Here is a 144,179-nt window from a genome sequence, read left to right as displayed (position 1 = left end):
TTCCCTAAATACGTGTTATCCTTTCTGGTTTTTGGGAATCTATTCTTACCACGTTTTCCTTATGTGTTCTACTCACAAGTACCTAGATGTCCATTAACTATGTTTTGAGCTTGCTGTTTATAGGATTCAAGTTTTTCCTTAACTGATTCCAATGCTTTGCCATTCTCAAGGTCCGTGGAATCTTCGCTCCATTGGAATCTGGATGCTGGGGATATCTATGAATTATATTTTGTTTTGTTAGCTGCATGTAGATGTATTCAACCCTCTTGTGGATAGCCCTTATGGCCAGGTGTAGTTTGTCTCTTATATATCCAAAATTTCCCCAATTTATGTTTTGTTTTCTTTTTCATTTAAATGGCGGATTGTGGCCCACCTTCCATAGTAACTTGGCATTGTAATTTTATACTCTAATATTTACTCTGTAATTTATTGCACTCTCGTAAAACAATTATTCTTACAGTTTTAGCTTCATTTTATTCTATGAGCATTATATACATGATTTCATTTTTTGTATATGTGATTGTCAATAAAATGATAATAGCACTGATATGTCTTCCTTTTTCTCATGCTCTGTCTCTGGTTTTATATTGCTTTGTTAATAATTTTCCGAAGGCTTTACTGAACTTATTATTCCAGATTTTTACTTCTTTCAGTATTCATGTTACCACATGTGCATAATTATCTATATCCTACCATTAGTAATGGAAAAAAGACCCTTTATAGCACTCTGAAACTGAATAAATCACATTTCTTATCTTTCTCTCCGGTTAACAAATTGCTTGAAATGCTTGTATTTAGTCGTACTCTCCCAAGTGTGATGGTTGGATCAACTACCGGGAGTGAGGAGTTTCCTCAACTTCTCCCTTCTAACAACTCATATCCATGTATTAATTTCTTTACCTTGATTCATTTCTCTTACCAAGAATGCTAAAAAGGTTGTCCTAATCTGCGACCATTAATAAGGCTTCTTACACATATTATTAGTCCTAGGTTACAACTATTTTTCTACAATAGGTAAACTCAAACAATTATGACTTTATTATTCCACTGATATATTTATTACAAATGCGTATGCTTGATGTACAATGTTTCTTTTTTGATATATTTATTATGGATGTGTGTACTTGATGTACAATGTTTCTCTTTTCCTTCTAAAATGTGCTCAAAATTAATTCTTAGTCATAAAAGAAAGTGGAAATTCTATTGTTTATAGACCTGGAGCTAGCCTCATTTTTATATGGGATTATTTTCTTCATAGATCCACTGTAGATCACTCTTTTATTTCTTATAGTTATAGTTCCTCTTTTATCGACAATTCTGTAACATGAATTTATATCAGTGCTCTTTACTATAAATGTATTGTAATGAGTGTTTTGTTTCTTGTACTTATAGTTCCTAATTTACCAACAATTATGTATTAAATATTTATATCAATACTCTTTACTGTAAAGCTACTGTAATCAGTCTTTTGTTTCTTGTACTTCTAGTTCCTAATTTACCAACAATTTTGTATTGTATATTTATATTAGCACTCTTTACTGTAAAGCTACTGTAATCAATCTTATAATACAAAATACAAGAGTTTTACAAGAGTTCTTATAATACAAGAGTTTTACTATTATGGTTAAAAGAATTCGAACTACCTCAGCTCTGGAAGTTCGATCTATTCACATTCAATACAGATTATGGGTGTGCTTTGCTCCATTTGTTGTTGTAAGACTTTGTTACTGATGTTGTGCTTGATAGAAGTTTATTCGCTGCTGGTGTGTAGGAAGCCTCCCCTTTCTGGATCATTTCCATAAGAGGATTAGTTATAGGAGACCGTGCACAAACTACATTCCACTGGTGAACAAAGTTTTTTTTTATGTCTGGTTCTTGGTTGGGCCTTGGAATTGAAAGAAGAAATTCATGGTCCTCAGATCAATGATGATGATCAGATCAATGATGATGAGCATCGAGGCGAAGCTTTGCAAGAACATTTTGAAGGATCACACGGCCAGCTGTTTGAGGATATTTTACCTTACAACCTTTCAATAGCCTTTCTTCTAAGTTTTATATATTCTTCTAAGTTCTTTGCAAATGGTGGTGTCCTCCGAGACCTTTTCAGATAGTGAGGCTTACTTGAATCGTTCTTCTAGTGTACTGTGGAACATGGTTGTTTCAATTAAATCTTTCAAAAGACCAGACATTTAGTGTGCAGAGGGGATACATGGGCTGCATTACATTGGCTGCATGCAAGAAGCACGTGCCCACCCGCAAGCTTTAATTTTTCTATATTTAACTTTATGTTAGATACGTGCCCACCCGCAAGCTTTAATTTTTCTGTATTTAACTTGATGTTAGTTACGAGCCTTCTATATTTAACTTTATGTTTATAGTCTTACCAATACAGTATTCACATATATAATCAAGCTTAGGTTTACTCAGCTGAGTTATAGCTATATACTTAGTTTGACCTGTAAAGTGTTGATTATCTTATGTAAGTCTAAAACTATTGAACATGCTTACATTGTGAACATTGTAACTTTGGCACCTGTTGTGTTGGAACACTCCATTCAATAATGATGTGCATTGACAAGATTCCTGTTGTGTTGCAACACTCCATTCAACAATGATGTGCATTAACAAGACGACAGGGTTCAATCAAACGTGAGAGAGCCATTGCTTATGCTTTCTCCCATCACTTACCCCCTTATGCTTTCTCCCATCAAGTTCAATGTAGAAAATTCGCTTGAAATTCATTTTTCCAAGTCCTTGATTGGATGCTCTATTTCTAAAAAATTTCAATCAAACGTGAGAGAGCCATTGCTTATGCTTTCTCCCATCACTCACCCCCTTATGCTTTCTCCCATCAATTTCAATGTAGAAAAGTCACTTGAAATTCATTTTTCCAAGTCCTTGATCGGATGCTCTATTTCTGACAAATTTTAAATGTTGTGATCAAATCATTTCCACAAGAGCTTAGATGTAGTTTCATTACATCTATTATGGGCTATGTGGATAGTTTATTTGAGGCCCTGGTGGGGTGGGAAGACAGTTACCTGCAAAACATATAAAACTATTAGAATTTTATTCTCAGTCAGAGTTGAAATTGTTAACCAAGCTATTATAAGTTTGCAAATTGGTTATTGGTTCATGTTGCAAAATTGCTTCACAACCCCCACTGAAATTACATGTGGGTAGGGACTACCACAACACCAGTTGATCTTGTTTAACTTTAGTAGATATGTTTTCTAAGAACTTTGGTCAGAAATCCAGTAAGAGACCAAAACAATGTATTCAATAAAAATGTCCCATGAGATTGACTATTCCTATACAATTTAAAAACGATAAGTTATACAACCACATTCAAACCACGCAACCAAAATGTCAAGTGGCCAGACTGGACTGACTGGAATACAACACCGAAAAAAATAATAATAATTTCACTTTATATCCAATATTCATAACGCATTGTATCCCATTTTATAAGGTTACACAAAACTTTCTAGTGTCAGCATTATCGTGACAATCATAAGATAACATTATCAGGGAGTCCCAAGTGTTGACATTTACGGCTGCCCATATCGGAGAATGAAGTTTTAACTTAGAAGACAGATTAATAATTCTCATATATTTAAAATTAAATATACTCTTAAAATTAAACATATTCAAAGTGTAATAACATGGTATTAAGAGATAACTTTTAATTTAGAAGACAGATTAATAATTCTCATATATTTAAAATTAAATATGTTCAATGTGTTACACATGGTATTGAGAAAATTAATTTTTAGGTTTATAAAGTGTTGGTATTAGATAGGGCTATGAAATATTACTTTTTTAATAAATATATATAATTATATAAATTTTAAAATTTAGTTAATTAAAATATTATTAAATAAATTTAATTTTAGTTTATGGGTATTGGAGAGATAATGATTGGGTGTTTTGTTAAGCCATTTCTTCATAAATCACACGTTACATTTTCCATCCTGACTGAGGTGCCATATTGGACATGATAAAGATATAATTTTGCCAAAAAATAATAATTTTAATTAATATAAATTTTATTAAAAATTTATATTTTTTATTTAATGAGTGAAAACCCTAATTATGAAATTATGTTTTTTTCTTTTTTTAAGAATTTATTTTAACTTTAAGAAATACAAATAACATGAATTATTAAACGATTGGAGTCTCTCCCGTCGTTGATTTAATAATCAAGATTCGAGGTGTGGGCATTGGTGTACGTGTTGGGCATGCATCTTATCATGTGATTACAGTGGTTAAAGAACTCATCCAAAGCTAACTTCATCACCAGATTCCAGATCAATGGACAATAGAACCGAAGGATGGTATATGCTTTTCCTGCTGAGATCAAGGTGATTTAGACCATCTTGATTTTACTTGATAATTGTGCTCCTTTGTATTCAGGTTAAGTATCCTCTAGTTTCCCAAAGTGGCATGCATCAACTCCACATCATCCTTATGCTGGCAATCTTCCATGTTTTATATAGCATTTTAAATGTCGTACTAGCATGATAAAAGGTAAGTGGAAGAGGAGATCGATTTCTCAAAAGTCTTGAAGAAATGCCTTCAGCCAAAAAGTGTTTTTGTGCCCCTTCGACTGTCTGACTGTAGTCCAACTTGGCTGTCAAGACAAATGGAATGGTTCATACTATAGGCTCAACCTTGTCCGACTATAAGGGGATGGCCTGAACCTTCCTTCTATATTTACTAGACCAACCCCCCATAGCTTCTTCATCAAATGGTATATTATATTTGTATGTGACCCTCATCTTTAGTTTAGGATTCTGGCTTCGCTCCTCACCTTATATTTACTTGTATCTTCAAAAACACCTAAACTTTCTTGTTTCTCTCTTCGTTGTGCCCCTCCACTGAAATCTTTTTGGAATATCTAACGAGACTCTTCTTGACTACATTTACAGCTTGTTGAACGTGGAATGGTCAAGATAGGGTTTTACATACAAACCCTTGAAGTTAGAACCCTTATACAGAGACCTTTCCTTTTACCTAGACCTGACAGCAAATTAATCTTTGCCTTTAGCTTGGTGAGGGGGAGGTGGAAAAGGCAAGGCTTACACATACGTACTTTTTGAAGGAGGAATTAGGTCTAGAAACAAACTTAAGGTACCACCATACAACCGCTTTTCTTCTTGGGAGGGAATGCTTGAGCCTCACCTACTAGATAAAGTTATTTTTGATAGCTTCCATGTTTTATATAGCATTTTAACTGTCGTCGTAGGAAGAACAAAGGTAAGTGGAAGAGGAGATCGATTCTTTTCTCCAATAATCACCTAGTTGAATTTTTTCCTTGGGTTTTACTATTTTGATCTCTGCATGTAATTATTTCCTCTGTTATTAATCCAACATGTTTGCTAAGTTTTTCATTTCTTCTTGGGAGGGAATGGTTCAACCTCACCTACTAGATGAATTTCTTGTTGATAGAATCCATGTTTTACATAGCATTTTAACTATCACACTAGCAATAACAAAGGTAAGTGGAAGAGGAAATCAATTATTTTCTCCAATAATTGCCTAGTTTAAATTTTGTGTTGGGTTTTACTATTTTAATCTCTGCATGTAATTATTTCCTTTGTTATTAATCCAACATGCTTGCTAAGTTTTTAGTAACAACTGTGCAAAATATATTATTGATTACCATAGAATTTTCCCAAATTGTTGTTATATTATCTGTCTCATTTGTTGTCGTGAGCTTCAAGAAGATCATCAACCCAGTGGTGATGAAGCAGAGTCTCCTCAACAACAATCTTAGGAGAGAGCTAATTCTCTTGTTCGAGAAATCTTGGTGCTTTAGTAAGGGGATCTGGCTAGGAAAGCTCATCACATGCCTTAGATGTTGGTATCGAGGATCCATTGCATCCGTTACCTGATTCGAGAGAAAACAATGATGCTATTATACCATGCCCTCCTAAGTAATGCGGTAGATGTGGCAGTCCTATATATGGTTCTTCTTGTGCTGATGCAAATTCAGGTTGAGCAGTTGTTGGAATAGAAAGTGGAGGCCAAAATTTGAGGTAAATAAACTAATATGTTTGAAAGACAAGTGGGAGTCATAATATTACTTTATACTTCTGGAATTTAACAATCAACCGTGTTGTAATTACATTTTTGGTCAGGAGTGGCATCAATAATAGAATAGAGGAAATCAAGGGCTTTCTATGAGAAGTCAAGTGTAATCCAGCTTAATGTGAATTAGGTGTGTAAAATAATGTGAATGGTAAATAATGTGATTTTTCTATAATCTTTATGCTTCTTAATGTGAATGGTAAATATTCGGTACTCTACCCTGTTGTCTACCCTCCAAAGTCTTCATTCTACATATCCACAATTGTTTAAACTAGCATTCTCCTTCTGATTTGATGTATTCCTCTAAGAATAAAATCCACTTAAGCATGGAATCTTCGTTGAAGTAATTTATGGGTCCCAATGACACTTATTTGAGATTTGTGTTTTTAACTAGTCATTTAGATTCCCTTTCCTGAGCACATATGCTGGTTTATCTCAGTGAATGAAGGCATAAATCTATGCACATTGAACTCCAATGCTCAAAAAAAAATTTGGTAAAAGATAATTAACTGGTCTGTGGATGAAGCAAGCATTTGGAGCCTAATTCTTGAAGCTAATCCAAGAATTTAGGGTTGAACAATGATGCCTTAACTAGACACCTACTAGGGCACAAACAATGGGTTTATTTTGAATCCTCTTAAGGAAATTTGGAAGGTAGATTTGTGAGAATTCTTGTCACATTTTTTTGGGTCATACACTGGCAGTATGCAAGGGTCGCATTTTTTTAGTGGGATTGCTATAAAAAATGCGACCGCTTGTGTTTGTGGGTGGAAGCTTGAAAATATTACACTCTTATGGAAGGAGATAGATAGAACGCCACGTATGATGTGCTAGGAATTAGGTGCAGATGATCTGCCTTGGAAATAAGGGTTTGGTTTTGCTATCCTTAAGTTCTATGCAACTGAACCACTTAGTACTTTATAATTTTTCTAAGAAGTTGTGGTTGAAGGTACCAAGTTTTATTTTTCCGTGTAGCCAAAATCACCGAGGGACTGCTTGTGGGACCTCTTTTGAGCCTTGTATAAATGCTTCAGTTGCATAGATTTTATGCAGCTCAAACTCGAGGGAATATAATTGAACTACAAATGAGTTTTTGTTGTTTTCATGTATGTATGTGTCTGCAAGCTTCAACTTCAAGATGAATTTGGGATGAAGCACATCTATTATAAGAAATTGTTTTGTTTGGTTTTAATTCCATTCTTCTTTATTTGAGTTATAAATTTGATTATGATAATTGCTAGTTTTTATATGGTAGCAATTGTTTACAAGTTTCCATTTGTTACTACATTATGCAAATTGTGTTTCTTCTCTATTTAAATTTATTAGTCAATTATTTGAGTATGGATTATTTTGTTAATTTATCAATATAATTGGCTAAAATGTGATAGGAAAATTAAAAATAGTTATATTTGATTAAAAATGAAGATGTTCAAGCTCGGATGAAGGCACTGATCTCTTCTAGTATATTTTCAGAGATGGAGGATATGTTTTATGGTAATTTAGTTAAGAATGATTTCTCATATTTAACATAGAGTAGCTAGGGGGAGTTTCAATTTATTATGTTCATGTGAAATATGTCACTTGTAGAGATTGGACTATGTTGCATAATGCTTGCATGTCACACTATCATCTTAGTAAGGGAATTATTATTTCTTTGTATGTTGATGATTGGTTTTCACTATTGATATTGGAGATTTTAATAAAATTTTAACAGACTACCACTAAGCTAGGCATTTTATGGCAAGGCAAGGTCAACACATGGTTATTACTTTTAATATGTGTGCATGTTCTCTCGAATTGTCATTGATTGTGACCTGTGTATATGAGCTTAACCATTCTTACAAAGATTGCCTCCAACTATATTCTCTTAGGTCTCTTAAGTTGTCTTCATTGTATGATTTTAACCCATAGGAAACAATAATTTGTTAGCTTCCTAAATGCTTCCTAAATTTTGTAGTTTAGTTGGTTATGGGTGAAACAATCTAAAATTTTCCTATGGATTATTATTTCATTTGAAGTTTTTGCATCAATTTTTTAGGCAGTTTCAATTTCACTTTTAAATTTGTTCGTTATTTCATAGCCTTTCAATATTTTATACTTCTAATGGTACCCTTTCATGGAAAATGAATACTGTTTTAGAAGATCAAAGTCATGGATCTTATTTATCTCTCATTATAAATGTAATTTAATCCTTTAACATCGACAAAAAGTGGATGGGAGTTAATATCATTCCATTTTTCACTATGATAGTAACAATGATTCAATTGAAGAATTTTTATAACTAGTAATCTTTCTCAGGGAAAAAAATTTCATAGATTCTGACACAAAGCCACTGATTTTTGGCAATGGAAGATGAGCCATTTCTAAACTACTCGATGTGGTTTTAGATTTTAGGAATACAAATATTTGAACTTACAAATCTGAGGCAGCTTCTGTGAGTTAGCAATGTCTAAGATTTAACTATCCCTTGATATGAGTGAATTTTGTATACTATCCCTTGGTATGAGTGAATTATGTATGCACAGTTTAAGCTTATCCAAGGCAAACAATCCAACACCAATCTACATCCATTCTTGAGGCTACTGTGGAAGATTTGTTCTACAAAACTACATCATACTTACAGATTGTGATCCAGGCATTAATAGTGAGCACTAAAGTTATTTTAGTCAGAATGAGTAATGATAGGATAGATAACCTTGCATCGAAATTGTAATGAGATTCTGCTTAAAGGTGACTTAATTGTATCACATTGATTTTTTACATGATAGCACCAGTAAAATGATATAAGTTGTTGCAGCTAGTACACCTATGTTTGGTCCATTAATCACTGTATGAGATTGAAGTAATCTGGTGGCATTCTCAATCAAAACTATTTGTTGATTGATAGCAGCATGAACCTTGTGTTGTACAACATTTGTATTGACTGTGAAGGATTTAATGAGCAGTGATGTCGTTTTTGTTGAGCCTAGTAAGGATTATCAAATAGATTGTTTATTGGCCCCTATGGTACATTCTTTGGATATTGTTTGCTCCCTTAATTAAAAATATTAGATTCATAGGACAGGGTACCATTAATCATGTAAGCCATTAATGATTAACTGTAAAGTGTGGATATGCACGCATGTATTCTAGCTGAAAAAATTAATACAAGCAGGAAGTCCAATTGGCCAATTTGCTTTGCCAACTGTAGAGCTTTCAAAATAACATGTATTACTTTGTTTAGGTTCCAAATTCCTTTTAGGGAAAATTAATAAGCATTGAGTCACTCATTAAATTTAGGTGATTTGTAGAAGCACAAATGAAGCTTCTATCAAATGGCTTAAAGGAAGCAATATTAATTCAATAATTAATAAAAAATATAGTCTTAGACACCCTAAACCAACTTCAGTTTATACAACTTTAGAATTTCATTTATGCTACATCTTTGCATCTTATTTAGATTTGCCCATTACCATGTTCCAATTGTTCTTCAATTTATGCTTTACCATATTTCTTTGCAACATCCCGTGGAAATACTAGTATATATATATATATATATATATATATATATATATATATATATATATATATATATATATATATAATGAAATTAAGTTAACTAATTGTTTATTCTTGAGTTGGATTTAATCTTGAAAGTTGAAAAGTTTTTCATCATTAGACAAATTTGAATCTTTCAAATTTTTTACTTTAAAACTAAGTGAAGTTTTTATCATTGGACAAATTTGAATCATCTAAATTGTTTACCTTGAAACTAAAAAAACCTAAACTTGAGATAAAAAGAAAGAGATATCACTTCAAATATTGGTGTGAACTAAATCCAATACAATTTCCAAATAAATTTATAAATAAAAAATATCAACATATATAATTTTTTAAAAATTAAATAAAAATTAAAAATAATATTATTAAAAATATAATGAAAAATATAAAATTCATAAAATAAACTATAAAATAAAACTTTATAATTTTTTTACAAAATTATTATGCATTTTCAACAAAATATCAAAACTTAAAATTTCTAATAAATATTTTTATTTTCACACACAAAAATAAATAAAGTTATTTTAAAAGAATAAAAAATATTGATATTAATGATATGTATATTATATATATAAATTATCAAGGATCATCTATGATCAAATAGGTCGTTTTATTTTAGGAGTATAGATAACTTCGTTTCTATATTTTTAAAATTTTAAATCAAGGTCATCATTAATATTTTTTTTTTTTTTTTAATTTCCTATATCATATTCATTTAGTTGATTTCTTATTAAATTAAACGAAACATATATGTTACTTCGCTTTATAATTTTTTTGATCTTGGTCATAAAACCATAAATATGTGTAATCTTTAATATTATCAATATCCACTTTTTAATCTCAAGATTTTTTAATAATTTCATAAATCTGCTTTTCAATATATCCAATATTTATAAGCCTATTGTGATATTCCAATTGTCGAAATCTTATTCGAAACTTTTATTTCTTACTATACACAAGTTATGTTAAAATATCATCTTTTTCCTTCTCAGGACTATGTATATTTCGGAAAAGGCAATTTTCCTCCTCTTTTTCCACTGTGAAGTTCATATTTGTCTCTGGCGGTCATAGAGATTTTAATGTCCAGCGGTCTATTTGTAAGATGTGACTAATTGCAACATATATTATGTAAATAACCTTTTTGACTTAGATATTAAGTTGTAATTTTTTAAATTATTATAAACCACAATTTATTTTATTTTTAAAAGCTTCTGACGCTCTGATCGCTGCACATGCAATTGCCTACTGACAAGATCCGAATATCGAATGAATTACACTAAGAAAAAAGGAATCCTGGTAATGCGTCCCATATGGAAATGCCAAAAAATAAAGGGTAACACTCTGCAAGGGACTGTGACTGAAAATAAACTCCCGTGAAGCAGGTAACCACTTGCACACGACTTTCAGAACTCCAGGAAAGGTTGTGGACATTTACCAGCTTTACTTTGAAATTCATTTAAATACTGAAACAATGTCCAGGAATGTGATATGACAGTCTTTACAAGATTATTAAATACCACGTTCCGTCCGGAAACTTCTAATCGAACATCCTCATCCCTTGAACCTCTCTCAACTGCTACAAATATCAATAATCTGTGACAATCTTATATGACCCAGTTTGGAAAAAAGGTTAAGTATTCTTACAGGGATGTCTTTCATCTCCAATTTATTGCTTCTTTTGGTTGCTGGCAGCATTTGTGCTGCAAATCCATCAGCTGCTTCATACTCTAAATCCCCACCGCTGAAGCCATACCTTTACAAATCTCCTCCTCCTCCATCTCACATTCCATCTCCGGTCTATTATAAGCCACCCCCTGCACCCACACCCAAGCCCCCAGTAGTGGAGAAACCACCACCCGTACGTAGTAAACCTCGTCCTAAGGCGGTGCAAGTTTCTCTTCCATACAAGTACAAATATCCACCTCCTCCCAAACCAACTCCTGCTCCATATGCCAAGCCTCCACCTGTGGAGAAGTCCCTTCCTTCTCCTTCACCACCAAAATCGTGGCCAACTCATCTTCTTCCCCACCTGTTGGGAATTTCTGATAATTCCAAACAAAACTCAACAAAACAGAACAATACTCTATTTTAACACAGCGGAAATAAAAATCATTTGCAGAATACGGTGTTTCAGCAACGCGGTTTCGTCAATTGCTGAATGCAGTGTTTCAGCAACGGTGTTTCAGCAACGCTGAAACTAGTGTTTCAGCAACACTCTTTTTTGACGTCTCGTAACAAAAAAAATATTTTCTGATAAAGACTGCTTTAAAGATAGTTCAAAAACTTCAAAAAAAACTTCACGCTGTAAAGAAAAATTACATTACTATGTTTGCACTGTTGTACATTACAGAAAGCAAAATACTCTGTCTCCTCTGAAAATCAACACACTGTTTTTGCACTGTTGTGTCTGCACTTTGCACTGGTGTGTCTGCACTCCTGTGCATCTACAAAACACTTTGTTTTTGCTCAAAATTAATGCTGCTGTAACACTCTGTTTCTTTCTTGAAAAATTTTACACTGCTATGTGTAAATTTTTCATTCTTTCATACGTGCTGCTGCGTACTACAAAAACTTTTGCACTGTTGTGCATTACAAGGAAAGCTCTCTATCTTTTCTACACTGTTATGTCTGTGTTTTATAGTGCATTACATTTTTTTCTTTTTACAATGCGGGAAGGGGTCATAACTTATCCACTAACCACTTTAACTCGCTGATGAAGTTTCTACTACAATCTGCTGCTCATGATAAACAAATCTGATCTTTTATTGTATTTCTTGAGTCGGTGGTGTTGAAACCCATGGCTGATAAATGCTACGACGACTCGAGGCTGGTTCTTTTCACTTTTGGCCATTCTGCTCTTTAATGCGGTTGTTTAGAAGTAATGGTGCAGCGCTGGATCTGATCTTCTTCCTTCGGGAACACTAAAACAATTAAAGGGTGAAAAGACAGTAATGGTGGTGGCTTTTTTTTTAAGTAAAATAGCTGCTGTTGTTCAATTGTTCATTGCAGTTGAAATTATAACTTCAACACTCCCCTTTAATTTCAACTGCTGGGTTATCAGTCATACCCAGATGTTTCCTTAAAAACTCAAAACTTTTTTGGTCCAATGGCTTGGTCAGAATATCCGCAACATGTTCCTGAGTTCTGCAATGTTGTAAAACGATTTCTCCATTGTTCACCAATTCTCTGATGTAGTGAAACTTTGTGTCTGTGTGTTTTGTTTTCTTGTGGAACACAGAATTCTTGGACAACGCAATAGCTGAGCTATTGTCACAAAAAATAACCGTTGCTGTTGCCTGCTCTTGGCATAGACTTCTTAACATTCTCCTCATCCAAACCGCTTGACACGCTGCTGCTATAGCTGCCACATACTCTGCTTCTGTTGTAGACAATGCCACAATTGGCTGTTTGTTGGAAGCCCATGAAATGGCTCCTGAACCTATGTGAAAAATGTAACCGAATGTGCTTTTCCGGTCATCTACACTTCCAGCCCAATCACTATCTGTGTATCAAACTAAATCTGAACATTCTGAAACAGTATAAAAAATGTCATACCTTTTTGTACCTTTAACATACCTCAGAATTCTCTTTGCTGCCTGCCAATGTGTTTCTTTTGGCCTCTCCATAAATATGGAAATTAAACTAACAGCATGCATTATGTGCAGCCTAGTTGCAGTTAAATACATAAGGCTGCCAACTATACTCTTGTACATGCTAGGGTCAAAATCCTTACTGCTGTCCTCTTTGCTGAGTTTTAATCCCATCACTGTGGGAGTGATTGCTGCCTTGTTGTCCTGCATGTTAAATCTGCCCAACACTTCATTTACATATTTTGCCTGCGAAATAAAAATTCCATTTTTATTTTGATTTACTTCTATTCCTAAGAAGTATCTCAGCAAACCCATGTCAGTCATTTCAAATTCTTGTTTCATGACTGATTTGAAATTTTCAATGAGGTAGTCATCATTACCTGTAAAAATCACATCATCAACATATAACACAACAATTAAAATTTTACCGTCCTTTTCATTGATGTAAACGGTGGGTTCTCCCTCACACTTCTCAAATCCGTTCTCCAGTAGATAAGAATCTATCCTACTGTACCACGCTCTTGGCGCTTGCTTCAGCCCATAAATAGTTTTCTTCAATATGCAAACTTTGTGCTCTTGGCCTTTCTTCTCATAGCCTAGAGGTTGCTCAACATAAACCTCTTCCATTAACACTCCATTCAAGAATGCTGACTTCACGTCCATTTGGTAAACTTTCCATTTGTTTTGTGCTGCTATGGACAGCACTGCTCTTACGGTTTCCATTCTTGCAACCGGTGCGAAAGTCTCCTCATAATCTCTCCCATACTGCTACTTGTATCCCTTGACAACAAGTCTTGATTTGTGTCTTTCTATCTTTCTTTCAACATTACTCTTGGTCTTGTAGACCCATTTAACTCCAATGACTTCTTTACCTTTTGGTAGTTCAACTAAATCCCATGTCTTGTTTCTTTCTATGGCATTCATCTCCTCATCCATAGCTTCTATTCATTTCTCATCTTTAATCGCATCTTCGAAATGAACAGGGTCATCAACATAACAATACAAAGCAAACAAAGAATTCATTCATTCATCATAAATGTCACTTAAATTTCTGAATTTCTTACCTCTTTCATTTGGTGTGCAAGTGCTTGAGGACGCACTTGAATTTCCTCCTTGTGGTGTGCTTGGAGAAGCACTTTCATTTCTCCTCAAGGGTGTCTCTTGCTGTCCTTGTGTTGGCGCTGCTGTTTGGGGTGTTTTAGCCATCTCCTCATCATCTTCATCATGAGACAAACAGTTATTAACATTCACTGTTTTCTCTATGCTTCCATCCCAAGCTTCCTCCCCAATGAACAAAACATCTCTGCTCACAAAAAACTTCTTGGTGGATGGGATATACAACATGTAAGCTTTGGATTCCTCACTGTATCCAATGAAAATAGATTTCTCCCCTTTGCTGTCCAATTTCTTCCTTAGCTGATCTGGAATGTGTGCATAAGCCACACAACCAAAAACTTTCATGTGGGTGACTCCTTGCTTTCTCCCACTCCATGCTTCTTCCGACACTTTGTTCATCACTGCTTTTGTAGGACACCTATTCAAAATATATACTGCACAATGTACAGCTTCAGCCCAATAATCATTTTGCAAATGCTTTGCCTTCAACATGCTCCTTGCCATATCCATGATGGTCCTATTCTTCCGTTCAGCAACTCCATTTTGCTGCGGGGTGTACCTTGCTGTAAATTTTTTATGAATTCCATTTTCCCTACAAAAACGTAAAAATTCTTTGGAGATATACTCACCTCCTCTGCCAGTTCTCAAAACCTTGATATGAAGCCCACTTTGATTTTCTACAAGTGCTTTGAAATTTTGAAAATTTTCAAACACTTCACTTTTGTTCTTCAGAAACTAAACCCAAGTCTTTCTGGTGAAGTCATCAATAAATGTTAGAAAATATTGGCTGCCTGCTAATGATGGGGTTTGCATTGGTCCACATAAATCTGAGTGGACAATCTCTAAGGGTGCTTTTGCCCTTATTCTTTTCCCTCATGGAAAACTTTCTCTGTGTTGTTTCCCCAAGATACAACCTTCACAAAGGCTGTCCGGTTTCTCTATCAATGGTAATCCTCTTACCATTCCTTTTCTACTCAACAAATTAAGACCTCCAAAGTTGAGATGTCCAAATCTCAAATGCCAAAACCAATTTTCATCCTTTGGTATGCTTTGGAGAGCCTCTGTCACTGCTGCAATTACTTCTTTATTTTTCAAATCTGCCCTTATTCTGAGAGGGAACATCATGTTCCTCGTCATCTTCACTTCAGCAATGCATCTTTTGCTGGGTTTTCTATCCATGATGGTGCATACATCATTCTCAAAGAAAACATTATAACCATTTTGAACAAGCTGTCCAATACTCAAGAGGTTACACTTCATTCCGGGAATATAATAAACATCTGCTATGGTTTTCTTTTCACCTTTCTTTGTAAATATTTTAACTTCTCCTTTTCCCAAAACAGAAATTTTACTATCAGTCCCAAGTGTGACTTGTGACTGCACACTCTGATCTAAAGCAGAAAACAGGGCTATGTTTCTTGTCATATGGTTGCTGCAACCAGAATCTAGAAACCATATATCTTCATTGTTTGTTTCATCCATATTACAAACTAACAACACATTATCTTGGCTGATATTTTCTCTAGTGATATTTGCACTAGATCTATTACTCATATCATGCTGCTTTTTCCTACATTCATTTGCATAGTGCCCATATTTTTTACAGTAATAACATTGGACATTGGATTTTTCATACCTTTGTCCTTGAGCATGATGTTGTCCACTTTGTTGGCTACTGCCATGGCTTTGGTTCTGATTTGGATTGCTACCTCTTCCTTGAATGTTTGCTGAACTGTTTCTTCCACCTCTGTATTGGCTTCTGCCTCTTCCTCTCTTGTTTCCTCTACCTTGACCTCTTCCTCTTCCAAATGACATCTGGGTCTTTAAGGCTTGCTCTAGAGATGAGTTTTCATTTCTACTCAACCTCTGCTCATGTGTTATCAGTGATGCATGAAGTTCATCAACTAAAAAATTTGAGAGATCCTTTGTCTCTTCTATGGTGGTGACAATCACATCAAACTTTGAGGGTAGGCACCTCAATAGTTTCTCCACAATCCTCCTTTCTTCAAGAGTTTTTCCATGAGACCTTATCTGTGTGACCAGACCAATTGCTTGTGTGAATAATGAGTCAATATTTTCTGACTCCTTCATGCGCAGGTTCTCAAAATCTTTCCTCAGCAACTGTAGTTTTGTTGTCTTCACTCTCTCCATGCATTGATAGGCTGTCTTGAGAGTTTGCCATGCTTCTCTGGATGTCTTGGCTGCTGCTATCCTTGGAAATACACTCTCATGCACTGCTTGATATAAAAGTACAAGGGCTTTTGAATCCTTCTTCTTATTGCTCTTCAACAGCTCTTTCTCTGTCTGAGTTAATCCATTAAACTCATTTTCATCTGCTGGTTCTTCAAATCCATATTCAACAAGTTCCCATAAAACTTGTGAGGCAAACAGGGCTCTCATGGTTATTGCCCAGTATTCATAGTTTTTCCCATTGAACTGTGGGAGCTGGGTATTAAACATACCCACGCTGGTGCTGGTGCTGGCCATTCTTGCAATACTTGACTGTGTATTAAAAACCACTTAATTGTCTTCAACAGCTACACAAAAACTAATCTGAAAAATACCTTGACAGCATTTTCACTCTGCTGGATAATTTGCTGTAGCAAGAAACCTTCCTTCAGCTTCTTTGATGTCTTCAAAGAGCCTGGACAAGCTCTGATACCATGTTGGGAATTTCTAATAATTCCAAACAAAACTGAACAAAACAGAACAATACTCTGTTTTAACACAGCGGAAATAAAAATCCTTTGCGGAATACGGTGTTTCAGCAACGCAGTTTCGTCAATTGCTGAATGCAGTGTTTCAGCAACTGTATTTCAGCAACACTGAAACTGGTGTTTCAGCAACACTCTTTTTTGACGTCTTGTAACAAAAAAAAAAATTCTGATAATAAAGTTTCAACAATGCACAACAAAATGGACTTTGTATTCATTAATGATACTTCCTCTAACAGAGGGATAACTACAAGACTGCTTTAAAGACAGTTCAAAAACTTAAAAAAAAAACTTCACACTGTAAAGAAAAATTACATTACTGTGTCTGCACTGTTGTACATTACAGAAAGCAAAATACTCTGTCTCCTCTGAAAATCAACACACTGTTTTTGCACTGTTGTGTCTGCACTTTGCAATGGTGTGTCTGCACTCATGTGCATATACAAAACACTCTGTTTCTGCTCAAAATTAACGTTGTTGTAACACTCTGTTTCTTTCTTGAAAATTTTTACACTGCTGTGTGTAAATTTTTCATTCTTTCATACGTGCTGCTGCGTATTACAAAAACTTCTGCACTGTTGTGCATTACAAAGAAAACTCTCTATCTTTTCTACACTGCTGTGTCTGCATTTTATAGTGCATTACATTTTCTACTTTTTACAGTGTGGGAAGGGGTCATAACTTATCCACTAACCACTTTAACTCGCTGATGAAGTTTCTACTACAATCTTCTGCTCATGATGAACAAATCTGATCTTTTGTTGTATTTCTTGAGTCGGTGGTGTTGAAACCCATGGCTGATAAATGCTGCAACGGCTCGAGGCTGGTTCTTTTCACTTTCGGCCATTCTGCTCTTTAATGCGGTTGTTTAGAAGTAATGGTGCAGCGTTGGATCTGATCTTCCTCCTTCGGGAACACAAAAACAATTAAAGGGTGAAAAGGCAGTAATGGCGGTGGCTTTTTTTTTAAAGTAAAATAGATGTTGTTGTTCAATTGTTCAATGTAGTTGAAATTATAATTTCAACACCACCTTGAACACCACGAGCACCATAAACCTTCTCCAGTGACCAAACCACCGAATGCTACACCATCCCCACCAAAAAAACCATACGGATACAAATCTCCACCTCCCCTAGCCTACATAGTAAGCCCTACTCCTCCCAAAGCAGTACCTTCATTTCCTCCCCTGCATCCAAAACCACCAATCTACCCCTCACCACCTGCACATCACTACTCATACAAGTCACCTCCTCTACCCCCATATTAGATTTTGCAAAGCAATGCTGGAGCACTATTGTGTACTGATAAGGTAAGTTATAGTTCTTTATAAGTATTATTTGACAGATCTTAGATATTTCTCCATTATATATTGTTTCATTCCATTCTGTACAATGTTTTTGTCCGTGATGGTTGATTATTCCAAACAAGCTTGTATGCTTTACTCCTGATACTGTAGATTATTATTTGCGTTATAATTATACATTTATTGATGTGTAATGTAGATTAACTTCATTTCAGTCATTTGTTTCATCTCTAGCTTGTCATATGTGTGTATTTTACTTGCAGATGAATAGGTATTAGAGAGAAACGCCATGACGAAGATCAATATATTACTCTAGCTGTAGACGTTGTTGAGCAGCTGAGTGCTGAGCTGGATCTCTACCTGAAATTTGTCTTTGATCTCATTTTGCTATTCTGTAATAACTTCGTTTGATCGTTGTCAAAATCTAATAAAACCATCTGATGATGTGAGAAAATATATATGATTCATTTCAGCAGTGGAATTGTTTATTATTTTACTGATTTAAGTAAAAAGGTTTAGGATTTTAATGATTTAAGGTTTACGATATGGTAATTTCAAGAAAAAAGATCACTAAAATAAAACAAAGTGACATATACCTGATTCAAAGCAAAGGTTCACATATATTCTCCAACAGACCTTGATTTCTATTTTCAATTGCACCTTAATATTTACTAATAGTGGTTGTTGATTGAAAATGTAAATTATAAAAGCCATTACCTGTAATTTTTCAGTCAAAGCCATATCACATAATTACTTGAGTAGCGTAGATGGAGGATCTAATGCTTAGTGACTGATACCGTGCATCACATTAATCTCAATATAGTGGAACGAACACAAAACATGAAATAACAGTCAAACAGTTATGCAATATAGTTGTATCAATGTTGAAAACAACTTGATACGAGTGAGAGCAAAATGTAAAGTGTGTATTGTCCTGGTTCGCCGTATGGATTTTTAATTTTGTCCACAAAGTTATACAAATAATATGTACAATATGATATATGTTTGACGAACTATCATACTCGACATGTATGCCCATTTAGGCAAATCAAAAAAAAAAAAAAAAACCACGTTTTAATTTGTCACATACCTGCTTGATACCATATAAAAAAAAGAATAATATTGGCAAATACCTTTTTGACATACTATTAAAACTCATATATTATGTTACTTTACCAAATTTAACTTGGATTAAATTTATATGCAATAGTTGTCACATACGTCCATATATAATCCTCTCATAAAGAAAGTTAACATCAATTATGATCATTCAAGATCCTCCATTTGGGTTTCATTCCTTTGAGGATTCATCACAATCATTAATGGGGACATTGTCATAAATGCACTGTAGTTAGCTTTATCATGTAATATATTCATAGTCTTACTATCATAGTTGAAAGTATTACTGGCATATATCTTATGCAATACGAATCATAGTGAATAAATACTTAAGATGACCTTTAGTAGATGCAATTCATGATGCAAAAGGCCTAGCATGAATAACCTGAACCACCTGCTATACTATGGAAAACTTAAAAACATAATTATTCATCATACCTAGTTGTTTCATGTATCATTATTCAACCATCCTCCTACACAAAGATCACACATGCAACTATACACATATGCTAAGAGAATTCGACAACTTAGAAGGTAAGAAACAACATACAATACGTCCCATGCAATGGAATCTGACAAGAGAATTTGAAATAATGTCACCTGGAAGATTGAGAACCACCAGCCAACCTAGAACTGACTTCCTCCAGTTCACCCCCGAACCGAGAGTTATTTTCATGGATCAACTGCCTCTTGTTGATCTCTTCAATGGGTATTTAATATCCTCTTTCATGATATGGTTTCCATTAGCAGCGTCCCTCTTTTATGGATCCTTTTTATCCATTTTCCCAGGCTTTTCTTTGAAAAGCTTGCCTTTCTCTCCCGTGAGGCTTTTCCTCATAAAATCTTTCCTTTCTCTCCCACAAGGCTTTTATGTTTTTATTAACTTTGCATCTTTCTCAAGCTAAGTAACTTAATCGATATTTATCTCCAAATCCATTAATCTTATCTAGAATTAGATTTCGAAGTCTTATCATGAAAGAATTATCCATTCTCATTCACTAATGGGATTTTTATTTGGCAAGAACCTGATCTCTTGGTGTCTTGTTTTCCAAGAATTTTACATTATCTTTATTTATTCAACAATAAAGTATTTTCTTTCACTGTTACACCTTGGACCTAACTTTTCTTAGCTTAGGTTAGTAGAGTGTTACATACAATGGAGGGGTGTTACATACTCCCCCCCTTAAATCTACACTATCCTCACTGTATTACTGCATCTTACAATATTATTCCTCATTCAGAGGTAGCTATTTCTAAATTTATAGGCTCCCATGGCCTTGCCATCTAAATAAGATCTTCTGATATGTATCGGTTATAAAGGAGTTCTACTTGGAATTCTCCTTTCCTTGCTACCTGTAACATTTATTTCAATCAATTTTGTGAGAGATTTTCAGATGCATAAACTCAATTTTGTTTACCATAGTTAATGTAATAGTACTACCACATGAGTAATTATGGGTTAATGTTGTTTGTCCTTTAACTATTATTCCTCATTTCCATTTTGTTTAAATAATAGGAAGAAATGCATGTTCTCCCAGAGCATTTGTGTTTTTTCTGAATACTTGCTTCCTGTAGTCTCCTTGTATTAGCCACAACAAGTAAAACTAGCACATTTGACCAATCAACATGTATAAAATATCATATCAGGTTAGCTCAAACATAACCATCAAAATCATAAATCAACATCAGATGTCATATGTATACTAAGACTAAAACTAAATACGGATACTTATCCCTACTTTCCAATACCAATCCTTAGTTTCCACCTTGGTCTTGCCTCTATACGCACTCCGGATCAGGTGCCACACCAGGAAATCAGCTAGTGCCTTTTCCTCAACCATGTGCATCTACACATAGGGTGCATTACACACATACAGCTATAGATGTCATATATCCTCATGCAATTCATGCATCCATACTAGTACCATATGTATCGTTTGTACATAGTACCACTTGTACATGTGTACCCAATACCAAATTTCCATAGCATCACCTACATGACATATACTTCATCCACATGTTTTTAACCATGTTAGTATTATTCCAAAAATTCCTTTAATCTTTCATTCACACTACTTTTAGGTATGTCCAATCAGACAATGTTTGGTTTGTCTATTGGAAAATAAGGAATTCATGGACATATTCAGCTTCTGCAACCAGAGCATCACTGAAAATTTTGATGTTAGAATATTCATGTGCTTTTATTTAGCTAATCTTTTTCATGTATCTTGTGGTTGCAGGAAATTTTCGGCAAAATGATAACATAGATGCATAATACAAATTTACAAAACCAATAATTTTGAGTTTCAGGATTGAATTTGTCCCATAGACAAGGTTTTAATAACAACAGAATATGACCTCCACCCCATCACAAAACATACTTATTAACTATGATAGTTAGTCTAGTATGGTCTTCAATATTATACTTGAAGTTTAATAACAATGTTAACATTGTCTTTAACCAAGAAAATAATCGTTTGGTACTAAAAAGTACTCCACATTTAAACTAATCATGTCATCTGATTTCTTGTTTTCTCTTTTATATCCACAACTAATCAAACAATTAGCATGCTTGCATCTGTATCTATGCATGGATCATAAGTGAAGCTTACAATGTTCTCCATTCCAAAACCTCTAAGGTTTTAGGCATTATGTCTACCAGGTTGTGAACCTGGGTCATTTACCTGTTAACACCTCATTCTAACATTAAATTAACCCTAGGAATCAAGAGAATATAACTCATTTATTAATTATCAAATTCATTAACATGAATTCCCAAGTTTTTTATGCAACAATTGTTATGTTAGCTTATTCAGAACTAGACAATACTATTAATGCAATCTGACAAGAAGACTTCTTCAAGAGTGGTTGATAGGAATTAGTGGTACAAAATATGCATTTCATATTATATGGTTGTTCATTTATCTAAATAGATTGCTAGATACCCACCAATCCTAATTACCAGTGCCACTTAGTCGTCATATTCTTAATTTAGCAACAAGATGTTGCATGACTTGTTATCCTATTTCTTCCTTGTTTAGAATATTTTATATAGTCCATTTTACTTGATGCATGCATTATTTTACTACCAACCTAAGATCCTTTGATTTTCATAAGTTGTATTAATGTGAAACCTTTTCGTTTACTAAAGATTGGTTTATTAATTCAGATCAGTCATGTTCCAAATCTAGTGTGTAATTCTTATCAATCATTAAGCTGCTATAAACTTCTCTAATGCATCAAGCATCACCATATGTAATTTGAAAGTATAATTTATTCATATAAAGTACGAACACACTGATCATTTTTACCTTATCACTTTTCACAAGAAGTATATTTGTAAGATCTTCAATCATTTTATTAGAAGCTTCTTTTTGAAAGGTTCTTATTTGAGGGATATTAACAACACCCCACCTATATATGGATGGATATATACATTAAGGTTGTGGAGTTTTGAGGTTGTACACTTTAAGTTGCAAGTTTTTGAGTGAGCCTTGGACAATGTGCTCTTAATAATGTCTTTCTACCATTAACCTAGAAGCACCAGGAGTGGCTTTTACACTCCCATTATGTATGTACCCTATATGTAATTTTAGTGTTAGTCCCATTGACCTTCTTATTAGAGTCATAATTTATTAATGTATGATGTCTCCTTCAACATGCATATAGTGATTTGTATAGTATTTGTGCATTCCGTTCACAACCCTTGACCCTAGTTCCATCTAGATTGGAATATAATTTGTGTCTCTTATCCACTTTAGTTATAATTATTGAGATATTTCTTTACTCAAAGAAACCCGTAGTTCCAAACTATGAATGTCCAATTAATTACGCATATTGCTATTGAATATCTGAATAATAACCTCGTAAGGTTTAGTTCCCTCCAATAGTGTATATTTGGAGTATTTTCCTACTAAGGGTGAATTAAATGATTCATCTACTATATCAACATGAATTACATCATTAGTTGTAGATTAATTCAAAAGACAATAATAAAATTACATAGCCTCATACTTCGTACAATGATCTTCATAATTGTTCTAGGATGGAACTCACTAAATTAACAATCAATTTCTAAAGATTTATATATGTTTCCATTTATAAACTTTTATTTTCAATCTTTTTTTCGAGTTTACCATGATCTATGGAAATGGAAATTGCCTTTTTTATCTTTTCTGTTTTCCATTTACCTCATAAGAGTTCAATATTTCTTCCCTTAAGATCTCTTATAAGTATCATCTTCATTCTATTAAACTATGCCCTTACATAGCGATCGTGCAACTCATAATTTTAATTCTAATATGAGTAAAGTAAAATGGTGGTGGTATGGCAAAAGAGACCTATTGGTACATAATTAAGCATAGAATTCAACTTTCTTTATTTCCCATTACTCTTTTCAACACTTATATGTATATTTACAACCAATGATGACGACACCACTAGAATTCCTTATCCAATATTTTAATACTGTATTCATACCTATCAAGCTCGACTATGAAAATTTAAAACAGGGTCTATCATAAATATTTTAAACCACTTGTACATCATGGTATAGAGTCCTTGCGTCCTCCCAAGGGAATTCAACAATAAATTAAGTTTCTAGAAACATATAATGAAATAAAAATTTGCCTTCCACATAATTCCCAACACTTAATAATTAAGTAAAATAAAATAGTGACCAATTTGTCCATTTCTACTTATGGGAATTAATCAACATGTTAATTGTTGTTATTTAATTGTATTACTCTCCATTCCACCAGATCACTGCAAGGTTCTTTGTTATATAACCACATTGCATAACTATTGGTTTCCATAAACCTTTCACAGTTTATTTCTTCCCCTAATGCTATTTAGATTTGAGAATTTCGATATTGTAGGCTTTAACCCCATATAGAAAGTACCTGCATACGAATTCTAAAAACAAAAAATAAACAATGGTGAGAGCATAACACATAAAACAAATATACACAAATATTTTCCCCTAGATCCCAAAACCAAGACTACCAGATTTGTTTTTCATTATGTTTCTTTCAATGTTACAATACATATATATATATAGCTGAAGCATCCATAAACCCTAATCCATTAGCTTTGGATTAGAACATAACTATAGTTCCCTTCACTGAATCTACAAAATACCATGGATCGAAAACCATCGCGCCCAAAACCATGTGCAAAATCCATACACAAAACAATAGGTAGGTCCGCCCCACCTAATATAGGGTCCAAAAAAAATTCCCTGGGGCACTGCCCCAGACCTTGTAGAAGGGGGCTACTGCCCCCCTCAAACCCCCCGATAGGGGGGGCTGCCACCCCCCCCTGTACCCAAATCAACGAAGGATAGACTATAACGCAACCCAACATATATAATTGTAAGGATTAAATACCTTAAAGTTTACTTATCAAGCTCGACTATATCCATTGTAAGATATGTTTAATCTATTTTTAAATCATGGGAGATATTTATCCATGAAAGCACATAATATTTTCATGCATACACTTGCTACTCATAGTAAGCACGTAATGAGCCTTACATACATGTACACACATAATTCATTTTGAATCTTAATCTCATTCATCTAGAACACTCATCGTATGCAAAACGAGGAAGATAACATACAACCTTCAAAGATTAATGTAAATCAAGCAACTCAGGAGGTATTCATATTTTTATGGGAGAATATTTTTGTACACATAAAAAAATAGCTCAAATAACCATACCCACAAGTCTATGTAGTTTGTTTATACACATTTTGTCCCAATTCGCTAGATGTCTGGTAGGTTTCAAATTTTTTGAAAATGCATCCCTCAAATATTTGATGTTGACCATTTATAATAGAGTTAACCACAACTATGCCAATTTCACTTTACCAAAAATTGAACAAACCCTCCAAGAATTTGGCGTTGATAGTTCATTGCCAAGATATATCTCTTACTAATTCTTAGAGAAATATATGAAGGCCAAGTCAGCTATTGTGTTGGTCGGATTATTATGCAATGGTTTTTTAAAGGCAAGGTCAATATCCATTTCAAGGGGAGAGAAACACGTGCGAGGAAGAGTGAAGTGCTCTCTACCTTCCTGCAGTGATGCGACACTTTAAGCACCAGATAATATTAGTTTGAGGTTGATATTTTTGCCATTGCATGACTCAACTAGAATTTGGCTCCTCGATATCTCGTACCTTTCGACTCTTTTGAAATGATGACATTATAAGATTGTTGCCCAAACTTTTGATCATCTAATCTACATGTATTTGACATCTCTTGAATCCCCATCTCATGATTCAAAGGAAAATGGTACAAAAGGTCTACACGTCATTTAAAATTGTCTTAATAATAGTAATTATGAAAAATAATATGATGATAATATCATTGCAATCAAGGGAATTTCAAATAAGTATTGTAGAAAATAGAGCATAAATGTCAACCGATTTCTACATGTTTTGGTGTGTTTTCACACATTAATGGGTACATAAAAATATGAGCAGTGCAGTGCACATCAATACATATATTACCGAAAACCACCTTCACTCTTTCTATGCGTGTATGATTATGGTGGACCGACCATTAGGGATGCTTAACATCATCCCTCGAAGCTTCATTATTGAGTTCCTCTGTACTGGGAATGTTCAACCGTATTAACTATACATAGATATGCAGATTCATTCCCGTCATTTTACAACATTTAGATTTCGTTCAAAGCCCATCCTCCTTCCAAGAAACTAACCCTAATTCATGCATTCTATCCCTCTCTTTGTCCTCAAGGAACACAATCCCAGCTGCATAAGATTTAGACAGGTTGTTTAGTTAGAATAGATATTCTACATAGTTTTTTTACCAAGAAGGTAAAACCTAATGTCGATAAACTCAGACCTCCTCATGCAATGGTTATCGTCACTATTTAAAACTATCTTTCCACCCTCCAATATGCGTTGCCTCCATCCCTAATGCAAATATGAGATAGAGTTATCAAAACAATTGGATAATCATTATCTTATGGAAACATCTCCACTTAGTGGATAAGGTGGACTGAGTGATACTGAAGAAAAATATCAGTCTTGCCTATTAAATCTTCAACAGAAGGGGAAAAGATAGGTACAAGCATTCTCAAAGGGATAAACCTTATCCCTATGAATTATTTTTCGAGAGCGGCTTTGTGTAACGAGAGGGAAACATTCGTCAATATTACAAATTTGACAATGGAAACAACAGCCCAATGCTTTTCCCATTTAATTCTAGTATGGGGAAGCTTTCAATCTACTATTACACATCAATTTGTCGCCATGACACTTGATCATTTTATGGATATTTTTACCATCTGTGAACATGTTGAAACCAGCTCCCTTAGAAGTCAAACAACTAAAAAAATGTTAAAGTATATGAGAATTTTGGGTCAAATAGCCCTTACACCTTGTTAATCTCCACCTGCACAGGTTTCTCTAGAGTTTAGTGCGCATGTGATGAAATTGACTCTGAGAACAGCACAGAGCTGCACTCTATCTGCAACTATAAACCCGCACAGATGAATTCTAGAAAGTAAAAGTAAAAAGTACATTCTAGAAACATAGTTGGTCGAATATTTCCCAACTGAATGCTTCTAGGTGATGACTATTTGAACTATAACCCTCATAAGATGCGTCTCGATCTCTTTTCTCATGGTAACCTAATCCTTCATTAAAGGAGGTTCATCCTCTTCGTATGGATCTGAAACTTCCCCCTCTTTGATCTATAAAAGGACTAGAGGGTTGAGGGATGAAGGAGGTCAGAATTCAGACAATACAAACTTATGATGTTGGTTTGAGATTGGAGAGCTTGTTATCTGAGGAGGAGATTGAAGGAATTTTGGAGGGACATCATGGCATCAAGGAGAAGTTTATAAGGTTACTCTTATCTTCTGATTAATACAAATGAACACTTTCTCCCATTGATTTTGTATTTTGTGAATGATGAATAGTTTACAATTGTTTATTATATTCATTAAGGAAAATTCCATCCCTAATTTCCTTGATCATTAGGCAAAGTTTTTTTAATTATTATATCACATGTGCTTTTGATCCTTTTATGGTTTATGTTTGTAGGTCCTATCAAGCATTTAAGAGATTCTTCAAGTCACAATAAGGGATATTCATCAGGAATTTTTTGAAACTGGTAAGAGGTCTATCCATTAGTTACTTTACTTATAATTTGAAAAAGTTCAACTTAGGGAAATATTCAATTCGTTTGTTATGATTGTTTTTAGTTTCCATTTAGGATCTAGGTAGATCTCTCTTGTCTACAAGCGGGATTGTCCTTTGTAACAAACTGGTGACTCCACTAGGGAATGTCGTTGTTCTCGTCTTCTCCCCTAGCCTTGCTTTCTGATTTTTCTAATTTAACCAGACCTCAGTCTTCATAAATTAATGGCCTTTTAGATCTCATTAGTTGATTCTCGACTTTTTAATTTTTTCTTTAGGTTTTCCTCCTTGCGTTGTTTCTGTCTGTACGTAGATTACATCTCTGCAACCTTTTTTTCTTAACAACTGAGCACATGCGCTTTGTTTTCTACTGGAAATGCTCACAGGCCTTGAATTTTTTTGAAAATTTCATGCTAGCTTCAACTCAGACCTGGATTTTTCTTACTGAAAGTGTCATTCTATTTGTTTAGACTGTGTGTTAACTTTTCTGAACTCAGTTGATTGTTTTGTTGATGATTTTTGAAGATTAGACCTTTTTGAAAGAATACCTTAGGGTTTTGTCTGGTTGATTTGTTTATTGATCAAAGCATGTTTGAATGTCTTTCTGTAAGTGATATTCTTATTTTGTTCTGTCAAATACACCGGTTAAGCCTAAAATATTTCTTATTTGTGGTCAAAATCATTTTGAATTGCAAATTAGGCTTTCTAAAGACCTTGTGCTTTTGTGAAAGAATTATAATTATTTTTGCTTGATAAAAGAAGTTGTTGCTTTCATCTTGGGAAAAGTTTCACAATTGCACTGTTATTGTCTTTAATCAAAGAATTCATAAGAGAATATGTATTTTCTCCAACCTTCTTGATTGATTTCTGTGTACTTGAAAGTTTTGAGTGATTAGAAGAAAAGAGTGTTTTAGTTTATTTTGTTGCTAAGGCAAGAGCGGATCCTTCTATTCAATTAAAAAAGAGAAATAGTGTACAAACAGTGACCTCGGTGATGGGGCCCACCAACATGATAGGCCCACCCCAATCCATGGTCGCAAGACGACAAAGTGAACCCAGGGACACGGCCCACCAAAACAAACCAGCAGTCCAAAACTGACCGTTGGATCCTAAGCTAAAGATCTAGTGGATGAAAAACATATCGGGTGGCTAACAAGCTCACCTTTTAACAAATACATTGGACCCGATGAACCCTATAAACCATAATTTATAATCATATCGGGTCCTTTTTTGGCATAAAAGGCGATCACTTTTATCGCCCGAAATCCACTATTTGCGCACGATTCCCATGAGGTCATGCAAATAGCTCAAAACATAATCGTTGTATCAGACCCACCAACATGCATGCTCAATCTTGGCCATGGAACGTCCTCACTTGATCCAATGGTTAGGGATCATATCGTGCAAACTAAAAGCATTGATAGTTAGCGCGCGATGAGGGCGATAATTCCTCCCCACCCTTAGCCACGTGTCACGTGGTGAGTGGAATCGCTCCCAATTGTGAAAAACTGCTTCTGGCCTAAAGAGCATGCGATAAACTAGAAACCACCCCGAGGGCAGTAAAGTGATCACAGGAATCCAAGTGGGGGTTTTGTTCCTGCCGAGAAAATTTGGATTCCAGTGCAAAGGCCAAAGGAAGATGAAGATCCCTCCTTTCGGCCATCCCTCTACGACTGATGGTTTGTTGTTTCCTGGGTTAAGGAGGTCGACATAGACCTGTATTCTAAGAAAGACCTCACATATGTCACAACATTTCATAATGAATCCAGATCAACGAGACCCCGTCTATGTGGCCCTGGATGAGCATCCCTCCTTCAACCTGTCATCCGTTATCTCCTCCCACCAACAACACAATTTGGTATGCTTGTTTTGTAGCCCCTCATTTGCAAGCTAGTCCGCAACTTTGTTGGCTTCCCTGCGAACATGCACCAACCTAAGAGTTCTCAGCCTTCGTAGGTGCACTTAGATTCTTTGGTAGACTTGCAGAAGCCACTAGTGTTCTGAGATTTTTTTAGGAGTAGCACTAGCATTTATCCTTTTCACTGAGTTAATGACTAATTCCGAGTCAGCCTCAATGATGACATTGTGAATGTTGTGCTTGAGCAGTATTTCCAAGCATAATTCCATCACCATGAGCTCAGCCATATTGTTGGTTTCTTTACCTAGATAACTATGGAAGATCACTTGTATGTTTCCTTCCTCATCCCTCAAGACCCCTACATAACCAGCTTCTCCCGGATTCCATTTTAAAGCCCCGTCTATGTTGAATTTTAAAAATCCATGAGAAGGGGCTTGCCAAGAAGAGTTTTCTGCTGAGGTCTTCTTGTTAATCTGCATAGAACCCTGAGGGGGATGAACCTTGAGCTTTAACTTCTCCAAAATTCTGGTCTCTCTTTGCCTGATGGGTTTGCCAGTAGCTGCATCTCCTAGGATATGAATATTCTCTTTGAGTTGTTTAAGGATTAGCTTAAGGATGCTGCTCACAGGACTCGCTTTCTCCTTGAAAATCCTATTGTTGCACTCCTTCCAGACATTCCAGATTATGAATCCTGGGGTCAGCATTTAGGCGGAGTTAATGATCTCATTATCCGAAAAAAAAATTCCACCAATTCTTCAATGTAGTAGTGATGTCATTAACATTTCTATCTGTCTGCTCGAAGACTTCTCCAACCCAATTCCAAATTATTGTAGTGAAATTGCATATATTCAATAGATGATTTGTAGTTTCTTCTTGTTGTCTACATAAGTGACATCTTGAGGGGCCAACAAAGCCTCTTTTTGTTAGGTTATCCCATGTCAGAATCTTTCCCTGTTGAACTAGCCACTTGAACAGTTTTACTTTCATCCAATGAGGATTTTCCCAGATTTCTTTCCACGTCTTATTAGTGTTTGGAAGGTTAAGCCTTGCATCTATTCTTTTGGCTTCCTTAAGGTTGAAGAGACCTGTCTTGTTCTTTCCCCATCTTAGTTGATCGTTCAAGTTTGAGTTCAAGATTTGTCGATTGTCTAAAAGACCTTGAAGAGCTATAGCTTGAGTATGCAGCATGCCCATTCCACTGTAATCTGGAAGTTTCCAAGTTCTCCATTTCCCATTGTTCCTTGATTGGTCCCAATAGTCACTTACCCACCTTAGTCCTTTGTTGATGGTATCGGTGTGAATGTTTGTTAATTCTTCACTTCGGAGATTGTCCTCCTAGAAGCAATCCAGGTTCCCATTTCTGATCTCCCAGAAACTATGGTTTTGGACTAGGGCCCTGTTCCTAATCACAAAACCTTTTACTTGTCCTGTCATTCTGATTATATTTTTCTCTTGCCATTCGCTAGCATATTTGTGCTTCCAAAGTTTTGCCAAGGGGGCTTGAATTTCTTTCAGCCATCTGTTGTGGGGAAAAGTATCCGACTCGGAATGACCCTATCCCTACTCTAAGGGTGATAGTTCCTTAGCAACAACTGAAAGTAAAGCTTTGATATTTTTCCTTTATGAAAATACAGAGAAGGAAGAAAAGATTGACCAACCGATGTCTTTCACTTTTGTCGATCCTGTCTTCTCTCTTTGCCTCTTGTTCCCAGCTCCTTGCTCCCTTTGCCGGCCCAGCTACACAAAGATCCTGCAAAAACAAGAGAGGGAAACTACAAGAAACATGTACTCATAACTGATGCATGGATTAGAATGGATCAAATATACAGATAAAAACAATACATCATTGCAATACAAGTATATAGGAGAACATCAAAGCTTTATTGATAGAAGAAAAAGGTTCTGAGAAGGTTACAACCATAAATGGCTCCAATCCAGCAGCACCTCCCCAGCAGCAAGAAATCTCCTCTTCTCCTCTATAAAAGCAATCACCCAATAGCTCTAACTGTAAACCAACAGCACTTCCTTGCTTTGCACAAAATTCTAGCCTCCCTAGACCTCATAGAAGAGCTCTATATATAGGGTAGAAGGAGAAAGGATGAGTCAGCTTGAGACTGACATAAAGCTGCCTTGTGTCCTCTCCCTCTTCAGTTAAACTTCAGTTCTTGAGTCCACTTGGAGATCCTTGCTTCCACATGGAGATCAAGTACCTCTTACTCATCACAGGGCGAATTCCTCGAACCAAGTGTCAGTTTGGAAGCTTCCCGGGCAATTGACACCTTGCAGAATGACTGTGCCACTTGGCCAATCTCGCCCAGCGCAGGTAGCCTTCATTGGTTTTGACTTTCAGCACAGGTACAAGGAGGAGCAGTTGACATTCAGCGCAGATGCTCAGTGGAGCAGCTGACATGATCCAAAAATAGCCTGTTTTTGAGTGTTTTCAGGTGGAGAACTGATAGGAAGTGCTGTGGTTTGCTGACCTTGTTCCTCTAGGGGTAAGAACAACATGTTTAGGGACTGAGGATCCCTGTAATTATTGACATTTCATGCTCCATGCTGCAAGGCACAAAAATGTCTATAACAGTTGCCCCCTAAAGTATGAGGCCGTTTATCGGGTGAAATGCTTTATCCAGAGGGTCCGAAGTTCATTCAAGTGCCGAGAGGTGCCCTGTAATACAATACAATACAATACATTATTTTTCATTTCGTTTTCATGATCTAGCTGAGGCGGGCATTCCCATGCTCAGCTTTATAAATACATTTTAGTACATAGAACAGATGATCGTCTGATGGTAGACTAATAATTTTCTGCTGAAATTATCATCCTTTGAGTAGGATGATCATCTGCTGCAATGATGTACATGACAAATGCTTTTATATTTCCTGAATATGTATCGCAGCTCGGATGGATGAAACTAGATTCGGGGTCTTCAAACTCGTTCGATCTTCACTCTAAGTACAAGTCGATCCATGTGAGAATTTCGCTGAAGTCGAACATGGAAAGACATCGCTTGATTACCGGTCAATGATGAAAACCGTTAACAAGCGCGAGAGGAATCACCGATAATGATAATGACCCTCAAGGTACTGCAGTACAATTCACGTGGCGTGAATAAAGGACTTGGCGTTGACCGCCACGCAAAATCTTCTGGTCGAAGGTCATTGATGTATACCTGTCGCCGGAAGTGAGAAACTTGCCATTGAGGCATGCAAGCTTCAAAGTACTGATGGGGTTGTTCCTAGATCAACTTCTTGGATAATGAGCTGAAGTCGACAAGAAGCGATCCGTCAAAGGAGGGCCTTAATGAATCCCACATCAATGACACGGAACGGAGCTAATGATTTTAGTGGAGGTGAAAACAAACTGTGACATATGATTCAGGGTGGCGATCATGAATGGATGAAGGATAATGTATGGCAGTGGATGGGACACGGTTGACACTTTCAGAATGACCTCTCTTGAACATATAACGACACTGATATGATGGATCGGTAGCATTACCCAAAAATGTGGATGGTTTGGCGAAGACCATGGTGAAGAGACCGGTGAATGAAACAACCCAACCCGATGTGGTACGGAAGAAAAGTGTCATGTTCAAGAGCGACTTGCTACCATTAAGCTTTGATGTTCTCCCAATTTTTCCCCAGTCATTTCTGACCAGTACCTCTTTATTTTTGTCAAGCTTGAGGAGGATAACATATGCTTGTTCTATAACCTGCCCTTCGGGCAAGCCCATCGCTATGATTTAACGAGCTTGGCGATAGGGAAACTCGTTCTCGTCTAAAGACAAGTTTGTCGCTATTTAATCATTTTAACGAGTCTAACGACAAGGAAAACTCGGTCCTTTTCATTTTTAGAAAGTCTGAAAAGGTACAGAAAGTTAACTCCATAATTCCTTTTTCGTCATCTAATCCCTTAAGTCCGAAAAAGTATAAAACAATACAGAAGGGATGAATTTTCGATTGCTTTAACGAGCCGAACAAAACAAGCGCTCGATCTTTTTGTGCAATAATCCCTCAGGTCCAAAAAGATTAAAATCTAGAGGAGGGATAGCTCTTCTGGTCGCTTTAACGAGCTGGAAGGCCAAAACTCGGCAAACTTTTCATATTTTACGAGTCAGTGAAAAGAGCTCAAAGAAGACTCGTCTTTTGAGGAACGAGTGATAAACAGGGATAGCAGCGGATTCCAGGTACAAGTTGGAATATTCCAATCACGGCAGTGTCACAAGGATGGCTAAGTGAAATCACTCTTCGCAGCTGTTCCTCAAAATGGGTAAACAAACATATGGAGACGAACGTTTGGCCAAATGAACGGATGGAGGTGAGACTGCAAGAACACGACCAAGGGCTTTAATATGGCTGTCAAAGGTTACATTCACCAAGGTTATTTACCGGTTCATTTTTTTTTTGGGTGAGCTTGAACTCTAGGGGAAGATTGCTCACAACTTATGTTTATTTTTTAACGAGCATGAACTATGCGCTAAAACTGCTCGGATCTTGCGTTTATTTTTTAACGAGCATGAACTATGTGCTAAAACTGCTCGATATACCAGTCATAAAATAAGAATGCCTCCTCTAAGGATCCATTTTTTTATAGAGCTTGCGCCTTACCACAGCTATGCTCCAACTCATCCTTCCTTTATGTAAGTTCGGAAAACGGTTAATCTTAAAACCAGATAAATAACCGCCCCTAGCTTACACTCCAAAAGGTTTGCATGCCCCCAGGTATAGGGTAGGATTTCGAGGCTGCCCCTCCTCTCCCCCACCTCTGCTTTTCTTTGGGTGTTCACAGCTACTTGTCATCTTGCCAATCTAATGTTAACGATACTAGTCTTCTCGTTATTTTAAGGGGTCTTACGCGGTACTCAGTCTTCCCGTCGGCCCAACTTTTAACGAACAGCTATTTGTGACAAGAGAAGAACACTACTCAAAGACAAAACATTGGTATTATTGAGGGAGGCTTGCCTCTTTCTTATTATCCGAAGAGGGTTCTATTCGCTGCCGCAAATCAATCTCTTTCTTCGGCGATGTCTATCATTAGGTTACTCAAAGATGGTTACCCTCTATCACAACAATAGAATCTCTTTCTTTGGAGGCTGCCCCTACTTATCCTTCAAAACATTTGTTTTAATGGGTGAGGCTTGCTTTTCCCCAAAGATGGTTACTGCTTGTCGCAATAAGGGAATTCCTACTTGGGCATTGCCCACTTCTTTAGACAAAGGTGAATGACTCTTTTGCTAAACTCATAACTTTAACAGAAGAATACTATTCCAGAACAACCCCTTTTCCATCCACGGACGGGGTACGGACTAGTCATATTCTTCTGCGGAAATTCTACCTTATACCCAGGGTTTCTTCTGCCCGAAGCAGACCAGGGTGCATGCCCCCTGGGTTCCAGTCTTTCTTTCCGAATCACTCGCACTCATCGGGAAGGAGGACTGGGGGTGGAGGCATATCTTGAGTGAACAGACCATTTAGGATTGGTATTTGACTATTTGCGATGCGAGATCCCGGAAATGAAATTTGGTCTACGAGCTTGACCATTCTTCCTTCGTGTGGAAAACACATTACTCTAAAGAGTGAGGAGACTATCGCTCCCATGCAATAAATATAGTCACGTCCAAGGAGTAGGTTATAATCCAAGGGTCCTTGGACGACCATCACGTTCAAATTAACGGTCTTCCCTTTCAACGTAACAGGCACATTGGGGAGGATTCCTAATGGTCGACTGGTTCCTTTATCAAAACCTGAGAGATTTCTTAACTCAGGTAAAAGCATCGGGGAACCCAGTGCTTTCCAAGCAACAGAGGAAAGGATACTCACAGACGCCCCCTCATCAATGATAGTACCAACCATCATCATTCTATAGATCTGGACAATGATTCTGAATGGTATACTGGCTGGTAACCGGGGTCTGCCTAGTTGATTCCAATCAAAGGATACAACCAGGTTGCTTGGTGGTGGGACCGAATATACGGCCGGGTATGACCCTGATGATGTTCCTTCCTGCGATAAAGGAATGGGCGCATTGCCCTGACGCTCATCAGAGTCGGTGTTGATGAAAAGAACCTGGATGGTGTCATCCTTATTCTCTTCAGTGAGGGTGTCGCATGAAGATGACTCTTCGGCGACGGTGTCATTTGAAGATGAAACTTCTGAAGGTAGAACCGGGTCAACTGCCGTATCGACCTTTGGACTTTCGTCCGGTCTGGATTCAGTAGGTTCATTTTCAGTGACTGACGCTTCAGCTGACCACTTGAGCGGGCCAACTGTATTTTCAACCAACGAAGGACTTGGCACGAGTTTTTTGTACCCAGGAGGAAGTTTTACCGGTGAAATCGGACGATCTTCCAAAACTCTATTCGCTTCATCTAAGAAGGGACAACGGTGGATGGCATGACTGCCTTCACACAACATACAGGGGAATCTTACTCCCCCTTTTTGTCTTGATCCTTCACTTTCGCTGGTTGACGGAAAACAATCAACTTGATTGTCAGAGGTTGATGCCCCCGAATTGTGCAAACGAGGGGACCAGTCCCTTAGTATCCAGGTAATACAGGGACAATCTCTGTGGAAATGGTCTCCTCTACATATGACACATGGCGATTTAGGCCCGGTCGGTGCAGTGTGTGAGTTTTTGTCAGCTGTCTTCTGCTTGCCCCCAGTCGCCTTCGCCATAGGCTCCTTCTGCTTCTTTTCTTTCTTCTTCTTTTCCTTCTTCTCCTTGGGAGGTTGACTTTTGCCAGCTCTACCTTGCGAAGATGAAGGATCAGAGGAAGTATTGTAAGAAGTGGAAGGCTGATGGGTAGTTCTAGACTGTTCTGACTGTTGATTCGACTGTTTAGGATTAGTGGCGATCTGGACTACATTAGTTGAAAAGAGCCATACAGGTAGGCCAATTGTCAATCCTGGAAGTGACAATGTCGCCATATGAGGCGCACCAACATCTCCCCAAGAGGAGAAGGGATTTGGACTTCCGCCAAGGTTGCATCCTTGGTTGGTGGGCTCCATACTTTTCAACTGAAAGATCAACGTGGGAATAACAGGTGATTTTGTTCCGCTTAAAATAAATTTTATTAACGACGCTTTTAGACACAAACTTGCTTTTTCATGTTTTAAGAGTCGAGAAAAAGCTAAAGATGACTCTAGTCGCCTTCGATGTATTAACGAGCCCGAAGTGACAAATGCTCGGTTGGACTTTTTCAGTTATAGAGTTTGAAAAAGGCCAAAAGAAACTGCTCTGGAGTTCTAGGCAGAGGGTGTGCCAAACTTTTTGTGAAACCACAGAATACGTTTTACGGTACGGGTGGTCGATCTTCGTGAATGCTGTGTTCACTGCATCGCGATCAGTAGGGCGGCCGACACGGCTTCCTATGGATAAAGGATAATTGCCTATAGGGGTCTCCCAATATATACGCGACGGTACGTGGGAGCACAAGTCCGTGTTAGTGCTACCGACTCTCAGGAGGAATCACCCACCTTCGTAGAGATCGACAGTCACTATGTTTAACGACGCCGAAACACGTCTCTACCTAGACCTCTAGATGTTTGCGTTATGTTACAAAGCGTTGTTATGTAAATTGGATTTATTTTAATGTTGATCTTGCTTAGCAGTTTGCCTTTGAGGATCACCACGAGATGTATGTATACAACTTCCTAAATGCAATCTAAGATGAGAAGCAAAACTTTTCAATCTTTCAACTTTGAAAACCTTAATCTACTGAGGGAAAAGAAAGACATCAACTTTTCTCACAGATCATAGAACACACACTAAATGCATTTTTTCCTAAATCACATGCAAACTGTCAATAATGCACATGCACAATGCAGATATTTCTTTTCTTTTTTCCTTAATGTTGATGTAAGACAAAAAGGAAACTGTTGTATAATTTTGAATCTAATTTCAAGCGAAAGTAAACAAGCTTGTTCAAAATCAAAAGACACCTTAAGATCGACTTGTTTAGACACTGGAAATGTATAGATTCAAACCATAAAATGAAAAACAAACAAACTCAAACAGCCATGAACAGTAATAAAACTAGCTCTTAAGATCACAAAGACACTTTTACAGTTCAGGATCTAAGAGGCCACAGCTATACTGGTTTGCTTTTCACAATGGGAAACTGTAACTGAAACAAGAAATACTGAAAGAACAATCACAGTTTCATCACACAACTGAGGTGGAATAATGTCAAGGAAAGTTGGTTTACAGCAAGTACTAATGACAAGCAATCAGCAGCAAAAATAACAGTGAAAACAGGGCCAAGACTCAGTGGGAAACCTCAGGAAGACATAGCCTAACTGGTTCAGCGCAGGCTCTGGTCTGTCAAACTGACTCTCAGCGCAGTTCCCGAAGGGAGTACCTGCGCTGAAATGCAGACTGCCTTCGGACAGCCTGCACTGAGACACGAGAGTTGCGTTTACAAGGATTTCCGGGTCATAAAAAGCTCAAAAATTCACTGTTTTTGCTGAAATAAAAAGCTATAGGTCAAGTACAAGCTAAGGGATGATCAAGAGGATGAAAAGCTATCACAAAGAGCACAAGAGTCTTTCGTAGATCAGCTCTTCAAATCATGAATCTGCTCAGAAAATGAGCAAGAGTAGCAGCCCCTCTACTTCGCTTTTGATATAGTCAAAAGCTTTTCGATTTGGTACTCTTTTGTTCAGGAAATGAATAGCAAAGATACTACAAACACCAACAAGATACTAGGCTCCCCAGCGGAGTCGCCAGTTTGTTGTGGGGAAAAGTATCCGACTCGGAATGACCCTATCCCTACTCTAAGGGTGATAGTTCCTTAGCAACAACTGAAAGTAAAGCTTTGATATTTTTCCTTTATGAAAATACAGAGAAGGAAGAAAAGATTGACCAACCGATGTCTTTCGCTTTTGTCGATCCTGTCTTCTCTCTTTGCCTCTTGTTCCCAGCTCCTTGCTCCCTTTGCCGGCCCAGCTACACAAAGATCCTGCAAAAACAAGAGAGGGAAACTACAAGAAACATGTACTCATAACTGATGCATGGATTAGAATGGATCAAATATACAGATAAAAACAATACATCATTGCAATACAAGTATATAGGAGAACATCAAAGCTTTATTGATAGAAGAAAAAGGTTCTGAGAAGGTTACAACCATAAATGGCTCCAATCCAGCAGCACCTCCCCAGCAGCAAGAAATCTCCTCTTCTCCTCTATAAAAGCAATCACCCAATAGCTCTAACTGTAAACCAACAGCACTTCCCTGCTTTGCACAAAATTCCAGCCTCCCTAGACCTCATAGAAGAGCTCTATATATAGGGTAGAAGGAGAAAGGATGAGTCAGCTTGAGATTGACATAAAGCTGCCTTGTGTCCTCTCCCTCTTCAGTTAAACTTCAGTTCTTGAGTCCACTTGGAGATCCTTGCTTCCACATGGAGATCAAGTACCTCTTACTCATCACAGGGCGAATTCCTCGAACCAAGTGTCAGTTTGGAAGCTTCCTGGGCAATTGACACCTTGCAGAATGACTGTGCCACTTGGCCAATCTCGCCCAGCGCAGGTAGCCTTCATTGGTTTTGACTTTCAGCATAGGTACAAGGAGGAGCAGTTGACATTCAGCGCAGATGCTCAGTGGAGCAGCTGACATGATCCAAAAATAGCCTGTTTTTGAGTGTTTTCAGGTGGAGAACTGATAGGAAGTGCTGTGGTTTGCTGACCTTGTTCCTCTAGGGGTAAGAACAACATGTTTAGGGACTGAGGATCCCTGTAATTATTGACATTTCATGCTCCATGCTGCGAGGCACAAAAATGTCTATAACACCATCTCCACTAGATTGTGGAACCAAGAACTCTATTTAGAATTCCTCGGTCATGAAGACCCAAGCCACCATGGGACTTAGGTTTGCATACTCTGTCCCATGCCACAAGGGCCCATTTCTTCTTTTCTTCACCTTTCCCCGAGAGAAGGTCTCTCTGAATGTTTCTTATATTGGTAATTAGACTCGCTGCTGTTGGAATGGAAAATAGCATATAGATAGGGATACTTTGGAGGATAGCCTTAGTGAGAATCAGTCTCCCCGCTAGATTTAGTGCTCTATTTTTCCATTTGTTGATTTTATCTTTTAGCTTATCAAGAAGATGCTCCCAAATATCCTTGTGAAGCGGTTTTTCAGTGAGAGGAACTCCCAGGTACTTCATGGGTAGTGACTCCCTTTGAAAGCCCAAGGAAAGATTTCTTTGAATTGAAATATCTGTATTGAAAAAGAAAATATTTGATTTAGTGAGACTTACCTCTGTGCCTGCTTCCCTAGCAAACTCACCCAGAATCTGTTTGAATGTTTTGCCTTCCTTGACAGTGGGTGCGCCTTGAAGCATAGTGTCATCCACAAATTACTGATGTGTCACCGTGTACCCACCTTGAGTGAGTCTCAGACCCTGAATTCTTCCTTCCTCCTTCACAGATCTAATAGCTCTTCCTAACCCTTCCATCATTAGAATGAAAAGGAAAGGAGAAAGAGGATCTCCTTGCCTAAGACCTCTAGAAGGCTTGAAGGTTTTGGAAGGAGAGCCATTGAGAAGAATTGAACAGCTGGCTGTGGTAACTAGTGCATAACCCATTTAATCCAATTGTAATTAAAACCATAGGCTTTTAAAATTGCTCTTATGTATGACCAACTAAGTTTTTCATAGACCTTTGCTATGTCCAGCTGCATTATCATTCCTGCCTGTTTGTTGGTAATGAGTGAATGAACCATTTCATGTGCTTGAATTATATTATCTAGAATTTTTCTTCCTTCCACATAGCCCATTTGTTCCTCTAACACTAGGTTTGGGAGGAGAGGTTTGAGACAGTTGGCAATGACTTTGGATATAATTTTGCATATCACATTGCATAATGCTATAGGTCAAAATCTGTCTAGAGAGGTGGCCTTCTCTTGTTTGGGGATTAAGGCTATGAAAGATTCATTGAGTGTGTTATGAAACCAACTAAAGAAAAGATAGAAAAGATAGATCAACGCCTTAGAATTCAGCCTCTTCGAGGGGGCAACCTCCTTTACATTACATAAATGAACAATTCTTGGATGATACAAATGACAAAACCTCCTTTCTATATATAGGAGTCTAAGGAGTCACAATATAATCCAGCCGACCTAACAATAATAATATAAAGCCACAAAAATAACAATAGAGGGATTCTATGGGGCACAGAAATAACAATATGGGGGTAATAGGGGCACAACAATATAAATAAGGGGTATAACTACAATAGTAATGGGGTAATCACTAGTATTATAGGGACCCAACATGCCCCTCTCCTTCAAAAAAGTGTTGTCCTCAACGCTTGAGTAGTTCTGGATACTTCTGCATAAAATTCTCATCCTCCCATGTGGAATCTTCAGCGGATAAGTTCTTCCACTTGATAAGATACTTTGAAATTGATCGATTTCGTAGCTGTCGAGTTCTTGTTTCTGTGACTGCTTCCAGTTCCAATATAATTTTTCCTTCCTCGTCAAGTTCTGGCAATATTGTTTGAATTGGGAGCTTGTCACCTATAACCTTCTTTAAACATGAAACATGGAAAACTGGGTGCAATCGAGAAGCTGCAGGAAGCTCCAATTTGTATGCCATAGTACCAATCTTTTGCAACACCTTGTACGGACCATAATACTTTGGTGATAATTTATTATCCTTCTTAGCTTGCTTTAGGGACATTTGCTTATATGGTTGTAGCCGTAGGAATACCCAATCACCTACATCAAAACTTCTTTCACTGCGATGTTGATCTGCCTGTTGTTTCATTCTATTTTGTGCCAACACGAGGTTATCCTTTAAGAGTTGGAGGACTTGTTGTTGATGTTCGATGTGATGTTCCACTGCCTGAACCTTAGAATTTTCTCTTAAATATGATGTGATGGATGGTGGTTGATACCCATAAAGTGCCATAAATGGGGTCATTTTTGTTGTTGTATGGAAGGAAGTGTTATACCACCATTCAGCCAGAGGCAACCATTTGACCCATTGTGTCTGTTTATCAGATACAAAGCAACGAAGATATCCTTCCAAACATTTGTTTACTATCTCAGTTTTCCCATCAGATTGAGGATGATAAGATGAGCTATGAGCTAACTGAGTACCAAGACAAGAAAATAATTCTGTCCAAAAATTTCCAGTGAAAATGGGATCTCTGTCACTTACAATAATCTTTGGGTTTCCATGTAGCTTTTGAACTGTTTCCATAAATGCAGTAGAAACTGTACTGGCTTTAAATGGATGTGATAATGCACAAAAGTGTGCATACTTGGTAAGTCTGTCAACTACCACCATGATGACACTCTTTCCCTCAGACTTGGGTAAACCTGTGATAAAATCCATTGAAACCTCCTCCCAACGTTGGCTTGGAATGGATAAAGGTTGTAATAGACCCGGTGTCTTAATTGTTTCAACTTTATTTTGCTGGCAAACCAAACATTCCGCCACAAACTTTTGAATATCTGATTTAAGGCCATCCCAAAAAAATTCCTTCTTAACCCTGTGGTAAGTTTTTAAAAATCCTGAGTGCCCTCCTAAGGGAGAAGTGTGCAATTCCATAAGAATCTTTTGTTTTAGCTGGGAATTCTTACAGAGGTATAAGCGATCTTTGTACCATAACGAATCATTTTTCCAGCTAAATGTATCAGAAGTACTGGAATCTTGTTGTAGCTTTCGAATAAGTGCCCACACTTCTTCGTCATTCTTCCATTCCTCCCTTGCTTCGTTTATCCAATCTGGTTGGATAATAGAAATGGCACACAACAATGCTTCCACATCCTCATCCTTTCTTGAGAGTGCATCTGCCACCACATTTTGCTTCCCTTTTTTGTAGATGATTTCAAAGTCATAACCCAACATCTTTGTGACCCACTTTTGTTGCTCTTCAGAGGATAATCTTTGTTCTAAAAAGTATTTAAGGCTATCATGATCCGTTTTTACCTTGAAGTGTCTTCCCATTAGGTAGGGTCGCCATTTCTTAAGTGCATGGAGTATTGCCAACATTTCCTTCTCATAAATAGCTTTGCTTAAAAACTTTCCCTTGATTGGACGACTTTCAAAAGCAATGGGTCTTTCATCTTGCATTAGAACAACACCAATTCCATTTCCTGAAGCATCACATTCCACAATAAAGGTTTTTGTGAAGTCCGGTGTAGCTAAGACCGGTGCTTGGCACATTGCCTCTTTAAGATGTTCAAAGGCCTTTGTTGCTTCCGGAGTCCATGAAAATGAATCTTTCTTCAATAATGTTGTTAGAGGTGCTGCTATTCTCCCATAATTCTTAACAAACTTGCGATAATACCCTGTCAACCCAAGAAATCCTCGCAGATGCTTTATGGATGTGGGGATTTTCCATTCCTTAATGGCTTTAATTTTGCTAGGGTCTACCTTAACTCCTTCATGAGATACAATATGACCCAAATATTCCACCTCCTGGACTCCAAAGAAACATTTGGATCTTTTTGCATATAATTGTTTCTCCTCCAATAGTTGTAGCACCCTGTCAACATGTTCAACATGATCCTTCCAAGACTTGCTGTAGATTAGTATATCATCAAAAAATACTAACACAAATTTTCTAAGGAATGGTTTGAAAATTGAATTCATCAAACCTTGAAATGTTGAAGGTGCATTGGTAAGGCCAAAAGGCATGACCAAAAATTCATAATGACCCTCATGAGTTCTAAATGCCGTTTTTGGAATGTCTTCAATCTTCATTCTGATTTGATGATATCCTGAACGAAGATCCAACTTGGTGAAGTAAATTGATCCATGCAATTCATCCAGTAATTCATCAATAACAGGAATGGGGAACTTATCTTTAATAGTGAGCTTGTTGAGCTCCCTATAATCCGGACACATGCGCCATGATCCATCCTTCTTGTGCACCAATACTACTGGAGCTGAGAAAGAACTTTGACTCGGTTGAATTATACCAGCCTCTAGCATTTCTGCAACCATACGTTCAATTTCACTTTTTTGGACATAGGGATATCTGTACGGCCTGATGTTTGGAGGAACACTTCCTGGAATCAGATGAATAGCATGATCATGATCACGCATAGGTGGGAGACCCTTGGGAGTCTCAAATACCTTGGAATGATTGTCCAGGACTTTTTGGAGATCTGGAGAAATAGATGATTCCAATGTGGAAACATCTAGCGAACATAATTGTGCAATTACACCTCTTTGCTCCTTTTTTAGAAGCTTTGTCATACCATTAGAGCTGATTATCTTTCCTGGTTTCCCTGCAATACCCCTTAATTCAACTTCCTTTCCTTCCGTAGAAAATTTGATGAAAAGTTCTTGAAAATTAAAAGCTATTGTACCCAAGGATTGTAGCCATTGGACTCCTAGTACAACATCAGCACCTCCCATTGGAATGGAAAGCATTGGGCTAGTCAATACATATTCTCCCATGGATAGCTTGATATTATGGCACTTTCCAGAGCAATTTATTGTTCCTCCATTTGCAATCATCACTTGACACTCTGGTGCTGGATATAGGAAGCAATTCAATTCTTTTGCTACCCTACAATGAATAAAATTGTGGGTGCTTCCTGAATCAATCAACACTATTACCTTTTTCTTCTTGATTTGTCCTTCTATCTTGATGGTTTGAGGAGTGGTAATTTCTGCCAATGCATTACAAGATATGGTCGGATTTATTTGTTCTTCATCTAGGCTTTGTTTCTGGAATATATCTTCTTATTTTGACCTTTCATGCTCCTTTTCTTCTTCCTCTTCACAATCTATGTAAAATAATTTCTTCTCAGCACACTTATGACCTTTAGTGTATTTGCTATCACAACTGTAACAAAGCCCTTTTGCTCTTTTTTCTTCCAATTGTTGTGGTGTCAACCTTATAGGTTGTGGAAGACTAGGGGCAACAACACTTCCATCTTTATAGTTGTGAGTGGTATGCTTCCTGGTTGCCATAATTTTGCTTTCCATTTTTCTTGCTAACCTGAATGCCTTCTCTAATGAATCAGGTTCCCAAAGGCGAACATCATGTTGGATATTATCCTTTAAAGACCCTATGAACACATCAATCCTATGCTCCTCTGGAATATCTTTTACCCTTATGTTCAATTTTTGGAACTCCTCAATGTGCTCCATTACTGAACCCTTTTGTTTGAGACTTATCAATTGGCTAAAAAAAGTGTTGCTTTTTGTATCTTCATAATGTGCTATCAATTCTTCCGTAAAAATTGCCCAAGTGATAAATTGTTTACGAGAACAAAGCCATTGATACCATACAAACTGATTTGGTTCCAAATATACAGTTGCCATACGTACCTTTTGTGCGTTTTGCACATTATTGAGATCGAAGAATTGCTCCATCTGTAATATCCATGTGGCGGGATCCTTGCCATCAAACTTCCTCATATCGATTTTTGGAATATGGTGATTCTTCGATCCAACATTCGCGTCTATGGAATCATGATTAACATTTCTTTTTTTCTCATCATGAGTTTCCTTTACTACCTTGTCACCATTAGTCACCCTTTCTTGTAGCAACTTCTTCAATTCTTCCATGTCTGTCTTCAAATCTATCTTCAAATCTGCCATGTCTCTCTTCAAATCTGTCTTTGACTCATCAATCTTAGCTTCCATGCCCATTATCTTAGATTCCACGCCATTTACCTTAGATTCCACACGACTTATCTTAGCTTCCACGCCATTTATCTTAGCATCTGTTAACTTTTGTGAGCGTGACATTTGTTGCACTTGTTCTTGTAATTTTGATATATCATGTAGCATTTCTTCCTCTTCTTCATGAGTCATGCTAGAGCTTTCAGGTTCCTTACTAGGTGTTTGCATTTTCTTTCCTCGGGGAATCAGTTACCGATAATAATGCTTTACTATGCCCTTTGAATTCCGTTAAACCAAGCTTACACAAAAATTTAAAAAAAACTACACACCTTTTTTCACTTTATAGAAGCCTGATATTGAATCTGATGTATCTCTATTATTTCAGATCATCTAGTTCTTAAATTGCTACCTGTAGTAGCCTTCTGTGTCCTCTTTCCAATGCCACAAGTCTGAGCCAAATTGGATTCTCCAAGGAAGAGTTATGTGAAATCTCCCACAGTGACTTGCTTTTAGACTGGTTCAGTAGAGCAAACTTGTACGACGTGCCACGAGTCACTGTTTCAACCTTTGAATCTGAAACCCACACACAAGAAACTACAGTCTGTCCTCTTTCTGTACCTTCTTACGAAATTTCAATCTGATCCCCAGAGAGAAAGTTATGACGATTTTCCCCAGGTCACCTGTTTTGAATGTAATTCAGGAGTCTGCAAAAAGACCAACTTCCTCAGATCATATCTCCTCAAATATCGCGCGAAAAACTCTGAACTTTGGACCCAAGGTTTAGCGTGATTTCTTCTCAAATGGGTTTTTTTTGCGACTTCTGAAACGTCACAGAAAAAACGTTATAGCGAAAATTCCACGATGACCTGTTTGGAGCAGCGAAACCTTAGAATCCAAAGCTCTGATACCAAATGTTATGAAACCAGCTCAAGAAAAGATAGAAAAGATAGATCAACGCCTTAGAATTCAGCCTCTTCGAGGGGGCAACCTCCTTTACATTACATAAATGAACAATTCTTGGATGATACAAATGACAAAACCTCCTTTCTATATATAGGAGTCTAAGGAGTCACAATATAATCCAACCGACCTAACAATAATAATATAAAGCCACAAAAATAACAATAGAGGGATTCTATGGGGCACAGAAGTAACAATATGGGGGTAATAGAGGCACAAAAATATAAATAAGGGGTATAACTACAATAATAATGAGGTAATCACTAGTATTACAGGGACCCAACAGAGTGCCTTTAAGACTTTCTTAAATCTTTGAGAGTCTTCCACTACCTCCAGGATATCCTGTTTCACTATCCTCTAACAAGCTTTGAAAAATTCCACATTAAAGCCATCTAGACTTGGTGCTTTCCCATTTTTCATCTCTTTCACGGCTTCCTCAATTTCTTCCTCTATTACTGGTCTATTGAGATTGAAATTATCTTCTCTAGTAACCAATTTAGGGATGTACTGAGTGAATTTTTCCGTAAACTGGTATCTATGTTCCGAGGTTTCCTCGACAATTTTCTAAAAGTGTTGGAGTAGAACCTTCTCCATCTCTTCATGAGTGTTTTTCTCTATTCCATGCTGATCTGTAAGTTTCACAATTCTATTGTTGTTTCGGTGAGCTATGGTGGATCTGTGAAAGAATTTGGTGTTTCTCTCCCCTTCTTTAATCCATTTTACTCTGGATTTATGTCTCCAGAGTATTTCCTCTTGAAGGCATCTGTTTTCCCACTCCTGCTGGAGTGACTCTACAATCTCTTTCCTTTCATCTATATAACCTTTTGTGATAAGAGTCTAGTTTATTTCCTTTAGTTTCTTTTCCACCTCTCCTTTAGCTTTGAAGATGCTACCAAATTCCTTGTTATTCCAATCTTTGAGTCTGTCTTTAATGTGTTTCAGCCTGTAGTGAAGAAGGATCATCTTTGTACCTTGAATGTGAAGCTCTTCCTTCCACCATTTTTCAATGTTTGTGTGGAAATCTGAATGTGTGAGCCAAGCATTCTCAAACTTGAAGGGTGTGTTCCTTGGTTTGCCAAAAAGGGAAGCTTCCAATTGGATAGGCCAGTGATCTAAACCCCCAAAAGGTAGTATGAGTGCAGTAATGCTTCTTCCCATGAGAAGAAGTTCCTCTGAAACCATAAATCTGTCCAATTTTGAGGCCACTTGGGTAGGGCCCCCTATTTTTTTATTCCAAGTAAAGATTCCATTGCTTGTTTCCATATCAACCAATTTCATATTGGTGATGAAGTTCTGGAAGGCAATTGAGTCTCTACCAAGTATTCTAGTTCCTCCTTTCTTCTACATGAGTGATTTTGTTATGCTAAAATCACCTCCAACAATCCACGGTTGAGCTGGGTATCTCTTCTTCATATCCTCCAGTGTTGTGAGGAGTTGAAGTTTGTCCTCCATTGGTTGCGGACCATAGACATTGGTGATCATGTAATATTGTCGGTCACCCACCGGTTGGAAAATCAGAGAAAGGTGATTTTTGGATGCCTCCGCATCAATCACACCAAATTTCTATGGATCCCATAAAGTGAGAATACCACCAGCAGATTTATTTTCCTTAACTTCAAGGTATTCATATCTATTTACCCATTTTCTATGTTTTTCACGGATCCTCTCCACTGATCATTTTGTTTCCTGTATGAATACTATGTCAGGTTTTTCCTCTCCTATCCTTTTACCTAGATTCCTCTGTTTTCTTCTGCTTCCTAGTCCTCTAATGTTCTAGGTTGTGATTTTCATTGAGGTGGGGTTTTAAAGGAGTAACTAGAAAGGTCTTTCATCCTTTCTAAATCAATCATGAGTTTGCGATAGTCCATTAGTAGTTCTTTCTGTCTTTTTCTTCCCCTCCTCTTGCATGGATTCTTTGTTACTTTTCCTGTTATTAATCCTATTGAGGAAGTCCCTTTGTTTTCCTGGTTGTCATGTCCTCTTTTGACTCCTGCAACTACTTGATATGCCTTGTTAAGTAATATCTGTTGGATCTTGTCCACGTCCTCCTGAGGGATGGAGTTTATTCCCATGTTACCTCCCTGTTCTAAAATCTTTTCCAGCTCTAGGTTCTCCCTTTCTAAGATCTCTTGTAAATCTTGATCCTCTGTAACACTTTCACTTTGAGTCATTTCTTGGTATTTTTCTATTTCCATGGTACTCAAAGGGTCCATCGTGTGTTCATTCTATTCCTAAGTGTACTCCATGCTAGTCTCTTTTTCTTTCCCCCTTGCTGTCTGATTCTCTGTACTCTCTTTATCCCCTCCATCAGCTTCTTTTTCTCCTAAGATCTCAAAACTGTTGTAAATTTTTGTTTTATCATTCACACTAGGGTTCTTTTGTGTCTTCCTTCCTCCTCCTTTTCCTTTTCCTCCTACTTTGGTGAAACCTATCTGGTCTTTTCCTTTGTTGGTATTTAGGTTTTCCTACCTTATATTGAGAGGACAGTCTCTGGATAGATGCCCATGCTCATGACATTTGTGACATCTGAATGGGATATGTTCATAGTCAACTACTTGAACCCATTCCTTGTCATAGACTTCTAGAATGACCTCATTTGGAAGGGCTCCTGATAGGTCCATCTCCACACATATACGGGCATAGGATGTATCTTTTCCCCTTAGAGTTGCCTTTGAAAATTTTAAGAAATGACCTAATTTATTGCCTATAGCTTTTAAAGACTTTGGCATCTAGTAATCTAAAGGTAAGGAGTATAGTCAAATCCTTACTGGTACCAAAGTGGAGGTTTCTCGTTCTGGAACAAAGTTCATTGTCCATGGCCACATATAGAGATCAACAGTTGCAAAGAAGTATGGCCCTCTTTCAAAAATTCTGTCTCTGTCTTCCATGTTCGTAAACACCTCAATGAAAAAACTTTTGGATCCAAGATGTATATTTAACGCCCCCTTTGGTTTCCATTTGTATTTTATCCAGGTGTAAAATTCTTTCTTTGATGGCCAAATTCCCATAAATTTTCATATGATGGCATAGTTAGCCATGTGATCCCGGTGCGCTTGCAGAACTGGATCATTCAGAATAACTCAAGGTTTAGTTATGGTCTTGTGTTTACAGGGCCCCATCTTAACTCTGTTCTCTAATCCTTGACATCCGTCTTCCTCTTTCTCCTCCTGACAGTCTTCTTTGTGCACCCCTTGATCTACATTGGTTTTGCTGCCTTCCGCCTTCTGAGTTTATGTGTTTTTTGCCTTAACCTCCAAGGGCTATGGAGGTTTGTTCTTTTTCCCTCCGCTTCCTCTGTTTGCTACCATATTACTGTAGGAGGGAGTGGAGCTCCCTCTTCCCTGTGTCTCCATGGATGCTTGTTTCCCTCTGTCACTTGCTTAGTTAAACCCTAGAACCAGAGCTCCCGCCTATGATCCATCCTTCTTTTAGTTTATTTTGATAATTAGGGAAATATGGAAATTAGTTTGTTGACTGTGTTTTTCATTACAAAATAGTGAAATTGGTAGCTTTGAGAAAATTGGAAAAGTTGTGAGTTGTTGCATTTTATTTCTCAAAAATCAAAGAAATCTCTTTCTTTTCTCTAAATAGAATTTCATTGAATTTTAAAGTTGATTTTTCATTTTAGAGTGCATTAAGATTTTGAGTCATGTCACAACATCATAAGTTTAATTTTCATCACCCATTGAGTAAAATAACAGCTTAATAATACAACGCTAATTAAAATTCACCTAGAATTTTATGTCTTTTAGGGCTCTTTTCACCTACAGTAGCTTATGTGTAGGGCTTTGTAACAGGGAAGGAGGTAAAATTTCCAAAGCTATAAATGAAAAATAGAATCTTGAGATAGGGAGAGAAAATCCAATTATTTCCGTTTTTCTCTAGGAAGCTCTTCTTATACATGAGTTAATCACGAGGTCATGTCGACTCTGGTGAAGTGATCCAACCCACTTCATTGGCATAGATACAGTGATTTTCACATATTACAATGGTACCGAAAGGTACTTGGGGTCACTTGAATGTAAACCTCCAATTGATCATGTGGAGGAGCCTTCAAGGGGATTGATCTTGTTACTCTGCCCTTGCGTGTACGTCTGATCTACAACTGTCCCCCCATGTAAAATTGTTGTATTTGGTAAACTTAATGACTATAATACTAGGGCTCTACCTAAGGTGACGTCAGAGGGAAGGTCTTGTTGTACTTGGAACAGAGGTTGGCTAGACTCACTTGAACTTACTCGAGGATAATATTTGCTCGAGATGGTTTCTAATGGAGTTACTTGCACCAGACCTTTTCATTAAGCAAGTTGTTAGGGTAACTCATTCCAAATGCTCATTTTCTATAAAAAAAATTACCTTGATCTCTTCGAGGTTGGATTTCATCACCAACTAGTAAATATTGATATTTGTGAAGAGTAAGTTTGTATGGTTTGAACTCCTAGATTTTTAGCGCGTTTTACTTTATGTGTTGTTCATTACTTTTTTAGAAACTTTATGTGTAATTTAGATATTGTGTGGTTAATAAATTGAAAATTTTTCATTATGGTGGAACTAACAAGGCAATCATGTAGGACACTCAGGGACCCCCTCGAGTATACACCAAGTCAGTTAGAAAATATTAAAGCAGAAAAGTCTAAATCATCTGAAACTGCAACTGCAGCAGAAACTGAAACTTTTACTATTATAGAGTCTGATGTAAGAAGCACTGAAGTTAATCAACCTATAACATCTACTATTTTATGCCTTGAAGTAACCGAAATTGAATTTGATCAAACTCATAAATTAACATCACACTCAGCAGAAATTGATTTACAAATTACTGAACTCATTCAAACTGAATCAGATACTGGAGAATCTTCCGATAGAAACCTCGTTTCCAAACCAGATATTGACAAACCTGAGTCTCATATTTCTGAGCCTGAAATTAATACACCTGCTACATCACATATTTCAGATCCTCCACTTTCATCACGTGTGAAACTTATCATTACCGATAGTCTCCTTCCTGGTCTCATTGCCATTGAAGAACTTGTTTCCGACGAAGAGGAGCAACCTGTAGTTTCTACCAGTGAAGCTGTAGATATCTCAAAGCTTTTGTTTCAATCTCTTCACCCAGACCCTTGGTATTTTACACCCTTGAACTTTTTAGTGCAAGGGATTCTGCATTACACAACTCCTTATTCTACCGTACCCGGTTTTGATTGATCCACAATGATTCCTAGAAGTGTCATGTCAGATACATCCATGTATTCCATTTCTCTAGATTCCACATTATATGGTCATTTTTACCACCTAGGTATCACTCTCTCATAGGATATTATTCAGGAGCTTCTTCCACGAACTCGTCTTCAAACACCTCAATTAGCATAATTAACCCTACCAATGAAGGTTTAACATCTGAACAAGTCATTAATATGATTTTTGGTAATGTTCGCAATCCACAAGCTAACCCAACTGGTGGTTATTATCCGCTGGGGGGAAACCATCATATCCTCTGCCTGGAGGACAAAATTTTGGTGGACCTTACCTTACATGTGGGGGGAAACCCCCCACCAGAAACAACGTTAATTATGTTCAAATGCCTCAAACTAGTTTTGGTCATCCTATTATGCCTCCACCCACTGTTGGAATTCCCTACCCTGGATTGAATACAATTTGGAACCATTCTCAACAGTCAATTCTTGTTGCTTCTCAGGTGCCTTTGTATCAACCTGGCCAACCTCTTAGAAAGCCTATGAAACAAATGCCTTTTCAAGGTATGTCTTTTCAAGTCTAGCCAACCACCCAGGTTAGCCCATCGACACTTGCCCAACAATCGCTTCAGCAGCCTGCCCTGAGCACTCATCAAACCATGGGGCAGTCTTCTATGGAAACGACTATTCAGAAACTAGGTTCAGGTTCACCTAAAATTCCCATTCTAGGAGTATCGCAAATAACTATCCCACCCACATCACAACTTACTATGAAACTACTTTTTCAGTCTTTACCTCAGGCATCTAGTGTTAAATCCATTCCTATGATTCCATCAGTACCTCAAATACTTTTTGTTCGTCTTGGCATCCGATATATGCAAATACCTTTTCAAGGTTTACCCTAGAGTCAGTTTGTTCAAGGTACACCTTTTCAAACTCAATTGCTCCAAGATCAACCCTTGCAAATTCAACCCTTTCAAGGATAGTTTCTTCAAAGTCAAATGGGTCAGAATCTCCCCTTCCAGAATCAACCCTATCCAGGTCATACGTTTCAACAACCTATTCCATCGCAATACAATATAGCTCATCCTCGATACCCAGTAGTTATGCAGATTCCAACCGCTTAGGCTATCCCAGGATATCTTGGATATCCTCCTCCCATTATGGGACTCACCCCCCACGGGTATCAATATCCATCATAAGACCCTAATCACTAGTTTCCCTTCATTGCAACTTTGGATTTTCCTGACATCTCTCAGTTAATTAATGATCCACTTCTTTATTTACTCTATTGGACGACTATTCCTACTAAGTTTCCCAGTGATATTCCTAAGTTCGAAGGTAATTCGGGTGAAGATACGCCCAACCATGTCATGACATACCATCTTTGGCGCGCGTAGAATTGTCACACACGTTTTGTCATGTATGTGACTTTTTAAATGAACCTTAATCGATTTGGAAACCAATTGGTATGTAGAATTGTCATGCACTTCACTGAACACATTTAATGTCCTTTATACAACCTTTTTGAAGAATTTTCGGTTACCCATTCAGTATGACAATGGAACTAAACTTTTGACTTCTTTAAAGCAATCAACATCAACCCATATCTCAGATCACATTCATGAATGGAGAGGAAGACGTCGCCAAGTTAAATTTCACATTCCAGATCAAATTTTGGTCAAATGGTTCATAAAGTCGCTTTTACCAGTAATAATTGAAGATGTGGCCAAAGGGGGTGTTGTAACTAAAGAGCAAGTAACTGCCTGCACTCAATATCTCTATATTTTTTATACTCAATCTGGTATGTATGAAAAGATCCCAGATTTACACTGATCATCTACCCTAGGTAATCCATCTCTTCTAGGATCACATGCCGCAGATGTCATGATTGGTTCTATGAGCTAGAAATCTAAGAACAAAAATAAAAAATCGAAGAATGTTCAGGTTTCAACTCTATTGATTCACCTGATGATTATCCTTCTCCCAGAAATACTTCCGAAATCAACATCGTAGATTCATCTACTAGCAAGGGTAAGTCAATTGGAAATAAGAAAAAGGGAAATAGGAAAAACTAAACTAGACAACCACTCTAAGGAGAAATCAACCAAGAACGAACCATCTGATTAAAAGAGGAAACCTCAATATCCTTGCTTGATTTGTGAGGAATATCATTACACTAAGGAGTACCCTCTTCAGGGTGAAGTTTCAAAATTCGTCAAAAGTCCACCCACACCCATTGTTTTGAAGGATCCTTTTCCTCCTCAAGACAATAACATGGTCTCTCACGACAAATCGACCTCATCCCCATCGACAGATATCATGATGATGTCTTCCAGAGTTATGGTAGCAACGAGATCAAAATATTATGCGTCAAAGAGTCCTGTTGAAAATGGAGAGGACTCCAATTCACCTAGTCAAACTTCTGAATCTACTCCTCCTTCTTTTGAACCATTACATATTGAGAAACCAAATCCTGATATGATAATTTTTCTTCCTCCTAAAGATATGCTTCGTAAGTCGGCCTTTAATCATCATGTGAGGGTTGCCAAAAATTATAGCATCATTGAACATCTAGCTATGTCACCTTCAGCCATGTCTACCCTTGAAGTGCTCCCAACTTGTCTAGCACAAAGGAAATTATTATTATTAGCCATAGGAGCTGTAGATCCTCAAGAATCCCATTTGATTCTTTTTTATCTCGAAAATCATGTCTTGTGTCTCCCACACCAACCAAATTTTCAGATACCAGGTCACATCAAAACTCGACGAGTTTTTCGAACAATGATTGACGAAGGAGCATCGACATGTATTATGTCCATTTCCTATTGGAAATCCTTGGGTTCTCCAACAATCAATCAATCTCCCACAAACTTTAAATCCTTCGATGGAAGAGGTTTTCATCCATATGGACTTTTAAATGATTTTCCAATACAGTTAGAGGGGAAAACAGTTATAATAGATGTTGAGGTTGTTGATGCCCAACTTGACTATAACCTTTTGCTTGGTTAGAGCTGGAGTTATTCCATGGCAGCAGTAGTCTCGTCATATTTTATGAGGATTATGTTTCTTCACAAAGGAAGAATCGTTAAAGTAGATCAATTGTCCTACTATACCTCTGACCCTAATTATACAGGCAATATCCCATTTGTTGGAAAATACACCACTCATTTGAAGAAGTTGGTGTTGGCCTGCTCAAAGACTCATCTTTGATGGGAAATTTCACATTCCCTCCACCCGTTCTTCTTCATCATGAAGTTGAGATCAACATGATTACATCAAGTACTTTCAAAATGGGAGATCCATGGAAAGTACCGTCAGAATCAAAAATAATCTTATATGGAGATGAAATGCCTCGTAGTCCTTTTGAGTTAACCTATGAGGCCATTCAGTCCTTTTCCAACCCATCAAAATTTGATGATGATCGAATGAATACGATCATTGATGAATATTGTCATTTTTCACGCTTGGAACCAATCTCTATGCCTAATCCTTTTAACACAATTTTTTTAACTAATGAGGGTATTATGGAAGTTATGACTTGGATGAAATTCCATGGAATGAAACTCATCATCGTTCAACCTTCTTACCATCCTTCGACAAAATTGAAAAAATATTTTCAATGCTATTTTCATCTGAGACCCTTAGCGATCCTCAAAATCCAATATCTACCCCTTCTTCCAGTTCTAAACAAAATTTAGGGAACATATTGGCAATAGTACCTATCAATATCTCAGTGAAACCCAGAATAATTGAAAATATTCATATAGGAGCCTCTTGTTCGTTAAAAGAGATTTCAACATACAAAGCCCTATTTTAGGAATTCCATGACATTTTTTCTTGGTCCTACGAAAAGATGCCAGGAATCAACCCTAGAATTGTTGTACATGAAATAAAAACTTATCTGGATGATAAGCAAGTTAGACAACGATTACGTCCTATACATCCATAAAAAGTTGTTTCTATCAAAACTAAGGTTGAGAAATTGCTAAAAGCACGATTCATTTACCTTGTTCCTTTAACCGATTGGATATCAAATATTGTGCCCATTAATAAAAAGCAAGGAACTATTTGAGTGTGTTTATAACTGAGATATCAATAAATATTGTCCCAAGGACAATTATTCAACTCCGTATATCGACCAAATTGTCGAAGACTGTGCTGGAAATCAAATTTTTTCCTTTATGAATGGATTTTTTGGCTACAATAAGATAAACATACTCCATTTTGATCAGTATAAAACTGCATTTATATGCCCATGGGGAACTTTTGCTTATCGCAAACTCCTATTTGGCCTAAAAAACGTTGGCGTGAATTTTCAATGACCAATGTCTTACCTATTCCAAGATATCAAGCATATTATTCAACCTTATTTAGATTACCTACTGGCTCATTCCATGAAATGACATGATCACCCATCTCACTTAAAAGCAATTTTCATTAGGTGTAGGCATTACAATATTAGATTGAATTTGCACAAATGTGTTTTTTGTGTGTAATCTGGTCGGCTTCTAGGTTTCATCGTTTCAAGGGAAGGCATTCGTGTCAATCCCCTCAAGGTAGAGGAAATTTTGAATTTTCCTGCTCCTTCTAGCCTTACACAACTTCAAATTTTAAAAGGGAAGGAAAATGTTTTGCGTAGATTCATCCACAATTATGCTGAACTAACATAGGTTTTACTCGACTGTTGAAAAAGGGTATTCCATTTTTCCGGGATGAGGTTACTGATAAAGGTTTTGATGGATTAAAGCACGCACTGACTAATGCACCTTTACTGAATCCACCCGATTATCATCGAGACTACTTTCTGTACTTAACTACATTTGATGCCACCATTGGCATGGAGTTAGTCCAAGAGGATGATTCTAGCAATGAATGTGTGATTTACTATTTGAGTAGGAGTCTCACTAAAACTAAGATTAAATATGCAGATGTGGAGAATCTAGCCTTGGAAGTTATGCAAGTTTTTCAATGATTCCATCACTATATACTTCTCCAAAAAATGATTGTCATTTCAGATTGCAATCCTATGATGTACATTCTCATGAAACAATTGTTAGGGGGTAAGTACTCAAAGTCGATATTCATTCTACAAGAGTATGATTTGGAATTTGAAAAATCCAAATCAAAGAAATCCTTCATTTTCGTTGAACTATTGTGTGGCTTTTCACATACTGATATAGAAACTGTAGTAGAAGATTCTTTTGCTGATGAATCTCTATTTCTTATTGGTACATTAGATCCATGCTATGGAGACATCATTGTATATCTCCAAACACAACATTTTAGGCCCGAGTTATCAAAAATTTATCCTCAGCGAATCTGATACCAATCCCGACAACACAATATTATTGGCGTCACTCTTTATCGTCGTGGTGCCGATTTTGTATTCCGACGTTGTTTAACTTTGAAAGAAGATGAAATTTTTTTAAATGAATGCCACTCTAGAGCATGTGGTGGTCACATGTCTGGGTATGCTACTGCCCAAAATATATTACGTGTTGGCTATTTTTGGTCGTCAATGTTTAAATACTACATCACTACAGTCCGCAAATGCCATAATTTCCAAATTAATGATCACAAAATGCGAGCACCTCCCACTCTTCACCCAATCGTAGTTGTCAGTCCTTTTACCAAATGGGACATCGACTTCGTCACTTGTAACCCTCACTCGGCTGGGGGGCATGGATATATCATCTTTGCAGTTGATTACGTTACAAAATGGGCTGAGTCGGTTCGTACATATAGAGGTGATGGAGAAACTACAGCTATTGTCATTTTCAATCATGTGATTTTTCGGTTTGGTGTCCCACAAGCTATTGTTTTAGACCACAATAGTCATTTTCATAACGTTATCATGGTCAAACTATCTCCACAACGTTTCCTATGCCATGATAACTATACACCATATTATCCACAAGCTAATGGTTAGATCGAAGCTATTAATAAATATTTAACCAATATGATTAAATGGATAGTTGGTATGCATAAATGAAACTAACACTCTATGCTCTTTTTAGCATGGGCTTACCGTACTACTGTAAAAACATCGACCGGTTTTACCCCTTTCTAACATGTTTATGGTTTGGAAGTCGTACTACCTATTGAATGTGAAATTCCATCTCTTAAATTAGCTATCGAAATTTTACCTGCTACCTCTGCAGACGAAGAGCACTTTGTACATTTAGCCCATCTAGATGAAAATCGTTGTAATGTCGTATTGGCTAGCGAAGATCACCAAAAACGTGTCAAAGCCCAAAACAATAAAAACGTTAATCCTCGTCCATATTTAGAAGGTGACATAGTCTTGGTATATGATCAAGCTGATGACAAGCTGAGTGCAGGGAAATTTGAGCCCATGTGGCATGGCCCTTACATCATAAAATGAGTATTAGCTAAAGGTGCCTATGAGTTGGTTGATTACGATGGTGTTCCTTTGGGAAAGCCCAAAAATGGTCTTTACCTAAAGAAATATTTTGCATAAAATTTTGGTGAAGATTTGTACATCATTTACCATTTTTAGGTATGTGTGATCAATTAGTGTTTTTTACTACTTCCCCTACTTATCTCATTTTTACACTTGATTTGTAGATGTCGACATTTTCTCTGATTTCATTCGCTTTGCTGATGGCACTAGTCGTAGTACTCGGAATTTATCGTCAGCAACCTAGGTTATCTATTCACCCAATGATGACCTAGTCTCTATTCATAGAGTATGTCATACCAAACAATAAACAATATAGTGAAATATAGCGCATTCTTTGACCTATTAGCTGATGCCATTATATTTGGTATTCTGTACTTGATCATTGGGTTAGATTTGTATCTTGTAGTATTACATTTAAACGATGTCTATTCAGTAAGGAGTCCAACCATGTTAAGGGTGTTTTTACGAGTTCGTCTCTTAGAAAGGAAATTTGATTATATCAAATATCAACACATTCCAATATATTTAAACACATTGGTAGATGCATTGGTGAATCATGTGTTAAATAGACGTTTGCAACATTTGTAAATTAAAAACAATATTCATTCATACATTGAGTGAGATAAACATAGATAAAAGTAGGAGGTTTTTCAATAAAATAGTGTTTGGGTGTGTCTACAAAATATGTCATCCGAGGACATAAAGGCTTTGTGGACTTTTATTTTCTGAATATGCTGACACAAAAAAGTCAAAAATGGTCCTGGAAACTAGAACAACTAGGCATGGTGATGCTCATGATAACACATGATAGCACAAGAAACTTGATGCAACAAATGTCTGAGAGGCCCTGGAACCCCAACTACGTGCCTCTGATAGGCATGTGGAATTCCATCAACTCCAGTCTCTGGGATTTTGGCAGTCAACCTTTCAAGGTTGTGCTCCAACTCTGTCAAGATGTCATCTGCCTCTCGATTCACTATCGCAGCTACTATAGGTTGCTCACCTCATCTATCATAATGTCTCATCCCGGTTGGTCGGGTTGGACCCACATCTGCACATGCATTTCAGATAATTAGTCTCTGAAGACAAAAAACACTTAAAAAATTAAAAAGAACTAAAAATATGTCAGAATGAGAAAATTCTTACCCATATCACCCCACTGAGCTTTGACTGGAAGTGGGATATTAGGATCACCTTAGTAATCCATCGCGGCATATGGAAAATCCTCGATTGGAACAATCTATTGGCCTAGCCAGTCAGAAAACTTTGTCGTATACCTCACTACAAAGCCATCAACTCCATGACGTCCATTAGTGTAATCCACCTCATCAAGCATTGATCCCTTGAACCTCCCTCAGCTACCATAATCTATTGTGGCTAAAGAATAGGAACCCTCCCTAGGGAAAAAGAAATTAGAATGTCACCATAACCGAAACTTTTCAGTTTACCATTCTTGCACCTAGTTAACTGGCCCTTCATATTTACCACTACTACCACAAACTAGTTGTATACCGTGGACTCCGAGCATTCCAATGTCAGCTGCCTCTATGCCCATGTGGCTAAATGAAGGGCAACACTGCCACACAATTTGTAAATAGTGAAATCAATGGCCCTCAAGGGTAAAAGTTCGATGGTATGAATGTCAATGTGTCCATCATTGGGTTGTGCACCTGTTGTGCCCTACAACAACCCCCCATTTCATATCATTTGTATTTATAAACAATCAACATATGAAATGGGTCCCTTTTAAAAAAAAAAATTAATTGGCATTAATGAATTTGTTCGAAAAAGGTATGATAATCAAAGGTGTTTGTGAATTGAAGCCTTTTTCGAATAACAATGTTCCCAAAATAAAACAATCTTTGCAAGATCGCATATCGCAATAACAAGAGAGACGCATTTAAATGGCACGTTGGTCTTTGCCGATGCGATATCGCTATCGGCGATCGGCGGTATTCAATGCATACACAAAAAGAGCACATATCTTACACCCCGATGCGACGCTATATCGGCGATCGGCTATCAGCACTGCCTCTTGTGGGAAAACACTTTAAGTTATAAACCCCGACACGATGCGATATCGCTATCGGCGGTCGGCGGAATCCCATGCACTCTCATAAGGTGCTTAGGTCTTTCCCCCGATGCGATGTGATATCGCAATCAGAAGTCGGCAAATCACTTAATATGCATCTGGTAATATGTTCACGTGCTAGTCCGATGTGGAATCGCAATCGGCATTCGCCAAGACCTCTTCCAAACGATAGTATCACTCACACCCCCGATGCGATGCGATGTCATTCAACGGTGATCAGAGTTCTTAAAAGGTGATTGCTTCAACCTTTAAAGTTATATTAAATCCGGTTGATAAAGCGCAGATTTCAAAATGCCGTTAAATGCAGGGATAATGTAATGCATGCGTATTTAATAACTTTGCCCCTTCGATTAACGAATACTTGCGTCTAAAACATTATCATATCTGTTGCACGCGTTAGGGGGTCATTCAGCTGAATAACAGTGTAAAGGTCATTTAATGGGTAGCAGGCCTTAAAAACACCATTAATGCATATGCAATCTCTTACCAGTGATTTGATCCGCAGCCACTTTTGAAAATTAATATCGCCACGCTTCAAGTGATATATATCTTTCCCATTATGCTTTGTCTCCACTATTTTTCGTGTTATGATTTCTCTTGCATTTGTGTAGAGTTCGGTTGTTGAGAAAAGCCTGAACATGATGGGGAAGAAACACAAAAAGACTGCTGGTTCCACTGCAACACTGGTTGTAGGTCAAGCTGCCATATTTTTGAAGAAAGGCCTAATCTCAGATACTATGTGCACTGGTCTTGCTAGGACTACATGGAAGGGCACATATAATCTGTTAGAGGCCGAGCAACCGGTGAAGACAGTGACAAAGGCTAGTGTGGATGTACTAAGGAAGTCTGATGCAACTCTCAAAGACTTGGCCGACTCCTTTTTACACAGAATAGCGGCCAGAGAGCAGGTCCTCCCTTACACAGATGTGGTGCGCTGGGCAATTGAAGAAATCCCCATCACTGATAGAAATTTTCATACAAGGGATGGAAGGATTTTCGGGTCATTCAAGCCTGATGACCTGAGGCGAATGTATCATTTGCCTGAACCGGAGCTAGTCTATAACAGAGCCTTCATGGAGAAGTTCGCGAAAGAAAATGAATCACCATCCGAACCCCTCCGAGATTGGAGGCAGAACCCAGCCAAACACAAGCATGAAAGTTCGGGTAAGTACTCCAACGCTTCTTTGGCTTCTCCCTATTGCTATGCGGGGATTATGATGTGTAGATTGTGGGGATTACCTGACTCCGCTAATATCAATATTGACATGGTTCCCCTAATGGAAGCGGCGGTCAATAGTATAATTATGGATTGGGCCACTATTCTTTCTGATAAGTTGGTCACAGCTGTTCGTGAATTTAGAGCCAAAACCATAGTTACCGAAAGGAAAATCCCACCGTTTTATTATACTGCTTACATTATGGATACCCTGTGTTTTAATTCTGAGTTTCCTGTCCTCGGTTGGAGATGGACCACCCAAGATCCAACACCCATTCATTTATACCATCAGAAATTGTGGAAGTCCTCTTACAAGGACCATTTGTACCAAATTTGTAATGGTTTCATGGTGCCCATTCACTATTCTATTTATGACAAACCCATTCCCAGAATTTCCTATGAAGGTTCTTTTGACTTACCAGCCGTAGCAAGTTGGTTCGGGGAGGAGCATTTCACCTATATCAGAGTTTTTGGAAGAAAAGCTAGGCCGCACGTCCTCCCTTTATATATCCCAGACAAACTGTTAGCCCGGGAAATCTGCTACCAGATTATGGCCGAGAGTGTCACACAAACTCTCAAAGAGGAGAAGAAGAGAGGTTGGCCCTCTTTTCCTTTAAGAATTGGGGTTTTTACTCTGCTTAATTACAAGCATGCAAAAAAAGAAGCAACAAAAATGCAAGCTTTATCCCTGGCCACTATCTCAAGCAGACTCTATGATCCAAATAAAACCGCCTACACTGCCCTAGAACAGGCGAAATTAACAAAAGTTGATCATCAAGAGGATATGTTTGATGACATGTTCATCACCGTCGATACAATCGGCCGTGCCAAAGAGCTTGCGCGAATGAAATATAATGATGAGACGTTAACGGAGTTTAATAAACTTAGAGAGCAGAGGTTGCAAACTCTGCCTCTAGATTTATTATCCACAACCCCGACATCTTCCTCAAGCGAGCCTGGTCGGCAACAGACACGCCCACCTCCTGTTACAACTAAAGAACAGGATAAACAATAGGAGGAAAGGCAAAAGAAGCTGCAGGCAGAGAAGCAAAGAAAAGAGCAAAAGGCACAGAAGGATCAAGAGCAAAGAAAGCAGAAAGAGATAGAGGAAAAGAGGAAGAAGAAGGAAGAAGAGAAACTAAAGAAAGAACTGGCAGATAGGCAGAAAAAGGAATTGGAGGAGCAGCAGCGGAAAGCGCAAGAGGAGCAGCAGCGAAAAGCACTTGAAGAACAGCAGAAGTTAGAACAAGAAAAAGAACGGAGCAAAGCCCCTACAGAGCAACATAAGCAAACCTCCACCGATCCTGAATTGATTAAACAATGGAACCAATTCGATTCCATTATCAATGGTAAGGAAGGCTCCAAAGACACAGACACCTCTAAAACAAGCGATGCGCGCGATACCACTTCTTCTCAGGTTCTAGGAGGAACCAGCGGCCCACCCATTTCACAGGATGTCGAGGTAATCAATAAGGACCCTTCCGATCAAATTGTTCTCCAGGTGGAAGAAATTCCTCCCCTGGATATTTTCTACAGCCCAAAGCATAGAGCCGTTATTAAACGCTCTAAGAAAAGACGAAGGCTTGATCAACCTTCTATCTTTCCTGAGCAAACAATCACGGGCAATATGGTCTGGAAGGAGGAATTGGATCCCTCCGATGATCTAACAAAGCTGTCGCAATTTGCGGGAGCTTATTCTGCAGCGACTATCGACAAAGCATCGGAGGTAAATCTTCTGTTGAAGAACAAGGACCATGAAATTTATGCATTACAGGTAGAGGTAATTGAAGCGAAAAACAAGGCAGCACAGGTGGAAGAGCAGTTGCTGGCTCAACAACAAGAAAACAATTTGTTAACCTAGCAGCTGCAAATTGAAAGACAAAGGATAGACCAAAGTGAGATTCAGAAGGCAAAAGAATTGTCAGAGGCATTGTCACAGTTGAAAGCGTCAAATGAGCTGATGATGAAATCAAGAGATGAGCGAATAGCTCAACTATCAGCACAACTCGAAGGTATCAAGGGCACCCAGAATGTTAACGAATTCATAGCAGAGGCAGCTCAAATAAATGGCGCATTAATATCTCGGATCAGACTCTTATGCCGACAACTTGCTAAGGCTGAGCCATTATGCGAAATATCTACAACAGTGTGTGAGCAAATAGAGAAGGCCAGAAATGAGCTAGATCAGGCCGAAGAAGCCATATCCGATTATCTTGAGTGGCAAGATTCTGAAGAGGGGAAAGCGGCAAATTTGCCCCGAATCTATGAAACATACAAGGACATACTCTTCACGGAATGGAACACCCAGGTAATGAAAGCAGAAAGGGCGGCCTCAAGGTGTTAAATGATTGCCAGCAATATAATCGATCTAGTCAATGACACACTCTATTTGGCAAACATGATCTCCCAGTGCACACCTGGAAGCATAACAACAGCAAACATGATAGAACAAACAAATTATCATGACTTGGAAGAGCAGGGAAGGTTAATCGCTGGAGTAAATACTTTAACCTCCGACGCATACTGGCTCTTTCTAATCAAGCCACACACTCAAAGGTCGGCTCTCAAATGTTTAACAGATGCCCTCGGATGCCTGATCCCCGACATTTAGGATGCCACATATGATGCCCAGCTAACTTCGCGTCTCAACACTCCACCAAAAGTAGAGCCAATGCTGGCGATATGTCAGCTAAGGAGTAAAGGCAAAGAACCCACCGAATGAAGCATTGCCGCCAACTGCCAGATCGCCAAGAAAGATGGAAAAAACATTTATTGATGCCAATTTAATAGCTTTTCAGTTGTTTAGATATTTAGATTAGTATAGTATTTATAGACCCTTTCATTGTTTTGAAAAGGGTCGTAAAATTTTGTAATAGACTTAAAGGCTGAAGTTTGCACTATTGTGCTTCAGTCTATATTCTTTTGTGAAACTCAACCAACGGTTCTTAATTTTGATTAGAAGGCTGTTTTACACAATTGCGCACGACTGTCTGTTGTTTGGAATGCTTTCTAATTTGAAGGAAGGACTGCGACATAGTGATTAATATACTGGATTGATCGAGCAGCTTACATGGTACTATTATCTGTATATGTGTTCTTTCTTATTATATGAATTGCTGTGTTAGTATCTTTGCTATTGTTGAATACATGTATGCGATATAACAGCAAATCTTCATTTCATTTCACTATTGAATGTTTTGTGATTTGTTATCTCTTTTACTCATGCATGTAACAATGATATAAATGACTAAGTGTAGTAATTCGCTATTATCGCTCTGCATAACTAATTATGCAGAGCAATCTTAAATGGTTTAAACCTCTATGCTTTAGTGTTAGAGTCATCTATATGCCTGCCTTAAAGCACATATTATCAAACGCTACGCTTTAGAAATCGATAACTCCCCGGGATAGATTATAGTTGTTATATTCCTGCTGATAGTTTTAGTCCATCGCCTATCGCTAGAATAGTCTATAAGTCACTCATCCATCCCATTTATCTATATTTCTGGGAAACTGGTCCCATCATCCCCAGTCGGAGCCACTATTCCAAACGGAAAAGGAGCTGTACTAAGGTCCGGACTGGGTGGTTTCCCCAATGTTGTTGCAGCGATTTTCGAGGCATCAACTTTTTTGGTGCTAGAAGGAGGGCATTGACTATGAATGGCAAGCAGACACAAATCGGCAAGTCATTCTAAGAGTAATTCTCCCTCCAAATCTCCTCGTTCTTCTCAATTGCATGCTGGTTCGCCAGTCCATAACCAAGAAGAAGAGGAATCAACTACCACTGCTCAATCCCATCATATCCCAGAACAGCTAAGTCTTGAATCTCCTGAAGTCCAGTCTCTAATCCATAAACTTCAGAGCTTCTCGATCTCACCACAGAAATCTGAGATATCAGAAAGCAGTGCGACTTCGCAGTTTAACCTCACTCATCCTCTCACCAGACTTCAGAGTGAAAAACTCGGTATTGAACCCACTGAGTTTCCTTTACCCAAAAGGAAAAAGCCAAAGAAAAATACTGAAGGATCTGAGAGTGGAGAATTTTCTTCCACATCCTCCATCTCATCTCCCCATCTGCAAAGTCAACCACCCACTCCTCCATTACATATTGTTGTTCATCAGGGAACAGGAGCCTCAATATCCCAACCTATTCACTCTTCATCTTTGATACCTCCCCAAACATCTGGAATTCCAACAGTAGTGTCAACCACTGTCGCTAGCATAATGGCAGATCCATGGACTAGGCCGGGTGCAGTCAACATGCCCGGACCATTGCATGATCTACCAAATGCTCCCGAAAAATGGCTGCCTAAATTTAATCCAGATAACGGAACCCAAGCTGAAGAACATATTAACAATTTTATGTTGGCAGTTAACTTAAAAGGAGTGACAGAGCAAGATGTTGTTGTAAGACTCTTCCCCTATACCTTACAAGGATCAGCAAGATCCTGGTATTTTTCCTTACCTGCTGGTTCAATTACCAGTTGGAACACATGCCAAGAGCAGTTTCTTACTAAGTATGGAGATGATAGGTCCTTAGCTACTTTAATAAACGATCTCTCCAATCTAAGGATAGAGCACAGGGAACCACTAAAGGAGTTTAATGCCAAGTTTAATAAACTCCTGAATAAAATCCCTACCGATTCTAAACCAAGTGAACAAATCCGAAGCGAATGGTATATTACCGCCCTACCTGCCAACATAGCTATTTTTGTAGACAGGGCTGGGAAACCTACCTTAGCTGAAAACATGAAAGAAGCACTTGCTGTTGAAAAGCGCATTAATGCTCTTGAGAAGAAAGCTGCTCTAGAAGACTGAAAAGCTAAAAAAGTCTCGTTTAAAGAAGATTCCAAGAAGAAAACCCCAAAGGACCCCTATGACATGGAAGGTTTACAAAAGGTCCTTAAAACATTGTCTAACGAAATGGTTGACATCAAGAAGAAGGTGGCCGAAACCTCAAATAAAAGACCATTTAGAACTTACAAGAAAACTGAATCAAAGCCGCCCAATGTTATATCCAACGCAGACTCAGACCAAGAAGAAGAGGAAGAGGAAACAACTTTACAAACCGATGATGAAGAAGAAGTAGCTGAATGCCATGGAATGTGGGATTTTATACTCCCAAACTCTGATACTGAGAATGAAGAAGAAGCCTTTCCGGTTACTACAAGAAGTAAAAATACTTCCGAACCTGCTCAGGCAACGTCGAAGAAAAGAAGTGTAGGTGCTTCTACAGCAAAAGAAAAAGTTCCCCCTAAGAAATCGCCTGTAGTAGCTCCCCAAAATCAGCCTTCAACTTTTAATTCTCCTTCAACATCCAAGACATTAGTGATATCCGATTCAATGGAATATAACATTGTTGATGACATGAAGAAAACTAAGGCAAATATAACTATGTTTGAGCTTAGCAAATTAAAACATCAACAAAAGTTACTTCTCAAAGAATTGAATGTTGTTCCCTCTACTCCTCTTTCCAGTACAAGAGCTGCCAACGATCAAGGCCAGCCTCCTGCAGGTCTGGTTGAAGCTACTGATTCGGTTTTGATTGGAGATAAATCAAATTCTCACACTCCACCCTTCCTGCTGACGTATGAGATTTATAATAGAAACCTGCACAACTGTTTAATTGATTCAGGGGCTTCATCTAATATAATGCCAGCTTCAGTTTGCTCTAAGCTAAATATTGAACCCCAGAAGTCTGCCACTCATATTGTGCAGTTGGATAGGACTAAAGTGCAGGTTGTTGGAGAAATTAATTCTGTAACCATCAGGTTGTCTGCCGACCCTAGGGTTGTACAAAGAATTGACATTTTAATTGCCGACATACCTGAATTTTATGGTTTAATATTGAGCAGAGATTGGTCCGAGAAACTGCACGGGTATATTTCTACAGATTGGTCACATATGTGGCTTCCCTACAAGGGAAAGCCAAATCAAATAAGGATTGACCGTGAGAAACATATGACCCACACAGTAACTGACTTCGAACAAGAAAATCAGCCTGTTGCATTCAACAACAACATTCTGGGGAATTATTCGTCAGAATCATTTTTCGGCAACTTTTTTGCCCAACCATCTCCTTTTTCAGTTAATCATTGTACATCCCAGATTGAGAATTTTTCGCAAACAGATACGTCTAGATGTTTTAATATTGATAAAAAAGCTGTAAATATGTCTGTTAATACTCCTTTATTTTGGTCTTTATATTTTGATGGCTCTAAGTCCAGCGAGGGCTCAGGAGCAGGTTGCATTTTGGTTAGTCCGCAGGGAGAAAAGACAATGCTGTCCTGTAGACTGGAATTTGAGTGCACTAACAATACTGCCGAATGCGAAGCTTTAGTCCAAGGATTATATAAGGTGATCGGCCTTAAAGTCCAATATCTTAAAGTGTTCGGCGATTCCGAGATCATTGTGAAGCAGGTAAGGAATGCAATTCATTGCCTTTCAAACCACCTTAAGCATTATCAATCGCTAGTGCAAGATCTTACCTCACATTTTTCAGCATTTAACATTTCCTCAATTCCTAGGTCACAGAACTCGGCAGCCGACCTACTAGCCAACGTAGCTTCCAAACTTCTGCCTTCTGAAGACTACAGCCTTGATAGATTTTCTGTAGAATTGATTTTTAGGCCTTCAATTCCTGATAATATCACTAACTGGAGGGTTTTCAACCATGATGAAGATATTTTGCAATTCTTAACCTCTGAAAAGTCCTATGATAATCAAATCATCGAAGAAGATGAGCATGACTCCCAAATTAAGGAATTACCTCAAGAGAATGTGATTCCCAAACCAGTGGTAAAGCTCGAAGACCTTTATGATATCAAAGACAGGTTTAAACCTGTAATTAATGCAAAGCTTCAAAGTTCTACCCTTAGGTTTGAGTTGATAAATCTAGGTACTGAGCAAGCTCCTCAAAATATCAATTTAGGTTTAGGACTTTCCGTGGAAGAAAAGGAAGCATTTATTAAACTGTTAAAGAAGAACAAACAAGTTTTTGCTTGGAAGTATGATGACCTGAAGACATATGACACATCCATTATTCAGCATACTATTCCTATGCTTCCCAATCAGAAGCCGATTCAGCAGAAGTTAAGGAAAATTCATCCAAACTTGGAAAACCAGATAAAGTCGGAGCTCAACAAGCTGTTGAAAGCCAAGATTATTTTCCCGGTCCGACACTCAAACTGGGTTTCTAATATGGTGCCAGTCAGAAAGAAAAATGGCGACATTCGAATTTGTATTGATTTCAGGAATCTGAACAAAGCAAGCTTAAAAGACAACTTCCCATTGCCTACTATGGAGCAAATCCTCCAATCAGTAGCAGGCTCTGAATTGATGTCCTTTCTCGATGGATTCTCAGGATACAACCAAGTTCTGGTTCATCCTGATGACCAACTTAAAACCACATTCAGAACAAAATGGGGAACATATGCATATCAAAAAATGCCCTTTGGACTCATAAATGCAGGTGCGACATTCCAGAGAGCCATGGATATAGCCTTTAGAGGGTTGATTAATCGAACAGTAGTCGTCTATCTTGACGATATTACTGTATATTCTAAAAAGAGATATGATCATTTACATGACTTGAATCAAATTTTTCAGCGATGCAAAAGGTATGGTATCTCTCTCAACCCAAAGAAGTCTTTCTTTGCTCTCGACCAAGGTAAACTCTTAGGTTTTATTGTATCTAAGGATGGCATTTATATTGATCCTGATCGGATTAGGGAAATTTCTGAAATCCCTTTCCCACACAACAAAAAATCAATGCAGTCATTTTTAGGCCAGATTAATTTTGTCAAACGATTTGTTCCAGATTTTTCTCAAATTGTATTACCACTCCAAGCGATGATTAAGAAAAATTCAACCTTCAGGTGGGGATCAGAAGAAAAGCAGGCTTTTGATGTTATCAAGCAATCAATAATTAATGCCCCAGCCTTGAATACTCCAAATTTTTCTAATCATTTTACATTATATACCATCGCATCCGACTTATCTTATGCTGCAGTGCTCACACAATTGAACGATGACAATTTAGAGGCACCCATATCATTCTTCAGTTCAAATCTTCAGGGTGCCGAATTGAATTATTCAGACGTTGAAAAACAAGCCTTTGCTGTATTCAAAGCAGTCAAGCATTATAGACCCTTCCTTCTAAAAACCCATACAAAAGTAATAGTTCCTTTCCCGGTAGTTAGGCAACTATTAATTCAAAAAGAGTTGGGTGAGAAAAGGGCAAATTGGGTCACAGTGCTTCAAGAGTATGACTTAGAAATTAAGCCAGCGAAGATTGTTAGAGGTCAAGGTTTTTGCAGGATATTGGCAGGAGCATCAAACATTCCTGAATCAAGCGATATGGATCAGACTGAATCAATCAATCAGATAAGTGTCACTGATTCTGAATCTCAATATGCAGATTTAATATTTTATTTGAAGAACGGCTATGCTCTTCCAAATTTATCTTACAAGAATAAAAGGGCCATTAGGTTAAAAGCTAATAATTTCACTCTCATTGATGATGTGTTGTTTAAACAAAATTATGATTCTATCCTGTTAAGATGTCTTGAGAAACCTGAAGCTCAAAAGGTTTTGCAGGAGTTACATGATGGACCAACTGGGGGACATTTTGGAGCTGACACAACAGCTCACAAGGTTATTCATGCTGGATATTATTGGCCCACTCTATTTAGAGATTGCCATGAATACGTAAGAAAATGCCTTAATTGCCAAACATCTGGTGGAAGACAACGGAAATCAACTCTCCCTCTACAACCTGTCAACATTGAACAGCCATTCGAACAATGGGGATTAGATATCATCGGAGAAATTACTCCACCATCTTCCAAACAACATAGGTATATCCTCACCGCTACCGATTATTTTACTAAATGGGTAGAGGCTATTCCTTTGAAGGCAGCAAATTCAGAGGCAATCATAGAATTCATTGACCAATTCATCATCACCAGGTTTGGTGTTCCAAACGCTCTTGTTTTTTATAATGCTTCCTATTTCTCAGGAAATGCTATATATGATTTTGCTATTAAAAGGGGGTTTAAACTGAAATATTCTGCCAATTATTATCCCCAGGGAAACGGCTTATCCGAATCTACTAATAAGAATCTCATCAAAATCATTAAGCGAACTGTTGAACAGAATCATAGAAACTGGCACAAATCTTTAGTCTTTGCATTATGGGCCGATAGAATAACACAAAAGGCTTCTATAGGAACCTCTCCTTTCAATCTGGTGTATGGAAAAGAAGCCGTGTTGCCTACGAATCTTGTTCTTCCCTCTTTAGCCCTAGTACAATACATTGAAGAAACTCCTTCTTCTTCTATCCAGCTTAGACATGACCAAATTCTCAAATTAGAAGAAGAGAGGGAAAAAGCCAGAATCACTCATGCTAAACATCAACAAATCATTAAAGCATCCTTTGACTCAGCATCATCTGGTTCCAAACAGCTCCAAGTTGGTGACTTAGTTCTCAAATGGGATAAAGCCCATGAAGATAAAGGTAAGCATACCAAATTTCAGAAAATGTGGCTTGGACCATTTTAGATCTGTGAAAAGATAGGCCATTCAACTTTTATATTGCAAGACTTATCAGGGATGAGAGATTCTCTCCCTGTCAATGGCCTGATCCTGAAGAAATTCTTTAATTGAGAAGGTAACCCCTTCTCCTTTTGTAGATTTGCGTAGTTTGTAGGATAGGTAGGAAATAAAACTGTAGAGTATCTCCATTGACCTTTCGCCAGTTTGAAGAAGCTGTCTCACGAAAATAACATGAATATTTGTTTTTAGATAATAGAACCCTCAATCAAAAGGAATAATTTTTAGGAAACTAGATATCCTTGTGTTCTGAAACTATAATCTAAATTTTGAAGATTCTTCTCAAAAGGTAAAAGCTCTGTGAACCATTTTCTGTTTTCAAAACTGGTCTCCAAAGGTTATCCATTTTAAGATAGAAATTAACCCATTGTCAGTATCTTCAACTCTTTACCTGTCATCCATTTTCTCTTAAGGAGAAGATTGTTCACCCCATTCACTAAAGGTTATGGTTACTCAGAGTGTAATTCTAAAATATAAAAGATTAAAGATAAGAGGTCTTATTATAAGCCTGCTTACCATGTTCATAGGGAAATAACTTGACTGACATTACCAATACTGCCTACCAAAACAGGGTAATGGCTTGAAATATCAAGACAAGGGGTCTCATCACGAGCCAGCTTGCTCAGTTAAATTATTACCAGTGAGTGGCATTGTCATTAGCTGGCCACCAAACCAGGACAGTGGCTTTTTATCTTATTAATTACTAAGAAAAACGGGTGAAAGATAAAATATGAAAACATATTTTGGATTCATTCTGTTAATCACACTCTTATGTGAATGGAAAAGTGGACAATACTATGGTTAAATGGTATCCCTGTCGAGACTATAAACGTCTGCTGGCAACAGAGGCTCTACCTATGACAGAGGGGTTAATTATAAAAGCTGATTTGGGAAAGTTTTCTGTTTTATCATTATAAACCAATAAGGGCCTATTTTAAAAACTTAGAATGTGTTTATTTTCTTGAAACTAAATGGGAAGAAGTCAACAGAATAAGTTCATTTTTGGTCAGAACGCATGAATATCTAGTTATATTAGAAGTTTCTCCTTCTGATTGAGTTTCTATTTTTGAAAAGCTTGAGTGTTTGTATTAATTTCAGAGATAACTGGTTCTACCAACGAATCGCCAATTGTTGTGCCCTACAACAACCCCCCATTTCATATCATCTGTATTTATAAACAATCAACATATGAAATGGGTCCCTTTTAAAAAAAAAATTAATTGGCATTAATGAATTTGTTCGAAAAAGGTATGATAATCAAAGGTGTTTGTGAATTGAAGCCTTTTTCGAATAACAATGTTCCCAAAAAATAACAAGAGAGACGCATTTAAATGGCACGTTGGTCTTTGCCGATGCGATATCGCTATCGGCGATCGGCGGTATTCAATGCATACACAAAAAGAGCACATATCTTACACCCCGATGTGACGCTATATCGGCGATCGGCTATCAGCACTGCCTCTTGTGGGAAAACACTTTAAGTTATAAACCCCGACCCGATGCGATATCGCTATCGGCGGTCGGCGGAATCCCATGCACTCTCATAAGGCGCTCAGGTCTTTCCCCCGATGCAATGTGATATCGCAATCGGAAGTCGGCAAATCACTTAATATGTATCTGGTAATATGTTCACGTGCTAGTCCGATGCGGAATCGCAATCGGCATTCGCCAAGACCTCTTCCAAACGATAGTATCACTCACACCCCCGATGCGATGCGATGTCATTCAACGGTGATTAGAGTTCTTAAAAGGTGATTGCTTCAACCTTTAAAGTTATATTAAATCCGGTTGATAAAGCGCAGATTTCAAAATGCCGTTAAATGCAGGGATAATGTAATGCATGCGTATTTAATAACTTTGCCCCTTCGATTAACGAATACTTGCGTCTAAAACATTATCATATCTGTTGCACGCGTTAGGGGTCATTTAGCTGAATAACAGTGTAAAGGTCATTTAATGGGTAGCAGGCCTTAAAAACACCATTAATGCATATGCAATCTCTTACCAGTGATTTGATCCGCAGCCACTTTTGAAAATTAATATCGCCACGCTTCAAGTGATATATATCTTTCCCATTATGCTTTGTCTCCACTATTTTTCGTGTTACGATTTCTCTTGCATTTGTGTAGAGTTCGGTTGTTGAGAAAAGCCTGAACATGATGGGGAAGAAACACAAGAAGACTGCTGGTTCCACTGCAACACCGGTTGCAGGTCAAGCTGCCATAGTTTTGAAGAAAGGCCTAATCTCAGATACTACGTGCACTGGTCTTGCTAGGACTACATGGCAGGGCACATATAATCTGTTAGAGGCCGAGCAACTGGTGAAGACAGTGACAAAGGCTAGTGTGGATGTACTAAGGAAGTCTGATGCAACTCTCAAAGACTTGGCCAACTCCTTTTTACACAGAATAGCGGCCAGAGAGCAGGCCCTCCCTTACACAGATGTGGTGCGCTGGGCAATTGAAGAAATCCCCATCACTGATAGAACTTTTCATACAAGGGATGGAAGGATTTTCGGGTCGTTCAAGCCTGATGACCTGAGGCGAATGTATCATTTGCCTGAACCGGAGCTAGTCTATAACAGAGCCTTCGTGGAGAAGTTCGTGAAAGAAAATGAATCACCATCTGAACCCCTCCGAGATTGGAGGCAGAACCGAGCCAAACACAAGCATGAAAGTTCGGGTAAGTACTCCAATGCTTCTTTGGCTTCTCCCTATTGCTATGCGGGGATTATGATGTGTAGATTGTGGGGATTACCTGACTCCGCTAATATCAATATTGACATGGTTCCCCTAATGGAAGCGGCGGTCAATAGTATAATTATGGATTGGGCCACTATTCTTTCTGATAAGTTGGTCACAGCTGTTCGTGAATTTAGAGCCAAAACCATAGTTACCGAAAGGAAAATCCCACCGTTTTATTATACTGCTTACATTATGGATACCCTGTGTTTTAATTCTGAGTTTCCTGTCCTCGGTTGGAGATGGACCACGCAAGATCCAACACCCATTCATTTATACCATCAGAAATTGTGGAAGTCCTCTTACAAGGACCATTTGTACCAAATTTGTAATGGTTTCATGGTGCCCATTCACTATTCTATTTATGACAAACCCATTCCCAGAATTTCCTATGAAGCTTCTTTTGACTTACCAGCCGTAGCAAGTTGGTTCGGGGAGGATCATTTCACCTATATCAGAGTTTTTGGAAGCAAAGCTAGGCCGCACGTCCTCCCTTTATATATCCCAGACAAACTGTTAGTCCGGGAAATCTGCTACCAGATTATGGCCGAGAGTGTCACACAAACTCTCAAAGAGGAGAAGAAGAGAGGTTGGCCCTCTTTTCCTTTAAGAATTGGGGTTTTTACTCTGCTTAATTACAAGCATGCAGAAAAAGAAGCAACAAAAATGCAAGCTTTATCCTTGGCCACTATCTCAAGCAGACTCTATGATCCAAATAAAACCGCCTACACTGCCCTAGAACAGGTGAAATTAACAAAAGTTGATCATCAAGAGGATATGTTTGATGACATGTTCATCGCCGCGGATACAATCGGCCGTGCCAAAGAGCTTGCGCGAATGAAATATAATGATGAGACGTTAACTGAGTTTAATAAACTTAGAGAGCAGAGGTTGCAAACTCTGCCTCTAGATTTATTATCCACAACCCCGGCATCTTCCTCAAGCGAGCCTGGTCGGCAACAGACACACCCACCTCCTGTTACAACTAAAGAATAGGATAAACAACAGGAGGAAAGGCAAAAGAAGCTGCAGGCAGAGAAGCAAAGAAAAGAGCAAAAGGCACAGAAGGATCAAGAGCAAAGAAAGCAGAAAGAGATAGAGGAACAGAGGAAGAAGAAGGAAGAAGAGAAACTAAAGAAAGAACTGGCAGATAGGCAGAAAAAGGAATTGGAGGAGCAGCAGCGGAAAGCGCAAGAGGAGCAGCGACGAAAAGCACTTGAAGAACAGCAGAAGTTAGAACAAGAAAAAGAATGGAGCAAAGCCCCTACAGAGCAACATAAGCAAACCTCCACCGATCCTGAATTGATTAAACAATGGAACCAATTCGATTCCATTATCAGTGGTAAGGAAGGCTCCAAAGACACAGACACCTCTAAAACAAGCGATGCGCCCGATACCACTTCTTCTCAGGTTCTAGGAGGAACCAGCGGCCCACCCATTTCACAGGATGTCGAGGTAATCAATAAGGACCCTTCTGATCAAATTGTTCTCCAGGTGGAAGAAATTCCTCCCCTGGATATTTTCTACAGCCCAAAGCATAGAGCCGTTATTAAACGCTCTAAGAAAAGATGAAGGCTTGATCAACCTTCTATATTTCCTGAGCAAACAATCACGGGCAATATGGTCTGGAAGGAGCAATTGGATCCCTCCGATGATCTAACAAAGCTGTCGCAATTTGCGGGAGCTTATTCTGCAGCGACTATCGACAAAGCATCGGAGGTAAATCTTCTGTTGAAGAACAAGGACCATGAAATTTATGCATTACAGGCAGAGGTAATTGAAGCGAAAAACAAGGCAGCACAGGTGGAAGAGCAGTTGCTGGCTCAACAACAAGAAAACAATTTTTTAACCCAGCAGCTGCAAATTGAAAGACAAAGGATAGACCAAAGTGAGATTCAGAAGGCAAAAGAATTGTCGGAGGCATTGTCACAGTTGAAAGCGTCAAATGAGCTGATGATGAAATCGAGAGATGAGCGAATAGCTCAACTATTAGCACAGCTCGAAGGTATCAAGGGCACCCAGAATGTTAACGAATTCAGAGCAGAGGCAGCTCAAATAAATGGCGCATTAATATCTCAGATCAGACTCTTATGCCGACAACTTGCTAAGGCTGAGCCATTATGCGAAATATCTACAACAGTGTGTGAGCAAATAGAGAAGGCCAGAAATGAGCTAGATCATGCCGAAGAAGCCATATCCGATTATCTTGAGTGGCAAGATTCTGAAGAGGGGAAAGCGGCAAATTTGCCCCGAATCTATGAAACATACAAGGACATACTCTTCACGGAATGGAACACCCAGGTAATGAAAGCAGAAAGGGCGGCCTCAAGGTGTAAAATGATTGCCAGCAATATAATCGATCTAGTCAACGACACACTCTATTTGGCAAACATGATCTCCCAGTGCACACCTAGAAGCATAACAACAACAAACATGATAGAACAAACAAATTATCATGACTTGGAAGAGCAGGGAAGGTTAATCGCTGGAGTAAATACTTTAACCTCCGACGCATACTGGCTCTTTCTAATCAAGCCACACACTCAAAGGTCGGCTCTCAAATGTTTAACAGATGCCCTCGGATGCCTGATCCCCGACATTCAGGATGCCACATATGATGCCCAGTTAACTTCGCGTCTCAACACTCCACCAGAAGTAGAGCCAATGCTGGCGATATGTCAGCTAAGGAGTAAAGGAAAATAACCCACCGAATGAAGCATTGCCGCCAACTGCCAGATCGCCAAGAAAGATGGAAAAAACATTTATTGATGCCAATTTAATAGCTTTTCAGTTGTTTAGATATTTAGATTAGTATAGTATTTATAGACCCTTTCATTGTTTTGGAAAGGGTCGTAAAATTTTGTAATAGACTTAAAGGCTGAAGTTTGCACTATTGTGCTTCAGTCTATATTCTTTTGTGAAACTCGACCAACGGTTCTTAATTTTGATTAGAAGGTTGTTTTACACAATTGCGCACGACTGTCTGTTGTTTGGAATGCTTTCTAATTTGAAGGAAGGACTGCGACATAATGATTAATATACTGGATTGATCGAGCAGCTTACATGGTACTATTATCTGTATCTGTGTTCTTTCTTATTATATGAATTGCTGTGTTAGTATCTTTGCTATTGTTGAATACATGTATGCGATATAACAACAAATCTTCATTTCATTTCACTATTGAATGTTTTGTGATTTGTTATCTCTTTTACTCATGCATGTAACAATGATATAAATGACTAAGTGTAGTAATTTGCTATTATCGCTCTGCATAACTAATTATGCAGAGCAATCTTAAATGGTTTAAACCTCTATGCTTTAGTGTTAGAGTCATCTATATGCCTGCCTTAAAGCACAGATTATCAAACGCTACGCTTTAGAAATCGATAACTCCCCGGGATAGATTATAGTTGTTATATTCCTGCTGATAGTTTTAGTCCATCGCCTATCACTAGAATAGTCTATAAGTCACTCATCCATCCCATTTATCTATATTTCTAGGAAACTGGTCCCATCATCCCCAGTCGGAGCCACTATTCCAAACGGAAAAGGAGCTGTACTAAGGTCCGGACCGGGTGGTTTCCCCAATGTTGTTGCAGCGATTTTCGAGGCATCAACAACACCCCTACAAAAGCATCATAGATATCCATCAATAGTATCTCCCCTACTCTCGATCCAAATAGTGAAAGATCGACTCCCCGATAAGACAACCCAGTTAGGAAATAGATGTCATTGACATCAATGGTGAGGCGATAATCAATCAAAAAACATTGGTCCTCGACATTCAAGGTCGTCACCAACCATGTCATCAATTTTACATGTGCTTTCATCGTAAGGTTTAGCCAGTATTTTAGGAGGCCACAAGTCCTGAGAGCCTACAAAGTGGCCAGATCCGCCAAAGAAGCCAAATCATTGACTTCATGCTCTCTTTCCCTCCACTCCGTTTTTGAGCAATCAAATGACCTAAAATTACCATTTTAAAGTAGTTAGAAGGATTTTTGAAACTCATTTCATGTTTTATGGGCTTCAAAAATTGTTTTAAAAATATCCCACGGCACCTCCCAGACCCTCCGTTTATGGACATGGAAAAACTGCATTGAAATTTCGAGTATAATTCTGCTAAAGCTAAGAATTTCCCTATGGAAAAATTTATCTTCCTGCATAGGCTCAATTGAATGAAACCCGTGCAGGGTCGAGGGCACATTTTTGAACAAATATTTGTCCCAAAAAAATAAATGAAATACTAAAATGAAAAAATAAATAGACATAAAGCTATGTTATTGAGAGATCTTCTACTTGGAGGAAATAGTGTGGGATTTCGTCCAGCGGTTAGCTCAGAATTAGTCTTGGAAGTTCGGCGATAAAAACTCCTCTCTCTGCTCTGAATTGGTGAAAATGCAAATGGTAAAAATAAAATTACTTTTTCCCACTTTTATAAGTTTTTGAGCTTAAAAAATATTATTTTTTATGTTTTGAATCTTTTTGAAAGGGAAAACACCTTTTGGAGCAGCTGTGACGGGTTATTGAGATTTATTGTGAAGGATCATTTACGGAGTCATGATAAATAATTTTTGACATTTTAGTAGACTTTTATCGCTTTTTATGCTCTTTAAAAATTACAAAAAGCAAAAATCATGGAGTCTTCTTTTAAGCCCTTTTCAGACTTTTTCAAAATGAAAATATTTTTGAGTACTTGCTTGTTCAAACTCGTAAAAGTAAATGAACAACCATCCACTCAGTATAATTTTACCCCTTTTATGGACCGAGACATGACTATTTACGAAAAAGGTATGTGTTGATCAAACATGGTGAATAGAGTTCTCTCTTGTATTATTTTATCCTTTTTCAGACCTAAGAGACTAAAATGACGAAAAAGAACTTGATGGAGTCTACTTATGTTTTTCTTCTGACTCCCTAAAAATGAAGAACGTCAAGCTTTACTTTCTCCAGGCTTATTAAAATTTTACAGTTAAAGAGCTGAATGAGTTTTTTTTTGGTGTCTTTTTCAAACCCTTAAAAGAAAACGACGTCTATTTACCCCTTTACTAGACTCGTAAAAAATTAAACAGCATAGGACTCATTAAGCATGACGAGACCAAACCATTCCTTCTTAGGGTTTGTTAAAAATACTTTGATGCAATCATCCAAAGGATGAGCTTACAGTCCAAGAATATGTTATACTCCTCAAGCTTGTAAAAAATAAATACGTACTTGCTAGTAATGGTGGGGGAAAATTAGGTAAAGTGTCATTTCTACATCATCATTTAAAAGGTAGCATGTCTGTCTTGAACACAATGCTCCATCACATTCATGTGCGGGTTGGGAAATCCATTTACCTTATAGTTAATCAAACATCGTTGAAATTATTCATGGTTTTGGGTATTATTGTTAAGTCAAATGTTTGCAAATCATTCTAGTGTCATTATGTGTTCAAGAGAAGTTCAACCTTTGTTCAAATCCCTTTGCAAAATCTTTACCTTCATTTGCGTCAGCCATCCTTGAGTAAGTCCTTGCAATTATTTTCAAAACTTGATATCATGTTTCGTGTTGTAGGCTTTCCTACGACTAATCACTTCCTATCGACTTTATCTCATTATCTAGGAATCTGATTTAGAAACCATCATTTCCTTGAAGCTTTCATACCTTAATGGCAGTTTTTCTGCCTTCGATGATGGGTTCTCATCATTAGCCTTTGATTGAATGATTCTATGAGTGTTCGACTTCAGATCACATATTCACACTTCATAGATTGTACTGCGAGTACCTTGAGAACCATTTTCATTATTGGATGTTTCTCTTGCACTCGTTAACAGTGCACATCATTAACCAATAATCAAGTGGTTGCTGCCATGTTCGACTTTGAGATATTCACTCGCATGGTTAGAATCATATTGTCGATCGAGAGATGCAGGTAAAGACACTGGATATAGTTTCATCAATCCAGGTTATGAGGAGATTTTATATTCATGATTATTTACATAGATGATTGTGGCGATGTTGTGTCTACCATCTATATGATCTTAGTTTTTCCATGCTTGTTCAATGAGTTCGCTTTACTCTCAGTATGGGAATCCCTACCTCAAAGATGATTTTTTGATATATATTTTGCATTGTGTTCCCTTGAATGTCCCTTGCAGGTTTCCAACTATTGCCTTCGATCTGATCCTTGTAATGATAAAGCGCTTCAATCTTTAAACTTATTTTTCAGACTTCACACTTTAGGGGGCAATCTGTTACACATCAATTTGTTGCGATGACACTTGATCAATTTATGGATATTTTTACCATCTGTGAACATGTTGAAACCATCTCCCTTATAAGTCAAACAACTCAAAATATGTTAAAGTACATGAGAACTTTGAGTCAAATAGCCCTTACAGCTTGTTAAGATACACCTGTGCTGGTTTCTCTAGAGTTTCCCGCACATGCGCTGAAATTGACTCTGAGAACAACGCAGACTTGCACTCTGTCTGTAACTATAAACCCGTGCAGGTGAGTTCTAGTAAGTAAAAATAAAAAGTACATTCTAGAAACATAGTTGCTAAAATATTTCCCAATTGAATTCTCCCAGGTGATGACTATTCAAACTATAACCCTCGTAATAACCTCTTGATAAAGGCCATTTGAGCATGCTGTATCCATACTTTCCAACATTCTAAGTGGTGGTCCTGATGCATCTCCATCCCTTTTCTCATGGTAACCTAATCCTTCATTAATTGAGGTTCATCCTCTTCTTAGGGATATGAAACTTCCCCGTCTTTTATGTATAAAAGGAATAGAGGGTTGAGGGATGAAGGAGTTCAGAATTCAGAGAATAAAAACTTATGTTTTTGGTTTGAGATTGGGTATATTGTCATCCGAGGAGGAGATTTAAGGTATTTGGGAGGGACCTCATGACATCAAGGTGAAGATTGTAAGGCTCCCTTGCTTCGTTTATCCAGTCTGGTTGGATAATAGAAATGGTGCACAACAATGCTTCCACATCCTCATCCTTTTTGAGAGTGCATCTGCCACCACATTTTGCTTCCCTTTCTTGTAGATGATTTCAAAGTCATAACCCAACATCTTTGTGACCCACTTTTGTTGCTCTTCAAAGCATAATCTTTGTTCTAAAAAGTATTTAAGGCTATCATGATCTGTTTTTAGCTTGAAGTGTCTTCCCATTAGGTAGGGTCGCCATTTCTTAAGTGCATGGAGTATTGCCAACATTTCCTTCTCATAAATAGCTTTGCTTAAAAACTTTCCCTTGATTGGATGACTTTCAAAAGCAATGGGTCTTTCATCTTGCATTAGAACAACACCAATTCCATTTCCTGAAGCATCACATTCCACAATAAAGGTTTTTGTGAAGTCCGGTGTAGCTAAGACCGGTGCTTGGCACATTGCCTCTTTAAGATGTTCAAAGGCCTTTGTTGCTTGCGGAGTCCATGAAAATGCATCTTTCTTCAATAATGTTGTTAGAGGTGCTGCTATTCTCCCATAATTCTTAACAAACTTGCGATAATACCCTGTCAACCCAAGAAATCCTCACAGATGCTTTATGCATGTGGGGATTTTCCATTCCTTAATGGCTTTAATTTTGCTAGGGTCTACCTTAACTCCTTCATGAGATACAATATGACCCAAATATTCCACCTCCTGGACTCCAAAGAAACATTTGGATCTTTTTGCATATAATTGTTTCTCCTCCAATAGTTGTAGCACCCTGTCAACATGTTCAACATCATCCTTCCAAGACTTGCTGTAGATTAGTATATCATCAAAAAATACTAACACAAATTTTCTAAGGAATGGTTTGAAAATTGAATTCATCAAACCTTGAAATGTTGAAGGTGCATTAGTAAGGCCAAAAGGCATGACCAAAAATTCATAATGACCCTCATGAGTTCTAAATGCCATTTTCGGAATGTCTTCAATCTTCATTCTGATTTGATGATATCCTGAACGAAGATCCAACTTGGTGAAGTAAATTGATCCATGCAATTCATCCAGTAATTCATCAATGACACGAATGGGGAATTTATCTTTAATATTAAGCTTGTTGAGCTCCCTATAATCCGGACACATGCACCATGATCCATCCTTCTTGTGCACCAATACTACTGGAGTAGAGAAAGAACTTTGACTTGGTTGAATTATACCAGCCTCTAGCATTTCTGCAACCATTCGTTCAATTTCACTTTTTTGGACATAGGGATATCTGTACGGCCTGATGTTTGGAGGAACACTTCCTGGAATCAGATGAATAGCATGATCATGATCATGCATAGGTGGGAGACCTTTGGGAGTCTCAAATACCTTGGAATGATTGTCTAGGACTTTTTGGAGATCTGGAGAAATAGATGATTCTGATGTGGAAACATCTAGCGAACATAATTGTGCAATTACACCTCTTTGCTCCTTTTTTAGAAGCTTTTTCATATCATTAGAGCTGATTATCTTTCATGGTTTCCCTGCAATACCCCTTAATTCAACTTCCTTTCCTTCCATAGAAAATTTGATGAAAATTTCTTGAAAATTAAAAGCTATTGTACCCAAGGATTGTAGCCATTGGACTCCTAGTACAACGTCAGCACCTCCCATTGGAATGGAAAGCATTGGGCTAGTCAATACATATTCTCCCATGGATAGCTTGATATTATGGCACCTTCTAGAGCAATTTATTGTTCCTCCATTTGTAATCATCACTTGACACTCTGGTGCTGGATATAGGAAGCAATTCAATTCTTTTGCTAGCCTACAATGAATAAAATTGTGGGTGCTTCCTGAATCAATCAACACTATTACCTTTTTCTTCTTGATTTGTCCTTCTATATTTATGGTTTGAGGAGTGGTAATTCCCACCAATGCATTACAAGGTATGGTCAGATTTGTTTGTTCTTCATCTAGGCTTTGTTCCTGGAGTATATCTTCTTCTTTTGACCTTTCTTTCTCCTTTTCTTCTTCCTCTTCACAATCTATGTAGAATAATTTCTTCTCAGCACACTTATGACCTTTAGTGTATTTGCTATCACAACTGTAACAAAGCCCTTTTGCTCTTTTTTCTTCCAATTGTTGTGGTGTCAACCTTATAGGTTGTGGAAGACTAGGGGCAACAACACTTCCGTCTTTATAGTTGTGAGTGGTATGCTTCCTAGTTGCCATAATTTTGCTTTCCATTTTTCTTGCTAACCTGAATGCCGTCTCTAATGAATCAGGTTCCCAAAGGCGAACATCATGTTGGATATTGTCCTTTAAAGATCCTATGAACACATCAATCCTATGCTCCTCCGGAATATCTTTTACCCTTATGTTCAATTTTTGGAACTCCTCAATGTGCTCCATTATTGAACCCTTTTGTTTGAGACTTATCAATTGGCTAAAAAAAGTGCTGCTTTTTGTATCTTCATAATGTGCTATCAATTCTTCCGTAAAAATTGCCCAAGTGATAAATTTTTTACGAGAGCAAAGCCATTGATACCATACAAATTGATTTGGTTCCAAATATACAGTTGCCATACGTACCTTTTGTGTGTTTTGCACATTATTGAGATCGAAGAACTGCTCCACCTGTAATATCCATGTGGCGGGATCCTTGCCATCAAACTTCCTCATATGGATTTTTGGAATATGGTGGGTCTTCGATCCAACATTAGAGTCTATGGAATCATGATTAACATTACTTTTGTTCACATCATGAGTTTCCTTTACACCCTTTTCACCATTAGTAAGTATTTCTTATAGAAAATTTGTCAAATCTGTCTTCAAATCTACCATGTCTGTCTTTAAATCTGTCTTCAAATCTGCCATGTTTGTCTTCAAATCCGTCTTCAAATCATCCATCTTAGCTTCCATGCCCTTTATCTTAGATTCCACGGCATTTATCCTAGATTCCACACCATTTATCTTAGCTTCTGTTAGCTTTTGTGAGCGTGACATTAGTTGCACTTGTTCTTGTAATTTTGATATATCATGTAGCATTTCTTCCTCTTCTTCATGAGTCATGCTAGAGCTTTCAGGTTCCTTACTAGGTGTTTGCATTTTCTTTCCTCGGGGCATCAGTTACCGATAATAATGCTTTACTATGCCCTTTGAATTCCGTTAAACCAAGCTTACACAAAAATTAAAAAAAAAACTACACACCTTTTTTCACTTTATAGAAGCCTGATATTGAATCTAATGTATCTCTGTAATTTCAGATCATCCAATTCTAAAGCTGCAACCTGTAGTAGCCTTCTGCATCCTCTTTCCAATGCCGCAAGTCTTACCTAAATTGGATTCTCCAAGGAAGCGTTATGTGAAATCTCCCACAGTGACTTGCTTTTAGACTAGTTCAGTAGAGCGAACTTGTACGACGTGCCATGAGTCACTGTTTCAACCTTTGGATCTGAAACTCTCACACAGGAATCTACCGTTCGTTCTCTTTCTTTATCATTTTACAAAATTACAATCCGATCCCCAGAGAGAAAGTTATGACGATTTTCCCCAGGTCACCGTTTTTTAATGTAATTCAGGAGTCTGCAAAAAGACCAACTTCCTTAGATCATATCTCCGCAAATATCGCGCGAAAAGCTCTGAAATTTGGACCCAAGGTTCAGCGCGATTTCTTCTCAAATGGGTTTTTTTTGCGACTTCTGAAACGTCACAGAAAAAACGTTATAGCGAAAATTCCATAATGACCTGTTTGGAGAAGCGAAACCCTAGAATCCAAAGCTCTGATACCAAATGTTATGAAACCAGCTCAAGAAAAGATAGAAAAGATTGATCAACGCCTTAGAATTCAGCCTCTTCGAGGGGGCAACCTCCTTTACATTACATAAATGAACAATTCTTGGATGATACAAATGACAAAACCTCCTTTCTATATATAGGAGTCTAAGGAGTCACAATATAATCCAGCCGACCTAACAATAATATTATAAAGCCACAAAAATAACAATAGAGGGATTCTATGGGGCACAAAAATAACAACATGGGGGTAATATGGGCACAACAATATAAATAAGGGGTGTAACTACAATAGTAATGTGGTAATCACTAGTATTATAGGGACCCAACAGCTCCTCTTATCTTCTGATTAATACAAATCAACACTTTCTCCCATTGATTTTGTCTTTTGTGAGTGATGAATAATTTACAATTGTTTATTATATTCATTAAGGAAAATTCAATCCTTAATTTCCTTGATCATTAGGCTAATTTGTTTGAATTATTATATCTCATGCTCTTTTGTTCCTTCTATGGTTTATGTTTGCATGTCCTATCAAGCATTGAAGTGTTGTATCAAGTCACAATAAGGGATCTTCATCAGGCATTTCGTGAAACTGGTAAGAGGTCTAGATCCATTAGCTACATTGTTTATAATTCGAACAAGTTCAACATAGGGAAAGATTCAGTTCATTTGTCATGATTGTTTCTAGTTTCCATTTAGGATCTAGGGAGATCGCTCTTGTCTACAAGACGGATTGTCTGGTGTAACATATACCAGTAATAGCAAACACTTCCTACAGATACCATATTCAATCAAGATTTTAGGGGTGTGAGAGTTTTGTTATTGTAAAAATCGTGAGTTGCATAATAAGAAAGAAAACACTTTGAAACCAGCCTTACTCTCTCAGTTGAATACGACCTTTAGTATCACCAACGCATGAAGTAAAATGGCTTCTTAGATCTTGGAGTTGATGTTGGAAAAAACTTGGGTGAATCCATCTAAATTTGATATAATATCAAGGCATAAAAACTAAAATTGTCACTCAACAACACCCAAAGGCTTATTCTACTTTCACAAGTACCGAAAGACCTATTACCGTGAGGGAGAAGTGGACAAACGAAAGAATGTCTCAATCGAATATAAATGTTATATGTTTGGTTCAGCTTGCACTCTCCCTAGACACAATGATTTTAGGTTCCCACATTCTATTGACACCGCCCACGGTTTCCCAATGGATGCTCAGTAGCATGCCCTCACTCCTTTCTGTGAGGCATCTCTGCGTATACCTAGAGCAGTCAAATTGTCTACAAATATTATCCTTTTTCTGTTTACCGAAGATGATTATGATTGAGTCTTATGACAAATGCTTAATATATATTTTTATTAAGAATGCATGAAGAAGGCTTGTATCCGTTTAGGAGGACATGTCAGCTCACGCCTTTTTAATTTTGTATATGTCGGCTAATTGGAATATGTTTTTTTTTTCATTGTTGGGTACAACTTTGGGTGATGTGTTGGGAACCCATGTTATATTCTACTCCTTACTTGTGAGGCATTTGTCACAATCCTCTTTCTCTTCTCAATTCTTATAAAACAAAGAGCTTGAGAAAGACAATTGATCCCTTTAAGTAATTGGGAGCACCACTAGTTTCATGGTTGTTGAGCAACATAGAAAACTTCATTATCTCTTCCGCTATCCATAATTTTACACCACTCTAGTTCAAAATTATCTTTGATTTCAATATATATATATATATATATATATATATATATATATATATATATATATCTATATATATATATATATATCTATAGATATAGATATAGATATATATATATATATATATATATATATATATATATATATTTTATTTCTTCAACATCCCGTTTCAATAAATCATTTTAGGATTTAATTTCTACTGTTATAGATTTTGGGATATTTGTCTTATGGTAATTTATATCCAAACCCTCCATTAAACTTTAATTGTGTAAGGCCTAAGTGTAAGGCCTAAATTAGGACATACAACTTATTCATATCTTACAAAGGTGGATTGGTCCATAAGTCGAAATGTTTGAACTTAGAGCTTCGATACCATTTGTCACATACGTGCTTGTCACTATATAAAAAAAACATACTATTGGCAGATACCTCCTTGACCCAGTACTAAAACCCACATATTATGTTCCTTCCCTAAATTTAACCTGGATTAAATTTATATGCAATATTTGTCACATGTGTCCATATATAATCATCTCATAAACAAAGTTAACACAGGTAATTCTACTCATGCATACATCACATCGAAGAGGAAAGAATCAATTATGATCATTCAAGATCCTGCATTTGGGTTTCAATCCTTTGAGGATTCATCAAAAGAATTAATGGAAACATTCTCATAAACACATTGTAGCTAGCTTTGCCATATAACATGTTCATAGTCCTATTATCATAGTTGAAAGTATTACCAGTGTATATTTTATGCAATACGAATCATAGTGAATAAATAGTTAAGACGACCTCTAGTGAATGAAATTCATGATGCAAAAGGCCTAGCGTGAATAACCTGAACCACCTGCAATAGTATGCAAATATTAAAAACACAATTATTCATCATACCAAGTTGTCTCATGCATCATTATTCAACCATCCTCATACAAAAATATCACACATGTAACTATATACATATGTTGAGATAATTCAACAATATACAAGGTAAGAAACAACATACAATACTTCCCATGCAATGAAATCCAACAAGACAATTTGAAATAATGTCACTTGGAAAATTGAGCACTGCCACCCAACCTAGAACTGACTTCCTCTAGTTCACCCCCAAGCCGAGAGTTATTTCCATGGATCAAATGCCTCTTGTTGATCTCTTCAATGGGTATTTAATACCCTCTTTCATGATATGGTTTCCATTAGCAGTGTCTCGCTTTTATGGATCCTTTTTATCCATTTCCTAGGATTTTCTCAGAAAATATTTCCTTTCTCTCCCATGAGGCTTTTCATCATAAAATCTTGCCTTTCTCTCCCACAAGGCTTTTATGTTTTTCTTAACTTAGAATCTTTCCCCAGCTAAGTAACTTAATGGATATTTATCTCCAATTCATTAATCTTATCTAGAATTAGATCTAGAAGTCTTATCATGAAAGAATTATCTATTCCCATTCACGAATGGGATTTTATTTGGAAATAACCTCATCTCTTGGTGTCTCATTTTCCAAGTGTTTTACATTATCTTTATTGGTTTAAAAATAAAGTATTACTTTCATTGTTACACCTTGGAGCAAGTTTTTCCTAGCTCATGTTATTAGAGTGTTACATACAATGGAGGGGTGTTACATAATTTGTATTCAAAAGAATTGGAAAACACAGAAAGATAGCAGAAGTATGTTGGGGAATGGATAAGCAATGCCATGTGATGATGTTGAAAATCCAACTACATATGCTTCAACACATTCGTGGTTTTATCAATATGACGATAAAAAATGGACATGAAGAAAATTATTTTAGTCAGTGTAATGAAACTACACCAACGATTTCATACACAATTAACACATTGGTTTTTACATTAAAATATTTCTACATTAAACCGTTTTTCATTATTTTTGAAGGTTGAATATAAGATCTAATCTATTTTGATCTTTCAATACAGATTGGAACAACATTACGTTTAATAATTTGAATTATAAAATCTTGCTAAGAAACTCACAATTTTGAGAAATAAAAGTATTGAAATTACAATTTCTTATTATGTGATCAATATGATATTGTTTTTTAAATTACAAATTCATTGAAAGTATTAAAAATTTAAGTTATTTAGTTATTAGGAAAACTTGATCACGTCTAAAAATTCACCCTCCGTAGAAAGGTATAAGACATCAAAGTTTCTAGGAGGTCAAAATAAAGACTAAAGATATATAGGTATTTTTGGCCATGGAGACAAACTTAAAATGGGAGAAGAAGAAACTAGGGATGGAGCAAGAGAATTGGTGGAGGGGTATGAATCAATATATATGACATGGATGGGATCCCTGTGGTCGCCTAGACTGTGGTGCTCCCCAATTCACTCCATCCACTTATTCAACTCCTTCATATGGCAATGGAAGTGTTCCATGGAGTTTAGAAGACCTTCCCGATCCTCATACTTGTTTAGGACAACTCTACCTAAGACAAATTTCATATGCCAATAAAAATCCATTGTGTACATGTACTAGTTCAAGTGCCCATGTGTACGCACAATGTCCATCACCCAATCATCTAGCTAGAACCTTGATTTCGAAGAGGTGGTGCCTTCGGGAGGCCCCTCTCACTTGGAACAAGTGATTTCATCCTAAATACGGCTTGGGGTAATCTCTATGAAGTGAGTAGTAGTTTCCTCCAATCATTGAGTACATGCATTTCCTTATCTAGATTATTGCTAGTAGTATGTCACTCTCCTGGGAACACCATCGCACTGACGAGGCATGATGGGTTCACAATAAAGGGGAAAAGGCCAAGCATATGGAAGATTTACATCACAGGATTGATACAAACACACACCTTCAAGATTCGGGTGAGGATGAAGGAGGCACAAATGTAGCTACAACAAAAAGGAGAGATTAACCTTTCAAAAAACAGAAGGGAGGGGGTCAGCAAGGAAATGTGCTTAGAGGGGGATATGTTTCTAGACAAGGAGAGTCATGGGGGGGAGAGAGGAGCCCAAAGAGGAAATTCACATAGAATCAACCAAAGTGTTAACACCAGATGGTCATAAGGGTTAGAAGCTTGAGAAATATACTATGAATAAAAAAAAAAAAAGTAACCAAAAAGGAAGAAGTGTGAACATGTGCAAATAGAAGGCTCGCTGACAGGTTCAAAACAAATCCACGGTGGCAGTATGCTTTGTCCAATGTCAAGAGATACCATAACCATTCATGTAATGAATTTTGAGCTTAAGAAAAGTTGAGTGCCGATGATCTTGTAGGGAAAGTCCCTTGATAAAATCGATAGGAAGTTGCTTTAGAACTATGGTTCAAATTAGAAATGAGAGGACCTTCTTCATTGCACTTTCAGAGATGAACTAGAATATGTAAGTCCTCCGCTAACAAACTCTTGTGAATGACAGGAAGATGAACTGGCAAAGGAACCCAATAATTTATTGCAAATTTCATTTCTTGGTAATTCTTATGGAGCAGGATCCTCTGATGACTTACATCATTAAAATTTTGGAGTGCCAAAACCAAGATTGAATTTCTTCATGCTTGGAATTTGCATAGAATGGTGCTTCACATGAGAGAGGCTACAACATATAGACTAGAGAAACATACTGAAATCGAGGAAGATGTGACTAGTGTGGAGTCTATTGAGGTGTTTAATGACCATCTTGATTGCGTGTAAGTGGCATCACATTATACCAATCCATGCCTTTAACTTCCACTATGGGGTTGTGTTGTCATGTGCCACTGTCTCTTGGCTAGTTGGGACAATAGCAACCTTCCCCCAACCCTTTTGCTAACATAAGTCCCCATTTGGGAATAATATTACCTTCTATATATATTGGCAACACATTTTATTGAGAGTAAATTCCTATAGGTGGCTCCATGTGGATGAAATTTTAGTAGAATTGTCGAGACTTCCATAATTAGCCAGCATATCAACAACATTTTCCCCTGATCTATGAATATTAGAGGGAATAATGAACGAGATGTTCAGGATTAGGGAGGAGATCCTCTATAATACTTCTTCCAACCATCAACTTTTGGAAATTTTGTGCGGAGTACCATTTTGTGTTTTGAAAAGCATGTTAACGATAATTTTGGAGGCCCTTTCCACGAAGATCTTGGTGAAACCATGAGTTTTCCCTATTTTTAGTCTTGTAATGAGTGCAATTAATTTTTCACCATTTTTCTATTGAGGCCAAGTGTACTAAAGCATATGAAGAATGGAAGACCAAGGTGTTTTCTAAAATTACCCCCATAACCAGTTGGATCCATATTCCTTGTTAATTTTTGCAACTACAGTCAAATTCCACTTTGGATAGCTCATATGATGAAGATAATAATTGAAATAGATTCCAATTTTCAAGAGGCCAAAATTGACCTAAATATCACCTTATTTGACAAGCGAAAGTTGGTTTCTGAATTTATTTATTCACTCATGTATATTGGGTTAGGTCGGCCCTAAGTACATGTTAAATTTGGCAAGTCGGTCTCAACCCCAAGTAGAATCTCATGAAAGTGTATAAATAGAATATATCTCAAGCTCATTTGGACAAATTGATCAAGCCATATTCTCTTCTCTTATTGTCTTGGTTTGCACATGTCTGACGGAGGAAAGCTCATGCAAAGGGTTAGAATCTACAGGGTCAAGGATCGCACTGATCTAGGGTTTTATAGATCTCAGATGATCGCATTTAACTAAGTATTTTTTCCTTGGATGCTAGCACAATATCGTCCTGACAATGTCCAGGAAGCCTTAGACGCTGGCATAGAGTTTTTATGGGAGTGTTCGAGAGGTTAGGGTTTTTTCTACTTAGTTTGATCCTCGGATACACACACTGTATGGTTGTGAGAGTGTTCAGGATGTCATAGGTGCTCACACAGAAGCCTTATGAGAGAATCCAGGGTTTGGGGTAGATATGTGTATGTTTGACCCCGGATGCCCTCATTCAGATCACTTGGGAGTGTTTAGATATGTTCCAGACGCAGTCATCCAATTCTGCAGAGAGCGTCAAGGACTGATATAGATGCTCATACAACTCTTCATCCCTGTGTCTGGGAGGTAAAGATGAGTTATCAGATTACAAAATTGTTCAAAAGTGTTCAGGAGTGTTCAACACAGTGACAACATTATCTAGTTGTTGACTATTGTCAGTGGAAACACATTACAGTCCTCAGAATTAGGGTTTTTGATTATAAGCATGATTAGATATGTTTCATTGATATCATAGTTGTTTTTTTGCATAGATAACGTTATGTATCATTGTAATCTCCTTTTCTGAATCATTTGATGAAAATCTAAGAAGAAGATTGCAAGGGTTTTCTCCATAGTGGGTTTTGCCCTGGTCTCGGACCAATCCTGGTGTCTCTATGTCTGTTCATGATTTTCTTCTATTGTTCCTTTATGTTTCGCTTCATTGATGATGATGTTGTTGTTATTTTTATATAATTGAATATGTTTATGAATAATGGTGTAGATATGAATAATTTAATGATGATATGGTGTGAAATTAATGTATTAATGAAGAAATGCAATTATCTAAGCAAACAACAATGTAGCCCTATTAAAATTTAACATGGTATCAGATCTTGGTTGAAGAAAATCCATGGGGATCACCCTATGATAACACCTTTGATGGAAAAAAGAAGAGGATGGTGGAGACCTAAAATAATTCTACTGTTTGAATAAAACCCTAGGAAACATTATTATTAGGGTTTGATCGATTCTATGAGGTTAGGGTTGGATATAAAACCATGGGTTATGGAAACAATATGAGATATGGAACCTAACTAGTCAATGTGAAGATGCTCAAGCACTTGACAAAGATTTTATGAAGCCCTAGATGGGATAATCCCTAACATAACTGGTTGTATAATTGAAGGAAACATTGGTATATGGACCATGGACATTGATAGCTCTTGAAGATTGGTTCAAGAGGGAGATGATCACCTCTCATTAAAGATAAGTATTTTTTGACTTATGATGCCTCTTAATTTTGTTTAGACCTATGGACTTTATGATTATGTCTATTTCTTATCCTTCATGCATATGTATTTTAGTATATGGATTTTTCTAACCTCCTTGATCATATGTGATGAGTATATCCTTCTTGAGGATCATTTGAGATGTAGGAAAGAAAAGATAGATTTGGAAAGAGGTAAAGAGGTAATTGATGAAAAGGTGACAAACACTACAAGATGCCTATGAGAAGGTGAATGGGTACTTGAATACCACAAGGTATGCATGGTATGTTATATTTTAGCAATAACATTGATGGCTAGGTAAGCCCTAAGGTATGATGAGAATGTCTCTTTCTTTGATGTCTCATACATGCATAGGAAAGCAACTTGGATCTATGTCCTATGATGAAATGATGCATCTGGTGTTGAACATTTTAATCTTCTTGAATTCTATGAGGCTATCCAATATTAATACATTGATACACTTGATGATTGACTAACATCCATCCATTAGACATATTGATCCTATAAGGAAGGCTAGAACCTTGACTCTAGTAAATGATACCCTTGATGCTTGTCATGATGGATTTCATACAGAAGGATATCTCATTGACTCTTATACATGATACTACTAGTAATGCTTGTGATAAGAATGATGAAAGCATAATGAAAGAGAGATTGACACTCTTGTTGTTTTGGTAAAGCTTTATTGAATGACCTAACTTGATCTCATTGATCATGGTAAACATGGTAACCTTGATTTTAGAGGTATAACTATGAGATTGATATTCTAGATCTCTTACTACCCATGATCATGTATTGATGACATATGGTTAAATTGAATGTCCTAACTTGATGGAGTGACTTGATAGAAAATGGTATTGTGTTCATAATATCTGACATATGATGTTGCATCTATCTATTGCTTTGATTCTAACCTTTGATGAAAGATTCATGTCATGATGTTGATAGCCATGATAGATATATGTTTATGATCCAATAGATCTATTGTCTCTTGACTCTAATAGAGACAGGTTGATGACCTAGATTCCCAGTCAGAGGGAGAATCTCTTCTCAAGATTCTTACTCTTATTACTATTTTCATTATGTATTGTTGAAGTATGATTTATGTGCATATGACATTATTGATCTGCAACAAAGTCTCATTTATGAAGCTTGTACATAAATTATGGATTCTTCTCTTGACACATGCATAGAACTGGTAAGTCTCGTCCCTAGATGCACACATGCTAAGGCCCAAGTAGCATCTAGCAAACTAAAGACGCTCTCATGCTAACTTGAAGGGAGCGTTCAGGGGTTTGACTACAGTTTAACATCATCTGAAGCTTTATAAAGCTATCTAAACTTTGAATCAAGGTGTCTCTGACATATTTCGCCACTGTAATATGATTTTTTGAAGTTGTTGGGTTAAATTATAGATTACATAAGAATGAAGTATCTTGCATGAAATCAGATGTTCACTTAGAAGATGTCAGTACCATAGATGTGTTGTAGATAACAATAAGATCTACAAGTAGGAAAAGCTTGAATATTTTCCATAACATGAACATGTAGACTGAACTTGTGTTTGCAAGTGACCGAGACATACACATAGATATGTCACTATGTTTGTGCTACAAGAGTTTGGCATGATTTGGTTGATTGATATAGATGAGAAGTCTTTAGTATTGTGTCACGATACTTGACTATAAATTTGAATTGATGATTGAGATATGCTTTAACTATATATCTATCTATGATAATAAATTTTCACTTGACTTGATGATTTGATCTGAAGATTGTTCAGTTTCCCTGATGTAAATGCTATGTGGGCACAATGACTTATGTGGGTATTTAGAAATTGGCCTTGTTGTTCCTAACATGATGGTTGAGTCGGAATGAAAAATGGAACCTACGTGACTCATCCTTGGTGTATGCATTTGCACCTAGTGACAGAAATGACTTGTATTATGATTATGAGAATAACTTGATAAATTTCGGATTGATAATGCATGGTTGATGACAACTTGTTGGAATAATAATAAATGAAGTCATGACTTGATATGAAATCTCCCTGTCACCCAGTTGAAAAGAGTTGATACTGTGATGTTGATGACTTTGATAATGGTTGTGATATGACTTCTAAACTTTGATAAGCTGACTCTGTTGATGTGATGGTACAACATTGACGTATGTAAGTCTGATTATGTTGTAACTAGAGTCACTTGATGAAGTTAGGATGATGAGTTCCAAGGTATGGCCTTGATTTAGACCATGGTTTTGGTTTTATATCCTAATGATCTACTTTTTATAGGTGATGAGCCTCTGATGATCTAAATAAGAGGGAGATCACTTCTGAAGCTTGAAATGATGTATCATGGCATGATGAATGATTTTTGGAATTTGGAAAATAAATTCTATATTGCAAAGATATTGGAAAATATTTTTATACTTTGATTTGAAGTTCAAGATGTTGTTGAACTTGACATGGCATATGACAGTTGATTGAAGCATTGATGTTCTGTTTTGAACATCCATTTGTATATATATGATGTGCATAAAATCTAAATAAATTCATAGTTGAGCTGCTTCATTCACATAGATTTCTCACCGAGCATCCTTTGAAATATCTGCATGAGGTGTTCTATTTTTGAGGATGAGATACTTCTCCTATGATATGTGGCTACATGGATGTATTGCTGATATTTGAGATTGTTTTTGATAAGCACATTTGGATGTTGTTTTAGTATGAGATCTGCCATGATATCTTGGATGAGAGGTCCATAACATGGATACATTGTGATGACATAAAATCCCATATTTAAAGTTGGGACCGAGATACTCTCATATATTGAGACAATGTAGTTTTTTGAAAAAAGGTTAGGCTTATGGTTGGAAACTACTTGAGAGGGAGGATGATTATGGTATCCTTTTGTGATTTATATTATTATTTATATTTTTATATGATATTTGAGTTGATGTCTTGTATGAACAAGAAACAAATGTTATTGAGACTAGCATATACCAGATTTGAGTATGATGAGAGTAGCAATGATCGAGGACACTGAGCCAATTCTTCCTCCATTTCTAAGCTCCCAGGGTGAGGAATTGAGATATAGGTCTCTTGGGGTTGAGGGAACTTTTGAAAATAGGGTGTGACCCCTATCTATTACCCATAGGGTTGAATATGTTTCTCCCCTATATTCATAGGGTCGGAGAATGTTTCTCCCATGTTTGGTCTTTGCAGAGTATACCCCAATTAGCACCATACCCACAAGAAGGTCTTGTGGGGAATACTGATCCTCGTTAGGCCAACGAGTTGAGAGTGTACTTGGGGTGTACAACCCATGTCGATTATGATGCAAATGTTCTACCACATGAATATTCAAGGTCATTGATGGGAATACTAGTAGGAAATGGGATGGGTTGAGATAACCCTATGCGATGTCAGGTTGCGATTGAGCTCCCTAATGAGATCCTAGTGTTGAAAATAGCAACAAGGAATGCTAAAATTAGAAGTGCTAAAAATAGCACTGCTATAAATAGCAGTTTGGGTACCAGTGCTGGATTGGGCAATAGGAAATGAAAAATGGAAGTGCTAAAACTAGCATTCTATTTTTAGTAGTTGGGGATGGATTCCAATTTTATTCTGTCCCTAGACTAAAAATAGGAAGTAAAATTCGAATTTGGTCTTAGCAGTTGTTTGAAAATAAATTAATTAATTCACCATCAGTTAATTAGTTGTGAAAAATCAAACATGAAGTCTATGTGAGGAAATGCAATAGTTTTTCTATTAATTGAGGAATTTATCCATCAGTTAAAGAGATAAGGATGAGTTCTAATTTGAGTAGTAATTAGTTGGCTCAATTAACTGAGTCAATCCCATTTATAATTAATTTAAAAAATTTGTTTAAATTAAGTGAGTTCAGTTAGTTAACGCTTGCATGCATGTAACTGTTGCACTTTAGATAACTGAATATTCTCTCATAAATAAATCATGCATGTCATTTCAGATAAATACCGAGTTGAGATCAGAGGAGGGACAGTGTACTATCAGTTGGATGGATTTTTCCTATAAAGGAAAATCATCCAAGCAGAAGGATTAAGGTTCCTTGAGGATTGTGCAGTTTTATAGGGTGTGAGATTAGTGTGAGAGATCATTGTTACACTTGGTAATAGGAGGATCACCCAGGGAAAGGTGTGCAAGGAAATAGGAGGCTCGAAGGGCAGAAGAGAAGGCTTAGGAGAAGTCTTGATTGCCTGTGAGCATCTAGGAGGATTGCATTGAGAGCTATCTAGCTGTGAGAGCTAAGGCTTTGTGTAATCCTGATGTATTTCCACCTTCATCTATGAGGATTGTACTGAGAGCTGGCTAGCTGTGTGAGAGTTAAGGCTTTGTATAAATCCTATGTATGATAATACAGAGTTGGGGTTCTAGGTGGAGGCTTTCCCCAGGTTATATCTTCTATATTATGTGTGATTGATTTCTCCATATCATTTATATGTGTTCTTATTGATTTTGCTCATGTTTGATTAAGCTTCCGCTAAATTGGTTGCAGAAGGAGATCAAGTGTTTTTCTTTAGTATATTGCTTAATCAGGTGATCTACAGTGGAAATTTCTACATGGTATCGGAGCTATTTGATTTGTAGAAAAATTCCACATGGTATCCGAGCTAGCTGATTTGTAGAAACAATTCTACACCCAGGGTCAAGATGTGCTCCCCTATGTGTTTGGATATCCTATTGCTCGATATGGGGTTGTATATGTATACGTCCCCCATGAGATTCTGGGTCGAGATGTGTTCCCTGATGTGGTTCCAGGTTGAGATGTGCTCCTTCATGATATGCTCTCCTATGACAATTGATGATGATATTTCATGTAGTAGCCTGTTGGCAGAGATTCTAGGTAGAAGCATGATGCATAGAGGGTGGTAGCTTAAGCTCCCCTCTGGTAACAAATTCTTCTTCTTCTAGATTCAAGAATGTTCAACATATGTGCAAGAACAATCAAGAGATAAGCAGGAATAAGTACAGGATAAATTGAGATACTTGAGGTGGTCCGGGCATGATGACTACATGACATATATGATTAGTGATGATACGTGATGACACTTGAAGATTCTAGAATGGCATATTGATCAATGGACAAATATTGGCAAGTGGAATTATCCCTAGTTGAGAGGGAGTGTTAATTTTTTCAAATGTGGTCAAATTCCACTTTGGAAAACTCATATGATGAATATAAAAATTGAAATAGATTCCTCTTTTTGAGAGGACCAAAATCGACCTAAATATCACCTTATTTGGACAAGAGGAAGTTTGTTTTTGAATTTATTTATTCACTCATGGATATTGGGTTAGGTCGGCCCTATGCACATGTTAAATTGGACAAGTTAGCCTCAACCCCAAGTGGACCGTCATGAAGGCCTATAAATAGAAGAAACCCCAAGCTCATTTGGAAAAATTGATCAAGCCATCTTCTCCTATCTTATTGTCTTGGTTTGCATGAGTCTGATGGAGGATAGCTCATGCATAAGGTCTAAATCTACAGGATCAAAGATCACACTGATCTAGGGTTTTCTATGTTCGGTGTGGTTTTTTTACCTATTTTATGCACATTCTTTCCCCAGTTTTTACCTTTCTATCCCCCAGGTCCATGACTTTATGTGACCAAATTCCCTGTTTTCTTACCTTTTTAACCTATTATATTGTCATGTTAATTTGTTGTATTTTACAGAATAATACGAGGATTTATTCCTTTTTGTGGCTAACTGGGAGAGTATTGAAGAAGTATTTTGGGAAGTCCTTCTTTTGAGGTGATGGATCGCGAAAACAAAGCTATGAAGAAGACAACTGTTATAGGTTGCTGCTACACATTATATGTTGTTACAGGTTGTTGTTACACATTAGATGTTGTTACAGGTTGTTGTCACACATTGGATGTTGTTCCAGGATGTTGATACACCACGCACTGATCCACCATCACACCAATAGTGTTGTCACCAGTAATGTCGCGTCATCCCAAATCGCCATTCACTCAATGTTGTTGGGCCAAAGCTGGGAAATGTGGGTACTATTCCACATTATAGTTGTCGGTAGTAGGGATTGTTTATTTTTGAAGCAATAAGACTCAAGTAGTTTCAATCATAACTAATGGATATTTGTATTTAGCAATAGGTTTTGACTACCTTTATTTTTTATCAGCATGAGAATTGTGAGATTCTCATGACTGATCTATTTCTAATTTCAGGTTGTAATAACTATAAAAGACTTGATTTTTCATGTAAAAGGATACAACATATAGAGAAGTACTGTTACTTTGCTTCTGTAATTCAATTTTTTTTTTTTAATATCAATTAGCATGGTGATGCTGTTACTGTTCTTCAAATGATTCATGAATCACTTTTGTGTTCTTCCCCCGCCCTGCTGAGGAGTAAGGGCCCTCCTCTTTGGCAGGTATTGCAATGATATAGGTAGTGTACATTCTAGTTTAGTTAATTGATTTATGGTTTCTCGCTGTGTTGTACAAATAATGGATTACATTCGCTGCTGTTTCTATTTATATTATGTTGTTACACTGAGTTAATCAACAGAATGGTAGAAACCAGCTGGAGTCGATATTAATTCCTGTGTGGCGCACCTTTACTTTGATAGTTGCGAGTTGTGATTTAATTCTATAGAGTGTTTTTATGTCTACACACATGATTTGATTCAACAATTTAGATCAGTGACATCTTTTATAGTTTTATGCATTTTCTTATGCTTGGTTGGGGTGTATCGGCACAGACAATGTGAACTCCATTGAAACAAGAAGACCTACCCTAGGTTGACAATGAATGTTGCAGTTTCAGTCAATTAATATTGATTAAAATAACACTACATTTTGGTGTCATTGTCGGGGATGGCAGTTTATGATACTGTCAACCAAGTTGTTTGTTTGATATAGAGTGTTCCTAGTCCATAATTGCTGGGTGGTAAGACGAGAGGTAAGAACCTACACATCGCTCTAACATACCTGGACAGGCTCACCATTGTGATTACTAGGAAACTTAGGACATTTTTATGTTTTGTTAGTGTGTCTTCAGCTCTTCAGCCACTGGGCAGTGAGACGAGAGGTAAGAACCTGCGCATCTCTCTAACATACCTTGGCGGGCTCACCATTGTCAAAGACTGAGACACTTAGAGTGTGATTTAATACATATAGGGTAAATGTGTGCACTTGTAGGAATTACAGAGACACTAAAATCACCCCCACTCTAATAAGTCACAGGAACAACGGTTGTAAAAAGGAAAGGAAGGGTGAAGATTTAGGAAGGAAGACATTTATCCAGGAACTAATCTCCAAGGCAGAGAAAAAACAATCCATCTCTCAAATGAATGCAAGGAAAATAGGGCTGCAAAAAGCTATTACTCCCATAGCGAAAAAAGAAACCTATGATTCCTCCATCTCGGGACTGTATCATTCTAAAGCTAGCACTCATACCCCCAAGACCATGGATTTGATTCATGAGTAAGAAGGGGAAGCTAGTAGCTAGAATTTGAGGATCAAGGGGCAAGGGGAAATTGAGGGGGAATATCGGACACCTGAGACGGAAAAGCACCTGTTGGTTTATCAATATCCAGATACATGTAGTGTGGTGAAATAGCTAGCCCCAGGGGTATCTGAGGCACTAACCACATATACAGGGCCATTATAAACACGGCTCGAAGGAAATCTGCTACAACAAGGGTTAGAAGAATTAGTCATGGGGTACAACAATGATAATAATGATAAAACAAACACCACTATCACCACCTTTGAGTTCCCAATTGAGAATATCAGAGGTGAAGTTCCTATGAAAAGTATTCCTCTATCATCCTTACCAACCTTTCAGGGGATGACTGTGGAAGATCCAGATACATTTCTATTTGAGTTTGATGTCTTATGTAGAAGTTATGATTATACAGCAGATGCTCAAAAATTAAAGCTATTTCCTGCTACCTTAAAAGGGGAAACCTTGAGATGGTTCATGGGATTGGGCTCCACTTCTATTTCAACGTCGAGTGATATGAAGGAGACATTATTGTCAAAGTACCAGGACTATTGCAGGACCAGGGACTTAAGGGAAGAGATATGTAGAATGACACAGAAGGAGGATGAAAGCCTGTAAGACTATGTGGAATGGTTCCACTATAATCTGCAGAGGTCTAAACATAGCGATTTAGACCAGCAAATTTTGAAGACTATATTCATCAGAGGAATGAGGGGTGATTGCCTTGACACCTTGAATCTATTGGGAAAAGGGGACATATTGCAAGAACCATTCGTTGAAATCATAAAGCTCAGCCTAAGATGCTCTTGAGGATCATGCAAAGGAAGGAGTACAATTCGGGATGCCTCTATTTGGATACAAAACTATGCAGACGGAGGAGTAACTAGAGTGGAGATCTGGAATTTATTTGAAAAATTCAAGACCGATATCCCTAGTACTCTCTGGCCCAAATAACAACAACACGGATCAAGAAGACACAAGCATAAGCTGACAGACCCTTGGTAGTGTTATGTCCGACTTGCCAAAAGAAACATCCTTTCACGGAACGTGAATTGAACAACATCATCCTGTGTAATATCTGCGAGCTAGAGAATTTGACACAGCAATGTCCAGAGCTTCCTAGACTAAAGGAAGTACTCAAGGAGTCAAGCGAAGAGGTGAAATCCTCTTACATCATCACATCGAGAAGGCCATGGTGACCGCCACCTCTAGGTATGTCTCAAGACTTTTCCTCTTTCAATACATGGAACAATGCATATAATAAGCAACAATATCCATGGAAATATTTAACCCCTCTTTCATCGCAATTTCCTTCACCCTGGAACCAATGGTCTCCATCTCCTCTCGTTCAATATCCTCAACCCCAACCATAGCCTTGGAACTAGAATTAGAGAGGAAATGCCTAGAATTCAGCTCTACCTAGACCACCCATGCAACAATAGCTGCAGTTGCCTCGTGTCCAATCTCCTGCTCCTCCACCACTTGTGCGACCCCAACTACTTGTGCAACCTAACCCAAACCCAAACAATAGAGCAACTCAGGGCATAGAGGCTCCGACGACCTTCTAGACCTACCTTATTACCCCCGTGGGGCTTAATGAAATATAATTATGATCGGGCATGGTAATTAACCCTAATCACTCCCCTATCTTTATAGGGGAGGATTGTGAACCATCCAGAGGAGATGCCAGAGGCTATGAGGCGGCTACTGCACCCACAACAGCTGATATAGAGGAAGTTGTTACATCTGTAACAGCCGACCCACGAAGAATTTTTACGGCTATAACAACCAATTTGGGTAAGGCTGATACAACTGTAAGAACACAATCGACTGTTGTAATGCATGATCCAACGTATCCTCAGAGATTAGCCGAAAATAGGATGACTTCACAGCCTGAATCTAATTTTCTCAGGGAGTTGGAAAATTTGTATGTACGAATTCCTCTACTGCAAGCCCTTAAAGAAGTACCCATCTATGCCAAGACAGTGAGAGATTTGTGCATCAAGAAACATGGGAGGAAGCCTAAAGACCCTTACACCATACATGTGATGGGAAATTTATCGAAATTAATGTCTGCTGAGCCTCTCCTTACTAAGTACAATGATCGAGGAAATCCTACAGTCACTCTCTACATTAATGATCAGCCCATACCCAACACATTGATAAATATTGGAGCTACCATTAATCTAATGACGAATGATATCTTTATCGCTCTTGGGCTACAGGGACTCAGTCATACTCCTACCGTGCTTGGATTATCAGACAGGTCCCATGTTAAACCCGAGGGGATGCTAGAGGATATAGTGATTACGATAGCTTCTTAGAGATATCCTGCTGATTTTTTTATCTTACAGCGTAAATCCAATTTGGTTGGGCATCCTTTGATCCTAGGGAGAACTTGGCTAACCATTGCAGATGCATTTATAGGCTGTAAGACGGGATCCATGGTGATCTCAGATGGCTAGGCAACATAGAACCTTAATATTTATCCCCCAAAACCAAATATGGATGTGTGCAACCCTTGGTGGGATGCGTTTTAGCTTGAGTCAGATTTTTCCTTGCCACTCCTCACTCTGGGGAAAGTGCAGTACTTTAAAAATGAGACAGAAGATGATGTCATTAACAGTTTGATTAGTAATTCACTTTATGTTGCTTCTATTAAAAATGAAAATGAGCAAGAAGAGGTGGAAGATATAGATTTTGAAACAATGAGGACCACTTCGAATATTGCTACCACTCCAATTGAGATTGAATCTGGAATGTTTTTTAATGTTAATCCCAACCTGACTGCTGAAAAAAACCAATGGCTGTTACAGCTGTTATAGAAGTAAAAAAGGGATTTTTCATGGGATTATACAGACATGAAAGGGATCCACCCTAACCTATGCACTCATTGTATTTATTTGAAGGATGGTTGCAAACTAGTTAGATAGCCACATCACCGCATGAACCCTGCACTAAAGGAGGTGGTGAAAGAAGAACCACAAAAACTCCTGAGTGCTAATTTTATTTATCCAATATTTGACAGTCAGTGGGTGTCACTATTTTTCATCGTTCCTAAAAAGAATGGCAAGTGGAGAGTCTTCGTTGATTACAAAGAACTCAATAATGCCACTTAGAAGGACCATTTTCCCTTACCATTTATCGATCAGGTCCTCAATACTGTCTTTGGAAATAAATTCTTTTCATTTTTGGATGGATCTAGTGGCTACAATCAGATACAAATTGCCCGAAAGATGAGGATAAAACAATCTTTAATTGTCCTTGGGGAACCTACGCATACAGAGTACTTCCTTTTGGGCTTTGTAATGCGCCAGCAACCTTTCAAGGGGAAATACTTGGAATTTTCTCTAACTTATTGAATGACTGCGCGTAAATCTTCATGGATGATTTCACACCTTATGGAGATGATTTTGAAACAACATTAGTCAATTTGGAAAAATTATTAGAACGGTGTGTACAGACTAATGTTGCCTTGAGCACTAAGAAATGTCACATGATGATGACTGAAGGGATCATGCTTGGACACTACGTTTCTGCTGATGGAATCAAGGTAGACCCTGCAAAAATAGAGGTAATTCTAAAAATTCCAACCCCCAAAATGCAAAAAGAGGTACGTAGTTTCTTGGGGCATGCAGGGTACTACAAGAGATTTATAGAAAAATTTCCAAAATTGCATTGCCATTATTTTCCTTACTCATGAAGGATGTTTATTTCTGGTGGACAGGGAAATGTGAGAAGGCCTTCTTAAACCTGAAATGTTATGTATCAACAACTCTGGTCTTGCGAGGACCAAATTGGGAACTGTTGTTTCACATAGCTACGGATGCATCGAATATTGCTGTAGGTGTTTTTTGTGCAAACTAGAGGATAAGAAACCTTATGCTATTTACTACATAAGCAAAAATATAACCTTGGCTGAGCTCAATTACACAGTGACCGAGAAGGATTTCTTAGCAGTGGTGAACGCCATCAATAAATTCCAACATTACATCACCGGGTATCAAGTATTTGTACACACTAACCATTCTGCCATTCGTTTTTTAATGAATAAGCCAATTACAAATGGGAGGATTACACATTGGTTATTGTTGTTACAAGAAGTTGATATCACTATTGTAGATAAGCCTAGAAAAGGCAACGTAGTAGATGACTTTCCTTCTAGGCTAACTATTGATGACAGTTGCACTCCCACTGAAGATTCTTTCCCTGATGAATATCTTTTTTCTATTTCTACTAACTCACCTTGGTAGGCAGATATAGCCAATTATCTTGTTGTAGGGAAGTTTCCACAGTATTTGTCCTCCAAGGAGAAAAGAAAAATCATACAACAAAGTGCTACATATACCTGGATAGATGGGAACCTCTACCACATTGGACCAGATTTCCAGATTAGACGTTGTGTTAGAGAAGATGAGGTCTTTGATACCCTTAAAGCCTATCATGAGGAACCCTGTGGAGGACACTTTGTAGGCAAACAGACAGGATAAAAAGGGCTTTCAACAGGGTATTACTAGCCAACAATATTTCAGGATGCCAAGAAGTTTGTGGAGGGATGTGATAGTTGTCAAAGGATGGGCCAACCACTGTAATCAAATGAGATGTCATTACAACCCAAAATCGTCCTAGAACCTTTTGAGAAGTGGGCTCTAGATTTTGTAGGACCAATTAATCCTTCATCTAGACAAAGATCCTACATCTTGGTCTGCACTGACTATGTCACAAAATGGGTTGAGGCAAAGGCAATAACTAGAGCCATAGAGCAAGTTGTCTTAGAATTTTTGTTTGAAGACATCTTTGTTCAGTTTGGCATACCCAAGGAGATAGTCATAGACAGAGGGCCCCAGTTCACATCTTATAAGATCCAGGAGTTGGTCGAGAAATATAAAATCCATCACAGAATCACAACACCTTATCATCCACAAGCAAATGGCCAAGTAGAAAGCACTAACAAAGTCATTGAGGGGATCCTTATTAAAGCTGTGGCCAGCCATCGAAGAAATTGGGCTGACAAACCTCCAGAAGTGTTATGGGCATAGAGGACTACATGGAGGAATACCACTGCATTTTCACCATATGAACTTGTATATGGTAAGAACCCTTTATTCCCCATTGAATTTGAAATCAAGACACTAAGGACAACATTGCAGGTCAATTTGGATTTGGCTACAACATAAAGGCAGAGATTGAACCAGCTCAATGAATTGGAGGAGAAACGGTTGGCTACTATCCAACAAATAGAGATTATCCAACAACGGAGAGCTAAGTGGCATCACATATTTATAAAGAAGAAGAAGTTCCAGAAAGGATATTGGGCTCTCTTATATGACTCAAGGTTTAAAGACTTCAACGGTAAGCTTTGCATCAGATGGCTATGTCCTTATGAGGTAGATGCGGTCTTTGACAATGTGACTATAAATTTGGTGAGAATTAAGAGTGTGAGGACACCATTACTTGCAAATTGGCACCGTCTTTGGTTATATCACAAACCTACCTCAAGGGATTCATTTGTCAACATTGTCAGAAATTCGGATCTACAGATTATGGGAACAGGGGAAAGTTCAACTGTGCTGCAAAAATTTTATTTTTTCCAATAAGTGTAATAGATAATCAACTTCGGTTAGCGGCTGTTACACCTTAAAACTAAAAAAAATATAAAATAAATAATAATAATAATCTAGCTATGAAAACCTTTCCTAGGCGTAGACAGACACTTTTGTAGCAGTTAAAAACCACCTGGTGGCAGCTATTACACACTTTGTAACAACATTTATTATTTCAAAGCATATCTTACGATAAGTGTTGTTACATGATCTTTTCTTCTTTATCTTTTTCTAGAAATTAAAATAATATATATCAGTTGTCTTGGATGTTACACATGTAATAGTTGATGACTTTTCAGGAATAAACAACATATTTTATTATAATAAGTAGAAGAACATCACCATGATCCTCATCATTAGAATTAAGTTTGTGCGTCTCACTGCCCGGGACTGGTTCGTGAATCGCGCCACCCATTACTTCGCCCCACGTCACCTAGGTATGTCATCAAAAAGGTATATTGAATTTGTTTTATTTTTTAATTATGGCAACTTAACATGGCTATTGACAACCGAGGACGACTGTCATAATTAAGCCGGGGGGGAATGAATCATATGGCGACATGACCATCGCATGACTTGTGATCATTAGAAAAACCTAGCAATTAAGGCATGATGGCCTGGTAGTTATTGTAACTTAATGTTGATCATACCAAAAAGGGTAAGTGTACCATCGACAAAACCTCCCCATGACTCACCATTACAGCAAAATTCACTGTGTAGTACAAACTATGCATGCCAAATCCCAATCCAAAATCTTCTCTTGCACAACCCTGCCACCCTACCATTTACCCCTGCTGGAAGCGTTGAACCCGCATTCAAAGTGATCAAAGAAGAGAAAATAGTAGTGTAAGCTGAAACAACTAGATTGTGTGTCGACCACCTCAAAGCACTTAAAGGGAAGGATAAGCAAGTGGATCAACACTGAATTGCATAAGAAATGGGAGGAGTAGTAATACAGCACGAGCCACGGTCCACAGAAGCCTTGGAAGATTGCCTAGAAGCATGCTAGATTTTCAAGGATGCAGGCTGGTTTGAGTTCTTTCGGAGGTTGGAAGGATTAGATGGTGGTGTTGCCATGGAATTTGCAAAGAATCTGCAGAGAAACCAAACAAAGTTCAGAGGGTTGAAGATGGAGGTCACAGAAAGGTGAATGCTAGAGTAACAAGATTACCAGGGGAAGGGAAGATATGGTTTAATAGGAAGGTCAATGACCCCTCACTAAAGGGGGATTTCCTCCAAGAAGAAGAGTCGCTGCTAAATAAATGCAGGGGAATTGATAGATTGTCAGTCCCAAGTCATAGGAATATGTTGCCCTCTACCTCATCAAATACATTACTTGCGAAGGAAGGGCACCAACTGTGTTTAATTATCATTTTCCATTGCTGAACCACCTCTGGCATCAGTAGCTTATCAACCTTCCTTATTTCTTGCTGGGAAACATTATGCACATGGCCATAGCTATAAAAACAATTGCACATCTAGAAATGTGTGTTACCAACCATGGCCTTATAAAACTCATTGTGTTGGATGCTTTGAGTCGACAGGGCAATAATTGGGAAGAACTCATGTGGAAAAGGCCTAGGACCACCCATTGAAGGCAAACCGAGACATCTGAGGAAGCTCTAGAGGTGACAAAGGAGCAACCCCGACTCTCAACAGTAAGGGTCAACAAGAGGCTGGTTGATAAAGCAATTTGTGATAGGAGGCCGAAGCAAAGGATAAGGGTTAGCAGGCACCCAAAGTTCCCATCCATGTCAAGAGAGAACAAAGAAGTGGCAAAGTAGAAGGACGAGGAGAAAGTTCAGCTAGAAGAACCTTCTTCAACTGGTAAGAGAAAAACCCAATCCTTGTCGTCAAAAATTGAAAGTATAGAGAAAAAAATTAGAGAATTAAGAGAATAGCTAGCAGAAGGAAAGGCAAAGCCAAGAGCTCAAGGGCTAGAAACTTTGGTAGAGCCCATGGAAAGGGCCAGAAGGGGAGAAATCCCAGCCACTCTATGCGTAGCCTGTCCTAAGAAGTTGGTGGCAGAAGTATTCAAATTATGTGCAACAAGCACCACCACGAGGGAGACTCAAACTGAAATCTAGTAAGTTGTTACATAAGAACCTGTCGATGATGTTGTTGTTACACAAGAACCAAAAACCGAGACAGCACAATCCACAGGAAGTGATTGGGTAATGGATACACAGGAGCCCTTGGCTGACACTATTTTTTCATCAGAACTAGCAGTGGAGGAGGAAGAGACAGATACTATCCATGAGCCTACGGTCAACACTACTGCTACACAAGAACCAGCAGTGAAGACCGAAGCCGATCCGGAGAAAAATGATGTACATAAGTCTGTGGATAACACTACTGCTACACAAGAACCAACAGTGAAAATGGAAGCTGACCAGGAACATAAAGAAATTGTGAATAAATCCACTAACGAATATGATGTTACACAAGAACCACCAACCGAGGTTGAACAATTTCACCCTCAGGAGGTTGCTACACCCTCAATTGATAGTGCATGTGGAAGAATGTCGGGTCCTAATGAAGAATGGCATTCTGAGAGATTGTTGTTGTTGCCAGAGCTGCAAAAGTGGAAGTAGTTGGTGTTCTCTCTATGGGAGGGAGTGATTTCACTTGAAATGCATAAAAGAATGATGGATTACCTGAGAGAAAAATGGATAAAAGAAGAATGGGAAAGAGAAGAGGAGGCACAGAGGCACAAGGAAGTTATAAAGAAGAAGGATGAACAATTGTATCAGCTACATCGACAGGTCTCAGACCTGATGTTTGATAAGGCCAAACTCTGTGACCTTGCTCTAAACCTGCTAGCATGCAGGCGACCGTCCCCATCATACCCTGTGTTCCTGTGGGAATATTACTACTTATTTCAATTAAAGGAAATTTATGAGAATAGGTCCTAAATGGGTTCTTCAACCCATACCTTTTTGAAAATTTTCCACTCCTACGACTTTGATGACTAGAGCTTGTTGTGCGAGCTGTTCTTGCACAATATCATGTGTGAATATGCGAGCACGAAGATGGTGGTGAGAGTCCTCTCCCACATGGGGGACTTGCAGTTGTGGGCTTTCCTTTCATTCATGAGGAATCCAGTTGACTGGTGCCTCGATAAGAAAGCAGTAGAAACCAATGAGGAAAGAACAACATTGTGGGTTAGGGCTAAAACAGGAATGGCTTACGAACTCTAGTGAGAGTTTAGACTATTCTTGAGCACTCCGAAAATCAGAGAACAATCGATCGTCTACAGAAAAAGAATCGTGAGGATTTTCCTCAACCTGTTTACAAATATGAGGAGCCAAGCGCTAGCCGGATGTCTCAAGCACACTGAGACCTATAGCGTGGAGTTACAGGAAGGGGATCCCTTTGAGTATAGTAACTTCATGGCTACTATTACATGGGTGTTGGAATATGCTTGAGTTGTACAGACACTAGGGGTGTTATGGATTGGACTTAGGTTCAAATTTCTTTTGATATGGTTGCCATTGGATGAGTATCAAACTGATTACCATTTATGTGACTACGAAGAGGAATCTTGGCCACGTCACTTAATGCCCATTAAAGGATTCAAGAGTTTCATGCGATGATACTACTAGTGCCTATAATTTCATAGATTTTCATCGGGGCTACAGCAGAAGGAACTGAGATTTCGCATGGGGACATGCAGTTGTTTCAGTCGGGGGAGATGTTGGGTGGGGTTTTTTTACCTATTTTCAGCACTTTCTTTCCCCAGTTTTTACCTTTCTGTCCCCCAGGCCCATGACTTTATATGACAAAATTCCCTATTTTCTTACCTTTTTAACCTATTATACTATCATGTTACTTTGTTGTATTTTACCAAATAATACGAGGCTTTATTCCTTTTTGTGGCTAACTGGGAGAGTATTGAAGAAGTATTTTGGGAAGTCCTTCTTTTCAGGTGATGGCTTGCGAGAACAAAGCTATGAAGTAGACAGTAGTTACAGGTTGCTGCTACACATTAGATGTTGTTACAGGTTGCTGTTACACATTTGATGTTGTTACAGGATGTTGTTACACCACACACTGATCCGCTGTCACACTAGCAGTGTTGTCGCCAGTAATTTCGTGTCATCCTAAATTGCCATTCACTCGATGTTTTTGTGCCGAAGCTGGGAAATGTGGGTACTATTCCACATTATAGTTGTCGGCAGTAGGGATTTTTTATTTTTGAAGCAACAAGACTCAAGCAGTTGCAATCATAAATACTGGATATTTGTATTTAGCAATAGGTTGTAACTACTTTTATTTTGTATCAACATGAGAAATGTGAGATTCTCATGACTGATTTGTTTCTAATTTCATGTTGTAATAACTATAAAAGACTTGATTTTTCATGTATAAGGATACTACATATAGAGAAGTAATGTTACTCTACTTCTGTAATTCTAAATTTATTTTTAATATCAATCAACACGGTGATGTTTTTACTATTCTTCACCTAATTCATTAATCACTTTTGTGTTCTTCCTACACCCTGCTGAGGAGGAAGGGCCCTCCTCTTTGTCAAGGATTGTGGTGATATAGGTAGTGTACATTCTAGTTTAGTTAATTGATTTATGGTTTCTCACTGTGATGTACAAATCGTGGATTACATTCGCTGTTGTTTCTATTTATATTATGATGTTACACTGAGTTAATCAACAGAATGGCAGTAACTAGCTGAAGTAGATATTAGTTCTTGTGTGGCATGCCTTTAATTTGATAGCTACGAGCTGTGATTTAAATATGTAGAGTGTTTTTATGTCTACACGCATGATTTGATTCAACAATTTAGATCAGTGACATCTTTTACAATTTTCTACATTTTCTTATGCTTGGTTAGAGTGTATCGGCACAGACAGTGCAAACTCCATTAAAACAACAAGACATACCCTTGGTTGACAATGAATGTTGTAGTCTCATTCAATTAAGATTGATTAAAAATGAACTACATTCTGAATCTCGGATGCTGGCACAAAGTGTTTAGGGGAGCGTCTGAGAGGCTAGGGTTTACGTTGCTCAGTTTGGTCCCCAGACGCATTCACAGTATGGTACTGAGAGCATTCGAGATGTCATATACCCTAGAACAAAAGCCTTATGAGAGCATCCAGGGTTTGAGGTAGATCTGAGTATGTTTGACCCGAGACGCCCTCATTTAGTTCACTTGGGAGCGCCCAGATTTGTTCCAAACACAGTCATCTATTTTTGCAAAGAGCATCCAAGATTGTTATAGACACTCACACAACTCCTCCTCCCTACGTCCAGGACCTAAATACGAGTTATTAGATTACAACATTGTTCAGAAGTGTTTAGATGAGTGACAATAATATGCAGTTGTTTACTATAGTCAGCGACAACACATTACAATCCTCAAAATCATGGTTTTTTATTAAATCATGATTAGATATGTTTCATGGATATCACAGTTGTTTTGTTTCATAGATAAAGCTATGGATCATTGTACTCTCTTTTTTTTAATCATTTGATGACAATCTAAGAAGAAGAAGATTTGCAAGGGTTTTACCCATAGTGGGCTTTTCCTGGTCTCGAGCCAATCATGGTGTCTCTATGTGTGTGCATGCTTTTCTTTTATTGTTCCTTTATGTTCTGCTTTTCTAATGATGATGATGTTGTTCTTTCTATATAATTGTATATGGTGATGAATAATGGTGTAGATCTGAATAATGCAATAATGATATGGGGTGAACTTAATGTATTAATGAAAAAATGCAATTATCTAAGCAAAGAACAATGTAGTCCTATGAAAAATTAACATTCCTTTTTGAAGTACCATTAAAATTCAATTTTAGGAAGAAAAGAGTTGGGGAAGACTAGGTATTAGGGATAGCAAGATCGAGCAGATGAGTGGATACATGGGAAAGGGAAGGGGAAGAAGGAACAAGGTGCTAGCTATTGAGGAGCCAGACTTCTTGCCCAAATTCTTGCTAGTATTCAAGAGACCAGGGGAGGGTGATAATGATTTCTTTTATATTACTAAGCATGGAATTCTAGAGAGAGTTGAGGCAAATAGAAGATCCCTTCAAGATTTGATTATTACAGTCCTTCCAAATCATGCATAATAGAAATATGCTATGGGAGATATTTTCCAAATAAGAGTTGTGAATGGAATTGGAGAAGGTATGATTCCTCCAATTTTGTATGGTATTAGGAATATTAGGAGGGTCTTGATTATAGTGGGTGAGGAATTATTTCAATCGAATCCGGAGGAAGTTGGAGAAGAGACAACTATTGAATACATGTTCAATAATTTCCATGTTGAGAAGATAGAGGGGGCATATATAAGGTCCCTAATTGTTGTGTTTTTGTATGTTTCTAGATGTTAAGGTCTTGTTTTGAACTAGGATCCACAAAAAAAGGATCTTTTTTGCCATGTGTTTTTCTACCAAATTTCTATCCATATCTCATCTATTGGTATTCTTGATGCCCATCTGCCAAATGATCATCGTCACATATGGAATAGGAACCTTTTGAACTATAGACCAATCAATGCTTATTTGAATGGGAGTTGTAAGGGATTAATATTTGTTGGAAATTAAACCAAATATTCTACCATAGTTCTCTCTCTAGCTTGGGATGCTAGTCTTTTGATGGTAACCATTGTATCCATTATTGACTTGTGTCTAAGAAATTATAGTAATAAATTATTTTTAATAATCCTTGGGCTATCATTTGTATACCCATATTTTCCAGTTCTTGTTGATACCATAGTTTAGGGAGTTTCTTCCATGAGTCATCCCAGAACAAAGTAGTGAAGCCATCCTTGACTTCCTAAAAGGAATGGTACTGAATTAGGTGTATTCCCTTTCAGCCCATGCTACATATGGATGAGCCAAATAGTGGAAACTGCATTTGGATAAGATGTTTTGGGGGGTGCGTGGGGGGCATAATTTTGATGCCATATTTCTAGACATTTGAGCCTCCTTGTATCCACCTCCACTATGTTTTTTCTCCCAAGGTTATTTCCATGGTGGTGGGGTTGTGCAAGCCCAATCCTGCTTTTAGTTATGGCTGAATTTTATTATCCCATGCAACAAGGGAAAATTTCTTTTCTAAGTTTGCACATCCCTATCAAAATGAGTGTTTTATTTCATGAAGTTATTGTAAGAACGAGGTTGGTGCCATGAATGTTGAGCATAAGTAAATGGGGAGGTTTTGGAGCATTGTTTTTGGAAGAACTAGCGTCCTAGGAGCATTCAAGAAGTGAAAAGTCCAAACTACAAGTTTGTTATTGGTTTTGAATGACATTTATTCCCAAAGGATCCATTTGAGGGAGCTATCAGTTAATGGAGTACCCATGTACTTTGAGGGAAGTTTTCTTATTTGGAACCCTAGGATTCTTGCAATATGTCTCTAAGGATAAAGAAAAGTATTAAAAAGGAATACTTGAGACTTGGTCTTATTGTTCTCCACATGTCAAGGACCACTCAGGCTTCTGAAGACCCATTCATTATTTGCGTGAAATTTCTTGCCTCATAAATGGTAGGAGTGCCCATGCCCATGGTATCATCAACAAATTTTTGATGCGTTATTGGGATTGTTACACAGTAATTTGTCACCATTGGTCACCGTCCCTATCGCCCCGTTTCCATACATTGGAGGACGCATTCTGGGACCTGTGAGCAGTGACATAACCCAAAAACACTTGCATTATGTTCCCCTGAGTATGTACTTCATGTTCCCTGAAGACACCTTCTGCAAATTATCCCTCGAAAGTACTCTTTTTCCATTGGCGCAGGTCCACAGTATCTTACCCGCGCCAATCACTGAGATCCTCAAAAGAGGGCGCGACCATTGGCGCTCTGTCACAGAGCAACACCCGCGCCAGCCCAGTTTAGTAATGATTTTTGCTAAAAGCACGCCCATATGATTTTTCCTTTCAGATCACGAAGTCTTTTGAGGGTAAAAGCCAGTTGATAGAGGTCGAGAGTCATCATCTATCCTTGACATCTATCCACAGTGGCTTTTTCAGAGATAATGCCAATCCACAATGGGTGTCCTGGTTCATCGAATCTTTCTACCTTCTCCATCTATAAATATTTGTCCTCATGCATTAGACAAGCTAGTGCTAGTTGTTGAGTTGTTGAGTTCTTGGAGGAATGCTAGTTGTGATTATGCTTGAGAGGAGGTGCATTGCAAGACACATATAGTTGCTCACCCAGCCAGAGGAGAGGTTCAACGTCACAACCTTGGTTGTAACTTTTCCTGTCTATTATTCATTAATGAATGACTGCTATTATAGTTCCAATCTCATCGTCTATTATAGTGATGTTTGATTTATTTCCTTTCTGACTGAAATATAGTTGTGCCTTGGTGGATTTTATGCTGGTATCTGTTTCTTCCTTTGCATGTGCAGGTGTCCGTTTATGATCTGCTGGAGCGAGGGAGCGGGAATATCAACTTTGCTTCGACTATAGCGTTGGATTCCAGGTTGGTATTCTTAATTCACCTTTGATGTACAACTAAGAACTTGCGTGGCAGCGCGATTTGATTGTGGCTAGTTCTGTTTTAGGTTAGTGGGATCGCCTCTGTCCGCAGAGGGGATTTACCTATCCAACAATTTGGCGACTCCGCTGGGGAGAAGCTATTTGGAGTTTGTCTTGCATGTTAATTTTCTCTTGCTTGCTTGAGTGAATGAGCTTTCTGGGTCAATTTTGAGATTATTCTTTACTGCTTGATCCATCTGAGCACTGTCAGCCCGACCTGGGGTCGTGTTATTTATCTTTTTAGCCGGCAAGCTTAATTGGCGCGGTTTTTACTCTGACATTCGCGCCAGTTGGCGCATGTTGCTCAAAATCAACTCGCGCCAATCCTTTGGTAGCGCAAGTTGCAGGCTGACAGTCGCGCCAGCCCTGTAAATTTTGCCTGTGTATGGGTGGGAAGCTCTTTCAGCCTCTTTTTATATCTCTTACAGCCTTTGGAAGTGTGTTGAACCTTTGTTTGACTGGTTTTAGCCTTTATCCTTCAGTTGTTTGCTTATTTCTATTGATTTTCGTCCTAGCCCTAGAACATCTAGTGGCTTCGCGTGTCTAGCCTTCTGTGGGAAGTTTCGGTCTTTTGATTTTCCAGTCAACTTGTTGGTTGTGTTCGGCACCTATCTAGTGGTTTGTTAAAGCTTGGTCTTCTATGCTCTGGGTGATTCACTTCTAGCCTCTTTGGATTTTACTCGAATTCATTTCAACTTAGATTACATGGTTCATTGAAAGTCTTTGTGTTTTTCCTTGCTTGCATAGTTCATTTTGGTGTTTCAGAATTGGTTCTATTTCATTGAGTAAACTTGGATTGTGTATACTTGTGCATATCTCTTAAGATTTGTTTAAATGCATCATGCCATCTTAAAGGAAAGAAAAACAAAATATCTTTTGCATCATATTAGTTAGCGTTTATTGTTATTTGTTGCTATTAAAAAGAAAAAGAAAAAATTTCATTTCTTGTTATTAGCTGCATTAGGATCTTTGTTGTTTGCTGAGAGATCATTTCGCTTGTGTAAAGATCTCAACCCTCCTGTAGATAGAATTCATCGAATGAAATGGTATAGTTTTGGCATATAGTCTGCATTTAAGAAGTTTTTGAGATATCACATACGGTAGGACCAAAAAACTGAAACATAATTGAAGATAAGCTTTAAAATAAACTCAATGAACATAACAACGCATTGGAACATAACGCAAATACTCTAGAGGTCTAGGTTAGAGACGTGTTCCGGCGTCTTTAAACCTGGTAGCTTACCGTTGAGTGGTTGGGTGATTCCTCCACGGTGAAACGATAGGTGCCAATACGGACTGAGCTCCCACGTACCGTCGCGTATATACGGGAGACCCCACTAGGCTATTATCCTTTATCCATAGGAAGCCGAGTCTGCCGCCTTACAAGCCGTAATGCACTGAACACAGCATTCGGGAAGATTGACTGCAGTACGGGAAGTCCTTGGTTTTCATCTGATTGCCAAGGTGTATAAGCAGTTTTACAGATTGTTTGGTAAACCTTTTACCTAGAGTCTCCAGAGTAGTCACTTTTGATCCTTTTCGGACTCCCTAAAAGGAAAGGTGCCTGTGAGCATCTTGTCACTTCGAGCTCATTAAATATTCGAAGGAGACTAGAGTCATCTTTTGTCCTTTTCTCGACTCTTAAAACATGAAAAGGTCAAGTTGTGTCTCAGTGTCTTAAAATTTATTGGCCACGATAACATCTACCCAATTAGATTTTGTTTGCATTAGCTTGAGTAGGATTATTTCTCGTTCAATGGCAGCCTTCCCTGCGCCCACCGGCCAAGGTGTTCCTCCTGATGGAAACCCTAGTCCATTTCCTTCTGTTGGAAATGTCAGTGTTCAGTATATTGCAACTTTGTCTTTGCCTGGGTTAACCATTGGTTTGCCCGTATGGTTGTTTTCAAACTCGGTGGTCTCGAGTGTGATAACTCCTGTTCCGCCACCACCTCCTCCACCCGAACAACACCATGTTGATTCTAAGGTGGACCCCTCCCCTTCTTCGCCTATTGCTGCGTCCTCCTCTTCTACTTCGCCTGGTGAAACTCTGGATTTCAGTAACCAGGTGGCTAAGAAGAAGAAGAAGAAGACCAAAAAGAAGAAGTCTCCTAAGGGAAAGGTCGCATCTACCACGAAAATATCTGAAGTAGAACCACCTTCTGCTCCTCCGCGGAAGGCTAAGTCTCCTTGTCGATTATGCAAGGAGGACCATTTTCTTTTTGATTGTCCTGGTATTCCCAGGATCCTAGATATATGGTCCCGTGACCCGACTCGCCCCTTGTCATCGCAGATTGACGATACCTTATCAGTTGGTAAGAGAAAAGGGAAGGTTCGTTTCCCTTGTTGACTTTGTGAAGGTAATCATCTCCTTCGCCTTTGTCCACTTATGGATGAAGCCTCCCATCTTTTGGAAAGTCTGTCAGCTCCCTTACCCCAAATACCCGCTGGATATCAGCGTCTTTTTGCAACTGCAGATCATCTCTCCGCTAACCAAGTGATCAAGCATGATTCCTCTCTTCCCGAACCTAGCTGTGCTCAGCCTGTTCCAGACCAGTCCTGGTCGGAACGAGTGTTGATTTACATTTATCATCCATGCACCACTTTATCATCAAGGATGAACCATCTGAATCCAAACCAGACGAAAGTCCAAAGGTCCAGATTACAGTTGACCCGGTCTTTCAAAAGATCCAGATGACAGTTGACCCGGTTTTCCCTTCGGAAGTTCCATCCTCAGATGATATTACATCTGAATCCAAACCAGACAAAAGTCCAAAGGTCCAGATGACAGTTGACCCGGTCTTTCAAAAGGTCCAGATTACAATTGACCCGGTTTTGCCTTCAGAAGTTCCATTCTCAGATGACATTATCACTGCAAAGAATGAAGACCCCACCATCCAAATTCTATTCATCAACATAGACTCTAATGATCAAGTGAGCATCCCTCTCATTCCTTCGCAACAGGAAGAAAGTCCATCAGAATCATATCCGGCCGTTTATCCGGTCCCACCCCCAAGCAACCTAGTTGTTTCCTTCAATTGGGATCAACTAGGCAATCCTCGGTTACCAGCCTCCATACCATTTCGAATTATAGTTCAAGTCTACCGAATGGTTATGGCCGGTACAATTATTGATGAGGGATCTCTTGTGAGTATCCTTTCTTCAACAGCTTGGGAAGCACTTGGTTCGCCACTGCTTCTGCCTGAGATGAGAAACCTTACAGGTTTCCATCGAGAAACCACTTGACCTTTAGGAATTCTTCCCAATGTACCTATCACATTAGAAGGGAAGACCGTTCAAATGGGCGTCATGGTAGTCCAAGGTCCGTTAGATTACAATTTACTCCTTGGACGAGACTATATTTATCGCATACGTGCAATTGTGTCCTCACTCTTCAGAGTGATGTGTTTTCCGCACGAAGGAAGGACGATCAGGATCGTAGACCAACTTTCGTTCCCCGGTTCACACTTCACATATAGTCATTTACCATTCCTAAATGGTCTTATTTCCACAGGAAATGCCTCAACATCCACTCTGTCATTCTGATGACGGCAGCTGACCCGGGCGCGTGACTGAAGCCCGGGGGGCATGCATCCTCCTTCAAAATCGAGTCTTTCCAAGTGAACCTTCATTCCATCCACTCCGTGAATGCCATGAAGCTTGGGGGGCATGTACCTCGATTTGCATTATCATGATGGGGGCATGCAAATTTATAGCAAGCATAGTTTTTCGTTTCAAGCTTGTGTAAACATGAAACCGAGTCCAAGCAAAGTTCTCCATGGTTCAAGCTTGTGTAAAAATGAACCCATACCTGATTTACATCCAGTGATTGCCTTTTATCTGCTAAATTCTGCTAGATGAGCCTTGGTTGTTTCATTCCATCGCCACCATCTCTTTGGCCGATCATATGCTTTCACTTGGTTGTTTATCCTTTCTTGAGGAACCGCAGCGATGAGTGGTTTTATTAGCCAACCTCTTGACCATTACATGTTTTGAGCAATTCCACCATTACCGGAACCAGTTGCTACCCTTTATACCACTCATTCCTTCAGGACGAGTCGCCTTTACGCTCTTTTCTGACTCGTAAAATATGAAAAGATTGCCGAGTATTTTTCCTTTTTGACTCGTTAAAGAGAATAAAAATGGAGGTCTGCTTTTAGCTCTTTTCTGACCATTTAAAAACAAAAAGATTGCCGAGTTTTCCCTCTTGACTCGTTAAACGTTAATAAGGGGTGGTCGTTTTAAGTTCTTTTGTCGACCGTTAAAACATAAAAAGATTACCGGGTTCTTGTCGTTTCAAACTCGTTAATGGTTATGAAACGACGTGTTTTTGATCGCTTTTTTACTTTTTCAGGTCGAAATCACTAATTATGAAAAGTACTCCTCGATCGTAATGGTCGGGCGGTTCTTTCGGGTATTATTTTATACTTTTTCGGGCCCGAGAGACACAACTTTACGAAAAAGGGCATCCCTGGAGTTTCCTTTTCTGCTGGCTTTTCAAACTCTCTAAACATGAAAAGACGCCGAGTTCTTCCTTTGTCAGACTCGTTAAAACCTGATGACATCGGATTTTGTCGAAATGACACGCCACAAGCATATGCTATCCCCATCAAGCTTGTTAAAAATAACTGGGGTACTCGCCAGAAATGGCGGGGGGAAAAGAAAATTTTTGAACCATAATTATTATCGTGTCGGCAGTATGTCGCTCTTGAACATGGCACTTTTCTGCTTTCATGGTGGGAATATCTCATCTCATATTTTTCACTTGCTTCCATGGACTTGGGTACCCTATTTGACCTCTCATCCACTCATTGCCTCGTCATCATGACCTTTGATACATTGATGTCAAATACTGCCAATTCCATTAATGTGCCGCCGATGTGTTCAAGAGAAGTTGACCTCTGCAAAGAAACAACCTCCCTCTGATAGTTCGTACAATCTTGATTCACAACATTATCTCTCTGTCTCGTGTCGATGATGTGGGAAACATTATGGCCCACCTTCGATCAAGGTCACTTCCTATCGACTTCAGCTCATTATCCAGGAAGTTGATCTAGAGACTCCCTTCCGGTGCCTTGGAGCCTGCATGCCTCAATGGCAGGTTCTTCGTGTTCGACGTGAGGTTTTTGTCATTGGCCTCCGATCGAATGATTCTACGGGTGTTCGACTTCAGATCATTAATTTGCATGCCGTAGATTGTACCTATAGTACCTTGAGGGCCATTGTCATTATTGGTGGTACCTCTCGCGTCTGTTAACAGTTTCCACTATTGACTGGTAATCAGACGATGTTCATGCATGTTCGACTTCAGCTCATATATTCACATGCTTGAACTTGTACTCTTGTTCGGGTCGAGATGGAGCGCAAGACCCTGGATTGTGTCTGTTGTAATCCAGGCGTGATTCTTGATACATGACTCATTCACTGGATGGCTGCGACCATACCTGAGTCAATTCATTGATCCTAACCAGATGGCTGCGTCCATACTATGGATCTAGATTATTTATGTACTCTCTTATGGATGGCTGCGACCATACCACGTACATCATGTAATTGAACTATCAGTCGTGTCTCTTAATGCAGATCCTCGACGGCAACTATATGTGTGTTCTTATAAAGCATTTCACCCCTCTCTCTACCTCTCGGACTTCATGCTTTAGGGGGCATCTGTTACACAGTAATTTGTCACCATTGGTCACCGTCCCTATCACCCCGTTTCCATACATTGGAGGACGCATTCCGGGACCTGTGAGCAGTGACATAACCCAAAAACACTTGCATTATGTTCCCCTGAGTATGTACTTCATGTTCCCTGAAGACACCTTCTGCAAATTATCCCTCGAAAGTACTCTTTTTCCATTGGCGCAGGTCCACAGTATCTTACCCGCGCCAATCACTGAGATCCTCAAATTAGGGTGCGACCATTGGCGCTCTGTCACAGAGCAACACCCGTGCCAGCCCAGTTTAGTAATGATTTTTGCTAAAAGCACGCCCATATGATTTTTCCTTTCAGATCACGAAGTCTTTTGAGGGTAAAAGCCAATTGATAGAGGTCGAGAGTCATCATCTATCCTTGACATCTATCCACAGTGGCTTTTTCAGAGATAATGCCAATCCACAATGGGTGTCCTGGTTCATCGAATCTTTCTACCTTCTCCATCTATAAATATTTGTCCTCATGCATTAGACAAGCTAGTGCTAGTTGTTGAGTTGTTGAGTTCTTGGAGGAATGCTAGTTGTGATTATGCTTGAGAGGAGGTGCATTGCAAGACACATATAGTTGCTCACCCAGCCAGAGGAGAGGTTCAACGTCATAACCTTGGTTATAACTTTTCCTGTCTATTATTCATTAATGAACGACTGCTATTATAGTTCCAATCTCATCGTCTATTATAGTGATGTTTGATTTATTTCCTTTCTGACTGAAATATAGTTGTGCCTTGGTGGATTTTATGCTGGTATCTGTTTCTTCCTTTGCATGTGCAGGTGTTCGTTTATGATCTGCTGGAGCGAGGGAGCGGGAATATCAACTCTGCTTCGACTATAGCGTTGGATTCCAGGTTGGTCTTCTTAATTCACCTTTGATGTACAACTAGGAACTTGTGTGGCAGCGCGATTTGATTGTGGCTAGTTCTGTTTTAGGCTAGTGGGATTGCCTATGTCCGCAGAGGGGATTTACCTATCCAACAGGGATACCCTCTCCAATTAAATGCAAACCTTTAATTCTATTCTTCAAAGCTACTGCTTTGAGAGCTCTCCCTAGTCCTTTAACCACCAATATGAAGAAGAAAGCTTAAAGCAAGGCTCCCTACTTAATTCCTCATGAGAATTTAAATGGATTGGAAGGGGAACCACTGACTAGAATGGAAAAAGGAGGCCGATGATAACAAATTGATAATCCATTTTATCCATTCTTGATTGAATCCAAAAACTGTGAGAATGTTGAAGAGGTTGTCAAAAGCTTTTGAAATATATTTTCAAACAGGGGTTGGTTTATATATATATATATATATATATATATATATATCTTTTAATTATATTATATAAATAAAATATTATTATAATTATTTAATTATAATTATATTATAATCTCTAGGAGGCAACTGTGATCGTTGTGATATGAAGCCTTTATGAAGTATGTGGTTGTAGGTTCAAATCCTCTCATTATTCGCATGGGATGTGCATTGGGACATGCTAGTGATAGCAGTTGGAATCAACCCATGTCGCATGAGTACGAACTTGACCCAGTTGGAGATTCCTCTAGATACAAAAAAATAATAATAATTTAAAATATAACATAAAATAATAAAACAAAATATAAGTACTAAATTTCATTTATTTTAACTTAATTTACAAAAACATACTTTCCTTTAAATTATAGAATAAGATAGTAAAGAAAAACATAATTAGTGAATTTAAGTTATATTAAATTTAATTCATTTTAAGTTATTTTTTTAAATTATTTTCTTTTAAATCAATAATATTTCCTATAATTCATTGAATACTAGCCTCGATACATCTTAAGTCGATACCTATCAAGCTTCTAGTGGGATCAACTCGAGCTAAGATGAGTCTAAATTGTTACTCTTGCATTCCATAAGTGATACCATAGAAACGACCATTGGTAAACCCATGAAATGTCTAACTAAAACTTATCTTAATAATTATTATTTTTTAATTTTAAATATTTAAGTGAGTCAACATGACATATAACATTGTTGAGGTTTCTGTTACATCAAAACCTACAAGCATTAGTAAACTTCCAACCCATTATCATTACCTTTTGAGTGGTCCCGAGGTGGATTCCAGAGTGGAGGTTAGTCCACGTGATCGTTTCCAACCCATTAACATTACCTTTTGAGTTGTCCCAGGGTGGATCCCAGAGTGGTAATTAGTCCACGTGATTGATTCCCAATGAGGTGAGTGTGAAAATCCAACACCCCTTCACAAGAAAATCAGGGAATTGAACCTGGGGCAAGGCTCTGATACCATAATGAGGTGTTTGTGACACCAAAACCTACAGGCATTAGTAAACATGCAACCCATTATCATTACCTTTTGAGTGCCTAGAGAGGTTGTTAGTCCACGTGATCGATTGGCAGCGAGGTGAGTGTAAAAATCCATCAAACACTACATAACACTTACATAACATTTTACAATATCTCTATCATATTGGGTTGTAGAGAACGTCTAGATGAAATAAAGTTAAAACAATTATTTCTAATCGCTAGTTAACCACATGGATTTATTTATTATGACAAATTATTTCTAATCACTAGTTAACAACATGGATTCATTTATTATGACAATAGGTCTTCCGCAATTTTATTTTGTTTATGAGTAATTATTACGTGGATGGTCGAGATCTAACTTTCATAGAATATGTGGGACTATTCATGATTTATCTCCAAGTTAACTATGCTCTTTGAATCAATTTATCTCAAATTAATTAATTAAAGGAAAGTGTTATATGAACACATCTCATATTGGGTATGTCGTAATGATAAGCCACCATATTAATTCGGTATTGCAATAAGAGCTATTTCTAAATTAATAATTTCCAATGTAATGTATGGATAAATCTGCATTGTTAGAAATATTATTACATGTTTTTTAAAATGTATATCTATATAATTAATATATTAATTATTTTTATAATTAATAATAATAATATCATAAATTAATTTATAGAATTGCAATATAGTATATTATTTAAAAAAACTAAAAGAACCAACTTTTAAAATTTCATTTTTAAAGAATATTTTGAAAATTAATTTTAAACTATTATTATGTTCCATAATATCAATGAAAAAAGTTACATACTTATCTTTTTTAAGATTAACAAACTATTTCAAATAGCCGAAAAAATATTCCCTTCAAACTTTCGTATAGAAGCGCATATCAACCAATTATTACATTTAGTTTCAATTTTATATCTTATCCAAAAAAATTATAAAATATTAAGAAAAGAATCGACTTTTTATATTTTATTAACAACAAATAATAAAATTGAATTATTTTTTAATAATACCAAACGATAAATAAAAATATTTCAAAATAATATTACTAATGAGAAGTACTTAGAGGTTTTATTAATTTTTTTTCTTAATAATACCAAACGATAATTCAAAACATTTTTAAAAAATATTACTAAGGGGAAGGACTTCAAGAATGTCCATATATATATATGGAGTTATCCGTTCATCGCGGGCACTATATGTTATTTTTGGATAATGTTTGAATAATTTCATATATATACTAATGGCTCTATATATATTGGTGATATTGATTGTCATGTCTAAATAGTATTTCACTCTGTTGCACATAAAAGGATTCACCAATCACATCCAACACTTTGATGATGAACATTAAAAATTATACACGATGAATTACATTTTTCGCATCTTCGTGTGGAATTGTGAAAGGACAATTGGATTCTTAAAAGAATGAGTAAGCTAATGGTTTCACGCCCCTCCCCGCCGACGAGGCCCTCTCGACGACCCTCCTCGATGTGGGTCCCATCTGTCCCCAACGTAAACTAAACAAGCATTACTATCCACGGAGTTTCATTTGTAGGCTCGTCAATCAGGTCACTGTCGTCGTCACCATGCCATTCATTTCCTTTTGCTAGCTCCTTTGCGAGCTCGTTCAAAGTGACATCTCCCATTAATGGCCACTTGCCAGAACGTGATTTATTTTACAAATTTGAAGGTGATAGAAAATATGTAAGTAAAATTTTATGTCTTTTAAGAAATGAATCACTTTGCAAAAGCACATAAAATAATGGTTTTAAAATTCAGCGAACAACATAAAAACAAAGACCAATATACCATATACAGTAACAAAAGACAAAAAAATGATAAAGGTGTTCACCCCTTCTGGGCTACATTTATTGGTCCAGCTTCCAATGTTGGGCCTCTTTCATTAAGTGCTCAAATTTGTGTTTACATGGATTTACAATGCTCAAAATATGTCTCAATATATGTCTCAATATATGGCAAGGGCATTTATGACTCAATATATGTCTCTCATGGCTCTAAACTAGGAAAAAAACCCTAAACTAGACTCTTGTTGGGTCCAATTTGGCCAAAAACTAAAGAAGTTAATCTCTAGAGAAGTTTTGTTGCTAACTTCTCTGCAAACTGGAATCCTTTGCTAACTGTTCTCTGAATTCTGTAATTCCAGGGACCACTGAATGCCATTTTCGCTTGGTGCTGACAAGATTCCTGCCAGTTCAGATGTAATTTGTTATATAGTTTAAATGTATAATGACACCTTTTGGAAAAAATTAGGGCCATCTACACAGGGGCTGAGGCTAACTGCTCGCTCCCGTCGGCATATGCCCTAGTCATTCAAGCCATGCTTCTGCTGCATCATAAGTCCCAGGGATGGCCCCCAATTCCTCGCACATGTTTGCGAAGTACTCTGCCCTTCCTCCGCCTCTAGTTATATGGCATATGGTTAGACCTCGGGCCGGGGCTAAGCCTTGAGTCCTTTGTCGCTCCACCTATGGTCTCGTGCGTTGTGTAGTGACTAGGGGCCAGGGTCTTAGCCCCAACCCCTTCCCCAAACATCATTCCACCGAAACTTTAAATATGTATTTGTTGTTATGACTATTAAGAAACACACTGTAGCTTATTGGTAAGGCGCTTGACTTGTGTGCATGATGTCACCCATTCAAAATCATGTGGACGCTAGTTCGAACCTTAACCAAAATTTTGCATAGTACTCGGGTGCCACGTGGTATCCCATGACTAGGCCACGTGGCACCCATCAATTGGTCCACTTAACAATTCCAACAACCAATCAAAATCCCTCAATCCTTGAACGAATTTGGTGAAGCCACTTGGAAGCCTGCCATTGGCCCAAGGTAGAGTCAGCCTGCTGAGTCATTGTATGGACTACAGAGTCAGCAGTTGTTGGCTTGAGGGGGCCTAATCGAGGTTCATTGTTAATTAGCCAAACAAATCCCTACACTACTGGCCCTTTCGGCATTAGCCCGTGGAGCGCAGACCAAAGTCCCACCCGAAGCAGTATGGGGGATGTTGGAACCAAGTTTTCGCACCCTAAGATGGTTGTGATGTTGTTTGATTTCTTCTATCCTTGCCTTCGTGCAACTGGTTTCACTCTAGGACTTGCACGACAAATCCTCTATTCCAGTCCTCAATACCTTCACGAAAGTATATGATTGACCTTCGCGCAGCCATAACCTATGGCTAAGGTACTTTCACATTGCTATGGCAACAAGGCATGCGAATTTCCCAATTTTCCTAAGTGATTTTCTTACCTCGTCGAATACTTAAAGTTAATACCACATAAGCAGATATTCGTACTTGCGTTCAGCTATTCAATGTCATTGCATTCATTCGCACATCATATAAGCATAATAAAGGAAATTCATACATAATACATCCAAGCACATTAATAGAACAAAGACACAGAAATTGTAGAATAACTCATTTTATTAATATCTTCCAAGTGTCTATAGACTTTGTCCACCTTGCACACACAGCTGTAGGGGTTCGCGCACTCAGTTGTAAACTTCTACCCTAGGCCTCTACGCACTCAGCTGCAAAGCCACTATCTACACTACGACCCAAGACTTAGGCTTCTTCTTCAGAGCTATCACTCTATTACATGATCTCCATTCTATTGATTTATTCCTTGATTTATTCCTAAACTACTTAGAGCTTATCTCTTTTATACAATCCCATAGTCCATGGACCATTGGTAGGTCTCTTACAGCAGACTTTACTTACAAAGCTAAGGGAAGACTACCCTTTTTGACACATAACACCTTCACGCTTCGCAACCACAAAATGTGGAGATTTTACAATTATATTACAAAAATTGACTTAAAAATGGGCTCTTAGCCCCAAAAATGCCCTTGGGGGATCTTGCTCCCAACAGGCCCCCAACACAAACATCATGACTTGCCCTCGAGTGACTCGGTAGGCGTGGATATCTTTGCGCGAAGCCCGTCCAACTAGACCTTGACGACCGTAATTTTGGCTGTGCACTGTGCTGCTGCTTGCTTCGCATCTTCAATTTTTTTCTCGGTTACTGCCCCACTGCTGTCAACATGAAGCTGTTGTTGCGTCGCTTGCAGAGTCAGAAGATTGCCTTCAATGTTTCCTGTGACTGCATAAGCTTCCTCCAGCCAAGGCTTTAATTGCGCCTTCATCATTGCTTCCTTCTGTAGCACTGAGTCCACCTATTCCCTCAGCTGCTTCGCTTCCTGCAGCTTGGCTAACCTTTGTGTCAGCGCGAGAGTTCATGTTGTGCCCTTAACTTCGTCATAGCGTTGTTAGAGTTCGTGCACTTTTGTCTCTAGCGTTTGGATGTTTGGGTCCTCCTACAAGCTGGTTAGGACCTCAAACGATTGTTCGAACATCTGTGTGTAGTATGCTACTAAACTCTCCACCACCACAATTGCTTTTGCAAAAATGATCGCCCGCTATTCCTTTATCTCTAGCAGTGCTGAAGGCTGGGCCCCCAACTGGGCTCTATAATCTGTACGTTATGCTCCAACTGAACCCTCGATATCTCTGTGCGAGTGTTGCGCACCCCTATGGCGAATTTGCGTATGTGGACCTCAAATGGCTCCTCCTCCAGAATGGCCAACTCTGAGACCATTCTACGTGCCTCCTCCATCACTTGTATGATCTTCTTGCTCTGGTTGGTCACCTCCGCCTCAGTGACGATGGAAGCATTCCTCTGTAAGGCCATCTGCTCGTTGTTATCTTCTGTTCACTCATCACCTAGAGGGTGTGGTGCTCGCGGGCCCTCAGCTCTACAGTAACTCCATCCTGCAAGAGGTGTAGTGCATCGTGTGGAAGCGCTGCCAGGTTCAGTCCAACTCCCTTCAAGGCACTGACAGTGGGCTTGTCAACCTCATTTTCCATGGTTAGTGCTCCATCTAGTAGCACTATTGCACTGGAAGCCTTTGTGCGCAACATATCGACAGTCTCTGACGTGCCGAAAGCCAAGTTTATGGATAGCGTACCAGCTTGCGATGCGCAGCTGTGCAACTCCTGCAGCCCGGTTTGGATGGTCCTTAGGATGATCTACTGCTATTTTTCAAATTGTTGTAGGGCCTCTGCATCAACATCTCTGACTGTGTCGCCGATGTCATATAAGTCACCCTCCGTCAATGTGATAGGGTCCAGTGAGGTCTTGGTTGCCTTGGATTTCTTTCTGGACCGTCCCTTCTCTAGCTATCTCGGGCGCTTAACGTTGGTGGACGTCTCTGAGGGTCTGTGCTTTGTTGCTTTGCGTCCTCCTCTTCAGTCTCAGGTGAAGGCAACCGCGCACTTTTGTCAGAGCTCTGCTCTATGCCACTTGTCTATTTTCCTACCTCCTTTCTTGTCTGTTCCGCTTGGGGCTTCTCATCGGCCTCCTTTTCCCTCTTTTCGATTAGCTGCGCCATCTTCAGCTTGGCATCTTCCTTGTTCTTCTATGCAGCGGACTTTCTTCCACCCATTGCCAAGTCCGTGGTAGTGCGCCACTCCGCCAGCCATTTATCAAGCACCGCATCGATGGCATCATCTGTGGCTAGGTGTGGCAAATCGTACCACTTCTGTGCAGGGTTATTCTATGCCCTGATTGATATTCGATGGAAATCAACTTTAAACTCGGCATAGCTTTGTAGTTTACCGTATACCGTGGGCGACAATTGTTGCTCACAATTGATAGCCATCCTAATATTCATTTCCATCAAGATCCATAAGATATTGTTGTCCCAAACTCATTTTGCATCCCTGGTTGCTCATAGCAAAGCGTACTTCGCAGCTTCAGGAAGGTTTGGTGCGACCAAGGGGAATTGGATCTCCTTTTGTACCTCCCATGCTACCAGCACGATCGATAGAAAAAGCCATGCGTAGTGGAAGGTCTTGCTTTGCTCTTGCACTTCGCGGCAGTTCACCAGGAACTCTCCGCGAAGGTAGTCCGACCAGTTAAACTGGACTCCTTCCATGCATTGTTGTATGAGCGTGATGACAGGCATCGGCAACTCATCGACGCGACACTTCCGCATCACCTTCTTGGCAAGGATTTGTGTTTACACCTTCACAACTGGGTCGCAGATGCTGGAGATAACATACCCGCACAGCTTCTTCAACAGTTTGAACTTCTCTTTCATTGATTCTGCGAGCGCTTGCTCGCCACACTTGTTGCCAAAGACCATAGCTGGATTTTCACCTGTATACGGCAGGCGCGTTATTCTGTGAATCAACATATCAGTAATGGGTATCGACTCCTCCAACCAGAGACACCCATCATGCACCAAGCACAACAGCTTCTTGATGACCAACATTATCACGGAGGTGCAGTTATAGTGCAGCACCCAGAGCAGGTTGAGTAATCCCACCTTCTCTACTCCTCTGAGCCACTTCCACGACTCTAATGCAGTCAACCCTGTATTCGTGTCTATGATGCAATGCATCAACTGTTTGATCACCAGGTGCGGGAACTTCTCATGGTCCACCAAGTCCCACTCTTCGAGCTTCAATATCGGCACCCATGCCAAACATGGACCGTCAAAAGCAATTTCATCTGGTAGCAGAGGGGTTTTCAAGGGAGTCTTACTTTAATCAATGTCCTTTGGGACCTTGGACTTAGGCTTGAGCAGAGTGACATACTTCGGCAATCGTGTAATAGGTTCCGCACCCTGGGCTTCAACCTCCTCTCTTTCCACTCCCACATCCTCATCGTCCATGGGGATGTCTTTGATATCCTCCTCTTCTCCGTCTAGGTTTGTAGCCTTGCCTTTCTCCTAGGTAGTGGGCTTTGGTGGGTTTCATCTTGATGATGCGTGCACCGCTATGGCAGGCTGTTTTCCCTTCTTGTCCTTCATAGTATCCTTGGTTGGGGTTGACTTCAATTTCGATTTTCTCGGAGATTTAGGGACCTCTGCCAATACTTCATCCACTTCCAGGGAAACTACTTCGGCCTCTATCTCCATTTCCTGTGCTGGCTCTTCTAGTACATGTTGTGTATTGATAACTTCTAGGGCGCTGACATGATCTTCCGCAAGAATTCCTATGTGTCTACCAGCAAAGTCGCAAATACCCCAGAAACTATTAGAAGCTCGTATTTTTCACGATTCATAGGCGCTTGAGAGCTCAACAGCTGAATACTCAAAATTCCAAGTGTTTTTCCTTGGACAGGCACTTGTAATTTATAGGGCATTTTGAATTCAAATCTGACCATTCACCCCGAAATCGGTTCATTAATGCTGGATTGGTGGCAGATTTTCAAGGATCTAAGCCATAAATTTCGTCTTAAATTTCACTTGCCCGCTCCATTTGGCCTCACTTCTAGCTTCTTTTCATGAACAATGACTTTAACGGTCACTTTTCAGTGGACTTGCGCGATTTCTCCCTTTCTAGCGTAGCTCCCTCCGCACTTCCGCAAACCCAGTGACATGTCCTTGTTTCACACCATCTTCCAATTGCACATCTCCCCAACATGGGCAGTGTAGTTTATAGCCCCGACCTCCTTTTAGCTGCCTGGAGCCCTAGGACTGTGCTACTTTCATTTAGTCACATGGCTAGACTGTCGATATATGGCTTCAAGCGACTGCCATCCACCTTTCCTGGAAAGGTTTCTCCATTTAATTTGATCAGTTGTACCACTCCTCCATCAGTAATCTCTCTAATAACATAAGGCCCTAACCAGTGCATCCATTTTGCCCCTGGAAATTTATCAAACTTACTATCGTCTAACAAAACCAGGTCATTTACCTTAAATGTGCACAACTTGATGTGTCAATCATGCCATGCCTTTTCGCGCTGCTTTTGGACCTGCTGGTGAAATCCATCCATAAACCTTTCTTCTTCAAGCTCATCCAGCTATGCGAGCCTCTCCTCTAGGGCTCTGTGATCTGTCATATGTGTGAGCACTGCTATGCGTAGACTAGGCACAAAGTATTTCATATGCATTACTGGTTCCACACCATAGACAAGCCTAAAAGGGGTTTGTCTAGTCAACTTCTTGCATGTCATTCTATAAGCCCACAATACTGCAGGTATGTGTAGGTCTTAATCACTTCATTGAGCATTGCAAACCTTGGTTAGCGCGTTTTCGAAAACATTGTTGAACACCTCCACTGTCCCGTTAACCTGTGGGTGATAAGGTGTGCTCTTCTCATGGTATAACTGAAATTCCTCCATTAGTGCGCTAATAGTCTCATTCAGGAAGCTCGTACCATGATCACTCATCAAGATCTTTGGACATCCAAATTGCGTCAGTACATGCTCAAATAGGAACTTCGCGGTAGTCGCGCCCATGCAATCCTTCACCGGTTGCGCTTCTTCCCAATGAGTCAAATACTCCGTCATAGTGATAATGTACCTTGATCCTATCTTTCCTTGGGGCTGAATGGGTCTTACAAAATCTATCATCCACTTCTTGAAGGGTTGCAACGTCATTTTTGGATTCAAAGGAATTTCATCCCTTCATGATGGCCTGCCTGTTCTTTGACATACATCACATGCCTTGCAATGTGCTTTTGAATCCTGATGAAGGGTTGGGCACCACAACCCCGTGCATAAAATATTCTGCACAGTTGCTCTCCCTACATAATGTCCTCCTGTTGAGCCCCCATGAGCGTTCGCGAGGATGCTACTTCTTTCGAACTCAGTTACATACCATCGTAATATCTCATTAGTCCCCATCTTGTATAGATGCCCAGCAATGACAGAGAAATTAGTCGTGTGCACCACTAATTCCTTATTTTGCTGGACAGTGTATCCTTTCGGTGTAGTTCCTACTGTTAGGAAGTGTATTATATCCTCAAAATGACCATCCGCAACACGCACTGCAAATAGTTGCGCATCACGAAATCCTTCTTCCAAGTTAGTTGGTTCCTCCCCTGTTTCGATGCGCGATAGATGGTATGGTCCTACGTTCAATCATCCAGGATTCACAACAACTTCTAAATCGTACTCCTGGAACAATAAAATCCATATGGAGATTCTCCAAGTAATGCCTATACTTTTGGAGCTCATACACCATAGCTAGCCCCTCATTCCTAGTGGTGGAATAGTTCTTTTCTGCTTGGATAATTTGCAGCCTGCGACCGTGATAGGGATGGTCCAATCCTTCTCGACTAGTCTGTGTTAGTATTGCACCTAGTGCTATACATGACGCGTCGACATGTATGTGAAACTCTTTTTTCTATTCTAGGACGACTAGAATTAGCGCAGTAACCATCTTTTCTTTCAATATATCCAAGCTATTCTTACGTTCATCATTCCAGAAGAATGTGACTTGCTTCTTCAACAATTTCTCCATATGCACAGTGATTTGGGCATAGCTTTCGATAAATTTTCTGTAATATCTTGTATGTCCTAGAGTAGCGTGCAACTGTTTCACACTCCTCGGCGCTTCCAAGTTCAGTGCCATCGTGATCTTGGTGGGGTCTACCATCAGTGCTTGTCTGCAAACCAAATGCCCGAATAGGTTTCCAAAAGGAACACAAAGAAAACACTTCTTGAGATTGAGCACGATCTGGTATCTTCGACAGTTATCCAGCATCAGGCGCAAGCTTGCTACATGGTGCTTAACTAGCCCAAATACAGTCCAGTCATCAAAATATACCTCCATGAACTTATGAATAAATTCCTTGAATGCCGCAACAACCACACGTGAGAAGATCGCAGGCGTATTCTTCAATCCAAACTGCATTACAATGTATTGAAAACAACCCCACTTAGTTGCGAAGGTTGTCTTTCTCCTATCCTCTGGCGCAATTTTGATTTGGTGGTACCCAGAGAACCCATCAATGAAAGAATATGCTTCCTGGCTGCCTACATTGTCCAACACTTCATTAGTGAATGAAGTCAAGAAAGGATCATGCACACAAGCATCATTCATTTTTTCTAAGATCCACACATATCGTTATCTCATCCTTTTGCTTTTTCTCTTGCACCACCATTGGGCTTACCCAATCAGATTCTTCCATAGGCTCAATGATGCCTGCCGCGAGCATCTTGTCTAGCTCTAAGTGGACCTTCTCCTTATATTTCGGATTGAGACGGTAAGGCCTTTGCTTAACTGGATTCATGTCGGGCTTTAACGTGATCTTCATCATTCCTAGGTCCCCGATTATTCCTTTTAGATCCGTAAACTTGGTAGGGAATAAATCCTAGTATTCACAGAGCAATTCAGCAGCTTTATCCCCTATCGCATCATCCCAGTAGTCTCTAATCTTTTCGAATTTGGGTTCTTCCTCCGTACGAATGTTTACTTGTTTCGTTTTCAACGACGTGGTTACATTAGGGTTCTCAATCTATGGTCCTTGAACCTCGCGGTGACCTTCTGTTTCTGGAATGTTAATCTTCGACGGATCCTCATCCTATTCCTTAGCAGTGATATTATAAAATTCCAGTGTGAAACTCAGCTGAGTAGCCCATTCAGGCCGAATCAGGTCTACATGATCCTGTGGTATCCTAAAAATTTTTGCTTTCACTTCTTGTAGTGCTTCATCAATACTGTCAAACCCATCCTCAAAACTAAATGTCATCATGAATCCTTCACACAGGATATCCCATTCGCCTATCCCATGGAGGAGCTCTGTTTCTATATACCAATTCATTGGGATAACATCTAAGGTATGATAGAACAGGTGCACCCACTTAGGTTGGGGCTTTTCTCCATAAGCATGGGTCCATTTGGCCAGATGCACGGGTGGATCATTATGCCCATCATACTTGTCTGTCAGTTGCATCTTAGGCTTCCCAAAACATGTCCTCATCATCCTCCTACATTCATGCCAATCATCAAAGCTTCCCTTATGCGTATGCCACCATCTTGCGAGTGTAGTGCAAAGTGCCCAGTCCAAGGCCTGGAAGCGCTGCTTTTTTGGTATCTCCCTTTCAAATGCATCTAAAAAGATATCTACCTCATTCAGACCATCATAAGTAGGCATATTTCTTACCTTTGACGACACATAGCGCAATGACCGGGTCATCATGTTGCAATTCACCGTAGTTACTTCATGTAAATGATTCTTCCAACGTTCTATTTCTTCATCGAAGTCCGAAGTGCAGGAACTCTTTCGATCCCATGTAATCCTTCCATCTATGCTGGGATTCACCCAATCTTGGTCTCGCGTTGTTATCTTATGAATACAATCTAGGTCGTGAATACTCTCATAATTGCGGACATGTTTAGTATAGCGCGATCCTTCAGCAGGATCAACGGGTAGTATTACATGCAGCAATTTCTTCTCAAATATCATCTTTTGATTCTTCATATTGATTACCTCGTTCATATGAGTAGCCCCATTAATTGCCAGGAGCATAGGATAGGGATTGCTGTTATCCACTATTTCTGTTACTTCAAAATCAGCCAGCGTGATTGCGCCCTCAATATCCATGGTCACCCCCTGCAGCCACCCCATGGGGATGATCTTCTGCTAATTCACCATCCTTAGTTGAATTAGAGACCATTGTAGCATAGGTCTCCCCATTCGCTCCCAAGTCTGCTTTGGTAGGACATTCACATCTGACCCCAGGTCCAAAATGACCTGATCCATTTCATACTCTCTTATCTGTGTGGTTAGTCTCATCTCCCGTCACGTCCTTATTTTATGCTTTCCAATCTTTCATACTATGCGCAGCTCACCTGGCACGGTTCCAACACATTTATTAATGAGTTCTTGTAACCCTTTCATAGCCTTACTGTCGCGCAGTAACTTCATATAGGTTTCCAAGAAAGTTGTGAGCATAGAGGGGTCCATCTCCTACCTAGGCTCATCCTTGCTTCCTGAGCTGGAGGTTTTAACGAAGCTCTTTTTGGATTCCATGAAGGTTTCACATGCGCACTCCAAATCGAATTCAACCTCCTTTTCCGGGGCTTTGTGAACCCATGTATTTTCTTCTGGTTTTTTCTCTTTATCATCTCGTGTCATGATTCCACTTCTGAGCACTATATTTACGTTTGGATCTTCCTCGCGCAGCTCAGGCCTCATCATCTGTAGGTTCTGAGTCGGCGGAGGTGGTAGCGCCCCTGTCACGTATCCTAGCTATCAGCGTAGGACAACCTTCTATTTCATGATCAAACAGTGTGAAATACCTGCACGACGAATGTGTTGGATTAGTGCAATCATGTGAATAATGTCTTGGTCCTCCGCAATTGTAGCAAATCAACTGTCCTCAAACTCTACCAGGTCCTCCCCCACCTCGGCCTCTTACGTGCCCTTGAAATCCTATCCACGCCATTCCTTTGCTTTCGTCAAGGGGTCATCTTTTTTCCTGAACCCTATAGGCAGAATTTCTATCCATCATCAGTTCATAGCTCCTGCAAGTACGCTCACCATGCCTTACCAACCTACAAAAGTTGCAGAACAGTTGTTGCAGTGTTTGTACAAACTTCTGTAGAAAGTTGATAGTTATGCGTGGCATGTTTTATGGTTACCTGACAGATAGCACACCATAATGTAGGTCCCACGCTAGGTCCTTCTTGAGCTTCTAGCATTAAAGGCATCAATCCTCCTCTTTCAATATAGTTTGCAAAGACCGGACAATGGTCTTTGTCATGACCCTGACTCTTGCATTTCAAGCACCATACCTCCTCACTTACCTCTCATCGAACCATCCTGTCCTGCTTCAGAATTTGCATCTCAAGCTTCAGAATTTGCATCTCAAGCTTCAGAATTTGCATCTCAAGGCATAGATTTTTTAGCTGCACATGGATCTCATGAACTCCTAGATTAGGATCTTGCATCAGAGTTTCATGTAGTCTCATGGTAGTCTCCAAGGCCTCTACCTAAGTTGTTATCTTCTGTTGTGACAACGCAGTCCTTAAGTGTGGTAGTAGCGAAGCCACAAACCACTCATGATGTTGTCCATCTATCAAATTCATGTTGGCTTCTCGGATTGTACATTTCATCCTCTGATATAGTTCCCAAGGCATCTCACCCGGTTGCATCACGATCTCTTTGAATCCCACAATCGACCATGCCTCAAATTTAGGCCTACTAAATTCCCTATTCAGTGCTGCCTGGATATCTGCCACTCTAGCATTCGAGTTATCATTAGAGTACTTAATATACTAGGTTAGCGTGCGATCTTGCAGAGCACTAACGAGTGTTGCCTTCTTTACATGATCATCTGTAACACCTTGAGATTCCCATACAACCCTCAAAACAAACCAGAATTGGTCTGGGTCCTAATTTCCCAAGCCTTTGAACAAAGGAAACTTCACTGTATTTGCCATAATGAACCGCGGTGGAGGTGGAGGTGGTATGGGTGAAGTTGGAGGTCAGGGTGGTGAAGTCAGAGGTGGTGTGGGCGGAGGTGGTATTCACAGAAGTACTTGTCTTATTAACTGAATAGCACTTCATGGAGAAACCTTTGCCATCCCTTCTTCGTCACCTCGTGGAGGTAAAATCAAGGGACAATACTCCGAACCCTTTTTTCCTTCGTTCCTATAGGTTTTTCTGCTTCGCATAGTGTCGAACATCAAGGTATTTACATAACCCTTTTTTCGCACAATAGAATTTTAATCCAGGTATTCAAATATTTTACGTACTTACCTCTTGGTCCTGTGAAAAAAAGTCGCTCCACCTTGCTGTTGCTGACTGAGGTGTTGACTATGAATTCAGTCACAAATCATCCTATGATGCAATCAAGCCAATGATTGAAAAAGTGGGCAATCTTATCCTTTGATGCTTCCAACCTTCGCACTAGCTCCAAGGTCCACACAATAGGACCGTCAAGTTTCCATCTTCCTTGGATATCTACTAGCTTTGCGATCCACCTGTATAGCTCAATAGGTAAGGAGAAGAAAAAGATCTCGTGGATATCTATATACATGTATCTATCCAACCACTATTCCTCTGTCAGTTGTGGGTTTCTATTTTCTTGTGCCACAAATTTGTGGATCTTTCTATCCAACCAGTCTCTAATCTCCCTCTTAGTTGGATTCCAGTGATACGACATCACACATATCTTATGCAGATTTCAGTCTTGGCGACAAAACCATTTGTTGGCTTGAGGGGACCTAACCCAAGTCCAGCATTAATTAGCCAAACAAAATCCCTACACTACTGGCCCTTTCGGCATCAGCCCGCAGAGCACAGATCGAAGTCTCACCCGAAGCAGTATGGGGGGATGCTAGAACCAAGTTTCCACCCTGAGATGGTTGTGATGTCATTTGATTTCTTCTATCCCTACCTTCGCACAGGTGGTTTCGCTCTAGGAATTGTATGACAAGACCTTTATTTCGGTCCTCAATACCTTCGCGAAAGTATATGATCGACCTTCGTGCAACCCTACCTTGTGGGTCAAGTACTTTTCCGCTACTATGGAAGTGGGTTGTTCAAATTCCCCAATTGTCCTAATTGATTTTCTTATCTTGTCAAATACTTAATGTTAACACCGCGTAAGCAGATATTCGTACTGGTGTTTAGTTATTCAATGTAATTGCATTCATTCGTGCATCATATAGGCATAATAAAGGAAATTCATACATAAAACATCCAAGCACATTAATAGAACAAAGAACAGAAATTGCATAATAACTCCTTTTATTAATATCTTCCAAGTTCTTACAGACTCTGTCCACTCTGTGCACATACCTGCAGGGGTCCTCGCACTCAGCTGCGGACCTCTACCCTAGGCCTCTGCGCACTCAGCTGCAGAGCCTCTATCTACACTATGACCCAAGACTTAGACTTCTTCTTCAGAGCTATCACTCTATTACGTGATATTCATTCTATTGATTTATTCCTAAACTACTTAGAGCTTAGCTCTTTTTATACAATCCCATGGTCCGTGGACCATGGGTAGGTCTCTTACAACTGAATTCACTTACAAAACTAAGGGCGGACTACCCTTTTTGACACATAACACCTTTGTCCTCCGCGACCACAAAATGTTGAGTCTTTACAATTATATTACAAAAATTGACTTAAACATGGGCTCTTAGCCCCAAAACTATCCTTGGGGGATCTCGCTCCAAACAATAGTCCTGCACCCAAACTGCAAAATTTTCCTGTGTTTGGGAAAACAATCAGAATGAGATATTGGGAGCCCATGATATCAATTTTAAGAAATTCAAGTTGTTTTTGATTCAGGTTAGTGAGATATACCCTTTGTCATTGGTTTTGAGAACTTTTGATCACTTTGAATTTTTTAGCACTTTACTAATCCCTTGGATCACTCCTCCCCACTGGAATCTTTTGGACCTTCGAAAGACTATTTTGAGTCAAAAAACAAATGAGGATACATTACCATAACCCTTCCAATCTCAATCCATTTTCCTTTGCTTGGATTTGTACCTTTGAGCCCTGCAGGAAGGTACTCCATGTTCCCTCTTCTTGAAGTTCCTTTTTTTTTCTCAAGGATAATATCTTGAAGCAATTCCTCAAATAATTCAGGAGAGAAATCTTCTATTGAATAAATATGAACATTCTCTCCTTGATCTTCGATTAAAGTAGGCTCATATAATCTAAAATTATCAACATTAACAACTACATAAATTTGTATATATGGAGGCAAATCCAACTAGAAGGCATTATTACTTATCTTTTCTAAAATCTTAAAAGGTCCATACCTGATTGGTTTCAATTTTTAAACTTCTCCTTGAAGCCTCTCCTTTCTAATGTAAAGTCAAACTTCATCTCCAACCTAAAAGTTGTGGATAACATGATCGTTATCATGCCTTGTATTGTACTTGGCTTAACTATTTTCCAACCATTCTTGAACCATTTGATGTACCAATTGAACTTGTTCAATGAATCACTTGGCCTTATCAATTCCACTATATCCATCAACAACAACATCATTCCCAAAGATAAAAGCTAAAGGAGATTTTGGTAAGTATCCAAAGCATGCCTCAAATGGAGATGTTTGAGTCGATGAATGCTTGGCCCAGTTGTAAGCACGCTGAATGTAGTGTAATTGTTCATCCCAAACCTTAGGAGGTTTGCTGCAATACCCACGAAGAAGATGCACCATTGTTTTTTTCACAAGTTTTGTCCGACCATCAGTTTGTGGATGGAATGTTGTGCTCTTCTTCAACTTAGTGTCCATGAGTCCCCATAAGATTGACTAAAATTTCTCGACAAATTGAGAATCTCGATAAGAAATAATAGATGTGGGAAACCTAAAATGAAGCCATAGATTTTAAAAGAACATTTGTGCAGTATTTTCAGCTATAACCTGCTTCTTATAAGGCATCAAAATACACATTTTGCTGAAATGATCCACCACAACATAAAGATAATCATAGTTTTTCCTAGACGTAGGTAGCACTCCTAAAAAGTCCATAGAAACACTTTCCCAAGGACGGGAAGCAACTAGAAGTGGAGTATACAATCCTAACTTTCTATTGCTAGGCTTACTATTGGTACACAAAGGAAATCCTCTTACATATCGTGACGCACTTTAATTCATATAAGGCCAATAACAATACCTCTATACTTGTTCCACCGTCTTGCCTACTCCAAAATGGCCAACAATGAGAGAAGTATGTGCTTCCCTTACGATGTTGACTCTTTCACCCTATGGATTGCATGATAGCTTGCCAAGATGATACAATAGTTTGTCATGAACATGGTCATCTAATTCCTCTACTTGGTTGGCTTGACACAAAGTTGCATATACATCTTTAAAATCTTCATCTAAAGAATACTATTCAACATAGCACTCATGCATGATAGAATTATACTTAAGAATAACTAATGCACTAAAAATTGGTCTAGTTAGCATATCAACAACTTTGTTATAGATACCTTTGTTATAACTAATATCCCCTAGTGGAATTGCTGCAGGAAACCCATCCATTTGAAATTCCTCGCTTGTTGTAGCTTGGTTTGTGATTGCAAGTATTGCAATGGTTGATGATTAGTGTGAATGATACTTTCATTTCCCATCAAATAGTGTGTCCATTTCTTCACCATTTTGACCAAAGCATACAATTATTTTTCATATGTTGGATAGTTAACTACTGCACCATTAAAAGTTTCAGAATGGTAACAAATGGGCTTACCACGTTGCATCAAGACTACTCCCATAGAATATTAAGTTGCATCGGCTTGTATATAAAATGATTTTCTTAAATTATGAATTGCAAGAACTTGTATTGTACTAATTTTCTCTTTCAATGCATCGAAGGATTTCTGTTGCTTTCCTCCCCATTGAAAAACTTGTTTCACACTTTTCAAGGCATGTGATGGAGCTGAAATTGATGAGAAATTAGAAATGAACTTTCTCCAATATTGTGTTGCTCCCAAAAAGCTTCTAACCCTTGTTACATTATTGGGTTTAGTCCAATTCACAATGACTTTGACCTTTGAGGGATCTATCTTCAATTCACCCCCTCCAATAGTATGATCCAAATATACTAACGAGGTTGTTCCAAGTTCACATTTATACATTTTTAAAAACAAATTTTCTTTCTTTAAGACATCTAAGACTGCCTAGCATGCTTGACATGATCTTAATGATGGTTGCTGAGAATCAGTATATCATCTAAGTAGGCTATCGAAAGGTCATCAAGAGAAGGTATTAATACATTATTCATAATTGTCATGAATGTTGCAGGAGCATTACAAAGCCCAAATGGAATAACGAACCATTTAGACAAAACTTGCTTTGTTTTGAAAGTTGTCTTCCATATGTCTCCTTCAAAAATCCTAATATGATGATAGCCACTTATCAAGTCCAACTTAGTGAAATAAACAACATATTTCAACTGAACAAGTAAATCATCAATTCGAGGAATAGGGTAACGATTCTTTACCGTGATATTGTTCAAGGCTCTGAAATCCACACACATGCGCCATGTACCATCTTTATTTAGTACTAAAACAATTGGAGACTTGCATGGCAATGTGGTTGGTATGATAACCCATTTATCAAGAAACTTGGATTTGTTTCTTTATTTATGAATTCTCCATGACTAACATCCTGTACGTGCCGATGTTTGGAAGAGGAAAATGTTCCTACAACTAGATCTCATGTTGGATTCCTCTTTTAGGAGGCAATCCTTCAGATTCCTGAAACATCTTATCATAGGTGTTAACAACCTCAACCAAATCAAAGTTTAATCTTGCATCACACCATTGGAAGGATTCATTTTCAACATTCTCTTTGGGTTTGAACATCAAGAGTACAAAATTATTACTAGAATTTACAAGCCTCTTCATTTGTCCAACATTCACAAGAGATAAATTCATTTTCTTGTTATGTCTTCTAACAATATACTCAATCCATTTTTTAAACAAATGATATTTGTTCTCATGGCGATGAAAGATGTCTATCCTATCATATAGATATGGGCTTCCCAAAACAATACCACAAATTTCAAGTGGAATTACATCAAGATCTACCTCATCTATAAAGTTTGTAATGATGGAAAATTTCAGTTTACATCTTTTTGTCACATGCAATTTTGCATTGTCATATATCCATCCTAAAGGATAAGGTTTAGGATGAGGAATGGTTTCCAAGTTTAATTTCTTAACAATGTATTCTGAAATAAGTTTTTCTTGTGATCCAGTATCAAATAAAGTATCTATCTTGGTATGTTTTGAAATGACTCTAATGTGGAAAAGCTCTATTCTTTATTTTCATGTTGAGTTTCATTGAGGTTACTAGAAGAACTAATACTTGCAATAGAGTCATTACCTTTAATTCACATGGTTGTGATCTTTGTTTCATCCATCGCATCCTAAATCATGTTGTGTAGTTGAAACAATATGTTGTTTCCATTTGCTATTAAACCTTTTCGGTCTCATCTCACGATGAAGTTTCCAACAATGGTATTCACCATGGCCCTCTTTTGAACTGTGTTTACATGTGTGTTTTTGTCCCTCCTTCCTGACTGGAGCATTCTTCTTCCCTTTTTCCTTTGAATTTACCCTTTCCTTTGCCTCCACCCTTGAATGGATTCTTGTTTCCCTCTTGGGGAACATTCTTCCCTCTTGATTCTAAATGAGTTTCCTATACACAAACTTCATCTAGCTTTGTAGGGTTAAACATGAGAATTGTGTGTCTCAAATAACTATGTAAACCTCCAATGTATTTTAGTAGAGTGTCTTGAGAGGATAAATATATACCCAAAATCAAAGCTCTTTTATTAAATTATTTAGTATAGCTTTTCACTTTTTGACCCTTAGCTTTCCTAAAGTTTTGCATATCCATTATAGATTTTTGCATATATTCTAATGGATAAGATTGTCTTCTTATTGCAACAAAAAAATCATTCCAAGAGGATAGAACCTTACCACTTTTCTTCATGTCCCCTTGAGTTTTTTCCTTCCACCAAATGAGTGTTGCAGTTTCCAACCTAAGAGAAGAAAGATGAATTTTGGTTGCATCATCCTTGATTCTTTGTATCGTACAATACAATTCAATCTAATGAACCCAATTATCTAATTTCTTAGCATTTACCTCTCCATTGTACATAGGCAATTCAAAATTTATGTTTAGCTTTAAGAAAGGATATTTACCATGTCCATTTGGAGAATGTGGAGGTGTTTGTGAAGGGGTAGAAGTAGAAGAAGATGAGGTTGATGATAGAGGTGAAGGTGGTGGCTTGTCACCATCCCCTCCATTCCTTTTTGGAGGTTTGTATCCATGTCCTCCATTTCATTTTGGAGGTTTTGAGATATATCCTTGTAACCTTGAGTTCATCTCCTCATAAATGAATATTGACAATTCCAAACATTTCAAATAAATCTTCTCTGAGAGTTATCTCATCTCAGACATTCGTTCATGACATTCCTCATGTGCCATGACTGGTGAAGCTTGATATATGTGTTTTCTCCTTGAAACAATTTGAGACCTCGGTTCCACAAGCTATCCTTATCCTCTTTTGAGATTCAAACTTGTAAGCATCAGAAAACACTTGCAAAAAAAATAAAAACTTCAAAATAACCTTGATCTCTGATACCAAATTGATCTATTTTACAAATTTGAAGGTGATAGAAAAGATGCAAGTAATAGTTTATGTATTTTAGGAAATGGATCACTTTGCAAATGCACATAAATTAATGGTTTTAAAGCTTAATTAAGAGCATAAAAACATAGACAAATATACCATATATTGTAACACAAGCCAACAAAAGGATAAAGAAGTTCACCCCTCTGGGGCTACATCTCTTGGTCCAGATTCCAATGTTGGGCCTCTTTAAGTGCACAAATTTGTGTTTACATGTATTTACAGTGCTCAAAATGTAAAAATAATGTCTCTAGTGGCTCCAAAAGAGTCAGAAACCCCAAGTTGGGCTCAATGTGGCCAAAAAAAGAAGAAGTGATGATCTATAGATGTTTTGCTGCTAACTGCTCTACAAATTAGACTCCTTTGCTAACTATTCTATGAATTTCCTAATTCCATGGACCACCGAGCGCCATTTTCGCCCAGTTCCGACGCGATTCCCCATGGCTTGGGTGCAATTTGTTTGATTTTTTAAATGTACAATGACACCTTTTGGCGGAAAATTAGGGCCACATGGGGCGATGCGCCCCGAGGCAGGGGCAATGCGCCCCAAGGCAGGGGCTAACTACCTACCCCCGTTAGGGTTGCACCCCAATTCCTCACATTTGTTTGCCAAGTGCTCCACCTGCCTCCGCCTGCAGTTATATGGGATATGGTTAGACCTTGAGTTGGGGCTAAGCCTTGAGCCATTGATCGCTATGCCTATGGTATCATGCGCTCTGTAGTTCCATGGGAAAGGGGCTTAGCCCCAACCCCTTCCCCAAACATCATTCCTCTGAAACTTAAATATGTATTCGCTGCTATGAATATTAAGAAACACCCCGTGGCATATTGGTATGATGCTTGAATTGTGTGCATGAGGTCTTCTATTTGAATCTTGTGGAGGTCAATTCAACCCTTAACCAAAATATTGCACAGTACGAGGGTGCCACGTGGTAGCTCATGACTATGCCACATGGCACCCATCCATTGGTCCACTTAACAATTCCAACAACCAATCAAAATCCCTCAATCCTTGAACAAATCCAGTGAAGCCACATGGCAGCTTGCCATTGGCTTGAGGTATAGTCAACTTGTCTAGTCAGCCTACCCAGTCAACCTACTGAGTCATTGTATGGACTTCCCAGTGAGTAGTCTTGTACTCAACTTGTAAAAATTTTACCTGTTTGGGAAAACAACTAGAGTGATTCAAGTTGTGTTGGATTTAGGCCAACGAGCTCTACTCTTTGGCACTAGTTTCGAGCACTTTTGAACGCTTTTAATTTTGAGCACTTTACTGATCCCTTGGATCACTTCTCCCCACTGGAAGCTTTTGGACCTCCAAAAGACTATTTTCAGTCAAAAAATAGATGAGGGTTCAATCCTCTCACCCTTAAAATCTCAATCCATTTGGATTTGCTTGGATTTGTACCTTTGAGCTTGACATGGAGGTACTCCATGTTCCCTCTTCTTGAAGTTCTTGTTTTTTTGTCAAGGAAGTTATCTTGTTGTAATTCTTCAAGAAATTTAGGAGATAAATATTCTATTGAAGGAATATGAACATTCTCTCCTTGATCTTCAATCAAAGGAGAATCATATAATATAAAATTATCAACATTAACAACTGCATAAATTTTCATATATGGAAGCAAATCCAACTGGAAGGCATTATTACGAATCTTTTCTAAAATCTTAAAAGGTCCATACTTAATTGGTTTTAGTTTTTTACCTTTTCCTTGAAGAGTCTCCTTGCTAATGTAAAGCCAAACTTCATCTCCAACATGAAAGTTGTGGTCAACAAGATGCTTATCATGCATTGTGTTGTACTTGGCTTGACTCTTTTCCAACTATTCTTGAACCATATGATGTACCAATCAAACTTGTTCAATGACTCAATTTTCCTTATCAATGTCATTGTGTCCAGCAATAGCAACATCTTTCCCAAAGATTAAATCTAAAGGAGATTTTGGTAAGTATCAAAAGCATGCCTCAAATGTATTTGTTTGAGTTGATGAATGCTTCGCCCAGTTGTAAGTAAGTTGAATGTAGTGTAAGTGTTCATTCCAAAGCTTAGGATGTAGGATGTTTGCTACAATACCCACGAAGAAGATGTACTGCTATTATGTTCACCACTTCTCTTTGACCATCATTTTGTGGATGGAATGGTGTGCTTTTCTTCAACTTGGTGTCCATGAGTCCCCATAAGCTTGACCAAAATTTCTTGACAAATCAAGAATCTCGATAAGAAATAATAGATCTGGGCAACCCAAAATGCACCCATGCATTTTGAAATAACATTTGGGGAGTCTTTTAAATTGTAACCTACTTCTTACAATGCATCAAAATACACATTTTGTTGAAATCATCCACCACAAATAAAGATAATCATGATTTTTCCTAGACATAGGTAGCCCTCCCACAAATTCCATATAAACACTCTCCCAAGGATGGGAAGGAACTGGAAGTGGAGTATACAATCCTAACTTTCTATTTCTAGGCTTACTTTACCACACAGAGAACATCCTCTTACATATCGCGACACAATTTCATTCATACGAGGCCAATAACAATACCTTTGTAATTGAGCCACAGTCTTGCATACACCAAAATGTCCAACAATAAGAGAAGTATGTTCTTCCCTTATGATGTTGACTCTTTCACCCTGTGGAATGCATACCTTGCCAAGATGATACAAAAATTTAGCATGAACATGGTAGCCTAATTCCTCTACTTGGTTTCCTTGACACAAAGTTTCATATAATTCTTTAAAATGTTCATCTAAAGCATATTGTTCAACATACCTCTCATGCATGATAGAATTATTTTTAAGAATAACTGATGCACTAACATTTGGTCTAGATAGCATATCGACAACTTTGTTATAGATGTCTTTGTTATA

This window comes from Pinus tabuliformis, chromosome 9 (assembly GCF_031772625.1).
Source record: "Pinus tabuliformis cultivar Carrire ecotype Pingquan chromosome 9, CPIR1, whole genome shotgun sequence".
NCBI classification, from domain to species: domain Eukaryota; kingdom Viridiplantae; phylum Streptophyta; class Pinopsida; order Pinales; family Pinaceae; genus Pinus; species Pinus tabuliformis.
The sequence above is the reverse complement of the archived record's forward strand: the minus strand, read 5'-3'. Positions refer to the sequence as shown.